Raw genomic sequence first — 125,353 nt, 5'->3', positions numbered from 1 at the left:
TTCTTTACATCAGGTTACCCTATTTTTTTGTTAAATGTTAGCATTTTGTATTGTAGGATTGGTGAAATAGATTCATATTCTACAATTAAAAGAATAAATCTGAGATAACTTCTTGCTCGCTGCAGGTAAACGTATCTTACCATAGTTCACAGAATGGCATTTTGACACTGTGTGAATTACAAAAACTGTTAAAACGTCTGGTCAGTATATTTCAGCTTTATTTTGTTAAATGCGCACATTTACTTTTTAAAACAGACATTGCTTTGTAACATTAAAATAATGCATTTCCAGTTAAAAGTAGCTATGTTTTATTTTTCACCAAATTCAGTGATGGTATATTGATCGAAATGAAAAGGTTGTATGTATATACTCTATCTACATGTGTACTTTAAAAGCTTTGTAACAATACTTCTTTTGTGACTTGCATAAAATTAAGATGGATGAAGTGTTAAAAACAAACTGTGTTGTGTCTGTGTCCTTCTGTTTCTAAAGAGACCTTTACAAATTGAATTAGAAAATAAAATACCTTGCGTTACACTTCAGCATTTTTGTGCAGTAGAAGTATTTGTTTCTTGTCTGCTTCCTACCTATTTTTTGAAGTGCAGGTTGTAATTTTTCCTTTCAAAAGGAGGTGAAGTGGTTCAGGGATGTGACTGCTATCTTGCCTGGTTGACCTCAGCTCTTGCTTTGACCTCTGGGACAGGGTGGTGAGCCTAAAGTTAAAATGTGAGATACACCTAGTAAAACTGAGTTCTTTAGGAGTAGAAGGCAGTGCAGTTGCTCAAAATTCAGCATTTATGGGGAAGGAAAACCAAGGAACTCTCCATTATAAATTGAATGAATGAGTAAGTAAATTATTGGTGTGGAGCACTATGCGTTGTTTAGTTTACTACAAGAGAAAAAAACAAACTAATTTTCAGATTGTAGGACATCAGTCCCGCCTCCCCAAAATCACCAAATATTAGTACCAAATAAAGCTCTCCTTTAACCTTGGCAGTGACACTGAGATTGAAGATACTTTCTTCAATCTATGAAATGTATTGGGTTGCTGTCTTCTCTGTCCTCTTTTCCAAGTCAATTATTCTACTATTTTAGGCCTTTCTGACTAACTTGACTTACTCAGAGCTGAATAATTAAAGCAATATCAGAAACTTCTATCTGCCACTCACCTCTAATAATTAGGATTGCTCAGCTAATCAGGGATAGGAGCCTTAACAATTGCTGAAAAGCCAGCGTTCCTTAGCAAGAGCAATAGATAAATGCAAAACGCAGTCTTCCCAGCTTCTGTTAAAAGTAGCCATTCTGTTGCTGGATATTGAACATACACAACTTTGATCAATCTACAGTATGTTCAGTCAGTCATGAAACTCGCTGGCTGGCCTTTGTAAAGAAAGATGAACAGAGAAGAGGTTCAAAATACACTACCTTCAGTCTCTGGAAGCAGGCTGGATGGCCAATTGGATTAATGGGTAGGCATGTGTTAATAAGCAGTTACCCATCCAGGCCATATTTCAAGTAAGTTACTTTCTAAGAATGGTGTGTTATAAAAAGAAATTGCCTTTAAAATGCATTGTTTAACAAAATCATTGATAGGAAAACTAAGGGCAGAAGGATAATCAAGAGTAGAGGGTAGAATGGAAGGGTGGCTGGTTAGTGGGAGAGGAGCTAGTAGGTCTAAGAGGTATGGGGGAGACATGGAAGAATAGGCAAGGAAGGCTGGCTGTTGAGAAGAACCAATTAGGTTGCCAAAACTATTTCATCTCAGACCAGTACTTACTTTTGGATGTTTATTCCACGTTGGATGTTTATTCGCATGTTTATTCATTGGGGGAAATTGAATTATATTATTGGGTATATTATGGATTATATTGGATTATGTAACCTTCATTCAAGTCATTCATCTACTCTTATCCAGGAGAAAGGAAAGGTTCAGAATTGTTGGGAGATGTTGAAAAAAGGGGAGCAGGTTCAGATCTGAGGGAAATTCTTTTCAGTAAAGTTCCAATTACAGACAGTGATTAAGTTATCTTTGGCTATGCTTGTCCTAGCTGTTTTTAGATTTGTCTCATATTAAAATCTTGTATGATTTTTTTTCAAACTGCTCACTTAGGGTAGAAATGCATACTAGTAGGGCCTATACATGGAATCTGACAGTCTATCATCAGAAAAAGGGATTCCTATTTTGGATTTCCTCCAGTAAAGGAGGAATATGCCTTACATATCAAAACAGATGATGGCAGTTCCACTAGGAAGAAGGGTGAGGGCGGGGACACTGTTGCCCAGCCAGGGAACTCTATGGTATTTTTGGTTGGCATGAAGCTGAGAAAAAAGGCTAGGAGACTCGTAACCAAGAGGTAGGTGTGTGACTGAGTCTGAAGAACCTCACATACTTCAATTAGGTATCTCAATCAATGCAAGTTTATTCTTTGGACTAAGTTCTAGTTTGAGTGTATTCTAGATCCCCATGTTAGTGGGAAAGACTGGGGAACTATAGGTTATTGGGATATTTGAAGACTGGGTTCAATGGACCACTAGACTAACCCAAAGAAAATCTATGGGCCAGGACCTTGGAAAAAATCTCCCCTTTCATCAAAGGGCCCATGCTATAGCTAGTCCTGCACTAAACTACACACATCCCATATGGGCTGTTCTTTCCTTTGTTTCTCTGCCTTACCTGAAATTTATTTTCCTGACTGCTTTCAAATTTCTATCAATGTACAGTAGTTGGGCCAGTCCATGTTCTTATTTCCTTTTCAGTGGGGACTCTTATCACTTACAAATGGTATCTTAGAACATCGTAACAAAAATTCTTGTTACAAGAATTGTATATGCAGACTCAGCATTTAATTCATTCAAAAACAATGAAAGAGTAATTAAAGAATAGTTCTAATACTGTATGTTTCATCAAAGGAAACAACTTCATTACTCTACACTCCCCTCTAGTGGAAATGAAGAGAAAAATGTAAGCCAGCCAGTTTTCTTCCTAGTTCGGAAGTGGGCAAAGTGTGAGTCTCCGGATGTTACTAGGTTGCAAAGCCCATCATTCCTGGCCATGCTAACTGATGGGATGAAGTTCAACAGTCTCAGGAGAGCAATTTTTCTACCTTTTGATCTAGCACAAGGATTTTCCATATAGTCAGGACTATGGAAACACTTGAAACAATGTTGAGTACAGGTAGTCCTCTTTGAGTGACTGCAATTGGTTCCAGTGACTTGGTCATTAAGCGAAGCAGCCAATAAGTGAAAAATCACATGACTGTGACAGTGTATGGAGACTGTTAGGGCTTAGAGGGGGCAAAACATGCTGAAGTTGAACCAAAAGTAGATGGGAGTTACTGTTAATCGGAGTACCTGTGCAGATCTGTTATTGGCTGTCTTTGGAGTGGCACTGCCTGTAAGAGAGCACATCCAAGACTTGGAGATCTTCCTGGATTTACAACTGTTGCAGGATGGGCAGATGGAGGCAACAGTCACTGGGACTTTTGCCCCCTTTGGTGAGGAAATTGTGGCTCTGCCTGGTGTGAGAGGTCCTCACTATGCCCCCATGTGGACTACTGCAATACACTCTACAGGTGCTTAGAAGATCAAGCTATTTGTTGATCCAGTACACAGTAGCTCTGGTGATGACTTATATGAGAGCCTTACCATTTACTAATTTTATCTTCATTTCCCTCTCAGGACATCCTCCCTCCCTCCCTCCCTCTTTACAACAGCTGCTTACAGCATTAACAGTTTCATTGAATTATTCACCATGACTCTGGGATCCCGTTTGTGATCAGTCAATATCAGCGCAAACCCCATTAATATGGATATGAAGTTTGTGGTTTTTGCATCAGCATGCATCACTTTAAACTTGTTTAAGCTGAACTACATTTGTTACTCTAACGCCTTTGCAGTCAAGTGGAAATCCTTCTGAAGCTTTTCACAATCCTTTTTCATTTTAACACTCTGCAGTGACAGATATCATCAGCAAATCTAGGCACTGACTGTTCGTTCCTAACTTAAAAAGCACAGACCCAACACTGACCTTGTGATGGGGGCAGGGAAGAAGGAACACTTTGTTCAACTCTATTATAAAAACTGTTGATTTGTTCCTCTATTGTTTCTTGTACTTCAACCAGTTTTTATCCATGAGAGCACCTGTCCTTTCTTAAAATTCTGCAGTTTGTTTAGAAGCCTTGAGGAAGGACTTTATCAAAATCAGTTATCAAAACCATTAAAGCCAGTTGCGTCCCTTCCTAAACCAGGAGGCCCTTCAGACAGTCTCTCACACCCTGGTCACCTTGTGCCTTGACTTTTGCAATGCACTCTACATGGGGCTGCCCTTGAAGACCACCTGGAAGCTCCAACTGGTCCAGAATGCAGCGATACAGGCAGTGATGGGCAGTGCCTCTGCTTTGCGAGCTGCACTGGTTGCCTATTTGCTTCCATGTGTGATTCAAGATGCTGGCTGTTACCTATAAAGCCCTGTGTGGCATAGGGCCTAGTTATTTGAGGGACCACTTATCTCCCTAGTATGTGCCACTTCAATATGACCACTTCAATCCAGCAGGATTGTCACACTCTGGGTTCTGAAAATTAAACATCTATCAGAAGCATGCCTTTTCTTTTGCAGTGCCAGCCCTTTGGAATGAGGTTCCCCCAAGATACAGGTGGCTCCCACCCAACTGGTGTGTGTTTTTATAGTAAATTTTTATTAGGTTTCAAGAGAAGGATGAAAACTAAAAAAAAAAAAAAACCACAAAGAAAGAAAAAAAGTGCAGAAACACAAGAGAAAAAATTTTCAAACTTACAAAAAGATGTGCCGACTTTTAACAGCAAGGATATACAAAAATTTCCATAATCAATCTCTTACTCTATATTAAACCAAATCACCACATTATTTCTATAAGTCATTCCACTTTAACACATAATAAAAATCACCAAGTACAGTTACTCCTCCCCCTTATATTAAAATAAAAGAAAGTTCATATAAACCTCCTAAACATCTTTCTCCCCTCCAAAAGATAAAAATATTTAATTATTCCCTTCCTACCACTATTCTATACATTTCTGTCTACTATAATAAGAATCAAATTAAAAAGCACATACGTTGTCTGCTATTATACTTAATAGTACAACAATTTTAATAATCCCAATCTTAATAAACCCAAAAAACAAAGACAATTCAAAATAGTAATTCCATATCTTTAAAAGGGAATAACATCAATCAAATCCTTAAACCAGATAAACATTATTTAACCCTAATACAACAGTTTTAATACTTTTCATCTTAATAAACCAAAAAACCAAAGCCAATTCAAACCAGTAAATCCAAATGTTTAAAGGCAAATAGCATCAATCTGTAATGGTTGCCTATTCTAAAACACCATCAGACTCATGAGTAGGAATTCAAAGATATCTGATTTATTAAAGAATAGTATGCAGGATCACAGAGAAAGCTGAGAATGATGAAAGCACGCCAAATTCAAACTAAAAACCCTCGGTGCAAATGAAATCCCTCCCCCCGTAGAATCTTCTCAAGTTCACAATCCCAGGTGCTCCTAGCGGTTTCTGATGGTCTGCGGGAAAAGTCCTCGAATAGAGAAAATAACCCAAACACATTCCGTTGTACTGATTTCACATACAGAGCTTGGTACAAGGTCTCACAGCAGCTCCCTCCCAAACAGAAACGCGCGTCAGCGCCATGGCATGTGAAACATTGCGATGTATAAACTACATTGAATCAGTGAACATGACATACTGCCCCCCCAAAATGAAGAATGCATTAAGCAGCAGGCTTCAAAGGATAAGCAAGGTGGAAACAGTTAACTAAATCAGGAGCGTTAACATGGTGGGCAGACACCCATTCAGGATGAGGAAAGTGTTTCCATCGGACCAGATACTGCAGGGTGCCTCACAGCTTGCAAGAATCAATGATGTCCTTGACTTCAAAGTGTTGTTGGCCGTCAATCATAATTGGAGCAGGAGGAGGAGGTTGAGGGTGCCAACGCGGTGAGTGGTGCACAGGCTTAAGCAAGCTGCAATGAAAAATAGGGTGCAAGCGTTTCAAATTGTGAGGCAGTTCCAATTTAACAGTAACTGGATTGACAAGATGAACAACAGGAAAAGGACCAATGAATTTGGGAGCAAGTTTTTTAGAGGGTTGAGGTGATTTGATAAATTTAGTAGATAGATACACCTGATCCCCAACTTTGAAGTCGTGTTGTAAAGAATGCTGCTTATCAGCTTGAGACTTGTAAGCAGCCTGGGCATCAGCCAAAGCTTGTTGAATTACTGGCCAGGAATCAGACAGTTTAACAGCCCAATCAGATGCAGAACATGTTTGGGAAGGGGGCTGTGGCAGTTCAGGGATGGGAACAAAGTCGTGACCAGAAACCACGCGAAAAGGGGTTTGTCCGGTACTTTGATGCACAGCATTGTTGTAAGCAACTTCAGCAAAAGGTTACAACTCCACCCAATCGTCCTGATGGTAGTTAATGTATGCTCTAAGGAACTGTTCAAGAGTGGCATTTAAAATCTCAGTAGAACCGTCAGTCTGTGGATAGGACAATGTGGACAGTGCTTGTTTAGGCCAATCAATTTTAAAAATGATTTCCAAAATTGGGAAGTAAACTGTGTGCCTCAGTCAGAAATTAGTTGGGAGGGGCTACCGTGGAGGCAGTAGATGTGGTGGAGAAATAGGTGCGCTAATTGTGGGGCTGATGGGATAGATGCACATGGAATGAAATGAGATTGTTTAGAGAAAAAATCCTTTACAACCCAAATGACAGTTTTCTTCTGACTGGGAGGTAGGTCCACAATGAAATCCATAGAAATCTCATCCCAGGGGTGGGACGGGCTGGCCACTGGCTGTAGAAGCCCCTGTGGTTTCCCCCCTTTTTGATTTGACATGGCACAAACAGGACAGGAAGCAACATAGTATTTTACATCACGACTTAAGGTTGGCCACCAAAATTGACGGTGAACCAAATGCAAGGTTTTGACAAAACCAAAGTGTCCAGCAAGTTTATCATCATAGGAATGCTGCAAAACATCAGCTCCTAAAGTTTCAGGCACATAAAGGCAGTGTTCCACCCACGCCAGAAACATTGTCTCTATTAGCTAGCAACCAAGTTCAGATTTCAGTGCCTGGAGAAAGTCCTTCTGTAACTGACAAGGAACATGCACTTTCCGCTTCCCAGACTGGGCTGGGGGTGGGGTTGTCTGCACATGGGTCTGGCTCTGAGTGAAAGCAACCAAGCCCAGTTGTGGTTCAGTGAGAACAGTCACAACCACATCTGCCACCTGGTCAAGGTCCTGAGGTAAACGTGACAAAGCATCGGCCAGAAAGTTTTTCTTTCCCGGAATAAATTTTAACTGGAAGTTAAAGCGACTGAAAAACTGAGCCCAGCGAATCTGTTTAGGGCTGAGACATCGTGGGGTGCGGAGGGCTTCCAAATTCCTGTGATCGGTCCAAACCTCGAAAGGGCATTTAGCACTTTCAAGGAGATGGCACCAGGTTTCTAAAGCTGCTTTTACAGCAAACGCCTCCTTTTCCCAAACATGCCAATGGTGTTCTGTTTCAGAAAATTTCCTGGATAGATAAGCGCAGGGTTTTAAGTGATTTTCTGAATCCCTTTGTAACAAAATAGCCCCAATAGAGGAGTCAGAAGCATCAACTTGGACTACAAAGGGGTGTTCAGGATCAGGGTGCTGTAGAACAGGCTCAGCAGTGAAAAGGGTTTTTAATTTCTCAAATGCTGCCTGGCATTCAGGCATCCAATTCAGCACTGCCCCAGGATTTTTTACTTTGCGTGTCTCCCCCAAGCCCTTGGTATGGAGTAAATCAGTGAGGGGCAGAGCAATCTCAGCGAACCCCTGGTTAAATTGCTGATAGAAATTACTGAACCCTAGGAAACTTTGTAATTGCCTCTGGGTGCGGGGACGTTCCCAACTTAGAATTGCCTGAATTTTTGCAGGGTCCATTTCTATACCCCAGTCAGACACTCGATAGCCCAGATAGTCAAGTTGGGTTTTGTGAAACTCACATTTGGAAAGTTTGGCATAGAGTTTGGCATCTCTAAGTTTGCATAACACCTGTCTGAGGAGGTGTTCATGTTCCTCTTCGGTTTCAGTGTAAATGAGCACATCGTCCAAATAAACCAGGACCCCTTTAAACAAATGATCATGTAATACTTCATTAACCAATTGCATGAAGACTCCAGGCACCCCTGCCAACCCAAAAGGGAGGACTTTGTACTGAAACAATCCTAGTGGGCAATTAAAAGCAGTTTTCCACTGATCCCCAGCTTTTATGCGAATGTGGAAGTAGGCTTCGCGAAGATCAAGCTTGGAGAAAATCTTGCCCTTTGACAAATGAGCTAACATGTCCTTCATGAGGGGCAGAGGGTACTTGTTGACAATAGAGACGGAATTTAACCCTCAATAGTCCGTACAGAGTCGAAGCGTGTCATCTTTCTTTTCCCGGAATAACACAGGAGCCCCAACCGAGGAATTAGCAGGTTCAATAAACCCCCTTGACAGATTTTTGTCAATGAAGTCCCATAATGCCTCAAGCTCCTTCTGAGTCATCGGATAAATTTTTGGCTTGGGCAATTGAGCATTGGGGACCAACTCTATTGCAGAGTCAGTTTTCCGGTGGGGGGGTAACTGATCTGCTTCCATCTCCCCAAATACATCTGCAAATTCTTGGTATTGAGCAGGCAAGCCTTCTAAATGTGGCAAGTCAGGGCGCGGCGTGCCGATCGCTGCCCTTCCAACCCCCGCACGTGCAACTATCTCCGCTGTAGGAGCTTGGTAAAATCCATCTATAAAAGTCACATATCTGTGCTCCCAGTTTTTATAGGGGCTTTGATAGGTCAACCAGGGGATCCCCAGGATTACCAAGGGATTGCCAACAGGTGCTACAATGAATTTCAAAGTCTCATGGTGGCTGCCCATTTGCATTGCCACAGTTCCAGTGAAATGGGTTGCCGCCACCCCCCCACCCCCCGCTGTTGAACCATCCAACTGTGTGAAGATCAAAGGATGCTGGAGGGGGAAACTAGGCAGTTCCAAAGCAGCAACCAGATCAGGGTAAATTAAATACCTGGAACACCCAGAGTCAACTAAAGCCCATACCTCTGTAGTTTTCGTGCAGGAACCCAGTTTCACTTTTCCTACTAAAGTGGGACAGTCAGCACTCACCATAGCATCTTCGCGCCCATCCTCTTCCACCTGCCCGCTGGTGCCCTTCATGGCAGGGGGCTGGTGTTTCCCGCTGGCTCCTCAGAGTTGTCTTCAGCCTCTCCTGAGAAGTAGATTACTTCTTCAGCGTCGGCTGTCCCTTTGGCTGCTGTCATTTGCCATGAGGGGGGGGGGCGATTTGGCCGGCAGCTTCCCCGCTCAATCTCCAGCCTTGGCTTTTGGGCAATCAGCTGCTCGATGGCCCTCCTTTCCACATCGGAGACACTGATCCTCAGGTAGCACCAATCTCTCTCCTCATCCCAGGCTCTATAGCTTGGCCGGGCAGCAGTCGCAGCACTTTGGGGTCCTCTCATGGTGGCGGGTGGTTTTTCAGATTTTCTAGTTTGCATGAAGGTATGCTGAGCATGCTCAGCCTTTCCTGCCAGACAGATCCAGTCGTACAATGACTCGGGGTCGTCTCTACACAATGCCCAATGCAGGATGTCCCAGTTGAGTCCCTCTTTAAAATGCTCTATTAGAGTGGACTCAGACCAGTCAGTGGTTTTCCCAGCCAGAGCTTTAAACTCTAGGGCGTAATCAGCTACTGACATTTGGCCCTGGGTAAGATCCTTCAGCGCCTTCTTAGCTCTTGCCTTGGCCAGAGGATCTTCAAAATGTAGCTTTAACACCCACATGAAATCATCGAAATAATCAAGTGCAGGGGAGTCAGCATCACTTAATTGAACATACCAGTCAGCCACTCAACCCTTCAACTTGGTGGCAATGGCAGTTACTTTAGCCTCTTCGGAAGGGAAGCATGCCCCAAACTGCCTCATATAACTTTTAGCATTAGTTAAAAAGAAAGATAACTTTGTTGGATCCCCATCAAATTTGACAGAAAAGTCTCTCACTCTGCCTCTGGTTGGAGTGGAACCAGCAGGCGCTTGCGTGGTTTGGCCCCAGGTTACAGTAGCTTTCCCTTTTCAGAGTGGGGATACTGATGGCCAGGCTCTGCGGGGTGGAGATTCATCCCGGAGCCATTTCCGGCCCCACTCCGCCAGTGGTCTGGATGGGAGGATGGGGGATGGTTGCGGGAACCTGGGATCTCCGCCGCGTCTCCTCTGCCCCTCCAGTGACAAAGACAGGTTTTTCTACATGTACTCCATCGACTATTTTGGCTTCCACCACTCTTAGTTTCTCAGGGGTTCAAGAGTCCCTGTCATGAGTACTGATGGCGAGCAGGAGGGAGCCTCTATCCAGGGGGGAAAACGCATGCGTAGTACTGAGGAATTAAGCAGCCATTCAAAGAGACACAGATCAGACCCACCTTAACTTTTGGGGTTTATCTGTCTGGGTTTTTCCCACGCTTCTTCAGTTTGTTAGGATTTTCTGTCTAATGTAGCAGTAATAAAACACTAGAGACCTATTCCTCATCTCAGCATGATTCCTGACTGTAAGGACAGTCCCCTCTCCTTCGCGTGCCCGGTTTCCTCTCAGTTGACCCTGTAGTAGATTCTTTGTCTGGGGTTAGCGGGAACCAATACTTCCAGGACATCCCCGATGTCCTTGGTTGGGGTTCCTCCACTTCATCCAAGGTGATCAACTCCGTGAGCAATTTGCTGGGTGCCGGTTGCTTTGGCTCTTCCCCGTTGTCAGATTCCTCTGCATCAGAATTGGAATTCGATTCATTGTCATGATCGCCGTTGCGATGTTTGCGACATTGTAACGGCTCGCATGACAAAGCGCGGATGCGTGTCAATGGCTGGAGAGGTGCGGGCGATAAACCGGACAAAGAAGGTAATGGGGTTGGGAGATCTACTGAACAAACAAGGTCCCATCGCCCGGTAATCGGCCATTGACGCCCCTGATAAAGGATCAGGGCAAGGTTCGGAAAGGCACGTCCGGGCTTTCGAGGAACATCGAGGTCTAATCGCCCGGTAATGGACCATTACCTCGCAGGAAGATAAACAGGGCGATGCCCAGGGCGAATAGGGCTGGACGACCTCTCACCTATCAAGTCTTGATGGCCTGTCACTCCGTGGAACTTGTGGGGTACACCCGGGGAGTGTGGGGGTGGAGCGCTGTTTGGCGTGAGACTATTTAATTCAACTTCTGGCGTGCTTCCCTCACTCTCAGCTTTTTACTGGTGTGCATTCTATTCTAAATAAAAGCCAGAGCTTAAACTTGATTTAGAGTCTGAGTCTTTTATTTGGTCTTAGGCATTCCTTACATTCATCCCTTGACAGGTCTCAGGATTCTGAAGGTTCTGGGGTGAGATTCAGTTCTCTGCTCTTGACTATCGACTCGGGCATCAAGCTAGCCATCTCCTCGAGTCCCCCGGTCATGGATTTTGACTCAGCCATTATTAACTATTTTCCCTCACAAGAGACTGACCTTGGTAGGAGCTAACAGTACAACTTTGGGCATTCTCAGCTTTATTACATATGTAATGGTTGCCTATTCTAAAATACCATCAGACTCATGAGCAGGAATTCAAAGATATCTGATTTATTAAAGAATAGTATGCAGGATCACAGAGAAAGCTGAGAATGATGAAAGCACGCCAAATTCAAACTAAAAACCCTCAGTGCAAATGAAATCCCTCCCCCCGTAGAATCTTCTCAAGTTCACAATCCCAGGTGCTCCTAGCGGTTTCTGATGGTCTGCGGGAAAAGTCCTCGAATAGAGAAAATAACCCAAACACATTCTGTTGTACTGATTTCACATACAGAGCTTGGTACAAGGTCTCACAGCAGCTCCCTCCCAAACAGAAACACGCGTCAGTGCCATGGCATGTGAAACGTTACAATGTATAAACTACATTGAATCAGTGAACATGACACAATCAATATCCTTAAAGCAAACCAGATAAACATTTTTAACTGTTATCCCACTTCAAAATAAATAAACCAGAACAGTTACATATCCCCACAATGTGCACAGAGCTTTCCCCTTGAAAGAATCAAACAATCCAACTGCCCCCTCAAAGATTCCAGGTTCTTTTCATGGCATTCCACCAGGAGATCAAGTCTGCAGATCACTCTCTCCCTTAGATTTCTCCAACTCCATTATCCAATCTTCATCCATCTTCTCGATAAAAATCCCAATCTCAGTCTTAAAAGAAAAACCTTTCTATTGCTCTTAAATTCCTCAATTTCATCCACCACATCCCCAACCTGATGGCACATTTTAGATCTCATATTTTCCACAATGTCCTGGATATCTTGCATAAAAGCTTGATAGAAGTCAGAAGAAATCTGTTTAAAATCCTGGTGAAAGTCAGAAAGAATCTGTTTGAAATCCTCCATGTCTCATGCAGTAGATTATGGTGCCCCCTAGGACCTTAACCAGTGAAAGTCGAAGATTTGAAAGGATTCCAGACTGTGTTTATACAAGTGAAAGTGAGATATGCAGACAGTTCCCCAGGGAAAGTAGAAGCAGAAAACTGAAAGTTCAAAACAGCCGATTCAATGTGTAGGAAAATGCTAATATCTTCAAATTTAGTACAAAAATAATAACAGGAAGACAATTGTTTACTCTCAATCTTTGGAATTTCCTCTGGAAGGAAAATGAAATGCAAAACTTAAAAGATTTTTTTTTTTAAATCCCCAAAATAGCAATAAGCACCAAGAGAACCAGCTTCTCCTCACTGTATAAAGCCTCTCTTGGGGTATGTATGCTTAAAAAAAAATACAAATTGGTGATTCAGAAATGGGATGGCCAGTCTTAGTGTCCCTTTAAGGCTACGACGTGGCTTGGAAAGTGATGAAATCCCTGCCTCCCAGCTGACTCTTACCAGTCAAACGCAATCACTGTTTGCGATCTTCTGGCCACAAGCAGCCATCCGGAGGACAGATGGGATGATTCCAGGCAGTCTCCTTTATCCAGAGAAAGTTTCTGGGCTTCAGGAAAACCTGCCTGAGCCCGGAAAAAATTATCACGCTGTCATCTCCACCCACTTAACCAGTGGGCATAGCCGTTCAGTCCACATTCCCCCTGGAAGCCCCCAACTGGTGTTTTGGAAGCCTTGAAGACCTGGCTTTTCACCCAGGCCTTTGGCTAGGATGGGTGTAGCCCCTTTCGAGGAGTGGATTTGGGTTTGTTGCTGCCCAGTTTTGCCAGCTTTGCTCCTTTTTTATTGCTGATTTGTTTTTACTGTTTAATAGTTTTCTATAGCGTCTTTGAACCACCCAGAATCATTGGGAGTCAAATGGTGTACAAATTGAATTTTTGAAAGTCCAAATCAGTAATGTCTGTTGGATCACCCCTGCATATAAGCTTGCGGACATCTTCACAAATTCTTTTTGATACTGCAGGTAACAAGATGCTCATGGCTGCCTTTCTACATTGCAGTGACTGGACAGAGTTAATAAGAATCTAGTCCAGATTTAAAGCCCAAAGTTAAAACTCTTTGAAAATCAAGTGCAGGAAATCAAGACATTTTAGAAATGGTTGTGATTATTCTGCATTGTTGGTGTCAAGACTCATTTTTAGGATTCTCTAGGCAGGAAAAGTCTCAGACAAATTATTATGATGGGCTCAGATCATTGGGCTGCGTGTTAAAAAATATTCATGGGAACCTAACCTGGCCTCTTGCATTGCCATCACATATAACCAGCCCTTCTGAGTCCACCAAGCCTAATGAATAATTATCTTCTATTTTAAAGTCTGCAGTACAGCCTCACAACCATAGGTATCCACACAACCCAATATTTTTGACAAAATGACAAAAGCAGTGTTGTGTTGCTCCAACACCTCTGCTCCTTTCGTGCATATAAAAGTAAAAGAGCTTGCATCACAATGGTGTGTTTTCATCATCTCCTCCTCCCCACTAGACACTTTCACTGATTAATATAAGCATGCACTTACAAGAACTCAGAGAAGGGGTTATGGGTAGACAGTCCTAGCAAACTGATGTCAATCAGGTAATGAAGAGTTGGAAATGACTGAACAAGTGAAAAATAATAACTGTGGTGAGGTGGACCTAGGCATCTTGATGCCCCTTCCCCATAAGTAGTTTATAGATTCCTATGCAAACATGTTTGCCAGGTGTATCTATCTGTAACCCAAAGAGTACACAGAATGCAATACCATAGTGGGCAAACAAATTAGTTGTCACAGAGGACCAATTTTCACTTAAACAAAGTGGTCCTATCAACTCAGGATATGCTTGAAAAGTGCCAAGGATCATATGTTGCGTTAAGGCATGTTTTGCCAGGTTCTATTGAATACAGTTAACTTGGTTCACATAATATCCTAATACATAAACCATGGTTTACAAACCACATTAGGGAATAATGAAATACGTGTTGCCAATTCTTGAACTGGAAGCTGAAGAAGTTTACCTGTAAAAAAGAGCAGGACCTTCAGCATCTTCTCACTATTATAATTAACACAACTGGAATTCATTTAACCAAATAAATACAGAAAACCTGCAGTAGACAGTGACTAATAAAGTCATATATGGATTCCTCTTATTTGCATAACCTATGGCATTTGCAGAAATGGTGTAAAATCTGTATTAAATCTGAATTCAGTATTGAAGACATAGAGTGCATACATTAGCATTTATTAATAGAATCACTTGCTAAGGATAATTCTCATTTGCCCAAATATGCAACAACAGATAATTATTATATTTTTTTAAAAATAGAAAATATTAACACAAAAGCCACTGAAATATACAAATGAAACACAGTTTATTTGGGTTATGTCTAATCTGTACTGCATACCAAGACTGCTTCTCTTTTTCTGAATCTTTCATTAAATACATATTACTTCTTAAGAATGGCTGAACAAAATCTTAACTTGAGATCAAAGCAACAAGAGACAAAACCTTCTTGTGTCTTTCCAGAAAGAGAATCCATGACCCTTATTACCCAATTGTATGTTTTCAGAGCAAAGATTAGAATATAAACAACTCAGACAAAATACATTATTGGTAATTGGAAAAAAAGAAAACTTCATGAGTAGATCATTTGAAATGGACTTCAGGAAGAACAGAAATGGAGCACATAATGCTAGAATAGGTTCCTTAGCTGATTTGCAGAGGTGAGCTTTATGAAATCTCTATCCCAATTAACTGGGAAGTTGTGCATTCTGCTCTAGAAAGCCTGGCTTTCCAACAAAATGGAACATACTTTTGTGAACTTTGATCTACTTCCTCCAGAGATCACTGTGGTCCAGTTCACATTACACACTACAGTAGCCTAATGTGTGGTTCGCTGGATTTGCATAAAACATTGTCTACATGAACAGAGCCAAATGATTAATTAATGTTTCAGGCAGTTGGATTAATTCAACCAACCATGTTTTGTTCATGATGTTACCTCACATGCCACCAATGTTCCTTTGCATTTTAACATGGCTAAAACAAATGGGATTCAGTGCAGATAAGCACTTCATATTGTTTACTGGATTTATCAGACATTCTAGTAAACCATAAAGTGATTGTTCTGATTTTGGTTTAGCCCTTTCTGCAAATCAGATATTCTAGTGTGTGAAGTATAATTTATGTCTTAGAAATGGCCAATTATAATTTATTTAAAAAACCTAATTAAACAAACATGGATTAGACCATGTGTGTCATTTGAGTCACTGGGTTCTATAAATCAGAATAAATAGAATTTTTTGTTTGTTTGTTTAATCTGTTCAATTGTGTCTGATTCCCAGAGGCCACTTGGACAAGTCCCTGCAGTTTTCTTGGCCAGGTTTTTCAGAAGTGCTTTGCCATTGCCTCCTTCCTAGGGCTGAGAGAGAGTGACTGGCCCAAGGTCACCCAGCTGGCTTTGTGCCTAAAGTGGGACTAGAACTCGCGGTCTTCCGGTTTCTAGGCTGGTGCCTTAACCACTACACCAAACTGTCTCTCTAAACAGAATGTAATATGGGACAAAAAGAGGAAACTAAACTGGCTTCTCAGTCCAGACACTAAGGACACTATCAACATTTGGGAAAAGCAGACTGAAGCCAGTTCACCATTGTATTTATTACTTCCAACCTCAAAATGGTGAGAAACTCTAAGAACATGTGGGAGCCAAGTAGTGTTTTTTCAAACTTATCAATAGAAAAGTACAAAAATTGGCATTTCATCAATGCCACACTCCATGCAACTTTTTAATTCATGCGTGTGCAATTTGCAACAAGTCTGAGTGATTTCTATGGGGTGGTATCTTGCAAAGCTACCATAATGCTGTTAGTGGGAAAACAACTTGCCCACAAGATCTGCAAAGTTTTAGCACTGGAAAAAAGGAGATGATGTTTAGGGTGATTTCAGATGCATGGCAGCTTTAGCAGGAAATAATAGTTCAACAGCTGAATACAGATGAGAGCATTGACATCTCACAGGTCAACAGCTGGTTCTGGAGTACTGCAGAAACCCTGTACAAATTGTTCTAAACTTATCAATGATGGCAAAATTTGATTCTAGGAGTGATCCTCCTATACAAATTAATGTTTGCTGTTTATTTCAATGGTGGGACTAAAAATCTACCCCCACCCCAATGCAGACTTAGAAATCCCATCAGAAGAAATAGTGTCCTTCATCTGTCAAAGACAGCCTAGGGTGGAGGAAGGATGAAGTTTTCAATTTTCCACTTTCAATTGTCAGCTTTCGTTTGTAGTTTGCTGCCTTTCACCATGAAGAATGCAGGACATGCAAAGTTATCAAGCTAGATTCTACATAGATGCTTAGTTTTTAGCAAGCTTTTGATATCTTGGGCCTTTAAATTTGTTAAGATTAAAATTTTAAGTCATGGGTTCTCTGCTGTTTTAACTGGGAGCATATTTATATTACTGCATTTATACTCATTTTTTCCCATGTACACACAAATTCTTTTTTCTCATTTTATCCCCATAACAACAATTCTGTGATGGAGGAGGGGCTAAGAGCATGCCTGGCCCCAAATCACCCACTGAACTCTGTGACCAAGTTAAGTTTTTTTGCCTACTGTTGAATGTCTTAACCATGACATGACCCTTTCGAAAGACTGTCTGGAACATGCTCATAAAACGGCTTCCGTCGTTCCAGATGAGTACAAGGATAACTGGTCATCCACAACAACAGAAAATGATGGGGTTAGGTTTATCCTTGCAAAATTTGGCCTCCTACTTTAAAATCTAGTTTAATGGTAATAATAATTTTAAAAAAAGAAAACAAGCAGAGCAGTGAATATTGGAGATGCCAAGGAAGGAGCCCAAGTATATCATGTTGGTGAGCACTGAAATAGGCAAGTATATGTCAATGTGAACGTCTTAATCTCAGGAAATAGTAGAAATAAACATACAATTAGGGATATTTGCTGAAGATACTTGGAAGACCTTGTGAATCTCTGAATTTTCTGAGATGTAATCCTGAGTTTTCTGAAATCTTATTTAATACTGATTTATTAGATTTCTTGCACATGAGAATGTGTAAAATACACAAGAAACTAATGAAATAATGCATATTTTGAAAATGAATAGTTTAGAGTAACTGCTGCATATTTATGTAAATATGTATCTTTTCCAAATAATAAGCTTGCAAAAGAATAGATAGTAACTCAGTAAAATATTTGCTTTGTTTCAATAATTAATCTTACTTCTGAGTTGGGTAGATTATATTGCACCAATATACTATAATGCATCTAGGGAAGAAGTACTATTAAAGCCAATGGCCCATTCATTATTACAGTACCCTTTTAATTCAAGGTGTACGTGAATTAAAGAAACACATGCTTGTTAGACTGAGAAACATACTGATATTAAAAAATGTTTGATGCCTCATTTGGCACAAGTAATAATACTTCTTGTCTAATGACCAACTTAGATTTTATTTCCATGCTACCAATGAAAATAGACAAGTACCATAATAATTACTACATTTGATCATTATTTAAATTATGATTATCACAGGAAAAATATAATAAAAAGCCTAGTTTGGGCCTGAAAAACTTTGGAGAGTTGACAGTTGTGACAACAAAGACACACTGGTTTCACATCAACAAAAAGAAATGAGAACACAGCACAACGTTTAGATCAGTGTTTTTCAAATTTGGCAACTTTAAGATGTGTGGACTTCAAGTCCCAGAATTCCCCAGCCAGCAATTTTGGGAGTTGAAGTCCATACATCTTTAAATTGCCAAGTTTGAAAAACACTGGTTTAGATGATACTGCTCTGCTAAAAACAATATGGAATCAAGTATATTTACTGGAAGAAGACCTACAAGAAATTGAACTTTACCAAACAGAAATACTTTGAAAAAGGCAATGTTAGACTAATTGCTGGCTTATCAATTGCGTAAGGAAAAGGATAAAAGAACAATTACTTTTATTTGAGATGGAACCAAACATCTTTCTACAATGAAAGCGGTACAACAATTTCTCAATTATTATTCCAAAGTACATGGTAAACAGAAATCTGATCCAGAAAAATCCAAATAAAGTTCTTTATCAACACATAAATGAAGAGGAAATTAAAGAGGCAAAATAAAAAAACTGAAATTGAATAAAGCTCTAGCACCTGACAGTATTTCTGCAATATACTATAAGCCTTTCCTAGAAATTCTGGCTAAAACTTTTAACTCAAGTAATGAATGAGATTCAGGAATGTGAAGAACTTCTTTCTCAGGGAAAGGCAGCTTTATTTCTTTGATTTACTGTACAAAGAAAAAAGATTCAGCTTGCCCTGAGTCACGTAGACCTATTTCTTTCTTTCTTTGAAAACAGCAAGCTTTTCATAGCAGTACTTGCTAAGAGAATAAATGTTTTTTTTTAACTAGAATGATGCATCCTGACCAGTCTTGATTTGTCCTGAAGAGATATATGAGAAATATTATATGTATTTTGAATGTTATTGGCAAGATCAATTCAAAAAGTGGCTGTCATCTTTCTTGATGCAGAAAAGCCTTTGATAATGTGGATTGTTTATTTAATATTATTTATTTATTATTTATTTAATTTTTATCCCACCTTTATTATTTTTATAAATAAGTCAAGGGGCCGAACATACTTAATACTCCTTCCTCCTCCTATTTTCCCCACTTAAACCACCCTGTGAGGTGAGTTGGGCTGAGAGAGAAGGACTGGCCCAAGGTCACCCAGCTGGCTTTCATGCCTAAGGCGGGACTAGAACTCACGGACTCCTGGCTTCTAGCCCAGCACCTTAACCATTAGACCAAACTAGATTTCTAAGAAGCCTACCCGTAGAAAAGTCTATCCACACTCACCGCCTACCCACTTACCTCTTGTTCATATGTTCTTCAAGTTCTGAGCATACATGATGAGAATAGATGAATCCAGGAAAGTTCCAAACATTTCAATGGTAAAAATGCATTAAAATTGCACTGCAGGATATTCAAAACGTCCAGTGTCCTCCTAAACATTTCCACCAGCTGATGCTGCAGCTGAGAGCTTGCAGAAGTGGTCAGACCAAATGATAGCACTCATAGACTCTGTTTGAATGCTTGGACTGTTACTACATTAGGGGCTCATGTTCTAAAGGTTACAGTATGAGACCCATAGCAGCATGTACAATCTGCTGAAATGGTACAGGTAGTCCTCGTTGAACAACCACTTGTTCAATTACTATTCAAAGTTACGATGACGCTGAACGAGGGGACTTATGATGGGTCCTCATAGTTGCAGCTGTCACAGTGTTTCCATGGTCATGTGTTTGTGATTTGGGCGCTTCGCAACTGGCTCGTAATTATGACATTGCAGCATCCCACAGTCATGTGATTGCCATTTGCGACCTTTGCTGCCAGCTTCTGACAAGCAAAGTCAGTGGGAAAGCTGGCAAGAGGTCACAAATGGTGATCACATAACTGTGGGATGCTGCGACCACGTGGGATTCACCTAACAATGACATCTGGGACTGCCACAACTGCATGGTCATGTGATGCTGTGCATTATGACCGCGATGGAGTTGCTGGCCCCAAGTACCATTGTTAAGCAAGGACTACCTGTAAATGACTATACAAAAGCTTTTGACTGTATTGATCATGACAAGCTCTGGAACTGCTTGAAGGAAATGGGAATATCATCACACCTCATCCAACTGATATGATCTCTGTACTCTGATCAAGAAGCAACTGTAAGGACAGTATATGGAGACACAGAATGGTTCAAAATTGGAAAAGGCACTTGTCAGGGTTGTATTCTATCACCTTCATTATTCAACATGTACCCAGAAGTGGTTTATGAGAAAGGCACATCTGGAAGAATCTAATATTGGGGTAAAAATTGGCAGTAGGAACATCAAAAACCTTCATTATGCAGATGATACAACACTGCTGGTAGAAAGTAAAGAAGATCTAGAACGGCTAATCCTAACAGTCAAAGGTGAAAGTGAAAAACTTGGATTGCGCCTTAACACCAAGGAAACAAAAATAATGACAACAGCAGAGAACGTGCAAGTCAGTGTTCATAATCATCATGTGTATTACAGCCCCAAGGCCAGACACAATAAAACTATACAATAGCAACAATCTTATATTAATACATATATATTAAAACAAAAGCAATTAATATGCTATGATCCAAAATTAATTAAGAATGAAAATACTAAAATGAATTGAAATAAAATACTATGTTAAGAAATTCTAAACCTAAGTAAGGGTGCAGCAAATTGTGCAAATGGTAGCACAAAACTGGGAAGCCTGGGAGGATATTTTTGGGTCCTTGTCCAAAAGAAGTACTGTAGCATTAGATAGAAGTCACTCTTCCTGCCTGGAAATTTCTTCAATAATGGATACATAAGGATCTGTCTAGAATCCTTATATAGGGAACAATATAACAAAATATGGACCTGAAATATCCTCCCCGGTTGGATTGTAGTATATTAATTGCTTTTGTTTTTATATATATGTATTAATGTAAGATTGTTGCTATTGTATAGTTTTATTGTGTCTGGCCTCAGGGCTGTAATAAACGTGATGATGAAGATGCAAATCAGTGTTAAGATCAACATGAGGTAATTGAAGCAGTAAAGGAGTTAACTTCCTTGGCTCTAAAATTGATCAAAAGGGTGACTGCAGCCTGGAGATCAGAAGATGTATAGTGCTTGGAAGAACAACAATGACCGGTATAAATAACATCTGGAAGAATAAAGATATCAGCCTCCCAATCAAATGCAGACTAGTTAATACGATCATATTTCCAATAGCTACGTATGGTTGTGAAATGTGGACTTTGATAGGAGAAAGATAGATGCATTTGAATTGTGGTGCTGGAAACGACTACTACACATCTCATGGACAGTGAAGATTATCAACAAGGAAGTCCTAGGCAGAGTCAAACCAAAAATATCCCTGGAAGCCAAGATCACCAAAAAACTGTCATACTTCAAGTGCATTGTAGCCAACTACAAAAGCTTTAGAGTTAGGAAAGGTACAGCAAGAACAGTCCTTGGCTTCAATGCACTCAATGACTAAATAATATCAGCCAGATTTAGTGGACAACCCTTTAATATAACAATAATTCAAATTTATGCTCCAACTATAAACACCAATGCAAAAGAAGAGTTTTATGAGTTTTATGATCAAGTTCATGAAACTGCAAGCAAGATGTGCTGCTTGTGATTGGAGACTGGCATGCTAAAATTGGAAACATTAAAGAAGAAAATGTTAATTGGATTGTATGGCTTAGGAAACTGAAATGAAGTAGGAGATTGGCTCATCAGTTATGAAATTGATAAGCCAGAGACTGGCTTATCAATAATGAAATTATTTCTTCATAGCTAACGTTGGTTTCAAACAACCAGAATGATGCCTATATACATGGACATCACCAGATGGAATACATAGAAATCAAATTAACTACATTATTGCTAAAAGGAGATGGAGGAATTCAATTATAGCATCAAAGACATGACCAGCTGCTGACTGTGGAACAGATCAGGAACTGCTCATGTGCAAGTTCCAAGTTAATATAAACCCACCATTTTCAAGGAGACCATTGGGAATCACTTTGAAATCCTGAACCTAATAATAATTAGGAGAAAGCCAATGAATATAAAAAATAAATCACTATGTGGTTCATCGATTATAGAAAGGCCTTCAATTGTGTTGATCGTGTCAAGCTGTGGAACGTGCTTAGAAAAGTGGGAATCCTAGAACATCTTATTGTCCTCAAGAAAACTATATACAGGTCAGGAAACCACAGTATGGACAGAACATGGGGAAACAGAATGGTTCCAGGTTGGTAAAGGAATGAGACAAGGCCGTATGACAGTTGAAAGGTCCCCTGTGCAAGCACCGAGTCATGTCTGACCCTTTGTGGGGATGCCACTTTCGTGACATTTTCTATACTCTCCCCTTATTTATTCAACCTATATGCTGAATATATTTTAAGGGAAGTTGGATCAGAAGAAAAAGAGCATGGTTTTAAAACTGGGGGAAGAAACAACAGTAACCTGCACTATGCTGATGACACTATGCTGATGAAACTATTCTAATAGCTGAAAATACAAAGGATCTGCAAGGTCTGCTAATAAAAGCCAAGAAGCATAGTGAAACAATGGGACTAAAATTAAATATAAAGAAGAATAATGACAACAGGTACAACAACCAGCCTTAGAATTGATAAAGAAGGTAACAAAGTGGTGGATAGTTTCTGCCTTTTAGGATCAATCATCAACAGTAAAGGATCAAGCAGTCAAGAAATATGCCACAGACTAGCATTAGGTAGAGCAGTCCTGAAGGTATTGAAAAGATATTCAGATTCCGACAAAGATCAGAATCGTGCAGGCTATGGTATTCCATGTGATACTCTATGGAAGTATAAGTTGGACTTTGAGGAAGCAGGATAGGAAGAGTATTGATGCTTTTGAACTTTGGTGTTGGAGAAGATGCCTGAGAATACCCTGGTCAGCCAAGAAAACAAACAAATGGATCATCAAACAAATCAACTCAGTGTTCTCACTAGAGGCCCAAATGACTAGGCTCAAATTATCCTACTTCAGACACATTATGCAAGGCCCTAGCTCTCTGGAAAAGGCTCTAATGCTGGGAAAGGTGGAAGGAAAGAGAAGAAGAGGATGACCAGCAGCAAGGTGGATGGACTCAGTTACAGTGGCCATGAGTGCACCATTGGAAACTCTGAAAGACCAGGTTAGGGGCAGAATGTCATGGAGAAAATCTATTTGGTTGCTAAGAGTCGACAGTGTTGTGATAGCAATCAATCAATCAATGTCTTTGAAAAGTCAACAGAGAGGATGCTGTACAGACATCTGCAGCAATTATTTTGTTTCCCTTTTAACATATCCTTCTGAACCCCAGCAACTTCAGTAAGGACACTTGTAGAGTTCAAAGTTGTAATTTTCAAAAAGGATACTGATTCACAAGTTCTTTTTAATAGCATGCCAGTAAATGTTGAACCCAGCTGATATTTACATCTCTCTCAATGCCTTATGCAGTTTTAAGTTGCCGTCTATAATTCATGTTTTTTGCTGCTATGAAATTTCAATGGGCAAATACATGCGTGCCTAACCAAGAGAGAGAGAACATCAAGCATGACAGCAGTTGATAAATTACTAAGTGCCTGTGCCTTACGTTCTCAAAGAAAGACATGGCATTTTTAAAATTAACTTGAAGCTGAATTTATAAGCTACCCAATGAAAGTCAGATGATCTGATTTTGTTTACTGAGCCATGCAATCAGCCATGAATTCTTCCAAGTGTGAGGAAGGTTGCATACCAAAGGAAGATGGGCCCAGAATTTCAAAAGAACATTGATGTGTTGCTGTTGTATGTCAAGCCTTGGTCTCATATTCTGATTTCCCCATACAAGAAAAATGTTGGTCACTCCAGATTTAAGTAACGTGTTAAGCCTTACCTCTAAATAAGCTGTGTACAATAGTGGGTAAGAGGGTGGCACAAATACGCTAGAAAGCCCTTTCCTGTACTTTAGTGTATCTTATTACAGTGGAAAACACTTGGAAAAAAGGCAAAATATTTGGATAGTCAATACTGTCCTAACACAGAGATCAGAAACAACGGAGATTGGGTAAGTTAGTTTGTGAGCATTTGATTGCCAAAAGTGGTGGGTCCAGGTACAACTCAAAATCCCTTGAAGACAATTAATATTGGACAAGGCTTTCAGTCACACCCCTTTGCAGTTGCTTCTTGTTGGAAGTCCTGGCAAATCCAGCATGCCTCATTAGCATATGGATGGTTGCTCTAGGATGCAAATTCTCCATGCTGTTGAGGAAGCTGTTTGTTGCCACTCCCGCTTTCTCTCTCTCTCTCTTCCTCCTTCTTCCACCAAGAGAAGCACATGGCTGTGTGCTGCTCTCCTCCATTCTGGGCACCATGCGGTGGGCATGGAATTCCCCTTTCTTCCGCACAGCCCTTGGCAGCAAAATAGGGCTGAGGGTTTAGGGCAAACTAAGTATTTAGAAAGAAAAGAACAAAGGAACTTCATCTTTTCCACCAAGATGGATGTAACAGAACCAACAATAAAGTCAGTAAGAATTCTTTTTTATCTTAATCTAATCTGTCTAAGTGTGTAATTCTTTATGCTTGGGTGGGCTGAATGTTTCTCTGGTATGCTCATTAAAGTTATTTTAAGGTAATATTCTTCTTCTGTGCCAGCTTCTCAGCTGTGTTATAAGCTCTACTCCATTTCATTGGTTCTAGCAGGCCACTAAATTGGCTTCACTTCTGTTGCCCTTTCCTAACTGTGTGATTGTTGTGCTCTAGGATGTCTTCAATACATTAGTCCTAGATCAACTGCCATCAGGATCCATGTGAGCATAGCATATGCAATACTATATATGCTTTTTTTTCACTACGAATACATGGATTTACTCTTTGTATGTGGGTAATGTTCTTGTGTTTTTGTTTACTAATTTCTTACAAGCTCTCTGATAGAATCTATAGACCACAAAATATTATCCTGCTGAACCATATGATTGCCACTGGGACTTTTCCTGTGGTGATCAAATGTGTATTTCTGTCTCTTTTTTAAAGATTGCTGAGATCACCCACTAAGTTTATTGTTCTTGGCCTGCAGTGCAGTGGTTACAGGTCCAATGGTGATATCTGTAGAGGTCAAATCTCTTTATTACTAAGGTCAGTGACAAGAAGGGTATAACAGTTTTATAGGGCAATTCAAATAAAAAGAACTAAAATATTGCATAAATAAAATGATGCGCTATTAGAAGAAATCTAAAAACACAACTAATTGACTAAGTTTTTAGAACTATAAAACTGCTAAAATAAAGAGACGCTCAGATACTTACATTCTAATGTAAGAGTTTATCATTTTAAGCTGCTCAAGAAATAATCTGAAGTAGATGTGTTAGTATAAATCAATACACATTTAATTGCTATTCATTATTGCTAACAATATAAACATAACCATTTTAAAATACTATCCTGTAATGTCCACAAAAATTCTGAACAGCAAGATGCAATCTTTCTGCCCAGAATTGCTGGGAGTCAGGTGGCATATAAATTTAAGTAATAGTAATAATGAGAAAGCCGGTTTGGTGTAGTGGTTAAGGTACTGGTCTAGAAACCAGGAGGCCTCCCTTAGGCATGAAAGCCAGCTGGGTGACTTTGGCCAGTCACTCTCTTTCAGCCCAACCCACCTCACAGGGTTGTTGTTGTTGTTGGGAAAATAAGAGGCAGGACTATTAGGTATTTTCACTGCCTTGAGTTATATGTGTATTTATAAATGTGGGACAAAATATAATTATTAATAAAATAATAATAATGCAAACTCGAGGATACCAATGGTGATCAATCAAAATTTCGCTATATTCCTGAAGATTTTGAGATACTGTATCTGCTAAATCATGAAAAATAGGGTCAGCATCAATTTTGCAGTGCTTGGCAATTAAAAGAGATGTGATTACATCTTTGCACCAACTGGAGTAAAATGAAAGAAATGAAGGAAAATGTGTGCTATTGATTTTCTCCCTGTGGACATGGGCATAGACTGCCACATGCCATTTAATCTCTTTTCTAGAAATGCTGAAAGCAAGATATCAACTCTGACTAATCTAAAAGCTAATCTCTATTTTGGTCACAGGATGTTAAAGAGCTACCTGGTTGCTTAGAATGGTCTACCATACCTAGATGGTAGATTTTTGAAGTAGAGCTTCGGTCCTTCTGTAGATCAAGACTGAGAATCCACTGTTTGTCTCTCACAGTTTAGCCAACTGAGATCAAATATTGTGGTGAGAACCTGCAAAATCTCAGATTGGAAAATATTTCAGTTAGCCTTAAGAGAATAGAATTATCCTGCTGGGTCAAGGAAGTCAAAGGGTTTTCAATTAAAAAACAGACACAAACAACAAATCCTGTATTTCATCTAACAGAATTGCTTTTAAGCCAGTAGTGAAGTCAGGTTTGCTTCTAGTCTTAATAAGAAACTAGAGGCACATCTGGGCATGCACAGCAAGTACCTTTGGAATTTTGATTGCGCAGTTTCTATAATGAAATGCATCAGGGAAGACAGGACAGGACAGAGGAAGCTCCCCAGGAAGGGCAGAGAAGGAAGAGAGCAAGAAGGTCAAGAAAAATCTCCTTTGGCAAACGCACAGAAGACTGTGATCCAAGGAATCAGGACAAGGAATCAGCTCAGTGCCAGTGGAAACAGGAACCCACAACAGGCTGTTCTTCTAGAGCAGCGTTTCTCAACCTCAGCAACTGTAAGAGGTGTGGACTTCAACTCCCACAATTCCCCGGCCAGCCAGTATGCTGGCTGGGGAATTTTGAGAGTTGAAGTTCACACCTCTTAAAAGTTGCTGAGGTTGAGAAACGCTGCTCTAGAGCAGCCTTTCTCAATCTTTTGCCCCTGGAGGAACCCTTGAAATATTTTTTAAGGCCTCGGGGAACCTCTGCACATTCAGGCTCAAATTTAGGCCAGAAGTTTCAAAATTATTATATTCATTTCATGGGTAGGCCTGTATATATGCATTAACAGTGTTCTTAAACTAAGAACAAAGAATGAAACTTACCTCTTTAATGTGAAGTTCCCCAAATTTGAAATAATCTTTTAAATAAATCATGATCTCCCAGGGAATACCTAGTGGCCTCTCACGGAACCCCAGAATTCCACAGAACCCTGGTTGAGAAACCCTGTTCTAGAGGATGACTGCCACCCACCTGAGCAAACCATGCCACAGAACATTGGATCAAAGAAATCAAAGAACTACTCTGTGAAAAAAGGGGCATGTGACGGTGGTGGGTGGTTCTCTGTGAAGGGGAACTGAACAGCTATTCAGTATGCAGACTCAGTACGATGTTGTGCCTGTATACATGATATGACAGAAAGGGTACCAAGCCTACTCAAATCCACTGACAATTATCTTTTCCTTTGTCCATGTGAGGTTGAATGACAGAGCCAAAAAGACCCAAAAGGAACCTCTGGAGACTATGAGACTTTTGGCAGGAAAGTAAACGTTGTTTCATCAATTCTTCAACTTCAGCGCCATGGTGCAAGAAAACATAATCCTGGAAGTCAATATCTGGCTACCCAAATGGTGTCACCAAGAAGGATTTGGACTCTGTGACAATGGTCTATACTATGAAGGACTCCTGGAAGAAACATCTTACAAAGCAGGGAAGAAAATACTTGGCAGATGCCTCATCAACTTCATCAGGATGGTGTAAAACTAGAACAGAGGAAGATTGCAAAATCTCAGAACCAAATGTACAGCTATGGACCAAGGCCAAGAAAGCAGAACACAAGGGAGAATCAGTAGGATAGGCAGAATGAGAACTTGAGTTTTGCAGAAGAGAGTGGTAGGTGGTACTCAAAATTTTAGATGTTTCTACACCAATGCAGAAAGGATTATGGAAAAACAAACAGAACTAGAGATCTTAATTTAAGAAGATAAACATAATGCGAGAGGCAACCCTGAAACTTGGTGGGATACTATTGATTTGCATAGTACTGAAAAGCTACTGTTGATTCAAAAGGATTATGTATGTATACATATATGTATGTATTTCATTGATTTATATGGTTGCCCATCTCACTGACCCAAGAGATAGGTGTGTGTACTTCACAGAATTTAAAGAAAAAATATGCTTGAAATTCAGAAATCAGAGTATGGCAACCCTATTGAAAGTATTTGGGCAAGAATAAAAAGAGAAAGAAAAACCTCTTTCATTATAGATTATTAGGGCAGGCAGAAGATACAGATGAGGTCTTTCTGCATCAGATTATCACTCTTCCAAAGAGATGTGCAATAGTAATAATGGGGATTTCAGTTATCCTGACATTTGCTGGGGATGTAACTCCGACCAAGAGTCAGAGGTTTAACAAATTATTGTTTTCTCTCACTGACAACTTCATTTGTCAGAAGATGGAAAAAAGAACAAGGGGGTCTACTATCCTGGACCTAATCTTCACCAACAGGGAAGAACTGGTTGAAGAAATGAAGGTGATTGACACCCTGGAGGAAAATGATTGTGTTATCCTTGAATGTGGGATATTTAGAGGATGGATGGAGATTATACATTTATGTATATGCATATACTGTATGTATATGTATATCTAGACAGAAAAAGCCCAGCAGAAGAGGATGGATGTGTACCCACTGATGTGTTCATAGAAACCACTGCTGGATTATTTAGGAAATAATGCATTCCACTTTATAGGAACGTTTCGATCACTTATAAAGCACCTAAATTTTTCTAAGTGTACAGAGGTTAAAATATATGATCACAATCCAGTATATCTAAAAGTAAAGGAACAAAAGGGCAGAAAAGCAAAAAGTAAGCACAGGTGTGAACTAGATTATCCAACTTATTTAATTTATTCCTTAATATCACAGCTGTACAACTTTCATACATACAGAAGGAAATGCATATTGACTACACCATGGCATGTAGATGCATTTCCAATTATAATACAGTTAAGTGCAACTCCACTTGAAAATGTACATTTGTACAACTTATACAAAGTAAAGACTGCTACACTATTATCTGTGACAGTATAAAGCCTTGATTTATGTTAAGTTTCACTACTAAACCATTTCCTAGTTAAATACAAAATATACTAAATCATTTTTAAAAGGCCTTTGTGGTAGTTGGCCAGTATATAAAATATGTTGTGTAAAATTTAACCTTCTGCATTTTTAAAAATAAGCTTGTAACTGTAGTTAAACATGTTGCCATTGAACTATTAAGAGTGACACATTTAACAGGAGCCATGCTGTAGCTTCTTTTTCTTTGCTATTGCATCAATCACCATCACAAGAAAATTTCACCCTGATCTAAACATCTCCCTTAGAAGCAAAATCCCATTGAAAGCAATGGTCCTTAACTCCGAGTAAGATGTTTCAATAAGGTGTATGGTGATAACCTCATGGTCTTGGAATTATTTGTAACTGAAACAAAAAACACATACTTCCAAGTAAATAGCCATAAAACCAATTCAGAGTTAAGTGCACTTAAATCCAACTAAGATCAGATGGTTTAAGCTCCCTAAGCTCTACATTTGGTTGTGTTTTTAGTTAAGTTTGCAAGGTAATGCTGCTTTATTCAGACTACAGAATAATTTTCTGGAAAGACAAGACCATATTCTCCTACAAAGAAGAATGGAAAATGTTATTCAAGATAAGTTTACTATCTACATTTTCATGGGTAAAGTCTTACCAATTTGTGAAAATGTTTCTTATAAGATGAACCTGAACTTTACAAGTTAACTTTATTACTTTACGTTTTGGCCAACAGATCATTTTCTTGCTAACAGCTGTATGAAAGGAAAAAACCCAAACATTTCTCCTATTGCCATTCCTATGACAAGAATGGTTTGATGTATAACCTCCTTTAAAAAATATACATTTTACAATCCTACAACCTCAACAAAAAGGCAAGGCAGGAAATAAATATCAGTTCTCAGGGCTTTACTTGCTTTTGATCTAGAAACTACCTGTTATAAGCTCTTTCCTTTTTAGATTTCTCCAGGGCTTTGTCCATAGTTTTCTCATTTTCTCCTCTACATTTGGGACAGTACCACTTGCCCTTGGGTTTATGATTGAGTCCCACACATGAGAAGTGAAACCATTCAATTGGGCATTCATCATTGTCACAGCCTATCATTTCTCCATAGGAGACCTGGTTACACAAACAATAGGTTGGTTCATTGGGATCAATGGGCAGGTCAGCGGGGGAAGCCTCCCTCTCTGCTTTGGTCTTAGACCTCTTCTTTTTCTTGGAAGTTTTTGCTTTCTTCTCCTTTGGCGTTCCTGAAGTGATGTCATCATGATCGTGATTATTAGAAGCATTCTCACGGTTTTCATTATTTCTTTGCCTCCTGGATCGTTTATTGTTGGGCTTTTCTGCCTGAGTCAGTGTTTCATTCTTTGACTTATCTTGGTTAGTTTTACCACTATTTCCAGTAATGTCATTAGCCTCTTGGCAGGTTTCAAATAATTCTACATGACTATCAACTTGCCTAGTTCTGTTCTCAACCAGTTCTACCATTTGGCTGACAATCTGGATCTTTTCATCTCCCAGTTCTTGACTCCGAATCAGTGCTCTCTGTATACAATGCAGTAATCTTCTCTTTTGTACTGCATCTGTCTCCCGTTTGAATTTTTCATAATAGTCATCGAGTTCTTTTAAGATCTCTGTAAAGAAAGGATAAGGTTGTTATTTGTCAGCCTTGCACACAACACAGAAATGTTTAACCTTCATCAAACAGGTTTGCTCAAATAAAAATTCCCCAAAATTTTCCATGTAACTTGTGATACTTCTAAGCACCACTATTTGGAAAGAGGCATGTGCAATTTCTTCTAAGTTGAGCTTGATTACTGCTGGTTTCACGAACATCTCTCTGGTTTTCCTGGCAGCAGCGCAGAAGTGGTTTCTCACTGCTTTCTTCCAGGATTTTTTATGAATTTCAAATCTTGCCTACAGCTCTTGTTCTGTATCCCTTAGAGGACTCAAATTAAGATTCTAACCAAGCACAAACCTGTTTAGCTTCCCATCCCAGACAAAATCAGCCAGGGACTGTGGCACAGAGAGGCTGATGATAATAGCTGGTATAAAAAATACTGCTGATAAGCAAACAAAATAAGCATTTCCTTGCTCTTACTGAACTTGTTGCCTCAAGATTTTGTTCATAGGCTCCGCTCCAGGCCATCACAGTCTATTTTGCTCACTACTTAAGATGTGTGTGTTTATTTTGGGTGCTTAATGTATGAAAAGTTAAAACTGAGTTGAGCTTGATTCTTGACCTCATGGACATTCATGTAGTTTTCTTGAAAGCATTATAGAAGTAGTTTACAACTGCCTTCTTTCATTTTTTTTTCTTTGGCCTCCCAGTACTGGGAATTTCCTGGTGGTCTCCCATACAAATTCTACTTAAATCTGACCAGCTTAGCTTTTAAAATCAGCAAGGTTGGTAGGCACTGCCAAGGTGAGCCTTTAATGTATGAGCCTCTTATACATTATAAATAATTTATGTGATGTAAATTATGCAATTTACTTGTTATTTCTGCTTCTGTTAATTGTACCATGCACATCTCTAGCCACTGTTTTTACTCTGAAATTCTAAACTGTCCTTCAAATTATCTGTAAGCCATTCTGAGAAAACAGTTTTCAAGGATGGCATATAGGTCAGTCAGTCTTTTAAATCAACAGGAGGCAAAACATGGAAACACAATGTGTATTTCAATTGTGTACATCTACGTGCGAAAATTTACTCCAATGAGTTTCTTTTCCAAATATAAGCAGTGCCAGCCTTAAATTGAAGTAACTTCGCTTCCTGTGGTGACCATTTGTTCCGTCGGTTTATCTTAGACCAGGGCGTGATGGGGTCTTGCACGTATCAACCCAACGCACGAAACTTGAGAAACTATTTGGGCACAAGAGAATACAGCAAAAATGGGTTCGTCCCGACCCGCAACGCTAGAACGCCGTGCGACCGAAGGAACAAACACGGCGTGCCTTTCTGCTTCCGGAAAAAGGAAAGACCACTGCTGGTCAAAGCAACGCTTTCCTTCCTCGCCCGCGGAGATCCCGGACAGAACCGTAGTCAAACGCCCGCGCGGAAAGAAGCTGAGAAGGTCCCGCCCCCTCCGCTTTCAGGGGAACAGTCGCGCGGCTGAATGGGGCGGGGCCACCCCAGAGTAGAAGCTGCCTCTCCGCAGCCGCGATGTCGCTGAGGGGCGGAGCAGAACCATCAGAGCGCGCGCAGGGAGCGGGAAAACAAGGACCCACAGGCCCCGCCCCTTCGCCGGGAGTGTGCGCTCGCGCCCGGTCCCACATTCGAAAAGAAGCTTGCTCGTCCCACCCCCGCTCGGCCCTCAGCCAACCAGGAACGCCTCTCTTGCCCCCGGCCTCCTTTTCAGGCAACGAGGCCACTCCCTCCCCGTCCCTCCCACAGAATGCGTTTTCGAGGCCCATTGTTCTTAGAAGGGAAGTGGCGGTAGGCGTGAGTGTCTGTTTTTCTCTTTACGTCTATCTTTAATAGAAAATACGCGAAGAGCAGGAACCGTCCAGCCGGCCAATCAAGGCCTGGCAACTCCCACCAGAGCCCGCCTGGGTCGAAACCGTCCAGTTAGAATAAGGAATTACAGCAATAGCCCACCCTCTAGCTAAAAAGTATTCCCACCAATCAGGAGGGAAAGCCCCAAACCAACCTCCACCTCCTTGAATTGCCAACGTTCCAATCAGGTCCCGAGGGCGGGCCGACGATAGCCTTCATCTTCCACATCAACCCATTAGTCACCGCGAGCCTTCAACTCTTCCTTCAACTAGCAAGCCAATCAATCGCGGAGGAGCAGCCGGGGCAGTTCGGACTATTACAACAAACCTCCGCCCTGCCGCCCCCCATCCCTCCCCCTTCGGTCCTGTCAGCGTCACTACGAAGCGAAGATCGGTAGAGAATTTAGGGGGGGGCTAATTATTGAGCAACAGGGCGGGGCCAAAGCGGCTTCATGAGGGAAGTTCCACCAATAATGGCAAAGGAGGCGTGGCGAGCACAATCGGGGAATGACGAGGAGCTATAAAAGCTCTGTGACGGAGCCTTTCGTTCTCTTCTTTTAGAGCTCAAGCGCAAAGGCGTCTCCCTTTAGCGCAGTCGAGTGCTTACCGTGGGTTGAAATGCCCGCCCTTGTCCTTCAATCCTTCTCTCTTCCGTATTATCCCTGATCAAACAGGCATTCCTACCCGCAAGTTGACGCGGTTCTTCCTTTTCTCTCTCGCCTTTCTTATACTCTCTCGCCTTTTTGGCACGTCTTACGGAAGGCACATTAAAAGTCCTCACCACAGGAGCTCAAACAAATACTTGATGTTCCCATCCTACTCCTCCCTAAGCGCTGCAAACCCGAGCCGGTTTCCATCTCCTCTTCCAGTTCACCACCGGCGGAAAAGGAGTTTGAACGTGTCAGGGGCACTCCGGTGTCACCTCTACCAGCAGCCGTCGCACTCTTTCCACCGCTCCCCACCCCTTTTACCTCTCGCAGCACCCGGTGACAAAGGACCTCTCCAGCTCTTTAACTCCAACCACCATTTCCCGGGCTGCAGATTGAGGGAGGGAAGAATCCAGCCTCCCTCCGTAAGAGCCGCAAAACGCGGCAGGAGTTTCGGGAAAGGGGGAGGCCCTCCGCACATCCCCAGCCCACACGGGATTTATATAATCGGTCCCCATCACTTTCCGTTCCTTCTCCCTGCAGAAATTGGGAGAGGAGCCCGTTTTGAAAGCAAGCCCCATTGAAAAAAAAAAAAAAAAAGGGGGAACGAAGGCTACAAGCGGCCCACCCCTTGCACACTCCAGCTAATCCGCCCGCCCGCCCTCTCTCCCTCTTACTAGCACCCTCTCCTACTACAGCCATTGCGAATACTAGAAATTCCTCAATGTGGTGCCGTAATCGCTCTCCCCCTTCTTCCGCGCCGCTGTCCCACCGTCCCCAGAAGCAGCCCCTCTCAGACCGGAGAAAGAGAAAGAAACAGCAGCCTCCGTGCCCCGCGCGTCCGGATTTCCCTGCCCCTCCTCTGCCCCGCTCCGGTGCCGCCGCCGCCGCCTTTTTGTCCAGCATTTTTAAACCTAAAAAGCCAAGTCCTCGCTTCCGAGCGGAGGACCGAAAGGAAGACCTTTTGTTCCGCCCCGAGAGGGAAAAAGAGAACCGGGTATCCCTGCAGAGCAACCACCTCCTCGACTCTCCCTTGCTTTCCGCTCTTCTCACTAATAAATAATCCTGATAAAAAAAGCCACCCTCCGCTTCGGGCTTGGGGGGCACAGGGAAGAGACCCAAGAGACCATCTCTGCAAACAAGGCAAGCCGCGGTGGCTCCTACAGACTCGTCCACGAGCACATAAAGGAGAAACCTCTTACCTTGGTATTTGGCGTCAATTTCCCTCATCAGGGAGACATTTCTCTGCAGATCGAAGGGCAGGGATTCGATCGAGTCCAGGTAATCCTCCACATAGTTCGCTAAATGGAGCTGCTCTCCGTTGGCAGGATTCAACATTTTCATCCGGCCGAAAATTGTGGGTATGTGTGTGTGTGTATCTCGTCCTCTCTCACCCCAATGGGCGAGAGTTTTCCTTTCCAGCACGGCAGCCCCAGTGGCAGAGACCCAGTCTTCCGACGCCTCGGTGCCTCTCTCCGGTTCCTCGGATCAAACCGAAAAGACCACCAGAAAAGCTACATCTGAATCTTTTCTTCCGTGAACAGGCAGGCAGGCACACAGTCCGCGAGTCTCCCCAGTAGCAGTAGCAGCTGATTGAATGGCTGTCGTTGTCCGTAACTCACCAAGGAGGTGGTAGGAACAATCAGAGGGATGTGTGTGCGTCTCCGTGTGTGTGTTTGTGTGTGTGTGTGTGTGTGGATAAGAAAGGGGAGGGTGGAAAGGGAGAAGAAGGTCTTAAAAAAAACAACACAGATCTCCCCCGGCAGACAAGTAAGATCCGTGCTGTAAAAATGCCTGGCAGAAGCAGCGTCTCTCGGTGCGTGCCGCTGCTCCTGTGCTGCCGGTGATCTTAATGCTGCTTGCTCTATACGCCGCACTTGATCCAACGTGGAAAACCCAAATACCAGTTTCAAACACTTGGGAAACATTCAACCCCGCCAGCTACTGCGCGTGCGCAGCACTCCCATTGCAACCCCCCCGCAGCAGCAGCAGCGAAGACGCTCAATGCGCCGCTTTCTCTACAGTTGCGCTGGGCCCTCCCTTCTCCCCGAGAAGGAAGTGAGACCGCGGGGGCGGGGGAGCGCTCCGGAGCAAGAGGGCGGCCGAGCTGCACGGGAACGGGGTTTTGTGCATGCCCAGCCAAATACAGCTTCCTGACGTAGTCATATCTGGGGGGGTCGCAACCGCAATCCTGCTTGCTCTTCCCTTTTCCCTAAAAAGTTACGAGGCCCTGTGCTGCGCCGCCTCTGCCGGAGCGGGAACTCGGGTCGCGTCCGAAAGCCCAGAGCGGAGGGGGCGCGTGCGCCGGCCAAAGGCAAAGCGAGAGAGGTGCGTCTGAAGTTGGTGGGCGGCGTTTCCGTCGGCGGCTGCCTTTTGAACGCCTCCGCCTGAGCCTGTGGGATTGCCCAGCTCCGCCGACAGGAGGACGGGCAGAGCTGGTAAGAGTTAGGACGGTGCTTTTGCACTTGTCGGGGCCACGGGCATAAACTTCGAGAACTTGCGGCAAAGGACCACGGTCCCCCTCGGCCTCGGCAGCAAGCCCCATCTGGGTCCAGAGAGGAAGGGATGCAGCTGTTGCATCCCTTTTACCTCCCCTCTGCATTGTTTCGTTGCTCCAGTTTGCAGGAATTTCCAGAGTTAAAGGAGACCGTCTCCTTCCCTGCTTGAAGTTAGCCACTGCCTCGATCATTATAATGCAGCAATGACAGCGGGCTTGCCCAATCCGCTGTCAGACTGTATCCCATCCCTTTGCTTTCTAATCCAGTCACAGGCTGCGGGTTGCAGAGCCGGAAGAGAGGAGGCAAGTAAAAATCGGTGCATGCGCAAATTGATGACCTACGAAGAAAATGGAGGGCGAAAGATGCAAGAAGTAGACTACATTTCCCTATAACCTGTTTCCTTTTATTTTCTGTTTTTGCAATGCCGCATGCGCCTGGTTTATGGCTACTGGACTCCGGTGTGGGGTAGTCCCCGTGCTTTTAAGGTTGCCTGATCTGAAAATCAAAGCAAACTCAGCTGCAGAAAACAAAAGGGAAAAGGAGGATCTGAGTGGAACAAGCTTATTGCTTTCCTCAGCCCTAAAGAAGAAAGGGTCTATTGGTACTTATATTTGAATTTATCCAAATGCAGTGCCTCCCTAAGGTCGAATCTATGTTCAGATAATCTTCCCTATGTAGTCCTGCTGTTTGGAAAGTAGCTTTAGGTTGATGAAAAGATAAAAGTTGAACAAATGGAAGACACACTAGAAAACAGCTTGAAGCCAGCAGTTATCTGCAATGACAGCTTAAACATATTTATTCAGCAGTAGGTGTAACTTCCAGGTGCTTGCATAAAAAACAGAACTGCCTCCTGAAAAAGGTTGAGATTGTGAAACTGACAGAAGGTGCAAGAAAACAAACACCTTGGTGAAACAGGCAGTGTTGTGAAGAGTCATTCTTGAATTCTCAGATCACTTTTGTCCAGTGAACACTGAAGGGATATTGAGCTGTTTTTACAACCATGAAATTCACTGATTACATCTTATAACCTATCTTGCTGGGTTTGCAAGCAAACAGGTGTGTTGTAGAAAATTTTTACTTTTCAGTGTATAGGTTTAAAAATGTAAGATTCTGAATGGCTATACCAATAATATAGTCTGTGCAATGAGGGTGGTGATAAAGTGTCTCTTTTACCCAGCAGGTAAGAAATAGTATCCTGTCTGGTGCAGGTGAACCTCCCTGGAACAGCTACCTTTCAGTCAGTAGAGGAAACAGCAATCAGTCTATATAAAAGTGAGAAAGATGCATCAACTGCTTCTCTTGAATAGAGATTATAAAACCAACTCCACAGGAAATAAAATACTGTTTTTTAAAATGCAAGGGATCCATCACTAATGTTAAATTTCATGTCCAAAATTTGTCTGCTGTGGACATAATAGATTGATGTGATATCCTTGTGATTATGTTATGGGTACATAAATTCACACAGGCAACTGTCAACCATCGATTGATAACCCTAATCCATTTGGTGGTTTAAAAAGTGTAAGACAGCTGAAATAAGCAGCTGTAATCAACTGATGTGCAAAATTTACTCACGGACAAAAAAGGAACAAGGAATGTTCTTTCTAAACTGGTAGATGGGGAAAAATAGCATGCAAATTTTTTTCTAAAATACAAGAACCAGAAAAAAGGAGACAGGATAAAACAAGCCCTTTTCTTAAACAGAAGCTTCCTTTTGTTTCATACCTAGTTTCAGAGGAAACGGGGCTGGATTTCCCCTGACTTGAAGAAAGCATGTTTCTCAGTAAGCACAATTTCATTATGCTACTTAAGCCATGATCAAACAGTGAATTCTCTATGGTAGCAAAAAGGGAGGAGTTTTTATAAAAAACAGCATTTATGTTCAGCTGTTTCTGTGGGCTGTAAGATTTGCTGCTTCTACCTGTGTTTCCTACAACTAACCATAGTGGCTAAGTACCTATGCTCCGAGACACTGTGTAAAAACTCACTTCTGAGAAACCATGAAGCTTCTTGAAAGCCCTAAATGATGCCCAGCAGATTATAGGAACTTATTTTTGTCTGGAGCAATTATCTCCAATATTTGTGTGGTTTGAAGATAAAGATCCATAAATATTATATTGGATAAGGAGGCTTTTTTCAACTTGGGAAACTTTTGTTGCCAATCTGTTGACTTAGACATAATTTCTGTTTCAGAAGAAAAGCATACCTGCAGATTGTATCTCCATTCAACTCCATTTGTTTCAACAGAAATAGATGTAGATGTTTTGCATAATAGTTAAATTTAAATAAACATATTTTATAAGCTACACTCGAAGTCAATTTTAGTATGATTCATGTCTGTTCAGTACTTTATTTTAGAATATATACACAGGTACACACACATTAGTACATATTATCCAAGATGCAGGATGGGATACAAACTACAATTACTATCTGCCTCCAGATGGACTGGATTAGGACAGGCTCAAATGGCAGAATGCTTAAGCTTTTTAGTAGCATTTATTGTTATTTTCAATTATTTATATTGCTTGAAAGTTTGGGGAGTATGTAAATGGTATATAAATGATTGCAATAAATATTTTCATTGTACTGCTTTTTATTTTTGTTATATTTGTATTGTCTTTTTTAGTAACATTTTACTTCATTTTTATAGATATATAAATTACTTTAACTGTAAGGCACCCTGGCTTTTGTGTCCAAATAAAATAAGAGCATATAAATAAAAATAAGCACACTTCCAGTGTATGTTTTAATAATTCGAGTGAATTTAGGATTGCTTTCTGAATTGTATCAAGCAAGGACCACAAACTGGTATGTTTAAATATACCTATACAAATATAGTGGCTACTGAAAGAATGCGCATTGCTTGGAGAACATGCTGTCTTGATAAAAATATAGTATGTTCATTAAATTTAATGAAAGATCACTTTCATATTTGTTCATCCATCTTATAAAGAGCAATGGAAAATAGGAGAAAGGAGTATTAGGTAATGTTCGCCACCTTGAGTTACTTATAAAAATAATAAAGGTGGGATAAAAATTAAATGATAAAATTAAGACACTTGCCCTAAATCATCCAGTGAGCCCTGACCAAATAAGGCAGCGTTTCTCAAGTTTGGCAACTTTAAGATAGGTGGACTTCAACTCACAGAATTCCCTAGCCAGCTCTGCTAGTTGGGGAATTCTGGGAGTTGAAGTCTGCCTATCTTAAAGTTGCCAAGGTTGAAAAATGCTGGAACTTGAACCCGGTTTTTCCCACACCGGGACTCTACGCAGGGAATGCATTTATCAGTGAGTTTTATGTCCGAATAAACCTGTAGAGGTCTGCATTATACTTCAGAATGATTTTAAAAGGGCGAGCACGCACACCTGTTATAACTACAGCCACTTACCGCATAGCTAGGGAATTCGCTTGCACATAATGTAGACACGTACGGTGTTGCCCTTTCCAACGCAATTCTGGTTTACTCAGAAGTATGCCCCACGCATTCAGCCAGATGCATTCCCTGGAAAACGCGCACCAGCTTTACTTTGTCTCCGCGGGGGACTTTTTCGCGAGTTAACACGGAGAACTACGCAACTTTCAAGGTCACCGGGAAGTCTGGAGGGAGTTTGGGGAGAAGCATGTAATCTGCGAAAAGCACCACTTGACTGTTGTTGAATGCAACCTCGCTCTCTCCGCCTCTCCCCACTAGCGTAGGCACAGAACCACGAAAGCTCCTCCTCTTCCTGCTGGGCTCCGTCTGTAGCTACCGCTCTTCTCAGTAGCGAACAACCGGCGCCGACTGTTCCTACCGCCGGAGCGGGCTGTGCGGCGCTTCCTTCCTCCTCTGGGGAGCGCCGGCGCCGAGAGGGCTCCTCCCTCTTCCAGGGAGGAGGAGCGCGCCGGGATCCGGCGGCCGTGTGGGTTGCGTCTCTCTGATTTGGCTTGGTGCAAGCGGTCGAAGAGGAGTCGCTGCTGGAGCGGAGCGGCGTCGGCGGCCTCGCCGCAAAGGAAGCATGTTTCGTGGTCCCTTGCTAGGCTGGGGCGGCGGGGGCTGCCTGAACACCGTCGCTTCTTCTCCTTTGCAGCGGATGGATGCCCGGCGTTGCGGAAGGCTGACTTCGGTGGCCGTCGGAGCTGTGCCTGCTGCTCAGAGAAAGCGCCTGCCGCTGGGTGAAGCTTCCCGGAGGAGAGGGTGCACCAGGGGTGCCCCAGAGGTCGGGACGAAGTGGATTAAGCCCCCCGGCCAAGACACCGGAATTCAGATCTACAACAGCTTGAGCAGAACCAAAGAGCCCTTTATCCTGAGAAATGCCAGAGTGGTGACTTGGTAGAATAATTAGAAAATTATCAGTCTATTCTGGGCTACTGCTAAATTTTCTGTTTCTTTTTTCCCCCTTTGGCAGGATTGCTGCTCTTGCAGAAGCAATGAAATAAACTTCTTTTGTGTGTGTGTGTGATGAAGATGTAGTAAAGCAAGAGGGAGGAGCCTACCCTGTAGAAGGTTTCCTTGACATACAGCTTATAAAACCCCAGGCCTTTGTCAATGGGAAGGAGAAGCAGTGCTGTAGTACAGAATTGGGCTAGTCAAGTTTAAAAAAAACCGAGAAGAACACCTTATTTTTCTCCCTCTTTTTAAAAAATTTGAAGTAAGTTTATTGAACTGAATGGGGTTCATATTGAGGATTGCAATCTAGGAGGTAACGTTGCCAAATAAGGTTTTGCTTTGTAGAGTTTGGAAGATCATCTGTCTGTCTCAAGGCCTTAGTGGCCTTCTCCTGAACTTAATCTTGCTGCAAAACAGACACATCTACCTTCCAGATAAAAAAGAACCCTGTCAGATTATGCTCAATCAGATAGAAGACTGAAGTGACTCTAGACCTGGAATGTTAGCAGAGGCTGAGCAGCCACAGATGAAGAAATTCGGGTGCCAGTTTGTTGAGAGTAGGTGTACCGTATGTGGCCTGCCAGATTAGGGACAGCAACTAGATGGCAGAAATAATTAGAATTTTTTGTATCTCTCCACTGCCATCTAGTGGTCTTCTGGAGCTTTGTTTAGATATGGTATGCCTGCCTTAGAGCAACATAGAGCAGGAACAGAAAAGCAGGAAATGTAAAGATAACCTTTGCTGATGGATGTGTTGGCCTAAAAATAAAGGTTCAGTTCTTGATCACTTTGTAGACATACTAATATAGTTTACTTGGCCAAAACAGAAACAGGTTTGTCATTGCCTTTATCCAGGAACTCTTCCTCCCCCTCCCCTACTCTGTCAGCCAAGGTTGAATTGGTGGTACTACCTAACTGGATTGTATTGGTCTGCAGTTCCCATAATTAGTCTTTTTACCCACCATGATATTGGGAATTATCTGGAGGACTTCAAGTTGTGGAAGGCTTCTTTAGGCAAAGAAATAGGTACAAATGAAATCCAAACTCTTGAGTCCTTCTGGAAGTTCCTTATTGTTTGCACATCAAGGAGGATGATTTGTAGTCCTGCTGGGCTTGAAGCAGGCTCCCAATCTAGAGGAGATTTAGTCATTGCAGGTGGTTATTCTGCCATTATATCCTCTTCTTTACTAAATTACCATTGTTTAGTCTGGCCCTAATTAAGATGGTAAACTTCGAGCAGGTTTAATGTGGATAATGAGATAATACTCTTAGAGAGGTATCCCTACTAAGCTCACTACAGAAACATAACCAGATACTTTCGTCAGCCAGTATGACTGATGCTGAACTTTTAAAAACTGTTCACTTATGTGACTTTTCTACCTGTATCTCATTATTGTCACTTAACTTTAATTTTATGCACAGGTACAGCTGTGGACCTACTGTATATGATCATGCACACCTTGGGCATGCTTGGTAAGTGAGTTTTAATAGTTTTTACTGAAATTTGTACCTCACACATTTCTCTAGCTGTGGAATAGACTTAAGTGATCAGCAGTGGCATCCATAGCAAATTGTGGTGATGCCAAAATGCTGATGTGTGTGGTGCATGCAAATGCCTTGTTTTGTACCATCTGACTCAAGTATATAAGTTGCAGTCTTTGTGTGACAATGTTGTCATTTATTCCTCTTGATCTCCCCATAAATGCCCATTTTTATCAGATAAATTAGCATTGATTAGCTCTCGTTCAACACAAACCAAGAGTTAGTTACTCTCAGTGTGATACATTTTTGACCTATTTGTTGTCATAAGACATTTCCAAATTGCCAAATTAAAATGCACTGAAATATCTAAGAGGACTGTGCAGGGATCCACATTTGAAGGGGAAAAGGTGATTTGGAACATAAGCTGGTGTGTCACATAAACCTATTGGCAGTTAGTTAAGCCAGGATTCCTTGAAAAAGCCATAATTGATTGGCTTCACACATCATAATGGTGGAGTTACCCATTATATATATATCAAAGCCCAAACCAAACCATTATGATTCAGCAAGATGTATGAACTTGGACTGTGCATGCTTCAGAAAGCATTAGGAAGTGCTTTAGACTTAGCATAAGCAGAATGCTTCTCTGGTATTTATTAAAGGAGATTGACATTCCTTGTGAGTTTGAAAAAGGTGTCACTCCTTTAAGAATCACTTTAATGGATTTCTTAAGGCAGTGAGGTTTTTTCAAGCTTGCACAGAAGCCTGCAAAAAGATGGGCTCCTTTAATGAATAGCAAAGAGGTGCTGCACACTTACTCATTCACTTCTTCTGAATCCTTTTTGAAGTGTGCAGGGTTCTAGTTCATATGTACATAATGAATGGAGCTAGTCAGTTGTGGCTTTTTCAAGGAACCTTGGCTTAGTGAGATTTGCGAACCAGCTTCAAATATTTAGCCTTACATATCAGATAGGAGGTTATACTTAATAAAATATATAATTTTATTTTAGAGAGCTAATCTAATTTATCTGATAAATAGGCAATTTGAACGTAACAGTTTTTATTATATATTTTATTAGTCATATAAAGAAAATTATGTTATGAGCAACGAGTACATTTGCTTAGCGACCATTTGCAGTTATGACAGTGATGAAAAAATAACTTTATGACCAGTCCTTCCATTCACTACCTTCGCAGGTCTATAAAGCAAAGGAAAGCTGAAGTAAGATCATGAGCACAGTCACAGTTTCACTTAGCAACTGCCTCACGTAATGACTGAGTTGCCAGTCCCAATTGTGGCAGCTTTTCTTTTAAGTAGAAGTTACTACCTTGTTTCAGTAGAAACAGAACTTCAGGAGAACTGTAAAATTGCTAAACTATTTATCAGCAACTGCAAAATCTGTAAACTAGTTATTTATCAGCAACTTAGGCCCATTGAATTAGGGCTTAATCAAAGCAAGAGACTTGTCTCACTATATGTCATTACCTGCATGCTAACCCAAGTGAACATGGTGGAATGTACTTCAGAATTTGTAGGTGCAGGATTACATTGTAAAGGAATAAAATTAGAAAGACTAAGCCATGGTTGCAACATTGTACTTAACAGCTGTGGTTCAAAATATTTGCATGCTGTATAGACATGCCACTTACTTCTTGCATTTTGTAACCTATTTGCTTACAATTCCTTCCCATGCACTAACAGTTCACCCATCTGGTAAAGTTGTAGAGGGGATAAAGAAAGTAGCTGTGTGATCTACTTGTAAATCTCTGGAGGATTTGCTGTTGATTGGCCCAATTCCAAATTGTTTAACTGTAGCAACAGTAAAAATCTCCTCCCTTCCTTACCCACCAAGTGAAATCTTCATTCTGCTGAAATTACGAAAGCAAGGGATAATGATTTTTGTGCCAAGTGACTATAAATTTTGCTCCGTGTCTGGCTTGGAATTAAACAAGAATTGTTTAATTCCAAGTGTAAGTGATTATATGCAAATAACAGAGAAAGACGTGTGTTTGTTGCACTAGGCTCCATTTGATGTTTCTAATTAAAAAGCAGGATAAATCTCGGAACCCTGAAGTTTTCCTACCTGCCCAGGCACTAAATATTATGTCATAATAAATCTTCTAATGTGTCATAAGATTCTGTTATTTTAATGTATTTTGGACACAGGTCTCATTCAGAGAGCTGAAAATGATGATCAAAGTTTAAGAAACTTGTCACCACCCTAACAAGTTCATGATTTTTCCCCCTATATTTCAGTTCCTATGTAAGATTTGACATAATTCGAAGAATAATGACAAAGATATTTGGAAAGGAAGTAGTGATGGTGATGGGGGTTACAGATATAGATGATAAAATAATTAAAAGAGCAAATGAGGTAAGCATATAAATTAGTTTACATTATAGATGTTTTTAGATATTGCTTAGCATATAAAATCCATTCTGAAAAGTGTACACCTCTTGTATTGTGCGATTCATATTACATCTGGGTTAGGTAGTAAAATACAATTGATCTGTTTTGATTGATTTTTGCATAAGCTGAACATACTTAAAGCACTTGAGATTTATTTGTTTATTTATTGAATGTATCGGTAGGCCGCTGCAATCAAAAACTACTCTTGGTGTCTCACATAAAAGACACTACAATAAAACATACTCCACATAAAACCAAAAAATACAAGAACACTTTCTACAAAAGTAGAAAGAGAATAAAAGATGGCAATAACTACTCAAATCAGGGGAAAGCTCTCTGACAAAGCTCAAGCTTTAGAACAGCGTTTCTCGACCTTGGCAGCTTTCAAATGCGTGGACTTCAACTCCCTGTGCTGGCTGGGGAATTCTGGGAGTTGAAGTCCACCTATCTTAAAGCTGCCAAGGTTGAGAAACGCTGCCTTATTCAATCAGGGCTCACTGGATGATTGTGTCTGATTCTCAGAGACTGCCTGGACAAGTCCCTGCAGTTTTCTTGGCAAGGTTTTTCAGGAGTGGTTTGCCATTGCCAGGCATCAGGCTAGAAACCGGGGGACTGTGAATTCTAGTTCTGCCTTAGGCACAAACCAGCTGGATGACCCTGGAACAGTCACTCCTTCTCAGCCCTAGGAAGAAGGCAGTGGCAAACCACTTCTGAAAAACTTTGCCAAGAAAACTTCAGGGACTTGTCCAGGTGGTCTCTGAGAATTGGACACGATTGAACAGATTAAAAAAAAAGTGTATGAAATTAGTAATTATTAAATAATAAAAGTCCCATTGGAAGGGATCTTGGAGATCATCTAGACCAGTGTTTCTTAAACTTTTTTCTCTCAGGATCCCTTCCCACTTTTAAAAATTATGGAGGACCCCAAAAGAGCTTTTGTTTGGGTTATGTTTTTGATATTTGCCATATTAAAAATTAAAATTGACTTATTTGTTGCTGCTACCACTTCTCACAGGGTTGATGGGATTTTAATATATTATTTTTCAACGTAGGCTGGAAAATAATTTTGATTTTGCAGACTCCTGAGAGGACCCGCAAGTGTCCTAGGACCATACTTGGTGGACCCACAAGGGTCTTAGGACCAGACTTTAAGAAACTCCCCACCCCATGGAGGCATCCATTTCTACAGTTCCCCAACAGTCAGCCATCCAGCTTTGTTTAAATACGTCAAGTGCAAAATAGGACCCCCGTCCCCCCAAGACAGTCTGTTCTATTGCTGAACAGCTCTTACCTTTAGGAAATTATTCCTGATGTCCAATCAAAATTTGCTTCCTCATAAATATAATTGATATTTATCAATATAATTGATTCTTCTAGCATCACGAGGTACTTCCCAGTCCTGAGTAAAACTTATTTTTTGTCATAGTGGCTTAAGAAAGCTGCCATCTGTTTCTTTTTCATAATGTTTGAGGGTATTTTAACTGTATTTTTGAAATTTAAGTTGTATGAAGTGGGTAATGTTCCCTATCCTTGCCTTCCTCCCCTCAGTAGCACGTTAGTTCATCAGAGGAGCAGTTGGTGTGACTTCTTGGTTATATCTTGATTTTCTAGCCTCTGTTCTTTGTTAGCTCTTCGCTTGATACGTGACTTAATCACTTGCTGTTTTTTTACAGATGGATATCTCCCCAGAAACTCTTGCTCGTTTCTATGAGGAGGACTTTAAACAAGATATGTCTGCCATGAAGGTACAAACCACTTGAGATAGGTGGCCATATAAATTGAGATAGATAGATAGATAGATTTACAGAGAAAAGAGTTTCACTCTGTAAATCTTCCATCAGTTTTTGTCTTATCTTTGGGCGCAATGGAGAATGAATCTACGCCCTTTTCCCTGGGACAGCCCTTCACGCATTGCAAAGCTGGTATTAATGCAGAGAGAAGCACCACAGCAGATGAAATGCCCTGCTGTGCCGTGGCAGAGAAGATGGGGGGATAGGAGGAGGGGGCATCGTGGGCAGAACCCAACATCCCTGTGGGGCTGTATGCTGGCCATACTTTGCATTCTCTTTTTTATATATATAAATTTTATTAAAAGTTTTACAAAGAACATTAAAACTAACACAAACTAATAAAGAGTAAAAGAAGCAAAGAAAGCAAAAAGCAAAAGTGCAGAAAGAAAGAATAAAAAGGAATAGAAAGAAGAAGCTTCCGATTTCCTTTGCAGCAAATATAAGTACAAGTACAAAATTATATCTTACTCTATGATTGCAAAAAAAAAGCTCACTTTTTTCTATTTTTTATCTATCCATTTTTTTTCCTAATCAAAATCATAAGTCATCGGTGCATTTTTTCCATTTCATGCAAAAGTCTGTAAAGGGTTTCCATTCAGCCATAAATGTAGATACTGTTTTTTTCTCTGATCAAATAAGTTAATTTAGCCATCTCCACAAGTTCCATCATCCTCATCAACCTTTCCTTCATTGTGGGTAGTGTTGAACCTGCGTTCTCATGGAGTTAACTTTCTAGGCACATTTGCCTGTTCTACTCAGTTCCTACCAAATTGATGTTCTCCTTAAGAGACAATCCATTGCTCTTGTATGACTTTAATCAGCTGCTAATCATCTCCCTAATGTATAGTTACCTCTTTCTTTTTTAATATAGGTCCTTCCTCCAACAATCTATATGAGAGTAACTGAAAATGTTCCTCAGATAATTACTTTTATACAGCAACTTGTTACTAATGGACATGGTTATGCAACCTCACAAGGTAAGACTTCCCAAATTTATGGTAATCCTTGTGGTGTGTTTGCATATTCAATTATTCAAATGTTGCTTTGGAAATGGCTGGGGCATTCCTGGCCTACCTGCATAGATAAGATGAGCGTTAGTAATGGTCTGCATTTTTGCATTAATGCTGCCTTTCTTACTGATGAGTTTGTGACCCATCTCTTGTTGAAAGGCCATATCAAAGGTGGCAGTGTAGGTAACAGGCTACATTGCTAAGTTAGGGCCCATCCCCAAGAACTACTGCAGCCTCTCCTCTGGCTTCTCTACCACTTCGTACATTTGTCTATTTTTTTCCTCTTTCCTCCTTCCTCTTGGCCAGAGCTTACTATTTCACTGGCAAGGGAGCTTGGAAATAATGGGGTGTAGAGACATAGGAAAGCCATTTTTAAGAAACAAATTGACCTAACACAGAATTATCCTTGAACAAATAGTAATTGATCCCAATGTTTGCTTGTAGAGTATGTTCACATTCACTGATTATTGAGATTGAGAATTCTGCATTGTTGGTATGACCTCCCTCTCGATGTGCTTTGTCCATGAATGTATTTTTGTCTCTTGGGATCTTGTATGGAATTCCTCCTGCCTTGGTACAGGTCCATCCTGGTGGTGGAAGAAATATGGGCAGCACAAGGTACCTGTCGTCATCTCCAGGGAACTGCATACCCAGGAGCATTGTTTTGCATCTTGTGTATAATGCGGGCTGGCTTGAATGGCTGCATAAAAGTAGAGGTATTAATTGATGATTCCCTTGAGTAGGATACCACATATTTCCCATCTTTATAATAAGACTAAAATGTTTATTTCCAACAGGTAATGTTTATTTTGATGTCCGTTCTAGGGGAGACAGATACGGAAAGCTAACAAGTATTTATCCTGATGCCCAAGAGGAATATGGTATGTTATTGATGGTTACTGACCTTTGTACAAGTTTATTTATTTACTTACTACGCATATTTCTCTACTAAGATTCTATGCAGTTTGCAAACATAATAAAATAATCTTAAACATGAATCACATCAATATAAAGCAGTAACAACAATAAAGCAATAATATGGAGACTGGCTACCTTTTAAAAAAATGATTAAGTGTTCCCCATACTCTTTCCTAGGACTGCAGCCTTGACCAGTTGTAGAATTATTTCCAAAGCATAAGATTTTCCCATAAATTAACTTTATAGTTAACTTGGAAGATGCATGGTTCAGGGAAGCCTATGCTGTATGTTTCACATTGTTTGTGTAATGAAAATTTATTTATCTGTAAACTGCCTGGAGTCCATAAGGATTTTGGTAGTAAATAAATTGTATAAATAAAATAAATAAGTAGAACCAAATTCAAAACAAGATAAAAATTACAGTCCATCTTCATTATAAGAATATAACCTTCATTATATTAATTTATAAAAATCCTAAGAATCAGACAATCTGTTCCAAATCACCTCCCTTAAACCTGTTCAAGTAAAATGGTCTTGAGAGCTGTACAAGTCCTAAAGGTGCTAGGCAACCTTCTGGTGGCAAAGTGTTCTTCAACATTGAACCCATTGAACATTTCTCACAGAGAAAGATGGTTTGTGGCCAATGTCCTCTTGTTTTCTCTGAGGGACAGGACCCTAAGCATCTCTTCTTTGGAAGCATGCATGGGATAGGCAGATTCAGAGGTAGTCTTTACTGATGTATGATACTTTTCTTTTTTTTAAATAGTAGTTTTATTAATTAAAACTACAATGATAAAAAATAATAGAAACTAAAAAAGAAGGAAAAAAAAGTGCAGAAAAGAAAAAGAAAATAGAAAAAATAGAAAAGAAAAAGAAGAATATGGTAAAGAAAAAGAAGAGAAATATATAAAGAAATGAGTTCCCCCTTCATCACAAGTATAAACAATTTTAATAACTTATCACCTTTTCTTAAAATACAACAAATGATCTCTTCTTCCCATATCCCATCTCTTATCTATAAACAAATCCTTAAAACCTCATCATATCAGTCCTGATCAGCCAAAGTCCATTAAGGATTACCAGAGATAACAGCGTATCTATTTTAACCTTGATCAAATAAACCAACTTTATATTCCTTCCTTTTATTTTTAACAATCTTGATCTTTAGTCCCTTCAAATAATGTCCTAAACCTTGATTCCATTTTTTCTTTGTCCCTTCTCACAAAATTCTCCAAAACTTTAACAAACCTCTTCTGTAAATCCAATATAGGAAAATTATTCAGGTCACTGTCTTGGTTTGTTATTTGTATATCCCTTTTAATTATTAAGAGATCAGCTGGTTTCTTTTGTATGTCCAGATGTATGATACTTTCTTTAGTTAGCCACTGCTGAATCAATATTCTTTTGCATTTACTATAACTTGCCGTTTTCAGCATTAAAGAAGATTTGTCCCAGCAGTTTAAATGGGAAATTGGAAGAATCTCAAGAAAGATGAGGGCGTGTGAGGAGAGGGGAGTGTATGCTTTTAATCCTGACCTCTTATACTTGAGCTTCATTCCAATACACAGTGCTAGCTACTGCTGCTTAGCTCTAGGTAAATTGAGTAGAAGTTGGAAGTTTACCGCATGGGTTAGCAGTAAAGTGCCTGCACACAAACCAGATGATGTGCACTGATCTCCACTTTTTAAACTGTGTGTTTGGGATTCCTCTGGCCATTCAGCTGAGTGAGGCCCATAAGTTCTACACCAAAAGTCCTGTCCTGATGGCACCACACCGCTGGATCTCTTCAAATCATTGAATTCTGAGTCTCCTCTTTGATCATGTAATCATTACTTGTTACTGGCAGTGCTTGGTGATAAGCATCACACAAAGGATTTTGCTCTCTGGAAGGCAGCCAAACCTCAAGAGATATGCTGGGATTCCCCCTGGGGTAAAGGCAGACCTGGTTGGCACATTGAATGCTCTACAATATCAAGGTCAGCTCATTTCCATTTCCTAATCTTGCTTCTTTTCAAGAACATCCTAACCAGTGCTAGCAGAGTCCCTAAAGGGTCCAGTGTGGGGTGCCAATTATTTTGATTTGTATAACCATAAATTAATAGGAATTTGCAGTTTGGGACTATTCTAAGTGCACACTTGGAAACAGACCCGTCTGAATGGCATAATGGCTAACTAATGCCAACAGCTTTTTGTCTCTTTTGCAAGCTGAAATCTAAACTTACTGCAGTGCTCCATAGCACTGTCATACTGAATGTTGATTGATTGATTGTGACATATGCCTCTTGTTGTGTTGAAGCCAAGCTTGTTGATGGTCTTAGGACTGCAATAAAAGCATGGGAAGGTGTTGACAGACTTTTCTGTGGGTTATGAAAATGAATGTTGAGTAAAGAGTTTCAGTAAAGAGTTGGTTTCATGTATTGTACCCCCTATGTCTTGGTACTGAACCTATCAAATTTGTTCAAAGTGCTGGGGGAAGGCAGTTTAGAAATTTGCTGGATCCTCTCCCAGGTCCGTTTCCTTGGGCCTGGTACCAGGAAATGTCTCAAGAAAGCCATCTTAGAAAGGCATAAAAATGTTCATTTTGCAAATAGCTCTATGCCCCCTTTTGCCTAGAAAAATCCCTCACAATGTAAAACGAGACATGAGAAGAATAGCTTTTCCAATATCTGCTCAGTTTAGTTGATGTGAGATAGTAGATGAAGAGAAAGCAGTTCCAATTCTGTTTAATGTATAATTAATATACAATTGATTAATATTTAGTACAATTAAATCTATATTAAAGTATGTAAGGTTGAGGATGTTAATGCAAAAGTAATATTGATGTGGGCCAGATATTTTATTACTGTATCATACATTTTAGAACAATCTGGGCCCCTAGAGGTAATCTAGGATTGCCTTTCGACAATTTGGTCACTAAGAGCAAGGCTACATGTAACTATCCAGTGGCAGGCTTGGATCCAAACAAATGGCTTAAAGAAAGTCCCTTGAAATGTGTGGAAGAATGTCACTTATTTATTCTTCAAACTATAGCTATTCTCACTTCTTACATTCTTTTCAACTCCAAATAGTTGCTATAATACAGCCGGTAGTAGAGCTCAGGTTTCTCTTCATTTGGTAATAAAAAATAAAATCCCTGCACTTCTGACATCTTCTGTTTGAGCGTTTTTGGAATGGTGTCATCCTATCCTAAAATAATAGATCCCTATATCTACATATTTGTTTTGCAAAGTCTGAGTATTGTTATCATCATCATCATCATCATCATCATCATCATCATCATCATCTTGGTGTGTGAACAGATTTAGGTAAATTATCCCAATCATGGATAATTTTGGAAAATTTATCCTACATGTAACTGTGATATTTCAACAAGCAAAAATCATTTGGCATGTTGCAAACCATTTCTGTTCTTAGGTTTTCCAGAATTGAGCTATGTTTGATGAATGGACCATGGTTTTTAAAACATTTTTAGTAAATGCAGCTGAATCAGATTGTATGCTTGGCCAGATATACATTTATATAAATAAATCCTAGGTTGGCTCCCAGTTTTTTATTGATACAAAGTAGTAGTTTGGATATAAATCCTGCAATAATTTATTAAGGTTTCCTTAATTCTAGTCAGTGTCCATTTGTTTTAACCAATTATTATTATTTTAACAGTCTAGTGTTTGGTGGACATTTGGATATCCATACTGGTGGTATAGATCTTGCATTTCCTCATCATGAAAATGAAATTGCTCAATGTGAGGCTTATCATCAGTGTGAACAATGGGGAAATTATTTTCTACATTCTGGTAAGTTCTGGTTTAAGTAAACTTAATTTTTTTAATCTGTTTATTTAAAAAATCAGGATTCATGAAATTACATGGCTACAAAGGACAATCAACTTTGTGAAGAACAAATTAAGTAGTTCAAGATTCATAGTAACTATCTTAAAATGTTCTTATTTTGCTATCTTTCATGGCCTATAAAACATTTTTTTGTTGGAACTATTGAGGTTGCTTATACATTGTGCTGCTGTACCATACAGAGTATTAGCTCAGGCAGGGTTTATAGCATGAGTCACTTTAACAGCCTGGAGTATCTTCAGGCTAACATTTCCAAGGATAAGCAGTGCAGGGCTCATCTATCCAGTTGGGCTGGTTCACATGCAGAATCCAAGACAAAAATTTGCTTGGACCCTGATTTCCAAAACAAAAGGAACTTCATGAAATTTGACTTTGCCATCACTTTCTTTCTGAACATCCCTCAAAATTCTTGGCATTTGGGTATTCTAAATAACATCATATACGGGCGGAGAGCTACTCAAAACATAGCAGTAGCACTTTGCTTGAATGGAATTTTGTTACACAAGGCACTTCTACTCAATTTTTGGCCTTCTTACTACTACAGCCCCTTGTGCTGCTGGGGTGGGGGGACTCTAAAGTCCACTGCGCTGTAAAATTCTTTGGAATCAATGAGTTGATAGGAAAGTCACATTCTGATGATGGATATTGAGATTTAAGCCATTATATCCAACCATGGAAATGTTTATACAGAAATACTACAAGACATATTCTGAATTCTGAGCAGAGGGAAAGGGAGGGAGGGAGGGAGGAGGGACTTATTTCTGAAAAAACTGGTCATGTTCCTGTGAATATTTTCATTGTGTTTTTGAAATATAGTTTCTTGCTATTAAATGGTAAACTGTATTTTCAGGCTACCTGTGAGTCCCACATAGATCCTTTAACTATTCTTAGAAAATAAAAATGGTGCATGCATTTTGTGCTGGGGACAGGAAAAAAGACAAAGGTAAAATTAAATAATAGAAAACACCTTGGGAAAGTAGGGGTAAACAATATCATCCATTTGTCCTTGCGGTAATTCAATGTGTGTGATAGGCCATAGCCATTATGATAGCCATTTTATGAATAGAATGCTCTACCCTTACTAGGGTAGTCATTTTGTGAGAGCTTCCACAATATTTTCTGAAAAACAATGTATCTGTGACCCCAAAATCATTGCATACCCAGACTTATTGTGAAGTTTCAGCTTGCTTCTGACTCTGAAAACGAAACTTATTTGGAGTCAGAAGGGGAAAACGAAACTTACCAACAAGGACTTGAGGAATCTAATCCAGGAAGTGACTCAGCAGAGTGGGAGAAATCGCAGGAGAGGATTGGACAAACTCTGGAGAGGGATTTGAAGCCTCCAATCAGTGCTCGAGAGAGGAGAGCAGAGAAGCACACTAAAGAAAAAGAAGCCCAATTGGCCAGTAAGGGAAAACGGTGTGAAAAGGAGCAAACCAAAAGGCAGGCATGCTAAGAGCAAGCTGCCAGAGACAACTGCTCCTTTGAGTTCATAGTACCTGTGGGAGAATCCTTACCAGCGTCAGAAGCCTTGCCTGTAGCCAGCGTGGAACCAACGCCTTCTGTCTTCGTGGAACCTCCGTCAGCACGAATCGCTCCAGTAGAGCTTCTCTTTGCAGTCCCCACTGAGCACAGCCTCATGTCCAGCTCTAAGCCTCATCGCTTCGCTCCAGCGTGACCTGGGCATGCCTCCAGACCTCAGCCTTGCTTGAACGCTCCAGTCCAGTCCAGTCCAGTCTTGCTTCCAGAACCAAGCTCTGCCCAGATATTCCAGCCAAGCATTGTCTAGCCTTTGTGTGTCAGCCGGATCTAGCCTGTGTGCCAGGGCACCTACCTGAGTGTCCTGTCTCTCCTTTGCCATGCACCGCAGCTCCTTACAGTCTTGCAACTTTGAACCAAGGATTGTTCAAATTCTGTTTTCTGCCTTGTCTCCATCTGACTGCAGTGTTGCCAGGGTGTCCTTTGCCATCTGGGTGGACTTGATTGAATTACATGCTCTAATCTATTGCAAGAACTTTTATGATTGTAAATAGTTTGTTCAGTAAAGAATTTTATTAGTAGCTCTGCCTGGCTGTCTTAGAGTCTGAACAGGACAGATTTTCTCCAGCCAGTGGAAGCAGTCAGCATGGACAACGCCCAATTGGTACAGCAAGTTGCCCTGCTAACTGCCCAACTAAACCAACTCCAGAATCAGTAACCTGCCGCCGCTGCCGTCACACCTCACCATAAGTGTCCAGTAGCAACCTCAGAAAAATTTGATAGGACTTTGAAAAACTTCCCAACCTTCCTTGCACAGTGCCAACTATATTTGAGTCTTTGCTCTGAGGACTTCCCATCTAATCGTCACAAAGTCGGGTTCATCATCAGTCTCCTATCAGGATCAGCAGCATGATGGGCTTCCCTGCTCATCACACAACAAAGCCCCTTATTGGACAATTTCGACAGTTTCTGTCAACAGCTGAGAATGATGTTTGATGATCCCGTGAAAATAACAAACTGCCAGCAGGCAGTTGCATGAACTAAGGCAAGGAAAAAGAATACATAAGTGATTTCCGTATAATTGCTCAAGACCTTACTTGGAATGAAGATGCGCTATTGGACCAGTTCCAGCAAGGCCTGGCAGCGGAGATCCTAGATGAACTCACCCATACGGACTGTCCGTCTATCTTACAAGTCTTAATGCACTTCTGCCTGAAAATCAATGGGTGTTTGCAGCAGTGTAGAGCCTTCCGATGCGCCAGAGCTGGGCCAGCTCCAATACCTCGTCAAGGGCATTCAGTTAGGCTTGACAAACCTATGCGATTAGGAGGAGTAAGTCCAAGACTCACAGTCAATGAAGAGGACTGGCATAGGCAGGAAGGATTGTGTTTATATTGTGATGGTCCTGGGCATCTAGCCATGAACTATCCGGGCAAGCAAAAACCACAGTTGCAGTCGGGAAAATGGGTCCCACCCAACTTAGAGGGACAGTTAAGTTGGGCTAAATCACAGGAAAAATTCAACTGTCCTGCCCTTCTCCATCCAGGCATCTAGTCATGAAAGTTATTTTGCATCTACCTCTGCATCCAGTCATTCAAGCTCAAGTCATGATTGATTCGGGAGCCACCATGAATTTCATGGACCTTGAATTCACTAGACAGTGGGGAATTCCTCAGAAGTCCATCCACCCTTCATTGTTGGTGGAAACCATAGATGGTCATCTGCTAAGTTCCAGTCCAATCTCCAGTGCAACTACTAGCCTGACCGAGAAAATCAGGGAGCATTCGGTGGAGATTGAATTTCTTTTGGCAGCCACTTCCCAATTCCCCATTGTACTGGGGATGGAGTGGTTGAAGAATCATGAGCCCCACATTGAATGGGCCAAGACCGCAGTAACCTTTCCAAGTCAGCGATGTTCATCTCATTTTGTCACTACTTTAGCATCCAGTCAAGTCAGTCCAGGAAATTCCCTGATTCCTCCTCAGTTGCAAGACTTCATGGACGTCGTCGATGAGAGGGAAGCGGATCAATTGCCACCTCATCGACCCTACGATTGCACCATCAACTTAGTGGCTGGGGCCAAGCTTCCAACTGGGAGAATTTACTCCCTTTCTGAACCAGAGAGGGCAGCCCTACCCAATTTTTGGACACAAATTTGAAAAAAGGATTCATTCGACCGAGATCTCCCTTAGCTGCCCCAGTGCTCTTTGTGAAGAAAAAATCTGGCGAGCTGCACCTCTGTTGTGATTATCGTCTAAACGAAATACTATCAAGAATCGCTATCCCTTGCCCTTAATATCCGAGCTCTTAGAATCAAGGATGCTCGAGTCTTTACCAAGCTGGACTTGCCTGGGGCATATAATCTGATTTGAATAAAGAAAGGAGACGAATGGAAAACCGCATTTTGCACTTAGTACAGGCATTATGAATATACAGTCATGCCATTCGGGCTATCTAATGCTTCTGGAGCGTTCATGCACTTCATGATCGGTGTGTTTAAGGACCTGCTAGATCAAAATTTGATCATTTATCTAGATGACATTCTGATATTTTCTTCCTCGTTATCTGAACACTATCAACATGTATGTACGGTGTTGCAATGTCTACGAGAGAATAGTTTGTACGTGAAATTAGAAAAATGTCAGTTCGCTCAGAGCACCATAGATTTCATGGGGCACAGGATATCTCATGCCGGACTGGCAGTGGAGCCAGGCAAAGTTGAAGCCCTTCAATCATGGCAATCTCCTTGAAGGGCTAAAGACATACAGAGACTGTTAGGCTTTGCCAGTTATTACAGAGCCTTTATTCCAGTTTGCCAAGCTTACCACTCTGCTCTCAGATCTAATGAGAAAGATCCAGATTCCATTGGGGTGAAGTCGAAGAACAAGCATTTCAGCAACTCAAGGCTGCATTCATGACTGAACCCATCCTTCGACATCCAGATCCTGGTCAACCTTTCTTTGTGGAAACTGATGCTTCAGAGGTGGCAATTGGAGACATTCTGTTACAGAAAGATCCAAAAACTGGAACCTTGTGCCCATGTGCATACTACTCTAGAAAATTGTCACAGGCAGAGAGTGCTTACACTATTTGGGAGAAAAAGTTGCTGGCAATCAAAGTAGCCTTCGAAGTCTGGTGACATCACTTGGAAGATGCTCAGCATGTTGTAGAAGTGAGAACGGACCATCATAACCTGGAGCATCTAAAAACAGCACACAGTCTGAATCAAAAACAGATTCGCTGGTTGATATTCTTTTCACAATTCAATTTTCAAATTACTTACATTCCTCATGGACACAATGAAAGAGCAGACAATATGAAAGAGGATCTCCTCCATTACCTCCTTGTCCAGTGATTCCAGTAGAGAAATTTGCAGCAAGCAAGTTCAGCAGATATCTCATGCAGCAACTCCAGGAACAGCAGCAAAAGGACCCATTTGTTCAGAAACAGGAAAGTGAGCTCAAACAACTTCCAGCTGAGCAAGCCACATCATGAAGTTGGGCTCATGGACTATTAAGTTTTCAGGGTTGCTACTATGTACCCCTGGGAAACATTGAGAAAAGATACTTCGTTGGTGTCATGACAACGTGGCTGCAGGCCATTTTGGGTTTTTCAAGTCTCTTAACTTATTGTCTGTAGAGTTTTGGGGGCCTTGCATGCTGAATTATGTCAAACAATATGTGCTTGCATGTCCTGAATGTCGTCGGGTGAAGCATCATACGGGCAAGCCTGAAGGCCTTCTCATGCTACTTCCTATGCCAGAGAAACCATGGGAGTCTTTTTCCATGGATTTTATCACTGATCTTCTGGAATCCAACAGAGCCATGGCTATTCTAGTGGTGGTAAATTCTATGACCAAGATGGCACATTTTCTCACCCAGGACTTCCTACCGCCCAAGAGACCGTACAATTGTATATTCAAAATATTTTCCACTTGCATGGCCTGGCCAAGCAAGTGATCTGAGATTGCTGTGTGCAATTCAACCGCTAAGTTCTGAAAGGCGCTTCTTCAAAATCTAGAAGTCAAAGGAAACCTTTTATCATCTCATCATCCTCAATCAGATGGTGAAACTGAACTTATTAATGCTATTTTAGAGCAATACTTAAGGTGCCACGTGAATTATCAACAGGACAATTGGTTTGAGTTCTTGGCGTTGGCTGAATTCACTTACAATAATTCCTTACATTCATCCACTAAAACAATGCCTTTTATGGCTACATATGGCTTTCATCCACTCCTGTTTCCCTTGGAACCACTGCATTCTTCCTGCCTCCAGTCAATTCCTGGAAGAACTCCAAACCTGTCATTGGGTGCTTTGAGATCAACTGGATCGTTCCAAAGACAACTATAAATGCTTCACTGACCGTCATCAGAAGGAGGGTCATCGATTGTCAGTGGGGGACTATGTTTGGTTTTCTACCAAACACCTGCCTTTGGCACATCCTTCCAAGAAATTGGATCACAGATTTGTTGGGCCGTTTCCTATTGAGGTGATCATCAATCCAGTGGTATTCCGCCTCACCTTGCCAAGGCACATGAAGATCCATCCAGTATTCCATCAATCCTTGCTAGTTCACTCTGCACCTCCGAGTCTGCTGAGATCATCTAGACTCGCCCCACCTCCTATTAGTATAAACAGAGAGCCGGAATACGAAGTTTCCAGAATACTTGATTCTCGCCTAAGCAATGGAAAACTCCAGTACCTCACTGAATGGAAGGGGTATGGACCTGAAGAGAACTCTTGGGAGGTGGCCTCAGATGTTCATGCTCCACGCAAAGTCCATCAGTTCCATTTACGTTACCCGCTTAAACCAGGGCCAAAAGCCCTGGGGAAGGGGGGTCCTGAGGAGGGAAATAGTGTGAGGTTTCAGCCTGCTTCTGACTTCGAAAATGAAACATTCAGAGTCAGAAGGGGAAAACGGACATTATCAGCAAGGACTTGAGGAATCTAATCCAGGAACTGACTCAGCAGAGCGGGAGAAATCACAGGAGAGGATTGGAGAGAAGCACGCGAAAGAAAAAGAAGCACGATTGGCCAGTAGGAGAAAATAGCACGAAAAGGAGCAAATAAAAAGGCAGGTGTGCCAAGAGCAAGCTGCCGGAGACATCTGTTCCTTTGAGTCTGAACAAGACACTTATAGAGGAAGATAGGTTATCATTAAAAAAAAGATACCTGCATCTGAGAATAGATATACTTGGGGTAATGCTTGTTTTTAATACTTGTTCTTTAATTTGAGATTTTGGATGCAACACTTTTGCAACAGTCCAAACTTCTAGGGCAATAGATGTCCTTGATCACTTAATGGCATCATCACACATACATGGATGTGATGGCATACTTTCTAATTTAACATGCTCTCTTGAATGACAAATTCTCCAAGTCTCTTAAAGGGTTCTGAGTTTTCCAGAGTGTACTTATTACACATTGTGTATGATTTACTGTTCTTGTAGTGTTTTTAGGAAACAGCAGACTTTTTAATATTACAATTGCTGAAAGATTCAGAATTCTGCAAAAGAGACACATCTTGACATTGGTATTAATTTATATAGTACTTTTCTAGTGTTTAATTGCTTGAATCTAACTAATCTGTAAATTTTTATATGACACCAGGATGGAAGCCGGTAGATTCATTAATCAGATGTTTTTTAAAGTTTCTATAGCTTGGTATGAATTAATTATAGCCAGTTATTAGTTTGAGAAAATAAATTGTCAGTGTTTTGTAGCAGAATATAGCATTTTAGCAAACTCTATTATTAATATCTTCTAGCTTTTCTTGCATTTATGAAATGTGCTGATGGATGAAACACCCTATTTTATCAAAGGCAGATATCAAGACAGCTGTATGTTCTTGAGCTGTAGCCTATAAAGAAACTTGAGCCTGTTTCTATCTCAGGAAGTGCTTTATTTTTTCCAAAATTGGGCTGATATAAAATGTTTCACGGAATTTTCTCTTAATGAGTTATGTTAGCATAAAGTATATCCTGTGATTAACCAACTTATAGAAAATAAGGCAGAGGTTTTATTATATCTCTTTATGACAATACTTAATTACTTACTTTTGAACTAGTAATAAGACACATCCCTAAATCAGTTACCAAAAAATCTATTTTTCTCTGTGTGGGGTTTGGAACTGTTATTATTTATTGGTAAATAAAAACAACTGGTACATATTTACATATGAGTGTTGAAATAGGCTCATTTTCTGTCTTCCTGTCTCTTACTGGAAAAAGGAATTTCCTTTTGTCTTTCCTAACTTCAGAGCAGTTTTTGTTTTTAAAACAAAGCAACAACTTGCTTTTTCATTCCAGGACATCTGCATGTTAAAGGGAGTAAAAAAATGTCAAAATCGCTCAAAAACTACATTACAGTTAAGGTACTGTAAACTTATGTTATCTGGCTATTTTTTAATAGAGTTCTTCTGGGCAAATCTGTACTTGCAGCCTGCAAGGATTTGAACTGTGCAAAAGGTGGATGGGAACTGGACTGTGGAGGTTAACGCGAAGAGAGTTTGAACACAGCACAGAGTTTTAGGTTGGATCCAACTCTGCCATCTGTTGGGGAATGGGGCATTGGGATACTTCCTGAGCAAATTTGGTGGGCATGCAGACAAATGTATGTAGAGGGAAAGAGAGTAATGGGAGCTTCCAGTTTCTGTTGCTGTGAAGTTGGGTGGAGCCCTTAAAATGAACAGTACAGTCCTATACATTTTTATGCAGAATTTAGTTTCTTGAGATCACTGGGGCAGAGGATCAAATTGAGATGTTACAGCAAACAGAGCAGTTCTCTCTTTTTTTTAACTGTATGTCCCTTTTCTTCAACTTCAAAACACGAGAGCATGCCACAGTATACACAGCTCTTTTCTCAGGAGCTTTCTGCCTACTATGCCTCTTCCTTTCAGCAATCCACTTATTGCTCCAATTATGAAAGAATAAGCACAGTTCCCTGTTTGACCTTCAGAATGATCCTGCGAGACATAGTATATAAAGTTGCACTCGTGAGCTGACTTGCCACTAAACTGTACTGGCCTTTTTCACTTAGGATATTGAATCTTTTTCACTTACAGACTATTATAGAGTGAAACTAGTTACCATGGACCAGTGTGATATATATTTTCAGCTTGCTTTATCCTGAATTTGCTGAGTTTGTGTAGAATTTTAGTTTTAATGTATTTTACATTTCTAAAATGTTAATGTTTCTGAAAAGAAAAGTGGGACGTCCTTATGGGAATGGAAAAGGGCATTGCCAATCCCCCAGGAAAAGGTCATGATGTGCTGTTGCTGCTTTGCATTCCCACATCTCTGCATCCGTAAGAACCAGAGCTGTGCTTTGTTTGTCTTCAGTGAAAGCCCAAAATTCTTTGTCAGATTCTGCCAGGTTTCATGATTTGGGATGTAAGAAAGATTACAGGCCTTAACAAATGGGAGAGCAGCTTTGAAAAGAGGGGAAAGAGTTGCATGGGTCAAAGGTCTTCCAGTTGAATCCCAGAAACTCTTTCTGAGGTTAGAAACTATGTGTGTGCATACACTGTTTACACTGTGGGAAGACCCACTCTCTCTCTTGCTGTGTGCCTAACCCCCTGTATTTGCCTATTTTTCTGCCTCTGACATCTATTTTCTATCCTGCCTTTATTATTTTTATAAATAGCTCAAGGTGGTGAATATACCAAATACTCCTTCTCCTATTTTCCCCACAACAACAACCCTGTGAGGTGAGTTGGGCTGAGAGAAAGTGACTGGCCCCAGGTCACCCAGCCGGCTTTCATGCCTAAGGCGGGACTAGAACTCACAGTCTCCTGGTTTCTAGCCAGTTGCCTTAACCACCACACCAAGCTGGCTCTTAGGTATATACACAGAGAGAGAGAGAGAGCAAGTACATTTTTAAAGCTCTTCTTTTCCTTTTTACTGGCCTTATTTCCACCAAGTAGTTAGGGCTGCAATGATTTTTTTTTAAATGTCAGGTTTGCCAACTGGCCTGAACAGATTTGTTCTAGTTCAAACCTTGGATAATCATTAGACCTAAAAGCAAATATTGGCATGCCTGCATGAACTTGAAGGTGGTACATGTGGTACATTTTAATGTAGAGACTTGGATTTGATGGAAAGCATTTGAATTCTGAAATGGGGCCATTATCCATGTTTTGCCAAATTCTTCATGATCTAATCCTATTAGAATCAAGAATGAGAGTCTTTGCTTTTTTTGTTTCCTTAGGATTTTCTAAAAGAATTTTCATCTGATCAGTTTAGGATGTTTTGCTTGCGGACTAAATATAGCTCAGGTAAGAAAGCGTCTTGGACTAAAGATGGCCTTACAAGATGTATATTGTTGATGTAGTTGCAATTAGATGCTTACTTTGTGCATTATACTTCTGAAATGACTGCTTTTGTTTTAAAATGATTTGGGAGGAGAGTTTTAATTTTGAGGTGACCTTTGTTGTCACTCTTAAATATCAGATAAACTTTAAGATGCAGCATTTTTCCAGCTGGCAACTGAAAGAGAGTCTCTATGCTTTATTTTCACAGCACAACTGTTAAGATAGTTTAGGTTGTGAGTGCTCCAGGAGTATTTAGTGACTTATTTGATGAACTTATAGTTTAAATCAGTATTCTGCTTGTATTCCAAAATAGAGTCCATTTAACTTAATTGGTAGATTTCAATAATGTTTAGCTGTTTCTTTGAAACACCTTTTCAATACCTTGAAAACAATCTTCATATCTCACAGGATTGCTGTGGGGCAAAATTGCAACAAGGAATTCTGTGTATGCCATCTAGAGGATCAAAGAAAAGCAAAGGATTGTTACCTTGTTGTGGTGCTGGAGCTTGAGCACCTCAATGATGCCATGAGCTAAGCCGTGAAGGGCCGCCCAAGACAGGAAGGTCATGACAGAGAGGTCAGACTAAATGCGATCCCTGGGGAAGGTAATGGCAACCCACTTCTTGCCGTGAAAACTAAATGGATCAGTACAACCAGAGATATGTTGGTATACCATCGGAAGATGAGACCCCCAGGTCGGAAGATGATCAAAATGCTACTGGGGAGGAACAGAGGATGAGTTCAACTAGCCCCAGACGTGATGACGCAGCTAGCTCAAAGCCGAAAGGACGGCTAGCGGCCGACGGTGCTGGTGGTGAACGGCGAATCCGATGTTCTAAGGATCAACACACCATTGGAACCTGGAATGTAAGATCTATGAGCCAGGGCAAATTGGATGTGGTTATTGGTGAGATGTCAAGATTAAAGATAGACATTTTGGGCGTCAGTGAAGTGAAATGGACTGGAATGGGCCACTTCACATCAAATGACCACCAGATCTACTACTGTGGACAAGAGGACCACAGAAGAAATGGAGTAGCCTTCATAATTAATAGTAAAGTGGCGAAAGCAGTGCTTGGATACAATCCAAAAAATGACAAAATGATCTCAATTCGAATTCAGGGCAAGCCATCTAACATCACAGTGATCCAAATATACGCCCCAACCACAGATGCTGAAGAAGCTGAAGTAGAGCAGTTCTATGAGGATCTGCAGCACCTACTGGACAACATGCCTAAAAGAGATGTTATTTTCATCACGGGAGACTGGAATGCTAAGTGGGCAGTCAAATGACACCTGGAATTACAGGTAAGCATGGCCTGGGAGAACAAAACGAAGCAGGACATAGGCTGATAGAATTTTTCCAAGACAAATCACTCTGCATAACAAACACTCTCTTCCAACAACCTAAGAGACGGCTTTATACATGGACTTCCCCAGATGGACAACACCGAAATCAGATTGACTACATCCTTTGCAGCCAAAGGTGGCGGACATCTATACAGTTGGTAAAAACAAGACCTGGAGCTGACTGTAGTTCCGATCACGAACTTCTTCTTGCACAATTTAGGATCAGACTAAAGAGATTAGGGAAGACCCACAGATCAGCTAGATATGAGCTCACTAATATTCCTAAGGAATATGCAGTGGAAGCGAAGAATCGATTTAAGGGACTGGACTTAGTAGATAGGGTCCCGGAAGAACTATGGACAGAAGTTTGCAACATTGTTCAGGAGGTGGCAACAACATACATCCCAAAGAAAGAGAAAACCAAGAAGGCAAAATGGCTGTCTGCTGAGACACTAGAAGTAGCCTAAGAAAGAAGGAAAGCAAAAGGCAACAGTGATAGGGGGAGATATGCCCAATTAAATGCAAAATTCCAGAGGTTAGCCAGAAGAGATAAGGAATTATTTTTAAACAAGCAGTGCGCGGAAGTGGAAGAAGACAAGAGAATAGGAAGGACAAGAGACCTCTTCCAGAAAATTAGAAACATCGGAGGTAAATTCCAGGCCAAAATGGGTATGATCAAAAACAAAGATGGCAAGAACCTAACAGAAGAAGAAGAGATGAAGAAAAGGTGGCAAGAATATACAGAAGACCTGTATAGGAAGGATAACAATATCGGGGATAGCTTTGACGGTGTGGTCAGTGAGCTAGAGCCAGACATCCTGAAGAGTGAGGTTGAATGGGCCTTAAGAAGCATTGCTAATAAGGCAGCAGGAGACGACGGCATCCCAGCTGAACTGTTCAAAATCTTGCGAGATGATGCTGTCAAGGTAATGCATGCTATATGCCAGCAAATTTGGAAAACACAAGAATGGCCATCAGACTGGAAAAAATCAACTTATATCCCCATACCAAAAAAGGGAAACACTAAAGAATGTTCAAACTATTGAACAGTGGCACTCATTTCACATGCCAGTAAGGTAACGCTCAAGATCCTGCAAGGTAGACTTCAGCAATTCATGGAGCGAGAATTGCCAGATGTACAAGCTGGGTTTAGAAAAGGCAGAGGAACTACGGACCAAATTGCCAATATCCTCTGGATAATAGAAAAAGCCAGGGAGTTTCAGAAAAATATCTATCTCTGTTTTATTGACTATTCTAAAGCCTTTGACTGTGTGGACCATAACAAATTGTGGCAAGTTCTTAGTGATATGGGGATACCAAGTCATCTTGTATGCCTCCTGAGGAATCTGTATAACAACCAAGTAGCAACAGTAAGAACAGACCAGGGAACAATGGATTGGTTTAAGATTGGGAAAGGAGTACGGCAGGGCTGTATACTCTCACCCTACTTATTCAACTTGTATGCAGAACACATCATGCGACATGCTGGGCTTGAGGAATCCAAGGCTGGAGTTAAAATCGCTGGAGGAAATATTAACAATCTCAGATATGCAGATGATACCACTTTGATGGCTGAAAGCGAAGAGGAACTGAGGAGCCTTATGATGAAGGTGAAAGAAGAAAGTGCAAAAGCTGGCTTGCAGCTAAACCTGAAAAAAACCAAGATTATGGCAACCAGCTTGATTGATAACTGGCAAATAGAGAAAATGTAGAAGCAGTGAAAGACTTTGTATGTCTAGGTGTGAAGATTACTGCAGATGCTGACTGCAGTCAGTAAATCAGAAGACGCTTAATCCTTGGGAGAAGAGCAATGACCAATCTCGATAAAATAGTTAAGAGCAGAGACATCACACTGACAACAAAGGTCCGCATAGTTAAAGCAATGGTGTTCCCTGTAGTAACATATGGCTGCGAGAGCTGGACCATAAGGAAGGCTGAGAGAAGGAAGATCGATGCTTTTGAACTGTGGTGTTGGAGGACAATTCTGAGAGTGCCTTGGACTGCAAGAAGATCAAACCAGTCCATACTCCAGGAAAATAAAGCCAGACTGCTCACTTGAGGGAATGATATTAAAGGCAAAACTGAAATACTTTGGCCACATAATGAGAAGACAGGACACCCTGGAGAAGATGCTGATGCTAGGGAGAGTGGAAGGCAAAAGGAAGAGGGGCCGACCAAGGACAAGGTGGATGGATGGTATTCTAGAGGTGATGGACTCGTCCCTAGGGTCGCTGGGGGTGTTCACGACCAAGAGGAAACTCTGGTGTGGGCTGGTCCATGAAGTCACGAAGAGTTGGAAGCGACTAAATGAATAACATCTAGAGGAAAAGCAGGACATAAATCTAATAAATAAATAAAAGGATAGAGTCACTTGCTGAGATGGGTGGCTATAGAAATCAAATAAATAAGTAAAAATTTTTCTCTTTTTTATCAGCAAGACTACAGTATCACTTTGATTGGCTGTTTACTAGAATCAGAAATGGAACATCAGTGATATTGCTGCTTTTATTTGCAGTAGATGCACATGGAAATACACATCAAAGTATTTGATTGTGTATGAAATACATATCAAACATATCCCCTCATTTGTGTGTTTTGATCTAAAACAAAAACATAACAAGCAAATCATGCCAAGTCTGAGTTGAATGAGAAGAAAGTGAAGTTTTCCAAGAATTTATTTGTAGGGACTTTGTAAAATCAATCAAAACACGTTTTACTTGTGATGGCCCTGAAGCATTATTTCTTCTCCTTTGGTCCGGAGTCAGCACAAAAACCCATTTGTGTCTGAAAAAGATGCTTCCCGCCCCATGCTTCTATATGTGCTCTATCTCTGCCATCTGATGGCTATGTCTGCTTAGCCTGTCTGCCTAATCACCATGCATGCATCACTCAGCCATTCTCTCTTGCTTGCTCAGTCTCTGCTTTTTGCTGATTGTGCACTTAGCCCCTCCACTGTGTCTCCCATCCACTCACGACTGGTCTCTCCCGCTGTGACAGACAACCATTCTGGGTATGACAGTAGTGCTGCCTAATGCTTCTGGTCATTCAGCCTTGTGCCACATACTTTGGTTCCACCAAAGCTGCTCTCATGTCATCCTTTTATTATGTCATAACTGGTAAGCTAGTCGGTACCTGTAGAGAGCAAGCAAGATGAGCTTGATGGAAATATGCAGGACCTGTTACCTAGGCAAAAGGGGCAAAATCATGTTCAAGTCCAGAATGGCAAGATAACATTTGAAATAGCTCAGAGAGATGCCTCTCTAGTTCACTGGATTAGGAGGAGGAGGTGGAGGTACAGCACAGTCAGACTTGCAGAATTCTGTTGTTATAGCCAATCGCAGTAAAGTATAGTTTTAACCTACCTGTGGAGTTAATGTCCTGGTCTGGTGTACCTGGGGAGCTGGCAGTACCTTATTTCTTAACCACAGGGTCATTAGGAAGGTGGTGATTGTCTCTGACCTGATCCATGGCATTAGAAACAGTACATTTTGCTCGATAGGGCAAATCAATTTTCAGTGATTAATTGCTGCTTTGTGACCCCCCCCCTCCTCCCCAGCTTCAGCAAATCAGATTTTGGAAGAGAGCATTTCAGACCACTAAACAAGAGTAGAAGAAAATGTGGGGTTCTCCCTACTTTTCAAAGGCATTCTTGCCTACACAAGGCAAAGAAAAGTGAATAGTTTAAAAACTGTTTTAGAACTAGATGATTATTAGTTCCAGATTCCCCCAGTGACTTCTTCCTAAAAGCCAGTATTTTCAGATCCACCTGGTATGGAACACCATTCTCTTTAAATGGGTCTGGTAGATAGCTGCAAGGAAGGCAGTAGAAAGACTGGAGAAATTCCTTCAAAAGCCATTAATTTGTTGATTAATCTAGTGGGCCTATTCATTAATGGACAGTAATAAAGATACCTGCATATGCATACTCGCTCTGTCACATAACACATGTATAAATTTATATTTGTATTTATAATATACACGTGTATAAATCTAGATGCTTATAATAAATATATTAAAATATATTTGGCCATATCTATATTTAGTCAAAGCTACTAAATGCTGTGAAACATCTGCATCAGTGCTTCTCAACTTTAGCAACTTTAAGATGTGTGGCCTTCAACTCTCAGAATTCCCCATCCAGCATGCTGGGGAAGTCCACACGCCTTAAAGTTGCTAAAGTTGAGAAGCACTGATCTACATCTTTGAAACATGACTCGGTAGAATTACTTTCTTTTGAACCTACCTTGGAATGTGAGAAGAACCAGAAGTCCTATTTCATGGTACAGTTTGCTTCCAATTACCTATGGAGATTGGGTGACCCAGGAATTGAACCAAAATAGATGAAGAAGCAAGGGAGGGACATTTGAGTGCTTTTTAAAAAATCTTTATTGTCTTTTGAGGTGCCAAGAGCCATCAGTCTTCTAATAAATGCCCAGGACAATAATTTACAACATGTGCACTGTTAATTCTTTTATTACTGTTTTGTCCTCTTATTATATATCTTGAACAGTTCCTAAAGCTAGAAGTCTGATTATTCAGAGCATGACTTGATTTGATATCTTACTTACATATTGTATCTCTTTCAGGCAATTATGTCAGTTTACTGTCCGAGATACTGTTAAAAAGATAGTTATCTTTTCAGGTTTAGTTCAAGTGTTCCGTAAAACAAATCCTACCAAAACTGGAATTAAGGGGAAGATATATGTAACAACAAAAGGTCTGATCTCTTTGACAGAATGGGATAATGTTCTCATTTCCTTTGGTGACTTCCTGCATATGCAAGAAATCCTACAGTGAGAAATTTTGGAGGAAGAAGGGGCAGGGAAGGCACAGTATTGGTTTTGTTCCATTTTAAAATATGGTGCTCTGTTTTCTAATATTGCCTGTTTATATTATCCCATATAATTAAATTTATTTTCCTAGGAGTGGAATATAGTGATGATACCATGAATGATGCAAAGAACATGCTTCACATAATACATTCTTTTATAAGTAGCGCTACTGCCTACATGAAAGGGCAACTTGACTGTGGTGCCATTAGGGAGGATGTGCTTTGGGACAAGTAAGTGCTATATTCTCCTTTATAATTTGTATTTGTGACTGGCCTGGTGCCTTGCGGACAATAACATGGTAGAAGTTTGAGGAGAAACTGCATCAGACAGCAGGCATAATTTTAAGAGATTCCCTTTGTAATTAACCTCTGCCTGTAAAACTAACATATCAGGGTGAGAATTTCTTAATATGAGGTGGTTTTCTGCTGTTAGGGTTGCCATTAGACAGCAAATGGGAAATCAGTGGAGTCCATTTTTAGCTCATTTTCCTGCATGAATGGCGGGCAGCATCTCTTCTGAAGGCTGATCTTTTTGCATTTTTTGTGCAATGCCATGGGTGCCTAAATATTAAAAATAAAACGTCAATTTTTAGTAAATCTCACATGAGAATGTGAACAACTTGTGCAATTCAGCTACCTTGCAAGATTTCAGCCACTTCAACTTTTTTTTTTAATGGAGAACCATCTAGTGGTGTTTGGGCATCTTGGTCCCTACAAGTGCCATGTTGTTAGCTTCCTGTTTGTGTATGTTGACAATTCCAAAGACATCTTGTATACACTTAAAATATGAGTAGTGAAACAGCTTTTGTTTTGTGTCAGAATAAACCAAGTAAGCAAACTCTTCCTTTATTTTTTTTTTTAACAAGGACACTAACATGAGTGGAGAACCTTTTGTGTGTGGTTGAACTGCAAATTTCAGCACTCTTAGCCAGCATGGATTTCATGTTCTCTGTCTGTCTGTCTGTCTGTCTGTCTCACACACATACACATACGCCTTTTTCATCATGTATGTATAGCTAGATGCAGCAGTACTGAATAGTTTTAATCCTCATAGAAGTTTTGTGTGTGTCTTTTACTTTTCCCAGTGAATTAAAAAATGTCTAAATGTTCCTAATACTGCCTAGTTCATATCAAGGATAACTCCAGAAAATTCCTGGGGCTTCCATTTAAAGCAGCGTTTTTCAGTTTGAAGCTGTGGAAGTCTGACTTGAATTTTTTTTTTTAATTTGCTGATTGGCTTACAGCAATGAGACAAAGTTTGTTTCTGGTGCCTTACATTCTGTGTTTTCCTTCAAGACTAGCCCTTACTAAGGCCACAGTAGAAGCAGCATGTGCAGATGACTTCGATACTCCCAGGGCTATTCGTGCAGTTTTGGACCTCATTCACTATGGCAACAGACAGCTTAAAACCGTCACTAAGGTAACCCATTAGGACACAAAGATCAGAAAGCGACAGTTGTCTACAGCTCTGTACTGACAGATCGGTGTATTATTTTTCTAGAATAAGCCATCAGGAAAAAGAAGCAACACATTTCATTCCAATAACAGGCATTTACCCAAACTGCATTTACAGAAAGTCAGAATTGAATTTGTTGTGCTTTAAATTGCCCAAATTTTATTTTGGTCAATGATGTGCTGGATTTGTAGACAGCTTATGAAGGATGCCGTTTTCTCTGCTATTCACAGTATTTTCTTATTTCTCATTCCAGAGAGGCCTTCCCTATCTCCCCTCACCAAATGTTAGTTGATTGTGAAGGCTTTTTAAGGCTTTCTGTGCACTTGTGCACAGCTTTGTAAACCAGGGGTCCCCAAACTCTTCAGCTCATCGACCCCTTCATGAAGTTTCAGATTGTTCATCACCCCCAAACATTTATAATATGAAAAAAAAAAAATGCTACTTTAGTTAATCATACTATGAATAACAACAACATTGACACCTTGGATAGTCCCACTGACCCCTGGGGTTGTTGAACACTTTGGGGAACCCTGTTGTAGACAGACTGGTTTGTCTTCACTGGTTTGGAATTCTGGTTTGTTTTAACATGACTCTTGAATATATTGAAGTCTGCTGCTCTCCCTTATCTGCCTGACCTCCATTCCGCTGTTGGCTTTAACGTATACATACCTCCTCTTGGACAGAACTGTCAAAAAAATGTTTCTCTTCTCCACCCCCACACTTGTGGTTTTCCCCCCGGTACATACAGTAGGTGACTCTACCATCTACTTTTGCTGTTGCTTTCATCCCCATCAGGCTGCTAAGCTTTACTGCCACAGTACTTTTGATGACAAAGGCAGTAGAAGCTGTTTCCTTCTGAAGGGCAGTTTGGTAAGGCACTGTAGCGATGAACAAGGTATAGGAAAACAGATGAAATAAAGTGCTCTTGCTAGGACTGCGCAAAACCATTTGGAAATGTATTTTGCCAAGGTGTTTTCTCAACCTACTGCTTGAAGCGTCAAGCATACCTAATCTTCATGATGTATGTTTCCTGTACATATATATTTTCTCCCTCTCAGTATGTATGAATGCTTTTCTCACAATCCCTGCTCCCCCACTACAATCCTTATAAAATTTCAGATGTTACTTCATACCAAGTTAGACTTCAGATAATAGAAGGTGGATAAATCTGGTTTGCCCTGTGGCTTTGCAGATGAAAGCTTTACTCTTTCATTCTCTCTCCTCAGTTTCTAAGACTTCATACAGTGTTGCTTGTATGCTTTTGGATTTGTGTTTGGAATCATCAAAGCTGTAGATGTATGTTAAAGGCTAAAACTGAGGCTGAATTTGCCAATCCTAACCTTGATACTTCGATTGGGCTCTTGTACAGAATTACAGAATCTCTAGCCAAAGATGGGCCAGTGTGTAATACACAATATAATTGTTCAGCTTTTTCTCCGTTGGTGAAAAAGCTTTGGCAAAAGCTATAATTATAAATAGTAGAAGTCTGCTGGTCTTAGTTTCTGTGAGTTCACTCTGCAGTTAAATTTTAATAACTTCCTTTGCAATAGTTAGGCATTTTTAAACATGGTTTTAAGAGAACTGTTTTTATGTATTATCAGGTTGCCCCATCTACATTTTATTTGTAGCTCACCTTGCTACTGTTAAGGGTTTTCCATTCCTGTACAGAGAGAGTTTAGGAAAGATTTAAGTAAGATAAGGCAGTTTCTGCAAAGCTGCTTTCCAAAATGGTAGGAAAATGGTTCATTTTCATCTTGGGTTCATGTGCCAGAAGCCTTGGTCACCAAAGTGACCTGTTTCAATTACATCAGCTCTTTCTTTGTGCCTCTTTCACAATCAGGAAAACAGGTCCCCTAGAAGCGCCATTGTGTTCGGAGCCATCATCTCCTACATGGTGGAATTTTTTAACATGGTCGGGGTCACCCTTACTGAAAGTCAGGTAAGAGGCTGCTATAAAAGTGTGTTCATTAAGACTGTTCCTGTGGGCTTATCCCCCCAGGCATATACCCAATTGTTTGCCAGGGCTTTTGGGCTGTGTGGAAACAGATTTCTTCTTGGTTCCCATTGTTAAGAATTATATGTTTATAAACATAAGATGCTGCTGCCACTCTGGGCAATCCCTTTCTTCTGAAGAGCAGCAACAGTTGAAGACTTTAAGAACAGGGAGCATTGTTTTCTTGCTTTCAATGGAACCAGAGATTTTAAGCACAGGGGATTTTTGTGAGCTTCCCAGTCAATCTCTATTCCACAGTGAAAAATGCAATTTTGTAATCACCTCTTCACTTGATCTTACATATGAGTGCTGCACTGTTTGCTACATCTGAACTGTTTTCCTTGCTGGGATTTTGTTAGCTGTGAAGCTGGTCTTAATTTAAAATTGGGAATATGCTTTGAGATTCAACACTCTTCGCTGTTGCATCATTGCTGTTATAACTGATTTTCTGTTGCATGCATGTAACATCATCGGTCTTGATTTTAAGTTTACAGTTATTATTAATTTCATTTTATACTGCTGATCCTCCAAAGGCACCCAGAGTGGTGTACAGTAACAGTGAAAACCAATCTTCAATCAAAACACAATTATGATTTATAGGTTCCTGCTGAACACAAGCATTCAGCTTTGCTCTCCAGTGTGATAGACGAACTTGTAAGCTTCCGGATCAAAGTGCGCCGCTTTGCTCTTGCTGCACCTGCGGCTGCAGGAGGTACGTCTGCCCAAAGTGCTGACCTCTCAGAAGAAGTAAAATGGCAGCAGAAAGAGGAAAGACAGCAACAGTTGCAGGAGAGAACGCCCCTTCTGCAAGCATGTGACCGCCTTCGTCAAGACTTGACTATATATGGTATCAACATAAAGGTTGGTCTCTGCATTACCCAAATTCTGCTTGCTGGTCATTTTTATTTTACTGACTGTGTGGGCTGGCCTAAGAATAAAGCTCCAGCTGTACTTTTCCTTCACACCGACAACAGGCAGTGTTTTTTTTTTTTTTTTTTTTCATACTATAATATATTAAAAAAAAAACTAAGAGCAGGTCTGAGTTGAATCCCTATGTTTGACTGAAGAATGCCATCTCTCAGTAATGCTGGCCTAGGTTCAGCTGCTTTTGCAGGTGTTCTAGATGGGAGCAGTGTGGTGAAGCATTGGAGAGGCTCCACTGCTCTCAAGTCTCACTGGGAAATTTTAAATATCCAGGTACTCCTGTAATTGCATTGTAGAAAGAAAGGGAGTAGGGTTAGCGTTAGAAACGTTCCACAAATTTGCCTGTTCATTTTGGTTTTTTTTTTTAAACTGCTTAGAATACTAGCATGGGTGGCCAGGGGTCTTTTTTTAAAGATTATTTTTTTTAATGTTTAATTACAAAAAAAAGGAGAAGGAAAAAAAAACACATTAAGTGCTTTAACAAAAAAGTGAAAGAAATACAAAGGAAAAAACATGTTAATATATCCTAAGAGGAAACAATTACAATTCTATACTGTATATACTTATCTAATGCAACTATTTTTCAGGTACTTACTTATTGTACATATGAGGTCACTCTTAACGTCTTTAGGGAGAACGGGGAGCTGTAATAAGCTAAGTGATAATGCAATGGGGGTTGGATATTTGCTTTTTAAAATAGAGGACTAAGCTCCACTAAAAGCTAAGGAGTGGTATATTCACTCTCATTGTATACATATTTATGCAATTCCTTCTAAGGGAGAAAGCCAGATAAAAGATGAACATAAGCCATATGGGGAAACCATTTTTACTGGAAATAAAGATACCTGATTTCAAAATTATTCCAGTGTAACATATGATCAGTATTGATACTGCATTCCAAAAACTGCTTAGCGTAACAATTATTGGGAGTTATTTTGCTAGAGCCCATATGAGGGCAGATAGGTTGTTACTGGGAAAAAGTAGAGCTCATAATTTAATCAAGTATGTCAAGCTATGGGAAGCTTAAAGGATGAAATAAGGTTTACATGAAATCTAAAATGTATCAGTGAAATATTACACTCAAGACAGAAAATACTAAAATCATAGAAAAGAACACAAGAGATCCAACATACTGCAGTCTTAATAGGTTTTTATTTTTTCCAAAATAGCATCGTCAGTAAGAAATCAGGTGTTCTGAGCTTGTACTTTAAGTGCTAATTCTGCTTTGTTCATACAGTCAACTTCAGTAAATAATTCCCTGGACTAACATTGAGTTTTGTGAATCAGTGATCCTTGCCTTAAACACATAATTGCACAAGTGAATTTTTTTTCCCATCGTTCTGGAATGATACGATCGCATGAAAAATGTGGGATTTGATCTAAGCCATTTGCTAAAAGCCTAAGTGAAACACTGAAAGTCTGAAGTTTGCCCAAACCTGAACTTTTTAACTAAAATTTGATTTATTCAGCTAATGTTTTTATAATTGAATGACAGCTCTCATAACCAGTGTTTAACTTCCACAGATTAAATAAAGCTGCAAAAGTAATACTATGGGAAGCTATTTTCTCCTATTTGAACTTGCACCTGAACTGAGGGCTAAAATAAGTGTTGATATTTCTGGCTAAGCATGCTTAGATTTGTATACAGGACTTCCAAATTCTTGATTTATAAAAGGAAATAGAATGCAATTCGCTGCTCTTTCTCTCCTACCCCCACCCCATTTCCCAAAATATCTGTAGGACAGAAGTACTACTTCTACATGGGAACTTGAAAAAATCAATAATGACCTGGAAAAGCACTGATGAAAAGATGAAGTGGAGTGATTATAATTGATTATTTTTTTAAAAGCCAGACTGATAAAGGATCCTGTCCCTTGGATTGCTGGACTTCCATTCCAAAGCAACCTAAATAAAGTATTGTCAAACATTCTACTCAGTGTTGTGATTTGGGGAATACAAGTGTTGATTCACTGATTTCTCTCTCTCTCTCTACTTCACTGCCTGTGTCAGAATTCAGTTGCTTCAAATGAGTCTTCTAAAGTAATAGTAATTATCTAGTGAAACCTTTGTCAGCTCTAATGATTCAAGAGTTGATTTGCTTATTTTACTGGCTGTTGTAATCATATGGTTGGAGTGACCTCTTTACATATTCACACTTTATGAACAATTTTGACTGTAACATAGCTGAAGAAAATAGGATTTAGTTTAACATCACCAGAAGTACCAAAGGAAGTGAATTTTTGAGAATGGGGCTGTTATAGATGGTATATTTAAACAGCAAAAGTTGTTACAATAGTCTACAGGCTATTTTGTCAGCATTAGCAGAATTTCACATCAGATTTAGGCTTGCTTTAACAGCTTTTCTTTGGCTGACACCAACAAACGTTTTAAGACCTGAAGCACAGAGCATGGTCTGTGGAAACTATAGCTGTCCTCAGCACGTGCCTTGTTCCCCACAGTAGAAGGAAACATCTAGGTGAACAGATAGAGGCAATGGGAAAGCAGATACCTTTAGGCTTTTAGAATATGGCATTTTTTTAAAAATGAGTGTGTGGAAAAGTTGGAATAACATAAACAGGGTGGAAAGTGTAGAAGCAAGGAGCATAAGGAAAGAGAACCTGAGAGCATTCCCAAGAATAGGCAGGTCCCATATAGTATCTGAGGTGCTCTCTGTTGGTTCATTCCCTCAAAAAGAGGAAAGACTAAAGTTTCGACAGAGTACTAAGGATACAGTGCTTGCCTGGAAAACGTTGGATGAAGCTGCTTTTCAAAAAGGCTCTTCTGCCTTTGCCACTGTAGTCCCACATGAATGACCATGTGGTGCTTTCTGTGACTGATGCCACTTGATCAGGAACAGAAAAGCCTTAGACTTACTCTGCAGAATTCCCTAGGGCTTGCATGCATCCTTTTGAAATGTTGCTATGGACATTTCTCTTAATGTACTCTATTCTGATTCATGTCGCCTGTAGAAAAGCAAGCAAAAGAATGAAGTGATCACAATAAACATTCTATTTACAAATTTGGCAGGCTTATTTTAGGGGGGTTCTCTATGCTGTCTACCTTTCCCTAATTCCTCATGAAAAGCACATACACAGTCATGTAAAAAAGTAAGTACACCCCATGTAGTTTTTTTTTCTTTTTAAACACACACATGTGGACATACCAACATTTTCAGTATATAAAGGTGATGTAATTGAACAAAAAAATGAAAATTGACTTTGCAATGATTTATTCAACAAAAAATTAACAGAAACGCCATTTCCTTCTGTGGAAAATGTAAGTACAGCCATGGCTCCAATACCTGTATTGCCCTTTAGCAGAAACCACCGCAAGTAGGCGTTTCTTAGAACTGTCTACTAATCCCTGACATCAACTGGGAGGAATTGTCCAACTCCTCCATGCAGAATTTTTTCAGCTGTGCAATGTTTGAGGGATTTCTTGTATGCACAGCCTATGTCCAGTCACCCCAGAGCATCTTGATGGGATTTAGATCTGGATTTTGGCTTGGCCATTCTGGAACCTTCCATTTCTTTTCTTTTTTTCAGCCATTGCAGTGGATTTACTAGAAAGTTTAGGATCGTTGTCCAATTGCTTGGCCATATTTTCAAAACCCTTCCCAGACTCATAGGCATTTATAGCCACCTTTCTGAATGCCTCAGAGAGCTCTTTTGATCGACATGTGGTGATACACACTTCAACAACCAAAAGCAAATCAAACTAAATGTTTTTAATAAGGCAAATTTCTTCCTGTTCCTCTATCACTATGTTCTAATCATTGACACCTGCTCTGTTAGACCCAATTCTAATTTTAGGGTATTTGAAGTAGAGATAAATGTAAGGGTTTATTTTTCTACATACAAAACTTGCATTTATGTTAAATTACACAAGGAACTACAAAATGTAAATGGTGCATATTTGTTACATTATATCCCCTTTATCAATACTGTATTGTTGAAATTCAAGTATGTTGAAAAAGTCAATTCAATGGGGTGTACTTATTTTTTTACATGACTAAGCGTATTTACATTATCTGCACTTTTGGCACCCAATCTTGGGAATACCTTACCTGTTTTGCAGTTTTCAAAAAACAGTAAACAAATGTTATCAGAAGAGAAGAAACTGCTTTGCACTGCAACTTCAAAAAGAGAAAATGACCAACGTATTGTCCACTTTTAACCTGCGAGTTGTCTAGTGCAGCTACTGTAACTCAAAGGCCTTCTTGCAAGCTAAACAGCTTATTTTGTGTGCATGCAGAGTGCGTAATGTGTACAAATACCCAAATGGAATTACTGATTTTGTCTGTGCTTCCCAGTCTCCAGACTGGCTTGAATAAGGAAAATCATGCTTTATGGTTTGACCCTAAACAAAAGTTTCTTATGTACCTCCTTGCAGCAAAGAAGAGAAGCAGGAGCAGGATTTATCTCTAGGGGCCTGCCCACAGCTCCATGACTCCTTTCTATTTCTCCTAACCATTTTGGTCTTTAAATCTACCATTTTGGTCTTTAAATCTACTACAGTAATTTCCCTCTTTCTGTTCCTTTCATAGAATTGCCAGTAAGTTTGCTGAAGTGAAGAACAGTGTTGTTTGTTCCCATCTCACCCTGCCACCTAATGCACTCTGCAGGAATCTGACAAATAAGCTTGTTCCAAGTGCCAATCTCGGTTTTATGGGGATTACAGTTGTGGCTGAGGTAACTGCAGCCATTGCTTGGCATGGAACTCAGTCTCACAAATTCCCCTTCTGTTGCAAAAGCTAAAAATTGCTCATCTGTGAGTATACAGCCACTGATGTTTAATTCCTGTATGGGCTACAAGCTGTAAGAACATACCTGCGACAGAACGATTAGCTAAAAATAAGTTCATAGATACTCAATAGTAATAGAAAATACTTCATTCCTTTTGACTTCATATGACTGGGTGGCAACATGGAACCAGGAGCCCTAATATAGTTGCAAACACTAGTTTGGGCACCCAGCAAGCTTCCTGAATCTGATTTTTTTTACATTTTCTTTATTAAATAGGAAACTGGCATGCTGCAGAACAAGTGCCTTGACATCTTTATTTTCAGGAATGCCTCCAAACTCCAAATGGGCCCCATCTGCACAGGAAAAAAGCTTATTGGGTAACGAGGCATCCCTATGGGGCTAGAAAAATCATAGGTGACATTCCAATAACCAGGTGCTTTGTACTGTTTACATCACCAGGGCAGCTATTTTCTGAATGAGCACACCTATTATACACAGGTACTGCCAGTTTATGAATAAATTAATCCTTACATATTCTCCTCCTGCAGGGAGAAATGAAAATTACTGCAGTGATGGGCCAAGTAATGCCATTTAAAAAGGAAATGCCAGTTTACTACCTTGTAACAGATTCATTAGCCAGGTGAGGATGAACAAATACTCACTACAGTTATTTCAATCTGTCATTTTTATTTCCTCAAAAGAAACTGCTACAGCTTCAGAAAATTTCAAAAGTAAATCTTTATACACTAGTGAACAACATAAAAAACAGGCAGATTTAATGGTGTAGTTATTCATCCGAGCCATCTGAAAAATTGGACATTTGGTTCCCTACAAATTTAACTTAAATGTTCTCCTTTCTCATAGCTCAGCTTTAATGATGGTTGCAATTTTATGTATTAACACAGGAGAGCTCTGGTACATATTAATTGAAAACAGTATCTACAGTATGGTTAACATCTTCCTTATGCCAAAACACTGCTATGACTTCAACAACACAGGGAATCCATTCCAACACCCACAAATGAAAAGTCTTGGATGGGTTCAGTTGACTTGCCTCTCATCCTTTTGTACCTCAAATAGCTTCAGATTGTACAATGGAGCAGGCATGAGAAATAAAAGGTCTAGATGCAACTTGCCTGTCCTATTGTAGGTTCCCTTGAACATGCAAGAAATAAAAATTTGCATTGGATGATTTGAATGTGGATGCTGAGGCATTCAAAACTTCTTGTATGCCGTAACATCCTAGTTACCTACACAGGTAGGAAGAATAGTTACTGAGTTTGTCTGCAGTTTTCTGGATGCAGGAGCACAATATGGGAACTGCTTCAGGCAGATACCGGTTTTTGAAATGTTTTTGGTTTCAGGGAAACAAGCTCTTTTTAGAGACAATTCAAAAATTCAGAAAAAAAATCATTACACCATTCTGTACAATCAGAAGCAAGGCAGAGGCCCACAGGTAGTTTTTTCCCTGCTGTTCTATTTTTCCACATATACTAGAGCTATCCCTCACCCGTACTTCCAAGTAGCAGAACCTGTATCTTTATTTATTTATTTATTTTTATGAGCTGGTGCTCTGAACTTTGATAGAACCAAAGAAGAGAATACTCTTTTAATATAAAGAAAACAAATGTATTGTTCTGAGGTAGAATTCTCAGTGCATCCAAATGTTAACCATAAGCACTGAATTTATACAGAGCAATTTCCTGCTTGCACAAAGAAAGTTGGCATTAAATGATGTTTAACTACCATACCATGTAACAAACCCCAACAGCAACTGTCCCTATACAAAGAGGAGTGCTAATTTAGCACTAGAGAGTATAGGCTAAGGCTTAAGTTGTCCATATATATCCTTTGGAATAAGCTCCACTGAACTGTCAGACATTATTTCTGAGTAAATATGCATAGTAGCAGGCTGCTAATCATTCAAGTAAAAACCAATGATATTCTGTCATCTTTCTTTGCAATCTTTTAAAAACCATTATTATGAGGTGAAACTGCTGAAGTCAAACTATTTAGCTCACCGCTCCTATCAAATTAAGTTGTTCATTCAGCAAAACTAACAGGATACATTTAGGGCAGCTGAATGCTCCTCTTGGATGGTTCCACAGCCTTTATTACACTGATGCTGAATGCTAGGAATAAATTGCTACTGAGCTTTGAACTATCTTCTCTCTATGTTGCAGTCTGCTGTGGGCTGTGTGACCTTATTGTGCAATCTAAGGATAATCCTTCACTTTTCATTTTTGAATCACTTTATGCTGGTGACTTTTTCCCTAAAAAACGTGTCCACATGTAGTAGTATGTTACAAGGTGATTTTTTAATGCTAGTATAAAAGCATGAAGGGCACTTTCTACTGACAGCTGTTTCTGTGCAAAGACTGTGGGACCTATGTAAGAGCTGCTCATGGTGAATTGTTTCTAAAGCACTCCCCCTTTTGTAATATAACCTGAACTTCTTTTTCCCAATTCTAAGTTTCTCCACAAATGATTTGGTTTTACAGTTGTACTCAATATTATTCAACCCCCATTGCAGGTTGATTGACAAAATGTACAGACTTTCAGCAAGCATCTTCAGTACTTAGTAGACAGGCCCACAACTAGGGTCTCTGTCACCCAGGGCAAACATGGATTCCGTGCCCATTTTGGCGCCTCCCCAGCGCAGCGCCTGGGGCACATGTCCCACTTGCCTCCCCCCCCCCCCCGTTGCGGTCCTGTTAGTAGAGCACCCTTTTGCTGTTATGACCTGCTGCAAACAAGATGCATAGCCAGACACCAGCTTCTGGCAGCGTTCCTGAAGAATCTTAGCCCATTCCTCATGAGCAATGGCCTCCAGTTCAGTAATATTCTTGGGTTTGCATGCTGCAATCGCCTTCTTCAAATCCCACCAGAGATTTTCTTTGGGGTTCAAGTCAGGTGACTGTGATGGCCACTGTAGAATCTTCCAGGACTTCTTCTGCATCCAAACCTTAGTGGAATTTTATGTATGCTTTGGATCATTGGACCTGTTGGAAGGTCCAATGATGCCCAAGCTTCAACTTCCTTACAGATGGCATGACATTTTCTCCTAGGATTTCCTGATACTTCAATGAATCCATCTTGCTGTCCACACGCTGCAGGTTTCCATTGCCAGAGGCTGCAAAGCAGCCCCAGAGCATCACCGAGCCACCACCATGCATTACTGTAGGCAGAGTGTTCTTTTCAGCATATGGTTCTTTCTTCTTCCTCCAGACATACTGCTGATCCATCGGGCTGAAAAGGTCCAGTTTTGTTTCATAGCTCCACAGAACAGAATCCCGAAACTTCTGTGGCTTATTGATATGATTTTGAGCCTATTGGAGCTGACTTTTCTGGTGCTTTTGAGTCAGTAGTGGTGTATGTCTTGGATGGAAACCTTCTGTGTTTAGTACATGCCTTACTGCACTCACTGAAACCTCAGTGCCTGTGGCCACCAAGTCTTGCTGCAGGTCTTTTGCAGTCACTCAAGGGTTTCTCCCAACCTGCCTTCTCAGAAATCTGGTTGCAGCCATTGACAGCTTCCTTTTTCTGTTGTCCAGGTAGTGTCACCACTGTTCCTTGAACTTTTAACTTGCGAACTATGCTTCCAACGGTGTCTCTAGGAACATTCAGTGCCTTCGCTATCTTTTTGTATCCTGTTCCTTGTTTGTGAAGGGCAATGATCTCTTCTCGTACCTTTTTGGACCATTCTTTTGACTTAGCCATACTGCATTTCTACCATGCAGTAAACATGACACTCAACAAACCCCTAGCCACTTCGGGTATTTCATGTGTTCCAGATCAAGCACACCTAGTGCAACTAATGAAGCCCTTGATAAGTTGCATCAGGTGTGCTTGCAACAACACATTTTGCATACTGTATTTGTGCTGTTGTGATGGATTCTATTCAGGGGGTTGAATAATTTTGAGACTGGAGAAGTCATGATAAGTTGCATTTTCAGTTGACTTTGGGGACACCACTTGAAGCATTCGTTGTGTTGAGCTATTTTAATTGCTTTTGTTTGATTTGTTCATTGCAAACAGCTGAAAGTCTGTACATTTTGACAATCAACCTGATTTGCAATGGGGGTTGAGTAATTTCTTTTACAACTGTATGTCCTAAACTAGCACTGAATAATAGATGAAGCTTTAATACATTCAGCTAAATAAATTCTACTTTTACATGCCATGATCTACAGATTCTTGGTGCTGCTTTAAAACAAAAACTAGCGATGCATTTCCACCACCGCCCCTTTCCTTTTGAGAAGGAACAAAAATTAGTGTCTTTATAGACCAAGGACTCAAAGGCATATTGCATGCAGTCTCTGCTCAAAGACAGCATATCTCAAAAGTGGCATACTAAGTGTGCAGAACTGAACCCCTGCAATCGTTCTGGGAGAACAAAACAAAACTGATTCCTGCAAATCAAATTTAGGAAGCTGAGCTGGTGGAAGAATATTGTGACACAAGTCAACCAAAGTTAAGTACTTTAAAATCCCATTTATTTCAATGGGAGACCTACACGTATAGTTAATTTCCCTTCCATTGAAATGTGTAAGTCCACGTCTATAAACATTTAAGTACTTACTAGGAAATAAGCCCTGCTGAATTCAAATAACATATAAATTAGGCTTATGAATCCACAGTTGGAAATGCTCAATTTTGACTTATCTTTATGTTGCCTGTCAAGTGAATATTTTTGTTACTAATACAGTTATTGCTCAATAATCAACCTGTAAGATAGAACAGAGGAAATACTTTCATTTTCATTTTATTATATTATAACATCTGCAACTACAGCTTACTCAGCCAAAAAAAAGAAAAGGGGAAAAAAAAACCTATTCCAAACCCTTTAAAAATACCTACGCTTTTTATTTTAAAAAATAAAAAGTACCTAGTATACCATGACTGCTAACAGCACTTGAAAAAGGGTGCATTATACAAGGGTATCCTACTGTAATTTTCATGGCTGCCAGGGTGGTTGTTCTTCCTCTTCTGCCGCTTTGGTCTTAGGTTTCAAAGAGTTTATTAAAGGCTGTTCCAATTTCTAAAACCATGTCGGAGGCTGTCATAGACCGTCCAAATTTCTGAAAGGCTTGGTTGTTGCACTGCCTTGTAAGCGAACATGCTCCAAATGCAGCCACTAGAAAGGGATTTTGACTAAAACAGAAACAAGAATCCCAATTAAAATGGAAATGAGCATGACTATACACCAGGAGTACAAACAAACCAACAAATCTTTATTAGCTCTTAGGCCAGTTCAGATAGGACAGTAAGAGCAACAAAAACAACAAGAACAACAGATCCCATTTGCCCACCAGGTCAGAGTTAAAACACACTAAAAGGGCTAGGCCTTTATGTCCAACAAGAAAGCTTTTGCTGAGGACAGGATGGTCTCGGCCTTCCTTAGTTCCACTATTGATGCCATCATCTACTTCTAATTCATCAGAGGAAGAGTGCCCTGCAGCAAATGAAGTTTGGGAGAACTCCCTGCATGAAGATGCCGGGGAGAAGATCACTTGAGTCTTCCTGAACGCAGCTGCCTTGGCGCCACCAGGGCTCACGGGAGAAGGCTGGGGTGGCACTTCAGTGAGCCTGCAGAATTTCGCAGGCAAGCTTACAGCAAAGCTGTCCCACTCAATTTTGCATCTCCTGCTAGGCTGCATCAAGGCTAAATTATCTACTCCCACAGCCTGGAGGAGGCCTCCCTTGCTGCTAAGCTATGCTGCTCATTGGTTGAGTCCCTTTATGTCCAACTGTGGGCTAAAATTCAAGCAGCAATAAAAACATCTAGAACTGGGTGGCCTCTGTCAAAGGGAAAAGGGCTAAAATCAATACAGTAGTATAAGAAAGAAGCAAGTATAAAATCAATATATTTAACAAGTGCTATGTTCAGTTCATGCCTGACAATTTTGCAAACAGCTGTACCAAACCTTGTTAACGTTAGCCATGATTAGGGACTATCACCCACTAATAGAAACTGGGCACATGTTAAGTCTGGTGTAGGCAGGCACCCATCCATCCATCCATCCATCCGGGGAAGAGACTGATCAGAATGTGTGGCATGCCTTACCCATTTGTTTTCTCTGGTCCCGCAAGGAAGGCCCAATGTGCCAGGACTCCAAGGGACCCAGAGAGAATATCTCCTTGTCCACCACACCGCCTGCTGCTTCCTTCATGGCTACAAACAAGCACTGTAATACAAAAAATGGAAGGGACTGAGGATACTCAACCCTTACTTAACGGGGTTGTGTGGGAGAATTAAAAAAATGTAGACATGAACTGTGACAGGTATTATTTCTTTAATTATAAAGTTCATTCTTCAGTATGATCAGAACTGATTTTAACTAATTTGTTAAAAGAACAATCAATGGTATTTTATAAGGTTAAGATTTAAACGCTGTATGTACACATGTCTTCAGCAAAGGATCGTTACCTTGTCGTGGTGCTGGAGCTTGAGCACCTCAATAATGCCATGAGCTAAACCGTGAAGGGCCACCCAAGACGGGAAGGTCATGACAGAGAGGTCAGACTAAATGCGATCCCTGGGGAAGGTAATGGCAACCCACTTCTTGCCGTGAAAACTAAATGGATCAGTACAACCAGAGATATGTCGGTATACCATCGGAAGATGAGACCCCCAGGTCGGAAGATGGTCAAAATGCTACTGGGGAGGAACAGAGGATGAGTTCAATTAGCCCCAGACGTGATGACGCAGCTAGCTCAAAGCCGAAAGGACGGCTAGCGGCCGACGGTGCTGGTGGTGAACGGTGAATCCGATGTTCTGAGGATCAACACACCATTGGAACCTGGAATGTAAGATCTATGAGCCAGGGCAAATTGGATGTGGTTATTGGTGAGATGTCAAGATTAAAGATAGACATTTTGGGCGTCAGTGAAGTGAAATGGACTGGAATGGGCCACTTCACATCAAATGACCACCAGATCTACTACTGTGGACAAGAGGACCACAGAAGAAATGGAGTAGCCTTCATAATTAATAGTAAAGTGGCTAAAGCAGTGCTTGGATACAATCCAAAAAACGACAGAATGATCTCAATTCGAATTCAGGGCAAGCCATCTAACATCACAGTGATCCAAATATACGCCCCAACCACAGATGCTGAAGAAGCTGAAGTAGAGCAGTTCTATGAGGATCTGCAGCACCTACTGGACAACACACCTAAAAGAGATGTTATTTTCATCACGGGAGACTGGAATGCTAAGGTGGGCAGTCAAACGACACCTGGAATTACAGGTAAGCATGGCCTGGGAGAACAAAACGAAGCAGGACATAGGCTGATAGAATTTTGCCAAGACAAATCACTCTGCATAATTTCAGACTAAAGAGATTAGGGAAGACCCACAGATCAGCTAGATATGAGCTCACTAATATTCCTAAGGAATATGCAGTGGAGGTGAAGAATAGATTTAAGGGACTGGACTTAGTAGATAGGGTCCCGGAAGAACTATGAACAGAAGTTTGCAACATTGTTCAGAGGTGGCAACAAAATACATCTCAAAGAAAGAGAAAACCAAGAAGGCAAAATGGCTGTCTGCTGAGACACTAGAAGTAGCCCAAGAAAGAAGGAAAGCAAAAGGCAACAGTGATAGGGGGAGATATGCCCAATTAAATGCAAAATTCCAGAGGTTAGCCAGAAGAGATAAGGAATTATTTTTAAACAAGCAGTGCGCAGAAGTGGAAGAAGACAAGAGAATAGGAAGGACAAGAGACCTCTTCCAGAAAATTAGAAACATCGGAGGTAAATTCCAGGCCAAAATGGGTATGATCAAAAACAAAGATGGCAAGGACCTAACAGAAGAAGAAGAGATGAAGAAAAGGTGGCAAGAATATACAGAAGACCTGTATAGAAAGGATAACAATATCGGGGATAGCTTTGACGGTGTGGTCAGTGAGCTAGAGCCAGACATCCTGAAGAGTGAGGTTGAATGGGTCTTAAGAAGCATTGCTAATAACAAGGCAGCAGGAGACAACGGCATCCCAGCTGAACTGTTCAAAATCTTGCAAGATGATGCTGTCAAGGTAATGCATGCTATATGCCAGCAAATTTGGAAAACACAAGAATGGCCATCAGATTGGAAAAAATCAACTTATATCCCCATACCAAAAAAGGGAAACACTAAAGAATGTTCAAACTATCGAACAGTGGCACTCATTTCACATGCCAGTAAGGTAACGCTCAAGATCCTGCAAGGTAGACTTCAGCAATTCATGGAGCGAGAATTGCCAGATGTACAAGCTGGGTTTAGAAAAGGCAGAGGAACTAGGGACCAAATTGGCAATATCCGCTGGATAATGGAAAAAGCCAGGGAGTTTCAGAAAAACATCTATTTCTGTTTTATTGACTATTCTAAAGCCCTTGACTGTGTGGACCATAACAAATTGTGGCAAGTTCTTAGTGGTATGGGGATACCAAGTCATCTTGTCTGCCTCCTGAAGAATCTGTATAACAACCAAGTAGCAACAGTAAGAACAGACCACGGAACAATGGACTGGTTTAAGATTGGGAAAGGAGTACGGCAGGGCTGTATACTCTCACCCTACCTATTCAACTTGTACGCAGAACACATCATGCGACATGCTGGGCTTGAGGAATCCAAGGCTGGAATTAAGATCGCTGGAGGAAACATTAACAATCTCAGATAAGCAGATGATACCACTTTGATGGCTGAAAGCGAAGAGGAACTGAGGAGCCTTATGATGAAGGTGAAAGAAGAAAGTGCAAAAGCTGGCTTGCAGCTAAACCTCAAAAAAACCAAGATTATGGCAACCAGCTTGATTGATAACTGGCAAATAGAGAGAGAAAATGTAGAAGCAGTGAAAGACTTTGTATTTCTAGGTGCGAAGATTACTGCAGATGCTGACTGCAGTCAGGAAATCAGAAGACGCTTAATCCTTGGGAGAAGAGCAATGACCAATCTCGATAAAATAGTTAAGAGCAGAGACATCACACTGACAACAAAGGTCCGCATAGTTAAAGCAATGGTGTTCCCCATAGTAACATATGGCTGCGAGAGCTGGACCATAACGAAGGCTGAGAGAAGGAAGATCGATGCTTTTGAACTGTGGTGTTGGAGGACAATTCTGAGAGTGCCTTGGACTGCCAGAAGATCAAACCAGTCCATCCTCCAGGAAATAAAGCCAGACTGCTCACTTGAGGGAATGATATTAAAGGCAAACCTGAAATACTTTGGCCACATAATGAGAAGACAGGACATCCTGGAGAAGATGCTAGGGAGAGTGGAATGCAAAAGGAAGAGGGGCCGACCAAGGGCAAGGTGGATGGATGGTATTCTAGAGGTGACGGACTCGCCCCTGGGGGAGCTGGAGGTGTTGACGACCGACAGGAAGCTCTGGCGTGGGCTGGTCCATGAAGTCACGAAGAGTCGGAAGCGACTAAACGAATAAACAACAACAATGTACACATGTGCTTAGAACTAAGTTTCATTAAACGTGAGTAGGACTGCTATTTTTCTATTTTATTTTTGCATTATTGCATTAACTTCACAGGTTTAATTAAGGGAAAAGCTTCTCTTTAGTGACAATTTTTATTGTTTAATAATTTCACCATAATTTACATTTTATTTTCAAACAGCTCTGATAGCTAATCTATGTATATTTTAATATCATAAAATATGGTGCTAATGTTTGAATAGTGACATTTTTACTGTAACACATTAAATTTTTGACCAATGAGTAACGAAAAACTGCTAGTATGCCCTTCTTTTAATTTTGATATATTATATGCACACACCTGCATTTTTTGTTTTTGTTTTCCCATAGCATCTACCTACATTAGGAAAAAAGTTTACATTTATAAAAAATATTTGCTCTGCATTTCCTTCATATACCTTTTTCTCCATCTGAAATTAGGTCTCGTTCGCCTTTCTGAACAATTGTCAAATTCCCCAAGGCCTGGCTGAGCCTTAAAAGACATCCGTGATAATCATTGTTATCTACAGGGTCTCTAAGCTAAAGAAGAGGGAAAAGAGGAAATCATACAGAATTAATTGCAGCAGGTAATGATGAAAAGGGTTACTTTTTAATCATCATACTGTTTTTATACTTTAAGTTATGAAATGTTAACTACCTGCTCAACCACAGTCCCCACAAGCCATATTTTTTGCGAGTCTTACTTGATTTGTAGCTGTTTGGAGATGTATGAAAGGGGGGGGGGGGTACAAAAAATCCACTCAAAGGAATCCCAGACCTAGAAGGGTTTGTTTTGGAAAGTTTTAACTTATGAAATGTTAAAAAACACCAGAATGATGATGCTTTCTTTCTAAGACACAACAAGTAATGACGTTCAAAACATAAAGTGATTCTCAAAACAAGAGATAGTTACATGTGAACTTGATGAGATAATGTTACTCAGGTGAAAAAGTATGAAGAAGTGTGAGAAGACTGACCAAACCATGTGAAGTCATATAAATAGATGGTAACTTAGTTCTTTAGACCTACTGCACAGAATGAAGTAAGTGCATGGAGGCATCTTATCTCAATTCTTCTTGAACTCTAGCCTAGCCGAGCCAGCTAGACTTGTGATCTATTGCCTCTACAGGTAGACCTCGCTTACTGACTGTCTTGTTCAGCAACCAAAGTTACAATAGTGCTGGAAAAATTTTTTTACAACCAATGCCCACATTTACAACCATCGCAGCATCCCTCAGTTATGTGATCACCATTATAGTTAGTATGCATTGTCCTGTGTCTGACCTGTTGTTTTTCTTTTTTCCCTCCTTGCAGAGTGGAAAGACTAAAGAGGAATGGATCACAAGAGAGTAAGCAGGCACACAATGAAGAATACTTATTGAAAGGAATGTGGTGGTGCCAGCAGCCCCAAGAGCAGTCTCTCCACTCTGGGTGATGGGGGGAGAAAAAGTGATTTCTGTAGGCAATCTCTCCTGTGCCTGGCCTGTTTTTTTCCCCTCTCCCTCCTCTTGCAGAGCGGAGAGATTGGAGAGAAAGGGATTGCAAGAGAGTAAGCAGGCACAGAATGGGGAATACATGGGCTGTTCGTGTCACCGCATCACTGCATTCTTTTTGATGTGTATTCCCCATTGTGTGCCTGCTTACTCTCTTGTAATCCCTTCCTCTCCAATGAATGTAAATACAAACATTAATTCCCTTCTTGCTAATTATCCCAGTGCCCAGGTGAGTGTTCCAAAGGGCAGGGAATTGGGGAAAAGGAAAGCACAGTCATGGACACGTATTTTCCCACTTCGCGACCATTTCACTTAACGACAGAGCTGCCGGTCCCAATTGTAGTCACTAAACAAGGACTACCTGTGTATCTACAGGGACTTTCGATATCTGTAGGTAGACAAATAACTACAAATATAATTTATATGGACTTTGCCAAAAGGCTGCCTTTCCATGGTTCATTCCAGAGACTCCAGTTACATAGGTTAAGACAGGCATCCATATAAATTTGTTTATAAAATAAAGAAGCAATCTCGAGACTTAATGTGCAGATAATACCTTCTCTGGGTGCCATTACACCATGGTGAACACTTGTCCCCCCACTTGGTTGATAGCCTAGAAATTTATGGTTTAAAAAGACTAAACTGGGCTAAAATACTAAGCCAGTTTAACTAATTACTGAAGTTCTACATTAGTAATATTAAGTGTTATTTGGGTTTGGATTGCCTTCCCTCATAGAAATGTAATTGGAGAACTGTATGGACTCACCATAGCTTCATAGAGCCTGCTAAATTCCATAGCATTTGGAGTAAGAATAGCTCGAGGATAACCCTGAATAAGAGAAGGCTGTTGTGCAATGAGCCATAAACCATCCTGCATGAGGCAAGAAGAACAAATATTTAATGACAAGTTCAAAATAATGTAAACAAGTTAATAAAATTATCATACTTACAGCATCAATTACAATAGGAATTCCTTTGAGCTTGGATTTTTCTATAATGCCCTAGTTATAGAAAGAAATACATTTAAAAATTGTAAATTAAAAATTGTAACATCAAATGAGAAAATAGAATTCTTTTTCTCCTTTTGCAAAAATACATTTTGAATGAAAGGCAATCTCAACATTTTAAATAAAACAGAGTAAAACTCAAACCATTTCAAAGAATAAATAAAACACCTCTTCTAAAAAACACAGCATATGCTATACGTCATGTTTATTACTCTTGGTGTTTTCCTTTCTCCTCCACTATTAATATTTTCATCCAAAATGTGTTCACAAATAGCATCACATTCACATTTAATGAATCTATTGAAAACTCCCCACACATTTAAATGCATACATTAAAAATACATGCAAAGCAATACAAATACCCTTTTAGGACAAAAGCAAACTGTATCCAACCATAATCATCCCATTCAACAGAAGAGAATCTATGTAGCTCAGAGTTGAACTGTGGAGTCCTTGGTGCTCTCCGAGTTTGGTTGTTTGCTTGTGGATGTTTCATTACCCAACGAGGTAAGATCATCAGTGCTAGTGAATGTGAAGTTTGCTCCCTATTTGTATACAGTAGCCTGTCCTGCCAGTTTTGGCAGGGGTGTGGTTTTCTCCTTGGTAATTCCTTGATTAGGGTATTGTGTTCTGCTTGACTGTTTGTCTGGTGTTAATCTCTGCTTATTTGGGTGTTGGCTCTGGAGGGGGTGTATTCTGGTTTCCTTCTTAGCTTTTTTATTGTCTCTTTTGAATGTGTGTAAATATGGTTTATTTGTATGTGTCTATTAATGACTGATTTGTCTGAATGCCAAGCTTCCAGGAATTCCCTAGAGTTTTTGGATTTGGCTTGGTCTAAGATGCTCAGTTTCTCAGTTGAAACTGTAGTTGAGTCTGTCCACGTGTTGTGAGATTAAAGAGTTTTCACCATGTCTTCTGACTGCTAGTTGGTGTTCATGGATGTGCTCTACTAGTCTTCTGCCTGTCTGTCCTACATAATGGCTGTTACAGACCTTATACTGTATGTTGTAAATGACTCCTGTTTTTTCTTCTTGGGCTACTGGGTCTTTGGTTTACTTAGGATGTTTTGGAGGGCTTTAGTTGGTTTGTGTGCTGCAGTGGTACCATGTGGTTGTAACAGTCTGTTCGTTGTGTCTGAGATGTTGATATATGGTAGCGTTACCCTTTTCATAGCTTGTGTTGGTTGTGCTGTAGTGGGTTGAGTGGTCAGGCACTTTTTGATTAAGTTGTGTGAGTATCCATTTTGTTGGCAGATGTTGTATAGGCAGTCTATTGTGTAGGCAGTCTGTATAGGAAATTATGGAACTAAGCACCCTAGTTGACAATAAATATTCAAGGAAGCCACTATTTATGACCAGAGCATTATAAATCTAAAAGAATTGTCAATGAGCCATGTTATTTGTCTTTGTTATGGGTTAAGACTATGGTTAAACATAAAAAGCCTGAGCCTGGATCAGAGGCCAGGTCCAGTTTTCAGACGTAGCCCTACCTACCATGAATTTATCCATTCTGACTCATTCCAAAGTAATGAAACTAAGAAAACCAAACTTGTTTTAAAATCTATGTGTATGTGAGGAAAATGTAACTGATGAACAAGCGGTACATATACCACTGTAACAGGACTTAGATAAGCTCTTAAATATGGTCTTAGCTGTAACTTCTTTGAAGCCTGGCAAGGAAAGGTTTGCTACCACTATGTGCTCAGGATATTCCCAAGCAGATTTTTTTATTAGTACTTATACTATCCCAAGGGAATCTTTCCCCAAAGGCTGGAGTCTCAGCCAATCTCACTCAATGAAGTCTTGCTACATTGCTAGACCTACAGCAATGTAGCAAGACTTCACAATCTGTCATTTCATTTCATCAGAAGCAATTTTTTAAAAAAGCTTTACTGAAAAAGCCCATTTAGTCCTGAAACCTGTAAGTTTTAAGCAGCTATACTCCACTAAAGAATTAATGTTTCTCTCTAACAATCCCCAGTAAAGCCCTTGACAACTTTCTACATGTTGCAATCCTTGTAGTGCCATGATACAGGCATCTGCGACCTTAAGCAACAGGTGCTACTAGGAGTTTATTAAATGGAACCTGATGGGTAGGCCACATTTATTTTGGCATTCACTCTTTCCCAGCAAGACTCAGTGCAATAGGAGCTTTTCAGAAAAATATCTTCGAAAGAAATACTGAGTAAGTAACCCATGAACACCATACCTTGCACATGGGGTATGAAGAGGAAGGGAGTATAAATATCATGTATATTTTGTAGGAACCATTATCTATGGGTTGGTCCCCTTCTATTGAATGGGAAGATTATGGTTGGATATTTACAGTTCGCTTTTATCCTAAAATCTGTAACAGCTTTTTGAACGTACTTGCGGAAGCCACAAATGAACACAGGATACTTTAACATTTTTTATTTTAGTTATTCTACTTTAAAACTTATGCAAGCCATGCAACATGGTTACATTTTGAAGTGACATAAAGCACTCTAAATAAATAATAAAATAAATTTGATACCCTCTTTTTAAAAAATAATAATAGCATCTAAGCAGTGCACCAGCAATACCTTAAGAAGTCCAAATTACCTTGGCATGTTCAAGTAGTACATCATCTCTCCCCAATCCTGGTCCAATGACAACTGAGTGAAGTCGTGGTAACCAGCTTTCCACCTCACGCACAGCATCAGGGCTATCACTAAAAAGAAACATCAAACAATATGCAAATAAAAATCAGTCTTCCAGTTTACCACTATACCACCTTTCTTTCTGTGCATTTGCTAGTAGCATATATAGAAATTTTCTTTAAAACACATACTATCCCATTCATATGATTAAAAAAATAGTATCCAGCTACTTTTTAAAAACAATGGGACAGAGGAATATCAACTTATTCCTATGGAAGAATATACTGTACAAGTGGGGATGAAATACACTCTGCATCGATTAAGAGCAGCTCCCAATACTACATCTGTAAAGAACTATATTCTGGTTAATAGTACTGATAGAGTCCTTGGTGCTCTCTGAGCCTTGTTGTTCTCTTGCAGATGTTTCATTGCCAGACTAGGCAACATCTTCAGTGCAAAGAGGGAGTGGGCCCTGCTCTCAGTTTATATACTGTGGCTTGCCCTGCTTGTGTTGGTGGGGGTGTTGTTCTCTCCTTGGGAGTTATTTGATTGGGCTGTTGTTTGCTGCTTGGTTGATTGCCTGAGTTAGTAGTTCCTTGATTAGGGTGTATTGTGCTGTTTGATGGTTCATCTGGTGTTAATCCTAGTGTTGATTTTTGCATATCTGGGTATTGATTGCTGGCAAGGGAGTATACTGGTCTTTTGGCTTTTCTATTGTCTCTTTTGAATGGTATGTAAATGTTGTTTACCTCTATGTGTCTGTTGATGGCTGCTTTGTCTGAGTGCCAGGCTTCCAGGAATTCTCTGACGTTTTTGGATTTGGCTTGGTTTAGGATGCTCACCATTTCCCAATTGAAATTATGGTTGATTCTGTCCATGTGTTGTGAGATTAAGGAGTTCTCATTGTGTCTTCTGACTGCTAGTTGGTGTTCGTGGATGTGTTCTGCTAGTCTTCTGCCTGTCTGTCCTACATAGTGGCTGTTACAGTCTTTGCATTGTATGTTGTAAATAACTCCTGTTTTTTCTTCTTGGGCTATTGGGTCGCTTAATATGTTTTGAAGGGTTTTAGTTGGTTTATGTACTACGGTGATGCCATGTGGCTGTAACAGTCTGTTGGTGGTTTCTGAGATGTTTCTGATGTATGGCAGTATGATCCTTTTCATAATTTCTATTGGTTGGGTTGTAGTGCATTGGGTGGTGAGGCACTTTTTGATAAAGTTGAGCAGGTATCCATTTTGTTGGAAGATGCTGTGCAGATGTTCTTTTTCTTTTTTCTGGTGTTCTGGGTTGCTGCAGTGTGTAAGTGCTCATCTGAATAATGTTCTTACACAGCTTCTCTTGTGGGAGGTTGGATTGTTACTTTGGTAGTGGAGCACTTGGTTGGTGTGGGTAGCTTTCCTGTAGACTTGTGTTTCTAACTACCATCATTTCTTCTACTCAAGGAACTATTAACACAGGCAATCAACCAAGCAGCAAACAACAGCCCAATCAAAGAACTCCCAAGGAGAGAACAACACCCCTACCAACACAAGCAGGGCAAGCCACAGTATGTAAACTGAGTGCAAGGCCCACTCCCTCTTTCCACTGAAGATGTTGCCTAGTCTGGCAATGAAACGTCTGCAAGAAAACAACAAGGCTCAGAGAGCACGAAGGACTCCACAGTTCAACCCTGAGCTACAAATATTTGCTTCGATTAATAGTATTGATTTTTGCATCAAAACAGAACCCTTCCCACTATGTTTCCCAACTCCCAATTTAAGGTGCTGGTTATCACCTGTCCAGTCCTTGACAGCACAGGGCCTGGTTATCTGAGAGACAGTCTGTCCTCCTCAGTTTCTGCCCATCCCATGCAAGCTGGCAGTCAGCATGCTTCCCGTCCCCTCCCTCAACGTCATCTGATGGGACTCAGAAAGCAGGCCTTTTCAGGCACGTTGCCTGCCTTCTGGAACATTTCCCCAGAGATCCCACCCTGACCTTATTTAAACAAGCCCTTAAAACCTGCCTCTTCTCACTCTAGTCCAGGGTGGTGGACTCTGTGGGATGACTGGTTCATTAGATTCTACTGCTTTTTTCCAGGTGTGGTTTCCTTTCTGGACTTCGTATGTCATTGTTTTATATTGTACACTGCCCAGTGATAGTCAGGTGGCCAATAAATCTAGTAAGTAAATCGCAGGTTGCCAACTGAAAGCTGTCAATGGATTTTACCCTCAATTTTTCAACAGCAGCATCTGTTATGTTTGAGGTAATATTTAAAATTATAAATGTGAGAAGTTGAGGAGGAACAAAAGCCAACATGTGCCTCACAAGTGTTTCACTATTTAATTATACTGGATTATAGTATATGCAGGAACATGGTGAAGGGAAGCTGTCTAGGAAACTTCTGAACCCAGGAAGGAAGAAAAATTCCCATAAGAACAGTTGGATGGCGTTATTCCCTTTTTCTTTTTACACACAGAAAGGAGAAAAAATTATCCTGTGCCCTGTTTCACTTCTAGTCTATATGAAGCTTGTTTTCTATTTTATTTTTTGGAAACATATTTTCTGTTTATACCACCTCTCCCCATCCCCAATGTCCTCCACGTCCTAAAAAGAAGAGTTGTGATTAACCTCCAAGGTCATATAATACAACGTAAGGCATATGCATTTAGATTCACCTAGTAACCAGTCACATGTAGTGGGTTCCATAAAAGGTCATGGTACTCTCAAATTTTCAGGTTGCCTTTTGTTTTATCAACAAATAATGACTTACAGTTTGGACTCAGCCAACAAAAATCCAAGTAGTGCTGGGCTTGAATACTGAGCACCACTATTTGTGGGAGAAAGGTGGTACCTCTCAGAGTTTAACTCTGGACCAACTCTCAGAATCCCTCAGCCAGCCATGCAGCTGAGCAATTCAGGTAGTTGAAGTCCACACATCTTTAAGTTGCCAAGTTTGAGAAACACTGGTTTAACTGATTGTAGAGAGCAACTTCTAGTTTCTCAGGCAATTGTATCAAGGTCTCTATCATTAAGATATTGCTTGAAAGGAAAAAAAATATCTCAGTATAATTTTCTGAACTGATCCTAGTTTCAGCAAAAGACAAAACTTACTGTAGCTAAAAATGAACCAATGCACGTGACAGAGAAGGAACACTTGCATATATAATTTTGAAAAGTACCCTGATAATTCTAGGCACACAGTTTCCACCACACAAACCTGAAGGCACCCTACCCTTTAGATACGGTAGGTGCAGCAGATGATAGGCTGATATGACATGAACGCACCACTAAACATTTATAAGCTGGAATTAGCTTCCTTCAGTTAAGACCCTAACTTACATAGCAGCTGGCTCAGCATGTGATTTTTTCTTTCATGCCCAAAGAAAGATAGAATACTTACAGAATTGGATGAACGATAAGCTCTGGACTGTAAGACTTTATTACAGTTGCTGCGTCTTTGGTACAAAATACATGTGATAGGTCTGCCCCCTAAGAAAATGGACACATTTTCAATCCTTAACAACAATTATTTAAAATTCCTCAGTTACTTTTTTCTCTCTTGATTTCATGCTGAAATTCAACATTCTCAGATTTACCTTTCATATTCATTCCCCAATCTTAAATATAGAAGTAATTCTCACTGATTTTAATGAAGAAAAAAAAACCTTATTCAGGATTAAAAATAAACACACACTCTGTATTTAAAAGTCAGTACCCAAGACTCCCTTACTTTACTGATAATTAAAAAGTATATTCAAGTTAGGTGCAAATATACAGGGACAGTTTCTCCCCATGAAGTTTGCAATGCAGCAATTACAAATGTGAAATACACTCCTGAAGTAACTCATCATGGATATGCAGAGATCACCAGCTCCACTCTGGGAGCCATATCTGAAGCTTCAGGTATGACCCAGTCCACTTCAAATCATTCCTGGAATAGTCTGATTTAACTTGACCCAGATCGGAAGCAGATTTGGAAAAATGGAGCCTCACGATTTAGTGTGAGGAAAATACAGAAAATAGCTATATACAGTGCATTCCGAAAGTATTCGGACCTTCACTTTTTTTCAATTTTGTTATGTTGCAGCCTGATACTACAATCGTTCAAATTCATTTTTTTTCTCATTAATCTACACTCAGTACCCCATAATAACAAAGTGAAAACAGAATTTTAGAAATGTCTGTAAATTTATTAAAAAGGAAAAACTGAAATATCACATGTATGTAAGTATTCAGACCCTTTGCAACAACACTTGAAATTTAGCTCAGGTGCCTCCCATTTCTCTTGATAGTCACTGAGCTGTTTCTACACCTTGATTGGGGTCCACCTGTGGTAAATTAAATTGATTGGACATGATTTGGAAAGGCACACACCTCTCTATAGAAGGCCTCACAGTTGACAATGCATACTGTATCAGAGCAAAAGCCATGAGGTCAGAGGAACTGCCTGCAGAGCTCAAAGACAGGATTATTGCAAGACAGATCTGGGGAAGGCTACAAAAAAATTTCTGCTGCACTGAAGGTTCCCAAGAGCACAGTGGCCTCCATAATTCTCAAATGGAAGAAGTTTGGCACAACCAGGACTCTTCCAAGAGCTGGTCGCCTGGCCAAACTGAACAATCGGGGGAGAAGAGCCTTAGTAAGAGAGGTGACCAAGAACCTGATGGTCACTCTGACTGAGCTCCAGAGATCCTGTGTGGAGATGGGACAAAGTTCCAGAACGACAACCATCACTGCAGCCCTCCACTGATCTGGGCTTCATGGCAGAGTGGCTAGACAGAAGCCTCTCCTCAGTGCAAAACACATGAAAGCCCACTTGAGTTTGCAAAACAGCACCTGAAGGACTCTCAGACTGTGAAGAACAAGATTCTCTGGTACGATGAAACCAAGATTGAACTGTTTGGCCTCAATTCTAAACGTTATGTCTGGAGGACACCAGGCACCGCTCATCACCTGCCCAATACCATCCCAACAGTGAAGCATGGTGGTGGCATCATGCTGTGGGGGTGTTTTTCAGCAGCAGGGACTGGGAGACTGGTCAGGGTTGAGGGAAAGCTGAATGGAGCAAAGTACAGAGATATCCTCAATGAAAACCTGTTCCACAGCGCTCAGGACCTCAGACTGGGCCGAAGGTTCACCTTCCAAGATGACAACGATCCTAAGCACACAGCCAAGACAACACAGGAATGGCTTAAGGATAACTCTGTGAATGTCCTACAGTGGCCCAGCCAGAGCCCTGACTTGAACCCTATTGAACATCTCTGGAGAGACCTGAAAATGGCTGTCCACTGACAGTCCCCATCCAATCTGATTGAGCTTGAGAGGATTTGCAAAGAAGAATGGCAGAAAATCCCCCAATCCAGGTGTGTAAAGCTTGTTGCATCATACTGAAAAAGACTTGAGGCTGTAATTGCTGCCAAAGGTGCTTCAACAAAGTACTGAGTAAAGGGTCTGAATACTTACGTACATGTGATATTTCAGTTTTTCTTCTTTAATAAATTTACAGACATTTCTAAAATTCTATTTTCACTTTGTCATTATGGGGTACTGAGTGTAGATTAATGAGAAAAAAAATGAATTTGAACAATTGTATCAGGCTGCAACATAACAAAATTGAAAGAAGTGAAGGGTCTGAATACTTTCCAAATGCACTGTATTTTTCTTTCATAACAGCAAGGCAAAATTTGTAAGAAAATTAGATAATTACAAGGAAATGGGGAATATTAAATATCAGAGAAATTGGTACAGGATTTTTGAGCTCCACTATTTTAAGATGTTATTTTTTAAAAGGTGCCCATACTTTTTTTGAAATTTGTAGCAAAAAAGGCTCCCAGCTTGAGGAATATCTGTGCAAATTACAGACAGACTGAACACAAAGGGTGGAGGTAAGGAATAATGATGTGTCTTCCTTAATTGCAGTGCTACTAATCCTCAGGGGTTGAGGTCTAAGAAATAAATTCCATTGTCTTTTTCCATACAAGTAAATAGCAATTTACAGCTAGCTAAAATAGCACACAAAGCATCACCAAGCAAGCGCTAAGAATGAGAGACTGAGAAATAGCTAAGTTAGAGTCAGCGTAAAACATTTAAACAACATATCTTTCTCCCGCTTGTAAGACTAGGCATTCAAAGGTGGTCCAATTGTACGACTGCTCTGGTTTAATTAATAACTAAATCCAATACTCTCCTCCCTCCTATGCACAGTGTTTTATATAAATGTCAGAAGCTTCCCCCCCCCCCTTTGGCATAGCTGGTCCAGTACCATTTGCAGCACACCAAATTTCTGAAGTAACAGGACTGGGCCAGAGCTTCACCAAGGAGTTGAATTTGGAACACAACAGGTTAAGGTGCTCAGTCCATCTTGAATAAATGAAATCCACCAAATCCACCAAGAAATTCAAGCTTCATCCAAGGTTAATTCAAGCAGTCTTAGTAATTACTATTTCGAAGCACCACTGTACCCACCGGGTAACCAACATCTACATCTGATGATCCAAAATGGAAATTAGAATTTTTAAATGCAATCACCTACATATATAGTCAGTTACTGTCAGCACAATAAAATCTCAGTTTTCTGAATAAATTTGACATTTCACTAATACTAGTACATTTTTAAAAAAAATGGTTTAACTGTGCTTAACTTTGTGGACTAAAGAACAGTTATCTTTAATTTACTCCACACAAAAGCAGGAAAAAACATACCACTTTAAGAGCAGAAATTGCAGCAAAATATGGTGCTCCTGTATACCTGCATACAAAAGAAAAGAAAAGAAACACAGGAAATATGTACTTTGTTAAAAAATATGACAGATGAATTTGTATCACAACAATGAAAAGTTATGTGATCAATTAAAGATAACAGCAGCACATCACTTGATTAGCATATTTCTACTAATGATAATTTTTCACACAACCATTAATACTTTACCCAGAGTTATCCTAAAATAAATTATTGCACTTTTGACCTTTTGATAGAAACTCCCTAAATCACTGATTATCATATAGTTTTAGTGAATGTACACACAAAAACAGAAACTCTAATTCATGAAAGTTCATGTATCATATAGTTTTAAATTAATTTGTTAGTAAATTCTTGCAAGATTACTCATTTTCACATAAGGTAAATGAAGCTGAAATTGGGAATCTTGTTTGGCCAGCCCACTGTCTTTTGATGATCACCTTTCCAGCAAACTTAGATTTGTTGTGCAAAAGGATCTTTTAAATGAAAAGTGAGATTCATGAATTCTACATGTAATAATACATTCCATTTTTTTTTTAATTGTCATGATACACACCCAGAAAACAGTTCAGTATTTTCTTCCTTAACAGTACTAATTTTTATGAAAGTTAATTACTTACATAATAAATTGTGGAACTGCAGTCAGATGGTGACTTTTAGGTTAAGATCGAAACAAAGAGCTCTTTTGCAGCTCTCAGAATTAGGCTAAGATTCTACTAATTATAAATAGGATACACATGTATTATTCTAATTTGCTAAATGGTTTAATGCAAACTGGATGAAAATAGAGTTATATTCCAACAATGTGGAAATATGGCAGCGATCAGGCCAATGTATTCTTTCCTTTCTGCAATCCTTTCCAGACCAAAATGGAAAGTTCAGTTAAAGCAGTAACTTTTCTAGTTAGAAGTACACTACATTTGCAACACAACTGTTTGCTTGATAGTAATAGTTACTGTGAATTTGGAATACACAAAAGAGAGGTGCCCTTGATATACCTCTAATGGCTAAAGCATGGGTTGGCTGTGACACTTCAATTGAAGATTAGCACAATTGCCTACGCCCCAGGTCTGTAACAGCAATATGCATTGTTTTATTTGAAGAGAACTACTTCCATGTAATAAAGAAAATCTTGTAAAATGAGAAAATAACTAATTTTGGGTGGAAATGATGCAAATAACTAAAAACAGTACACTAGGAAAAATAATTAATATGAAAGTGACACAAGTAAAAAAGAGATAAACAACAATACCTGAGACAGTATAATACGTATTTCTACATTTTTATTTAACTTACTCTTGGCATCCTCCAACAATTCCTATTCGTCCATCTTGGCCTTTATGTTTTTTGGCAGTTAAAGGTGGAATAACATTTCGCACCAATTGAAATATATTTTCCATTTCCTTTATGGAATGCGTTTTGTGAACTGAAAAAGATCTCTCTATAACTGAAAAAAATAAGGATATTTAAATAATTATTACAAATATAAACCTTTAACATTAGTATGTTGTCAACATTCACAGATTAGAAGAATTTGTTTCTGAAAAAATTGCCATGATAAATATAGCTATTCATACTTTAACAACCCAAATTCCACACAATCTTATTCACAAATAATAGTAAGGAATGTGTTTTTGTTTTACCAGTCTGGTTAAACCACATTTACCCCCATCATCAACCCACTGATAGATATGAAAACATTTCTAGTTTGGCAAATCAAGGCTTTTAATCTTCCGTATCTAGGTATCAGTTCCCCAATTCCCTACATGGATATGGTTACATATCCTTGTGTTTGGAAGCACAAGAAATCTCTTAAGAAAATGCATATACTTATATTTTATTCTGAGATAGCTCACTCACTATGAAACAGAGGTATGCAAAATGTACTGCATTCTAAACATTTTGAGCTAAGTGTTTCATATTGAACGATCAGGTTCCTGTTTTATTTTTCAACTTGTCTATTATTTGTCTCCCCCTCCTTTGGGGGGAGATGGGCAGTGATAAACATTTGACAAATAAAATGATTTCCAAGATCTAGTATGTATGCATACTGGGAGGGAATACTAATGAGAAAAAATGGAGGTGTCTTAACCCTAGCCTAAAAGTTCTCTTCTAAGTAGTGTCAGGCTGCAATTTCATGTAAGTCCATGTTTCAGGCCAACTTTTACTTGGGGTAAGCCAACTACCTGAAATAACACTGTTGCTCCAGAGAACCTGGGCTAACCAGATGCATATACTGGCTGCAGTCTGAGATTGCAGAGAGAAAATGTAACAACTGCCTAAAGTCACAGAGTTTTAGAATGAAAAGATGCCAACAGATTCAACAGTTAGATTCACAGATCATGTTAACCTTTCATTTAACTATGTCGTCTTGGATAAATAATGATGGCCTGGTTCATATGTAACACTAAGGAATAAGCTAGTTTATAATCTGTAATGGCTAGATTAACTTAATACTCTAAGCGATAATGATTAAATCACATTAGAATTCATAGCAATTTGTGAAATGAGTCACTCTAGAGATGAATGGGTACTGGTTCAAGTACTGAAAATGTTTAAGATCAAGATAAGCAATGAAAATTAAGTCGTAGCTTTGAATACAGATATTTACATAAAGGTTAATATTAGGTTTCATTACAGCTTCAATGAAAACGTGCTGCATTATTTTAGAACATCAAATATGGATAGTTGTTATAGTCAGAAAACTGACAAAGAACATCAGGTATCCCTGGGACAAAAAAACTTCCAATTGCTGCACTATTAGCAAAATCCCTTTTCTTCTAGATCATATAGTCATCTCTACAACCAAGCTTCATTACTGGAAAAGAACACTTGCAGATTAACAATCTTGGGTCACCCTTTGCAATAGGAATAATCCCTTTAAAAGTACATTCCACTTACAATACATACATAATCGTATGTAAGCATTACAGCCCCAAACTGTTTCTTCTATTGGCAACTATTTTATTTGTCTTAAAATGTAACAAGAGAATGAGTACTGAAGATAACCTGGTGTTGCGAACAAGGCTAAGGAAGGAACCACAAGTCTTTCCTTGACCCCACAAAGCTTCTAGTATCAGTAGCAGAACCTGACTGCAAACGATCAGGTATTTCTGCACAGCTGCAAGAACTGTTTTTGAGAGAGAGAGGGAGAGGGAGGGAGACTGAAAGAGGATAGATAAAGGATAGATAGATGATAGATAGGTAAGAATTTATCCAAAGTCAGAGTTTATGGATCACAAATCACAAGTAAAAATATTCACAATATAGACTGGATAGTGACTGCGAAATCAGATTGTTAGCAACTTAATGCCTAAAAACAACTTTAGCGTAGATGGAAACAATAATGGCACATAAAATTATGCTGGTCTATGACCGCAATAAGGATTTGATTGAGTCCACATTAAAAAGATTGGCCATCTATTAACATTCTTTACTCTCACACAAACTGAATGAACATTAAGGTGACTTCCACATTCATTCACATACAGTACCTTTTCTGCACAAAACTAGAGGCCTGATTATATGCTTTCACAGATGTAAATATATGTACTTGTACAATGAAGCTTATTAACCAATCATAATGTATTCCATAGGTTCAGAATAAAACATCTGAATCTTAATGGAACTCCAATAGAAGAGAATATATGTAGCTCAGTGTTGAACTGTGGAGTCCTTGGTACTTTCTGAGCTTGGTTGTTTGCTTGCAAGCTACTGTATGCAAACAGGGAGCAAACCCTACACCCACTTGCACTGATGATGTTACCTAGTTGGGTACTGAAACATCTGCAAGCAAACAACCAAGCTCAGAGAGCACCAAGGACTCCACACTTAATGCAGGCTCTTCTAACAGAAATTGACTTCTATCAAATACATAGAACTGGATTCAGTTCGTTACCTCTAGTCCTGAAGAACACTGGCACAGTGAGCCATATGAGAGTTATTCTAAAATCAGTTTTCAAATTCTTTTCTATAGCAGGTTGGAATAAGATGATGACAAGAAACTTGTGCACTGCTAAAAATATTCCACATTTCTATGGGTGGAAATATTAAGCATATCCTAACGTGCAGAGTTTCCAGGGGTAACAACTAACAACAACAGGATTTGGAAGTACTCTCTTCATGTTTCCTCAATTCAATCTCCAGCAAACTCAAGCAAGGTCCCACAGCAACTGTATTTATATGGGGGGAAAAATCCCTGATATTGCAAAGTACAAATGCCACTACTCCCCTATTTAAAACTTTGCTTATTGTACTACCATGCAACTGTGGAAAATCTACTGTGTATGAAGGCAGCTTTAGGAGCATCTTACAGCTGTGCTGTAATGTAAATTTAGTAACCAGGAAGTGCTTTCACAGTTACTAAACATAACTACAGTTATTCCAGCAGGAATAGCCATATTTGGCAGAAAAGTTATCAAATTTGCTAAGGTAAATTCTGAGGATTTAACCTATGGAGTATTCACTTTATCAGTGCTAATGATTCGTTTATAAGTAACAGTTAATCTGAAAGATTCTAATGCCTAATGAGGTGGCAAAGCCCTCAAATGAAGAATAGGGCATTTGGGGCAGGTAGAACTGGGGAAGGCTAGTGAAAGAAATGTAAGGAAGGGAAGCGGTGCTACTGGCTGCTATTGCCAGTTATTGCTATTTAGGAACAGGAAACATTTCTCTTCCATCGAGTACTAAGGAGGGTTGATGAAAACCTTCCTGCTATAGGCTGTGATTGTTTTTTCAAGTTCTAAGCAAACCACTTTCTAATGGGTCACTGGATTCTGCAATTACTCATACAGTATGCTTCTAGACATCCTTTTCAAATGGTTAATTTTGAATCTAATGAAAATACGTTGCATTATTTAAAATATTTAATTCTAGAACTTTATGAATACTGAATATCAGCCTACGTGGATTTTATTATCAGTACACAGAATCTCTTTAATCTTCTAAAATGGTAACTTACTGCTCTTCATCTTTAAAAATGCTGAACTCTGTGAGCTACACATTACAATTATCTATTCCATAGCAATGCTCAGAAAAGCATAACTTTAAATAAACTCCATGTCTATAGAAACATTTTTATTAGCTGAGTATGATTCATTTTTCAATAAACCTCAGAATACCAAGTACCATTTCACTGATTTTTAGAAAGATTCACCACAACTATGTGCACAAAGCTTAACTAGTAGATCCACATGTCATTAATGCAAGAGAATGAAGTACCTATGGGTGGAGATAATGTTGCTGTCATAGAATTATAATTAAAATTATCTCCATACGATCGGTGATTTGATCTTTGTGAAGGATTACTTGGTACAAACTGGGACCTTTGTGATACTGTGGAAGAGATTCCTGCTAACATCTGTCCCAACATCTGCAACATCTGGAGCTCCCTGGCATGCTCTGCTTCACGCCGTTTGTCTTCAATTTTAAGTCGCTGTTCTTCATATTTATAAAACTTCTCTTCCGTATCCATACTTTGTTGCAAAAATTTTTCCATCATTTTGTCCAGTGTTAAATTTGCATGTCGCTTTTTTGATCTTTTAGCCTGAGATAATAATGGTGGTGCATTGGTGTGAGCATTAATTTGTTTAAAACCTAAAACAAAAGCAAGTTAGTTTTTAAATGCAGCTTTAAAGAATATAAATAATAAAAAGTGTCCCTATAATTCCATATTCATCTATGTACCAGTCTACTACTCATTACAGCATAATTCTCTGTGGGCTATAGTGTATCAGATTCCTCATAGGCATCAACTGACTGTAGTCCATAAAATGCTACGCCATAATCTGTTGGTCTTTAGGTACTGCAAAGGTTTTCTGTTTTTCTGGCAAAATCTCTAAAAAAAAATTATATGCTTCTTTTAATCACAGTAACTGTGTTTTGATGGATTACAACACAACAGCACTTCTACTGCAGATATTATCATCAGTTTAATTTCCCGCTTTTAGTGATGCATTACAAATATAACTAAAAATTTCTTCTTTGATATTACTTCTGTGTAAAAAGTAGTGTGAACTACTAGACTTAAGCCTGTCAACTTATAAAGTGAGTCATGCAAAATCAAAAACACAGAGTAAAACCCTATTGTTGCTTTCTAAGGGTTTTCTTAAAAAGTGTGCAGAAAATACCATTAATAAATACACAATACTGTTCCTATAGTACGCACACAAAGTTTGTGTAAAAGGCCTGTCAAAAATTAACTTGACAGGGTAAATGGGTATTAAAATTGAGGACATAAAGCATGCTTTGATATTAAAGAGGATTTTCCATCCTTCAATAAAAAAGAGGGATCAAAAGTTCATTGGGATCCCAAGAAATGCCTGATTTCTTGATGGATAAATGGATGTGACAGTGCCCTCAGGAATATGAAGTTATTGTTTAGAGAGCTGGTATTTCCAAGGCGTTACATCATTTTTAACTCCCTGCTGTTGCTGGGTAACATTTTAATGTGCAGCTGGCCTATGCAAAACAAGGATTCTCCCTGGTTAAGTTAAATGGGGCAGTTATAACACGGTGTAATAGGAATTCATTTTAAAACAAAGTGCAGTTGTCGTAACAAAAGAGGCTTTCACTAGTGTTAACCAGACCCTACCTAGGAGGGTAATTAAAACCTTTTCAGTTAAAGAAAGGGTTGTCTGAACGGACAGGCTGTGTGTGTGATTTGGTGGGGCTCCGTATCTTCTAGATCAGCTTTCTTTAACATGTTGCACTATATCTACTGCACCCCTTGACTGAGATGGTGGGAACTCATTTGGAGATGCCAGCTTTAGAAATGCTAATTTAATCAAGAACTGGAAAGAAAGCTGTGCGGAGACTTTTCCTTAAGATCTCTGCTTGGACAAAGGTGGGGACTCAGAAAGTAACAGAGAAAGCGTGATTTTTGTGGCCTGCAATCCTTAGCATATTCACTTAGAAGCAAAGCACACAGAACACAACAGGGCTTTCTCTAAAGCAGTGTTTCTCAAACTTGGCAACTTTAAGACTTGACTTCAACTCATAGAATTTCCCAGCCAGCATGCTGGCTGGGGAATTCTGGGAATTGAAGTCCACCGACTTAAAGTTGCCAAGTTTGAGAAACACTGCTCTAAAGTGCATATGGAAGTGCAAAATACCCTATACATGCCCATTCAGAGCTCAATGCAATTGTTTCTGAGCAAGCAGCAAAGGACTGCAGCCTCAGTCTCCAGGTAGCAAATACAAGACTGAGGTGCCACACTATAATGAAGTTATGAGAAGCATCTCACCCACAATAGCTGGTCACTAGGCACTGGCTGGAAAGATAGAGTACAAGGTAGATCCTTTCCCCCTTTTTTAGTACAGTAACTCACTTTCGGCTGGTGGCAGCGGGATGGCGAAGGGGGGACACTCCACTTTGATAGCGTGGTCGGCGTAAGAAGAGCATTCGCCCGAATCCTCGTGGAAGTTGTCCCGCGGGGAAGACTCCAGCTCGCCACCATCCTCGTCCTCCTCCTTGTCGTCGTCGTCTTCGTCCTGCTCCTCCGCGTCCGCCTGGCGGCTGTTGCGGAGGCCGCTCTGTCTGGCGGAAGGGGGCGCGGCGAGCACCATGGCGGGCTGGTGGTGGCTTTCGTCTCCGGCCGCCGCCACCACCATCACCGCCGCGGGGGTCAGAGGCCGTTCAGCGACGCCGTGCCCGTCGACGCCGTGCCCGCCTTGCCTGCAGCTGAGAATGCGGTCCATCTCGTCGTAGTACTTGCAGATTTTGCGGGCGTGCCCGTTCTTCTTGAGCCCTTCGCGGGCCTGGTAGTACTGGCGCTTGAGGCCCTTGATGCGGATGCGGCACTGCTCCGGGGTGCGCTCAAAGCCCAGCTCGGCCAGGCGGCAGGCCACATCCCGGTACACATGGCTGTTCCGAAAGTTGCCGTCCAGCGCGCTCTGCACGTCCGCTTCCCCCCAGATCTCCAACAGCGCCCGCGTCTCCAGGTCCGACCAAAGGAAACCCCGCGTGTTGGTGATCATCCTCCCGCCCGCCCAGCCGGGGGCCGCAATGGCCGCGCCCGCCCGGGCAGGGACGCGAGGAGCGCGGCCAGCCGGCAGAGAAACGGGCGGGGGAGTGGGAGGCGGCGGAGACCGCGAGCGAGAGGGGGGGATCAACGCCCACCGCGCCGCCCGACCACTCCACCCTCTGCGCGGCTTGCCGGCGGCGGCGACCCCGGCGCCGCGCCGGGCCCCCTCCTCATCCCTCCGCGCCCGCCCCCGCCCGCTCGGCCACAAGCAAAACTTTCCCCACGCCGCCGGGCTGCAGCCGGGCCCCGCCGTCGCTCCCTCGGTGCAAGAGGCTGGCGCAGGCCTGGCCTTTCAGCCGCTGATGCGGTGGCCGCTCCCTCGCCTCGGGCTGCGGGAGCGCGGCGGCGGCGCTTGGAGGGCCGGCTGGCGGTTCATCGCCTCACCTGCCCGGCTGCTTCAGGGAAGGCGCGGCGGCGGCGGCGCGAGCTCGGCGCCGAGGCGAAGCCCTGAGCCGGCCGCCTCCTTCCCCTTCTCCGCTCCGGAGGGCCCAAGCCAGCCCGGCGTCACCGCGCATTGCGCTTGGTCCCCCTCCCCTCCGTGCGCGCACACCAGTCAGTCACCAAGTTCACGCACAAAGCGGCGGGGACTCGGGGGTCACAACTTCAGCCGAAAGACGGGAGGGGGCAAAGACAATGCACCTCGCGCGCGGCCTCGCTCCCGTCCATTCCCCATCCCCCGAAACTGGGTGGCTCCCTCGGGGTTCCGGTCTTGACCGACGGATTTAAACCCTACGGCGGTGACGAAGAAAATGGCATTTCGGACCCAGATCCACGAAGGAGCCCCGGAGCACAACTAGATCCTGCCTCGCTCAGACTTCCTTTCTGAAAATAGAAGAGGTGTGCGGCCACGGCTCTATATAATAAAGTAAAAACAATAACGGTCTCCCACCAAGATGCCCCAAACAAGATCGAACCGGTCCAAAAGAAAGCACAAGCCATTTAGGCGCGTGACAACTTTCCGAATAAATGGTGGTTTTTAACCAAAGCACCGCTTGTGCAAATGGTTGTTTTATCTTTGCGGCCCTTTTCCATAAGGACCTCTCATAAGAACACAGCATGGAAATATCGTTGAAAAATATTGGGTTGCTTACAATCACGGTTCAGTGAACGAACCACCACTGAATAGGGCATATATGCTAAACCTTAAGTTATGTTTTACAAAGCACGCTGGCTCAGACCGCAAACACGCTGAAGCCAAATGCAAACAATTCACATTTTGGTTTGGAGTATTGTGCAAACCGATCGACTGATCATCTCAGGAGAATTTGCCACGCCTCCGCCGGAAGCAGTTTTAGAGATGTTGCATCTCGCTTCTCCTATAGCCCTTCAACATTAAGCACTCCTGATTGCATAGAAATTATTTGGGGGTAAGCGGCGCTTCTGAAACATCTAAAACGTGGATCTGCCCCTTGAAAAGCCAATTCACCATCTGCGAAATGGCATAATGCTCAATACAGCAAATCCAGCCAGCTATCAAAAATCGTGCCTGAAGTAAAACCAAGATAAATTTAATCCGATTTATACTGCTGAGTGGTCCTTCGCCGAGACAGTCGATCTATTGTATGTGGCTTCAGGTTTGCACTTTGTGGGCGTGACTTCAGCCTAAGACCGCGAACTTTTTTTGCTGTTAAAATTTCTCCGCGATTTTGCAGAGAAAAGATTGTGGAGTGGCCTTCATCCTTTAATGGGGACGTGCATGCCTTCGTGACTTTACGCTTTAACTATGCCCTTAAACATGCCTAAATTGATCCACTTCTCACCGAATCGGCGTACCCTGCTGTAACATTGCAATCTACATACTGCTGAGTAATCATCATTGAACTCAATGGAGCTTACTTCTGAGTAAACACAAGGTTTCAAAGCAAGTTTCTTTCTCGCCCCAGCCCCCCCGTAATTCTTTTCAGGGTGTTCTGTAAAGCAAGAGAGATGAGATATAGACAATCCGTGAATGCATACTGTACAGACAACCTCGAATCCAGTTTGACTATATGGAAAGAGGCACACAGTAGTTTTGGCGTGCCATACATCGCTTGCAGCAGCCGACACGTAAAGGGACGCATTACGCACGTGAAATAAACGCTCCACAGAAGACGCTTCATACCTTTTCCATATTGCAGCCAGAATATAATTGGCGCCGAGGCCAGTGCTGCGATTACATAAGCGCCCCTTCCCCAAATCATCCCTGCGGAAAAAAGCGTGAGCTGGACAGGGTCCTCCTTAGCTATCCTGCGCCCCCGCCAATTTGCTGGCTCTGCACTCCGCTCCTTCTTACCTCGCCGCCAAGCGGGGCTCGCACCACCTCCTGCCAAGCACACAAACAAGCGGCTGACACAAACCATCAGCGCTGCTTCCGGGTCCACAGCACAGCCGCGGCAGTGAGAAAGCCCAGGCCACCCTCTTCCCGCCCTCTCCTTCCGCAGGAGCTCCTCCCAGTGAAAAACCAATCGCAGCTCCTTTTCTCCCTTGATTGACATCCCCAGAAAATTGATGGGTGAGGCAACGCGGCCACAAGGGCAGGGTTTTTTAATATCCAGGCCAGGATATTTGTTTTAAGAAGATAGGGCGTTAAAAAAAAAAAGGAGCGCGTTGATTCGGATAGAAGTTGGCTTGAACGGTAGATGCTCTGTCCCTCTTTTTTTTTTTTTAAAGGGAAGGGATCCAAATGGATCACCTATAATGTTGTTTTAATTCGCCAAACTCGTAATACTTAAAAAAAAAAAAAAATTTGTTCTTAAAGAATTGAGCTTTTATACCTTCACTAATGCTAATTCCATTTCCTTGCTTGCTTGCAGTTGCGATGTTGCTTTGAGTCAAAATTTAGCTCCGGTACAGGAATAACTGGTTTATAATTATAGAGTTATGAAATATAATAGCCTAATAATAAATATTTTAATCATGTGACTGTCCTATATTGTAATTAAGGCATGAAAGCCGGCTGGGTGACTTTGGGCCAGTCACTCTCTCTCACAGGGTTGTTGTTGTGGGGAAAATAGGAGGAGGAAGGAGTATGAGGTATGTTTGCCACCTTCAGTTATTTATAAAAAATAATAAAGATGGGATAAAAATAAATAGAAAATAAATAGAAAATACACCTATCCACCATGGTTTGATGCATTACTTGGAGCAAGGCTGTAGGAAATTTGGACATGATGGTGGTGGTGATGGTAGTGTGTTGCCCAGAGTCACGTTTTGTGAGTTGGGTGGCTATATAAATACTTTGAATAAATAAACTGTAAAGCATAGTTAAACTCTGTCTTCATTTGTATATTTTCCACTGTTTGTTGAAAAAGGAAGATTTTTACCCTTTCAATTTGTATCAAAAGTTAAGAAATGGACTAAGTTCGCAAGTTGTACTGTATCACAAATACTGGGTTTATAGATTTTGCTTATAATACAACACACCAATCAAACCAAGCAAATCACATTTATTGCTCAGTGTGTTATTTACTATTCAAATTTTGCTATGTCAATTGGGTCATAGTGAATTTGTCAGTTGACTTAATGCATGTTAGGACGTTAGCTGTTGTCATCTATAAATCATGGTTTGTACATATTATGTTGTAGGACCTCAACCAGTAAGGATTAGATAAACCAGATTTAAATAAGCCATGTCATGATCTGTGAACCAGGGAAACATTTGCCTTTGAAACTTCCAGGCCTTTTCTTAGAATTGTAAGGAAGCCAAGGAAATCCTGAAGCAAAATCCTTAATAGTAACCAATGCATATTTTAATCTGGATCTTCTGCCACAATTCTGGTGGCTTTTTAATTTGTGTAAAATGAAATATTTAAGGCACGTGGCAGAGAGAATTTGAGTAACTAAATCTGCCTCAGACTTCTGAATTGCTTTCTAATGATTCTTAGGTTATTCAATAGGAAGTTAAGATAAAAAAGTCTGCCTTCCAAAGGGTTTTCCTTGAACTGTTGCAATATTTTGGGGTTATTTATGTGCTCTGGATTGAGATTGATTTGTTTGGGGATCTATTTGTTTTCTTGGCTATCCTTAATATTCTCAGGAGTCTTCAACAACAACCAAGTTCAGAATTATCAATACTCTTTCTATCCTGTTTATTCAAAGTCCAATTTTTTACTTCTCACAGGGAAAACTATTGTCTGCATAGATCTGATCTTTGTAGGTATGGACATATCCCAGAATCTGAATATCTTTTCCAAGGCCTTCATTGCTACTCTATCAAGTGCTTGTCTATGCCATATTTCTTGATTGCTGTAATTGTTATATTATTCTAAATAAGCGATTGCAAGTTATTGTCTCAGATTATTTTATATGATGAGACAAGGATGATAATAGATTGGTCCAAGATAATAAAAACAGCAATACTGTATGAAATATTTTATTCATATATATATATATATATATATATATATATATATATATGATTTTTTCAATACAATAAAATATGAAAAATTAAAAGAAAAAAGAAAAAAATGAAAAACAAATATAGAAAAAAATAATAGAAAGAAGGGCAGAAGTCATTCTTCTTACTCTTTCCCCTCCCTCTTTAGCCTTTTTAAGCTAAAATATATATGATTTTTTCAATACAATAAATGTATGAAAAATTAAAAGAAAAAAGAAATGAAAAACAAATATAGAAAGAATTAATAGAAAGAAGGGCAGAAGTCATTCTTCTTACTCTTTCCCCTCCCGCTTTAGCCTTTTTAATCTCCAAATCCATAAATCATCAGTTCTGTCTTTTCTTCTTTCAGCAAAAAGTCCATATAAAGCTTCCAGTCCTTTAAAAAAGTCTATGTCACTTTTTCCCTGCATAAACAACAACCCTGTGAGGTGGGTTGGGCTGAAAGAGAGTCAAAGTCACCCAGCCAGATTTCATGCCTAAGGCAGGACTAGAACTCATAGTCTCCTGGTTTCTAGCCTGGTGCCTTAACCACTAGACCAAACTGACTCTCTCATTATTCTTCCATCTTTGTGCATGCAATAATTTTGCCGCAGTTACCATATACAATATTAGTTTCCCATATTTCTTTTCTAGTTCAGCATCCAAAAAGCCCAATAGAAATAATTTTGGTTTTGTTGTAATATTAATCTACAGTATCTTTTGCATCATAGAATGAATTTACACCAAAAATTTATTTGCTTTTTCACAAGTCCACCATGCATGATAAAAAGTCTAATTACTATATGAAATGTTATGAATATTTTAAGATAATTTTTCTCCAGTATCTATCCCAGAGTATATGTCCAATTATTAATCAAGTAAATAAGTTGTGTAATGTATTGGGTTATTGTTGTTATTGTATGATAAAACATGCCTGTGATCTTGCGCTGCTGTCTATATAGGTTACAATTCTTGCAGGTTCACTGGAATTAGTTTTTCAAGAAGTTACAGTAACACAAGCACTAGCAAAAGCTATGCCCGACTCTAGTGTCCTCTATTAGGTAAGTAGAAGTGGTGATTGTTGTTGTGATGAAGGAAGTCACTTCTTTACATATTTATTTTCTTTTTCTTTATCTTTCTTTTTTTCTTTCCTTGCACTTTTTATTCTACCAATTGAAGCGAACATTTGTAGCTCAGGGTTGAACTGTGAAGTCCTTGGTGCTCTCTGAGCCTTGTTGTTTTCTTGCAGACGTTTCATTTCCAGACTGGGCAACATCTTCAGTGCCAGAACTGAAGATGTTGCCTAGTCTGGCAATGAAACGTCTGCAAGAAAACAAGGCTCAGAGAGCACCAAGGACTCCACTTTTTATTCTTTCTATTTCCTTTTCTTTTTCTGAGTTCAGTTTTTTTTTTATTGCTATACTTAAAATCTTTAATAGAAATTATGAAAAAAAAATGAAATTACTATTTCCGTGGAAACTTTTGATAGAGGGTAAAAGCAAATGTTAATAACCATGTAATAGGATATAAGCAGACAATAGAAGGTCAAAACAAACTGTGCTATCATTGTGGCAGACCTTTACACACACCAGTCCTATATATATTTAAAGGAGAAACCTGAAGAAAATGCAGTAAAGTAGGTATTATAAGGAGATCCTGTTGCTCAAGGAAAATAAAACCATTTGATAAAAATAAACTTTATAACAAATGTAGTGGTGTATGCTCTAGATGAAGAATTTAATAGAGTGAAACAGGGAAACACCCTTGAAAATCTATAGCAGCCTTTCTCAACCTTTTGACCCTGGAGGACCCCTTGAAATATTTTTCAGTCCTCAGGGAACCCCTGCACATTCAGGCTCAAATAGAGGCCAGAAGTTACAAAATTATTACATCTGTTTCATGTGTAGGCCTGTAAATATGCATTAACAGTGTTCTTAAAAAGGTAAAGGTGTCCCTTGACATTAAGTCCAGTCGTGTCCGACTCTAGGGGGCGGTGCTCATCTCCATTTCAAAGCCGAAGAGCCGGCGTTTGTCCGTAGACACTTCCGTGGTCCTGTGGCCGGCATGACTACACGGAACGCCGTTACCTGCCCGCCAAAGTGGTACCTATTAATCTACTCACATTTGCATGTTTTCGAACTGCTAGGTTGGCAGGAGCTGGGACTAGCAACGGGAGCTCACCCCGTCACGCGGATTCAAACCGCCAACCTTCCAGTTGGCAAGCTCAGCAGCTCAGCGGTTTAACCCGCAGCGCCACCACGTCCCTGGTAACAGTGTTCTTAAGCTAAAAATAAAGAATGAAACTTACCTCTTTAATGTGAAGTTGCCTGAATTTGAAATAATTTTTTAAATAAATCGTGATCTACCAGGAAACCCCTAGTAACCTCTCACAGAAGCCTAGGGGGCCATGGAACCCTGGTTGAGAAACCCTGATCTATAGTTTAAAAGGTGAAATAAAACCAGCATTTTACTTCACACCAGAAGTGAATCGCATATACAGTAAAGGCAACTAGACACTAATTCTAATGAATCAGTTATATCATATTGTAAATTTGAGCAGCATTTCATAGATCTAAACTAAAGCTATCAGACATACAATTAAGAATTTATACTGGAGAAAAGGTATTTCCCATAAGAGTGACATATGTTGTGAAAACAAGTAGAACAGCATTGTAGAGTTGTGATTGACTGAACTGGATTTCCATTAACAGCTTGCATGCTATGCTTCCCATCATGGTGACCATCAAAATTAGTTGAAAAGGTATTAGATGCTGCTGCACCTATGTACAAAAATAACATTAGCATACTAAAGCACATTGAAAGTAAAACTGAGTTAACATTGTTCACAAAGCACATCCATACTTAGAAAGATAGAAACTGAGGTGGATTGGATGGAACTGAAGGAATTCTTTCAAAAGTTAATTGAAGCCCATGGGCTATACTTGTGGTTTCCATTGCTAAAAATAATATATCTGTTAGTTTCTGTGTTGATTTTGAAGTTACCATTAATCTACTATTTCAGCCTAGATAATACCTCTTGCCTAGAATTAAGGCTACCCTCATTGGGGGACAATCTTTCAGCAAAACAGACCTATCACAGATTTATTTATAGATGGAAATACAGGAACAATCCAGGGTACAGCACTGTGCCTTAATATGGCAAGAATTTGTTACAATAATTAATGATCCTAAAAAGGAATGTATTTATTTAACAAAATTATATACCTGCGCATCTACCCAAGGAGCTCTGGGCAATGAACAGAAATAAAAACAAACCAACTATACAAATCCATTAAAGCAAACCACATCCACACCAAGCTCCATCAATATCCTGGCCCCAGTGCCTCGGGGAAGAGCCATGTCTTCACAGCCTTCTGAAAGTCCACAGAGACAGATCTGTCCATATCTTAAGGGGGAAGCTGTGACATGTCTTGTGGCCTTGAGGGCATTCATGAACGCTTGGAGACCTCCTCTGTTGTAGTTGTGCAGGTCTTGTGCATTAGTGGTGTGGTCACAATATGTAATGCTAGATTTAAAGAGCTCACATTTGTTGCATTGTGCTCAAAGGCCTTAGCTCACCAATCTCCTCAACAGTGTCTTGAGATTTTGCAGATGTACCTGTTTTATTCAGTAACAATTATGTCAACATAATAGTACTGAGTGCCTGGACAGCCTTGTAGCATTTGGTTTATGGCTCTTTGCCAAACTCCAGCAAAGGCTACTCCAAAAGCAGGTAGCTCTTTATATATAGTTATTGTGTTTTCTTATACTGTAGAGATTGCACATTATAACATTTGAAGACAATAATTGACCAGCTGACAAGAACAGAAGTACAGAAATAAGAAGTTGACATTTCACTGTAATTCCTGAATTGTCACTGTAGCACCTACCTCTGAGTAAAACAGTCAGTGGTTGCTCCATGATCATTAATATTATTGGACCCCCCCAGCATTCTTGTTTGTAGTAACAGATGTTACCTGATCGCATAAGAAAGCCTATAGTGCCTAGATTCACAGATATAATAGGTTCTGTTTCTTGGTAGGAAAATGTGTCATGTATTGAATTATTGTTTTGATTGATTGATTGATTGAGCATGCCTGTGATCTTGGAATTTTGAATGATTACTTCAGGCTTCCTGTATATGTTGCAATTCTTGTAGAATCACTAAGGTTGGTTCTAGAAGTTTTAATAAAACAAGGAACAGGGGGAAAAAAACATTCTTGACTCTAAAAGTAAAGGTAAAGCTTCCCGTTTAGTTATGTCCAGCACTCGGGGGTGGTGCTCATCTCTGTTTCATGGCTGAAGAGCCAGCATTGTCCGAAGACACTTCCACGGTCATGTGGCCAGAATGACAGTCATGGAATGCTGTTACCTTCCTGCTGAAGCAGTGCCTATTTATCTACTCCCATTTGCATGCTTTCGAATTGCTAGGTTGACAAGAGCTGGGGCGAGCGCGGGAGCTCACTCCAGTCAACAAGCCTGGCATCTTAACCACTGAGCCACCACACCCCCTTCTTGACTCTTGACTCTAGTGTAGTGTTTTTTCAAACTTGACAACTATAAAATGTGTGGACTTCCAACTCCCAGAATTCCCCAGCCAGTTTTTTGTTGATCAGTAGAAATGGGACAAGTTGGAAGATCATAAATAAGCACAAGCCCAAAGGCATTTTGTTCTCCAATGAAACATCTCATCCTTCTTCTTCATTTGTCTCAGATACTAAGAAATATATTACCATTATTACGCTCTGAACTAACTTACTGATCTAATCATTTTATATTGATTAGGATATACTTGATTCATGGTTTTTAGTAAAAATAGAGGAAGATATTCTTTGTCACAGAGAATAATTTGAAGATAAATTGATATGCCTCAGACCCCAGGAGATACATCTCACTGTTAAAATTTGATAGTATTGAGGTTTAAGCATACTTTAGAATTCTCAGTGAGTCCCATAACTCTAATGGCAAAGCTAAAGTCACATTAAGAGATGTTTGATGGAATAGCAGTAGATCAGAATCTGGAGCACTGGCAAGTACGATATATGACCATGCATTGCTTTCAATCCATCTTGATAAAATTCTCCTTTGATACTTGGGATTCAGTTGTTTTATAACTTACCATTCTCAGTAATTATCACTGTTTACATTTTGCTTTTCTCTTTTGCAAGTCTCAGCCGATGCCCACATCTTTAACCATGGCTGAATATTTGTGTGTATTTGTGTCCGTGTGTATACATATAGATCTCCTCTCTCATGACAGTGTTCCATGTGTCTGATTCAGTATTAAACCTTATGCTATAATAAATGTAGTCTTCAAAATGCAGTAAAATTACAACTGTAAGAGAAATAATAATTTATATAACAATGTCATTTACAAAAAGAGCTTTATTTTCTTGAAGTAATTGATGATTTCATTCAAGTATCAACATCTTGGTTCTGTTTGGAGAGCAGTAGCTATCTATGCAATTATTGCTGCCACCTTGTGGTGATTTGGCTAAACAATTACAGTACTACAAATATCTGATAAAACCACACAAGAGGTCATCCAGGTTGAATTTAAATCACTTCCAGTAGCATTTTTTCCTACAGTTACTTTTACATTTACTTTCTAGTTCAGTGCATGTTTATCTGCAGACAATGTGATCCTCCTTTCCCACAAACCATTCAGCTAGCCAGTCAGCCAGCTGAATTCAGACAATACACTAAACCCTGAAGCTGGGTTAACAAAATGTAATTGCCTTGTTTACATAAAAATCAGTATTCATTCTCATATGTGAAGTGCTAGTCAAGAGATTATGCAGTGACTATCTCCTTGATATCATTTCTAGAGCAGTATCTCCTATTTTTGAAATAAAGGACCTGATAGCTGACACCAAACCTGCAGTCTAAAGTTCTATATATTAGCAGCAACAGATGATGAAGTTGCTGATATTGACTGGGTTCACACATCATGCTAAACCATAATGTGGCTTACTTGATTTTGCTTTGCTACGCTATGTCGTTTGAAAAGTATGATCCATAGTTGGCATGGACAACTTGAAGAGGAAAAGGGCCACACTAATAAACAATAATTGTGGGCCACAAAGGAATACCCAGTGTGCTGATCAGCTGTTCGGTGGCTAGTGGAGCAGAGGCAGTGCTGGAGCTGGTGGGTTTGGTGTTGGTGTTGGTGAGACCTGGAGGCACTGAAGACACTGGGCTCTATGTCTTTTGGGGCAAAAGACGCAGCGTATCCTTCCTCTCAGTGGTGATATAAGTTTTTAAAAAACACTGGTGGGCTGCAAAAGACTGCCTGGCAGGCTCAATGTTGTGCAGGCCTAATCTATAGCTGAGTGTTATGTTTGACTCAAGTTACTATGCTTCTCAACAAAACCTGATTAAAACTAAGCACCTTCTCAAATTTCTCACCTGTATGGATTTTGATAAGGAAACATTAAAAAGTCCCTGAAACTGTATAGCTTTAATGGAAGAAAATTGGCTGTTCTGCCATCATTCCATATTAGCATGCTGAATTTTGTAACACTGTATTTTAAAAATTGGAATTAATCTTCACACAGATTATCTTATCCTGGAAAGGAATGAAGATAACTTTTTAGAGTATGAATATGCTATAAGACTGGAAAACCCTTTGAAGATACATCAACTGAATGTTTTTGATATATAGATTTTCAAAAGAAAACAGCCTGTAGACGGATTTCTATAAAATGAGATGTTAAAATTATATGTTCAAAATGGAATATCCTCAGGAATTGATCTAAAAATTAAAAGGAACGTACTGGATTCAAAGATCACCACACAGTAAAATCTTGCTTAGGAGAATATCTTGTTGGCCTAGAGCTACTAGTTGACTGGCATGATATATTAGCTAATGAATAGATAACCTGTTTGAAAACCCCGTCAGTGCAAGGTAAACCCCAGATGCTCTGTTGGGGTGGAGTGATAGAGACAGGAAGTGTAGCCTTTTGCTTTTGCATTCTTGGTCACCCATAGCCCACTTCAGCCTGCTATTCTTCTTAGGGGGGCTATTTTTTGAGGTTCAGTGTAACTACATATGCTTTGACTCCCTTAAAATGGCCATGAGTTAAGGTGGTATTAATAAAAATAAAATTTCCAAACCATAAGAAGTAATAGTTTGCATTGATCAAACTCCATTTGAATATTGTATCCAGATCCTGGGTATCATATTTTAAGAAAATTCCAAAAAACTGGAACGGGTACAGAGAAAGCCAACCATATGATTAGGGATTCAAAATGAAATCTACAAGGAAGACTGAGGGAACTGGGTATGTTTGGTGACAAGAAAAGACAATTGAAGGGGTATGTGATAACGTTCTTTAAATACTTTTGGGAGTATCTTATAGAACAGGGTTTCTCAACCAGGGTTCTGTGGAATCCTTGGGTTCTGCGAGAGGTCACTTGGGGTTCTCTGGGAGATCATGATTTATTTAAAAAATTATTTCAAATTCAGGCAACTTCACATTAAAGAGGAAAGTTTCATTCTTTATTTTCAGTTTAAGAATACTGTTAATGCATATGTACAGGCCTACACATGAAACGAATATAATAATTTTGTAACTTCTGGCCTCTATTTGAGCCTGATTGTGCAGGGGTTCCTTGAGGCCTGAAAAATATTTCAAGGGTTCCTCTGTAAGGTATAAAAAAAATACAATTTGTAAATAAGCAAGATCTATATAAACATATAGAGCAATATCATATAGATCTTGGTTGGGGGAGATTTTTAGGTGCAAATATTAATATTAGTTAATAGCGAAGGGGGGAGCAATATATGTAAAAAGTTTAAACTAGTGAGCAACACAATGTTACACCTTTAAAACTAACAAGAAGTTAGGAAAAGATAGTGGGAAACTCATTAAATGATAATAGCTAACCCAAGTAAAGCTTTCAGTGGTTTACAAATAAGGTAACAACTTAGAACGCTTTCAAAAGAGAACAAAGGGAAAGGATGGGCCTCTTTGTGAGTAGCTTAACAGAAAGAGAGAGACGGTGGGACCCTATGCCATTAGCACTATGCAATCAACATCAGGATGACCTCTCCATAAACTAAGGTAGGATGTGCCAAAGGAATGCAAGGGAGGAAATAGCAGGCAGGGGCCTCCACTGGGAACAAGGAGATAAGGTTTGGTGAAAATAAGGGTGAGGGATGAGGCGGTTGGAAGATTGTGCGTCTGAGACCCTAACCAATGGGAGATCAGGCTAGGGAAAAGGCGACGGGTGAAGGGATGACCTATAGAGTGTAAACCCACCTATCCCGGGGGGGGGGGGGAAAGGTATAAGAAAGTGTGTATTTGTAATTTTGGGTGTGGCATCTTTCCTTTTGATCGGACTCTGCGTAGCCTGGTCAAGGTGCCCACCGCGCTTTGCAAACCGCTCAAATAAAGTAAGTTCCTTTTCAGAGATCTCTGGTCTGGGTTTCATTATTTTTATAACCAACACCTCCAGGGTCAAAAGATTGAGAAAAGCTGTTATAGAAGATAGACCTCTATAAGACTTATTCTCTATTGTCCCAGAGTGCAGGAACAAAGAACTATGGTTACAGAAAGGGAGGTTCTGACTGAATTTTAGAATAAGCTTCCTATAAGAACAGTTCGACAGTGGAGCTAATTATCCAAAGGGATATGTGGTCTCTTCATAGAAGCAAGACAGCCATCTGTCTGGGGTGCTTTGATTTTGATTCCTGCACAAAGCAGAGTTTAGAAGTCAGTACCCTAAACAGCCTCTTCCAGCTAGACAAACCTCATAAGAGATAAATAAAAACAAACTTTAATTGAAAGGAAAAAGAACATATCCCCTTATAACTTCCAGTGAAAATGGATAAAAATACTGTACAGAGTTGATGGTGACTGAAAAAGATCTTCAACAGAAAAATATAAAAGAAAATGAAAGGTTCTGGGGAGGCCACAAGATGATATTGTTGTGCTACTAATATGTGAAACTCTGCTGTAAAGAGCTTTCCAGTTACATAAAACACACAGTTACTGATCTTGTACTGGGAAATAAGCCTCAGGGAAAATAAAGTTTAAATAACACAGATATAAAAATAAAAGATTGACTTTCTAATGTAATTTTCTGGCAAGACTTGTTTATCTGTTCCTTAGAGACAAATAGAGTCCTACAGCAAGTTTCTTGCTTGCTTCCCAGGACTTCTCCAGTAAATTATTTCCAACAAAATTTAAGAAGAGCAGCTTGTCTCCATTACCTAGCCCAGGTAAAGCTTTTCTAAATCTAGCAGAGCAAGCGGCTGGGGAGAATCTCACTCAACCCAGTATGGGATAGGGAGATCACCTCTTGAAGAAGTGGATTTACACTCAGATGCTGTTCAGGTCTCTGTGAATGTGGGGTGGAGGCCTGCCTATTCACTACATCTTTGAACTGTCCTTACCACACACGGGCTTCGTACTACACAAACATATATTTTCTTTCATGATTATACATGATTCATAGACCTATTGAACCTGCCCTTTCTGATCTTGTTTCAAATTACATTTTCCTCATATCAAGGGATTGGAAGAGGCTTTAAGTCACACATCACTGTAGAAATGAGTGATTTGGTGCCATCCAAAAAGTATGGAGCCTGAAAGGACATCCATATCAGTAGCTGAGACTCACGGAATGGTAATACTTTTTGTCGTTCTAGGAACAGGAACTTAACAGTTTTTAGCTGGATAATGAAAATGAGATATTTCAGCACCACTGGAATAATTTAGCCTAATTCTTTCCTCCTCCTCCTCCGCTGCCGCCGCTGCCACAAAAAAACAGTGGGGAAACTGCAGTCTTAAACAAGATCACTTGAGGAAGAGATTAAAACAGCATTGCCCATGGATCCTGATGTAAATTATACTAGAGGACAGGGTGCGCAAGGATGTTCTTCTCCAGCTCTTGGTGGTCAGAAACAATTGTGCTGGAGAGGAAAATGCATGAAAAGACTATGGCAATCCTTGTATATCCTCTTCCCCAAGACAAGCATGAAGATGGTGGACTGGAGAGGAGGGGGAGAATTGGTGAGTCAAATGTGGACATCTGTGGCCTCTGAGAGTTATTCTTGTATGTTTGAAATGTAGTTTAATTACAAAAAAGATACCAATGTGATGTCTTGACATGAAATAAAATGAGTCTTATATTAAAGGTACCTTCTTTCTAATGCCATTGAACTCAGGGATAGCAGATCAGTGCTGTTTCTGAAAATTAAACAGAGGTATGATTAATTAGGTTTCTTGTAGGATATCAGAACTGATTAATGGAGGGGGTAAATGACAGTACAATTCAACTCCTGCAGATCAGAATGACTGCACTAAACTATAATCCATATGTTTGATGCTGGGTTTGGCTCAGCAGTTATCTGATTTCCAAAGAAAGTATAGCTGAAGACGTCAGCCACCGACAACTCTGTTGCCAGTTCTTTCTCCCAGTAGTGGACAAGATTAAAGATATTTGTAATAATGACAGGTGAATAAAAAAGAAAGAAAACTTGCAGGGAAGGGTTACTGATAGAATAGTAGTTTGAGATCTAGGACAGACTTCTGAGTTGAACCAAGCAATGCACTGTTCACTTAAAGATTTCTTGTGACTCTTGTTATTACTAATGTCCATTTCCTAGAAAGAACAGGGCCTAAGAGAAGTCCTGCAATACATAAATCCTGATAAATGCTTCTCTAGGGAGACTACTACTTTTTCACAATAGTTTGGTACATAGAAAACAATTTAGCATACAAGCCACTAGACAAATGATGCAGGAAAGTTCAGCTTCCGTAATCACATTATTTATATGAAAATATCTTTTAAAATGTTTTATGTCATATACTGGTAGATCTGAAGTATAAATGATACAGTAACTGGAGGCACCTTCTCCTCTAATGATATACAGTCATGGAACACACCCTGAGCCTGAGGTCAGAAGAGAAAGGATGCAGTGGTATGTGGGGATGACCTTGGGAGACAGGGGGAAGAGCCGCAGCCAGGGCAGTGGTTGGATAAGAGGCAGCTTAGCCCACAGCAGGAATGTGGGCATGGCAAACATCTCAGAAGGGACCCTCCCCAGTTTCTTGGTGACAGGGGAGAAATGTACTGTCAGACTAGCAAGATTCTGTTCATGTAACCTTACAATAAAGTAGAATTAGTTCATCTGAGTGTGCTTCTTGTCTGGACTACCTTGCAAGGTTGACAAAGGATGAGTTGGCTGCTACTGTATGTCATTGGCTAGGAAACTGAAACCCTTACATTGTGTCCTAACAGTCAGGAACCACGCTGAGACAAGGAATAGGTCTCTAGTGCTTTATTACTGCTACATTAGACAGAAAATCCTAACAAACTGAAGAAGCGTGGGAAAAACCCAGACAGATAAACCCCAAAAGTTAAGGCGGGTCTGATCTGTGTCTCTTTGAATGGCTGCTTAACTCCTCAGTACTACTCATGCATTTTCCCCCCTGGATAGGGGCCCCCTCCGGCTCACCATCAGTACTCATGACATCACCCTCCCCTCCAGATTCACATTCCATTTCAGCCCCTTCCCTTCCAGAGTTCCTCCCTCCCTCCAGGGTCTCATGAGAGTCCATCTCCCCCTCCAAGCTCCCATGGGAACTGGGCAATGATGGAAATTCTTCAAAGGAAAACTCCTCCAAGGACGAATCAGTGCTGCTCTCCAGGTTGGATAACGCTTCTGGCCCAGGTGGCTGCTGCTGGAAAATAGCTAGATAATTAGAAGATTCTTCCCCCCTCCCCCTTGGGAAATGCAAGCCGGAAGTAGAGGGCTGCGGCTCCCCCTCCTCCTCTCTCTCTGGCCTCAGAGCCTCTGGTGGGGGTGGAGGTTGCCAACTTACGAACTCCCCTGCTTGGGATTCCTCTGCTTGCTTAGTCAAGTGAGGAATCTCTGGTAGAGTGCAAGGCTTGGGTTTGTGAGGGAAAAGCTGATGGAATCGTTGAACCAGCGTTGGTGCATGCACATCTCTGACATTTTCCCATGTGCACTCTTCCTCAGGGTACCCTTTCCAGTGTATTAAATATTGGATGCCCCTTCCCCTCCTCCTAGAGTCCAGAATTTCCTCGACTTCGTATTCCTCCTCCCCCTCCACAATTACTGGAGGTGGGGGGGGGCATTTGCGATTGTAAGGTACTTGGGGGAGGGTCTTTGGCTAGCAAGGCTCTGTGAAAGACTGGATGGATTTTCATGGATGCTGGCAGCTTTAAGCGATAAGCCACTGGATTTATCTGCTGTACCACAGTGAAAGGGCCCACAAACTTAGAGTCCAACTTCTTGGAGGGCCTGGTGGAGGTCAAAAACTTGGTAGAGAGCCACATTTTGTCTCCTACCACAATCGCTGGCCCCTCTTGTCTGTGAGCATCTGCAGCTTTCTTGTAAGCACTCTTTGCCCTGTTCAACTGCTCCTTTAACAACTCCTGTGTGGCTTGTTGCTCTTTAAGAAAATCAGCCATGGCTGGGACAGTTCCCTGCTGGGAGGAGGTGGGCAACACCCGAGGGTTAACCCCGTAGAGTGCTTGGAAAGGAGACATCTTGGTAGAGGATTGCACAGAGTTGTTATAAGTAAATTCTGCCATGGGGAGCAGGGCTGGCCAATTGTCTTGCTGATAAGTGGTGTAACACCTGAGATACTGCTGTAACCATTGGTTAATTTTCTCAGCTTGCCCGTTACTAGCCGGATGATGCGATGATGATAGGTGGATCTGGACCCCTAATGACTGGAAAAGGGCCCTCCAGAACCTGGAAGTGAACTGAGGGCCTGTGTCACTCACCAAGTGATTTATCATGCCTCTATACCTAAAAACATGGTCCATAAACAACTGCGCTGTGGCTTGCACAGATGGGAGGCCCTTGCAAGGAATAAAATGCAAGGTGGTGGGCCATTTTAGTAAAAAGGTCCACCACCACTAGTATGGAAGTCAGCCCCTGGACCGGGGGTAAATCAGTGATGAAATCCATGGAAATTGTATCCCAAGGACTACTGGGGGTGGGTAGGGGTTGCAAGAGTCCTGTGGGCTTCCCTGGGAGAGGCTTGTCTTGTCACAGGTATGACAAGAAGCAATGTAACACTTTATGTCTGCAGTCATCTTAGGCCACCAGTAGTCTCTCAGAGCTCTATGGAGAGTTTTGAAAACACCTCCGTGGCCTGCCGTTTGATGTTCATGGCAAAGTCTCAGTACTTCTTCCCTCAATGAGGGGGGAATGTATAATCGCCCACTATGCCAGAGGATTCCTGCTTCCACATTAAATGGGGAGGCAGTGTCTTGCAGGCCCCTCTGGAGGTCATCCATCCTGGCCCTGGCATACGGGTCCTGTTCCTGCTGAGCTCTGACTCTTATAAATAGGTCCTCTGCTTGTCTGACTGCTGCTAAAATCTCTGGTTCCCCCTCATAGACTGCTGAAAGTTGTGAGGTTGTAATATAGTAGCCTGTACCTCCTGGTGAGTGGTGGGGGTTGCCTGAATGGATTGAGACAGGGCATCTGCCAAACAGTTCTGTGCCCCGGGAACATAAAAAATAACAAAATTGAAATGGGAGAAAAACTGGCTCCATCTGATTTGGCGTGGGGTGAGGGATCTGGTGTTTTGTAGAAGCTGTAAATTCTTGTGATCGGTGCAAACTTTCACAGGAAAGGTTGCACCTTCTAGCCAGTGCCTCCACTCTTGAAATGCTGCTTTAATTGCTAGCAACTCCTTGTTAAAAACATCACAGTTTCTCTCTGCTGGTGAGAGTGTGAGGAAGAAAAATGCACAAGGTAGCAATGTATTCTCTGTTTTGTTAGTATATTGCAATAAAACAGCAGCGATAGCAAAATCTGAAGCATCTGAATGCATTATGAATTGCTTTGTGGGATCAGGATGCTTCAAAAGCTGCTGGGATGCAAAGAGCTGCTTAAATTCTTGGAAGGCTGCTTGCTCCCTCTCCCCCCAAATGAATTTTGATCCTTTCTTCAAAAGCTGTGTGAGGGGTTTAGCCCTGTCACTAAATTTATTTATGAATTTCCTGTAAAAATTGCAGAATCCTAGAAATTTTTGTACCTCTTTCACATTTCGGGGGGGTTGCCAAGAGAGAATTGCCTGGACCTTAGAAGGATCCATGGATATGCCTTCTGTTGATATTTTATAGCCCAGGAAATGTAATTCAGTTAAATCGAAGGCACACTTCTCTAGCTTGGCGAACAGCTTGTTCTTTCTCAGTCTTTGTAAGACATTACGTACATGGGTTACATGAGTTGTAGCATCCTCAGAGAATATTAATATGCCATCTAGATAAATGACCAGATACTTATTTAGTAAATCAGAGAAAATTTGATTCATAAATCGGGAAAATATGGCTCCTGCATTAGAGAAGCCAAAGGACAAAACAAGGTACTCAAATTTACCACACCTGGTATTGAAGGCAGTCAGATATTCATGCCCCTCTTTCATCCAGATCAGATTGTACGCATTCCTGAGGTCCAACCTAGTAAAAATGCGTGCTTTCTGTAAGTGATCCAGCAGATCAGATATTAGGGGGAGTGGGTAATTTTCCTTGACCATGACTTTATTGAGGGAACTGAAATCATGTACCACTCTCATGGGTGCCTCCTGGTTTGCCAGTGCCAATGGGTCAGGCTTCTTTGGTACGAAGAAGGTAGGAGCAGACGCTGGGGAAGTAGATGGTCAGATGAAACCCTTTTGTAGATTAGAATCCAAGTAATCCTTTAAGGTGGCTAGTTCCTTGGGGGACATGGGATATTGTTCCCTGCTGGAATCTTGGCTCCTGGTATCAACTCAATGGTGCAATCACAGTCCCTATGGAGGGGTAGTGCTGTGGCCTCTTGTTCGCTGAAAATGACTGCGAAATCTGCATACTTGGCTGGCAACTGGACCCCCCCTGCTTCCGTGACTGCGTTGGTTGCTGGAGAGAGAAGAGCGGCTTGAATCTTGTGGTGCTGGCATTCCTTAGCTGGGAAGGAGATTGCTCCCATAGTCCAGTTCAACAATGGGTTGTGGATCTTCAGCCAAGGTGTGCCCAGGACTATAGGCACATTAAGTGA

At 40.6% G+C, this 125,353-nt stretch overlaps 3 protein-coding genes across 10 annotated transcripts; 1 reads left to right on the top strand and 2 right to left on the bottom strand.

The window, feature by feature from the left end:
• Positions 1–28,886: 28,886 nt before the first annotated feature.
• ING1 (inhibitor of growth family member 1) lies at positions 28,887–34,910 on the bottom strand. The gene is made up of 2 exons (XM_063304846.1): positions 34,443–34,910; positions 28,887–30,732 (listed from the first exon to the last, which is right to left on the bottom strand). Exons 1-2 carry the CDS (start codon positions 34,582–34,584, stop codon positions 30,029–30,031), a joined length of 846 nt encoding a protein of 281 aa, XP_063160916.1. The 5' UTR covers positions 34,585–34,910; the 3' UTR covers positions 28,887–30,028.
• A 4,729-nt stretch (positions 34,911–39,639) lies between these two features.
• Positions 39,640–73,843, top strand: CARS2 (cysteinyl-tRNA synthetase 2, mitochondrial). 4 transcript variants are annotated; one of them, XM_063304842.1, is made up of 15 exons: positions 39,640–40,051; positions 41,531–41,581; positions 43,848–43,965; positions 45,675–45,746; positions 46,663–46,768; positions 47,599–47,682; positions 49,566–49,695; positions 51,380–51,513; positions 59,357–59,421; positions 61,257–61,323; positions 67,633–67,771; positions 68,837–68,960; positions 70,837–70,935; positions 71,590–71,850; positions 73,654–73,843. In XM_063304842.1, exons 1-15 carry the CDS (start codon positions 39,738–39,740, stop codon positions 73,714–73,716), a joined length of 1,827 nt encoding a protein of 608 aa, XP_063160912.1. In that variant the 5' UTR covers positions 39,640–39,737; the 3' UTR covers positions 73,717–73,843. The 4 variants fall into 4 exon arrangements, with proteins under 4 accessions (XP_063160912.1, XP_063160914.1, XP_063160915.1 ...); XM_063304844.1 differs by having other exon boundaries at positions 39,909–40,043; XM_063304845.1 differs by having other exon boundaries at positions 39,931–40,070.
• A 7,564-nt stretch (positions 73,844–81,407) lies between these two features.
• Positions 81,408–108,368, bottom strand: NAXD (NAD(P)HX dehydratase). Of its 5 annotated transcripts, XM_063304837.1 has the most exons (12): positions 108,241–108,356; positions 105,273–106,790; positions 103,165–103,539; positions 99,241–99,391; positions 97,908–97,953; positions 94,606–94,694; positions 91,189–91,297; positions 88,550–88,600; positions 88,366–88,470; positions 86,526–86,646; positions 82,726–82,846; positions 81,408–81,812 (listed from the first exon to the last, which is right to left on the bottom strand). In XM_063304837.1, the coding sequence occupies exons 2-12, from the start codon at positions 105,919–105,921 to the stop codon at positions 81,662–81,664; spliced, it is 1,968 nt and encodes a 655-aa protein (XP_063160907.1). In that variant the 5' UTR covers positions 105,922–106,790; positions 108,241–108,356; the 3' UTR covers positions 81,408–81,661. The 5 variants fall into 5 exon arrangements, with proteins under 5 accessions (XP_063160907.1, XP_063160906.1, XP_063160908.1 ...); XM_063304836.1 differs by lacking the exon at positions 108,241–108,356 and having other exon boundaries at positions 105,273–106,880; XM_063304838.1 differs by lacking the exon at positions 108,241–108,356 and having other exon boundaries at positions 103,165–103,489; positions 105,273–105,540.
• Between the last annotated feature and the right edge of the window lie 16,985 nt (positions 108,369–125,353).

Source organism: Candoia aspera, chromosome 5 (assembly GCF_035149785.1).
Source record: "Candoia aspera isolate rCanAsp1 chromosome 5, rCanAsp1.hap2, whole genome shotgun sequence".
NCBI classification, from domain to species: domain Eukaryota; kingdom Metazoa; phylum Chordata; class Lepidosauria; order Squamata; family Boidae; genus Candoia; species Candoia aspera.
Note: the sequence above shows the minus strand (reverse complement) of the source record. Positions and strands in the feature narration are given on the sequence as shown.

What these genes read in the sequence shown, in the direction of transcription:
- NAXD (XM_063304837.1), bottom strand. Translation starts at nt 105,921, where the DNA reads ATGATCACCAACACGCGGGGTTTCCTTTGGTCGGACCTGGAGACGCGG. An exon ending in TTCCTATTGTAATTGATGCT is followed by an intron (nt 88,471 to 88,549) that starts GTAAGTATGATA and finishes TGCCTCATGCAG; the next exon opens with GATGGTTTATGGCTCATTGC. An exon ending in AATTTCAGATGGAGAAAAAG is followed by an intron (nt 82,847 to 86,525) that starts GTATATGAAGGA and finishes TTTGTATTACAG; the next exon opens with TGCTTGTTTGTAGCCATGAA.
- CARS2 (XM_063304842.1), top strand. Translation starts at nt 39,738, where the DNA reads ATGTTTCGTGGTCCCTTGCTAGGCTGGGGCGGCGGGGGCTGCCTGAAC. An exon ending in GAGGATGTGCTTTGGGACAA is followed by an intron (nt 67,772 to 68,836) that starts GTAAGTGCTATA and finishes TTTTCCTTCAAG; the next exon opens with ACTAGCCCTTACTAAGGCCA. An exon ending in AGCTTAAAACCGTCACTAAG is followed by an intron (nt 68,961 to 70,836) that starts GTAACCCATTAG and finishes TTTCACAATCAG; the next exon opens with GAAAACAGGTCCCCTAGAAG.
- ING1 (XM_063304846.1), bottom strand. Translation starts at nt 34,584, where the DNA reads ATGAAAATGTTGAATCCTGCCAACGGAGAGCAGCTCCATTTAGCGAAC. An exon ending in AATTGACGCCAAATACCAAG is followed by an intron (nt 30,733 to 34,442) that starts GTAAGAGGTTTC and finishes CTTTCTTTACAG; the next exon opens with AGATCTTAAAAGAACTCGAT.